Here is a 113,457-nt window from a genome sequence, read left to right as displayed (position 1 = left end):
ACAAACCCCTGCGCATGTACCATTGGACAGACCGTCTTCAGCAGTATGACTTTAGCATACAGTACACAGCAGGCAAGGATAATGTAGTGGCTGATCTGCTGTCCCGTTCTGTGCCATCACCCATTGGCTCCTGTCATGTGGTTGAAAAAAGGACCTTATTCATCTGTCTGTGAGTACATCCTGGGGAGCTGGCCAGCTCAAGTTGCGATGGATATCCAGCCATATGCCTGAGTGAAACATGAGTTGTCATGCTGGAATAATACATGCTTGGCGTGTGGACACTGTGTAGTTATTTCCACTTAACTCAGAGGATGAGTGCTGGCCATGGCTCATGAGGGCCATCTCGGAATTGTTAAATTGAAGCAGCATTGTAGGGACATTGTATGGTGGCCAGAGTTGGATAAAGACATCAAACAGCTCGTTCGGGACTGTACCCCATGTCTTCTCAGTGGTATAACTGGCCCACCACCTCCGCCGCCCCTGGGGTCTTTGCCCTGGTCAACTCAACCTTGGGACCACATTCAGCTGGATATCTGCGGTGAACTCCATTAGGTGCCTCACCATTTGTGTTTCCTTGTAGTTGTCTATGATCTTCACTCAAAGTGGCCAAAAGTTGCACCCGTGGGCTCCGTCACGTCCAGCTCCATCATTGCATTTCTGGAGTCACTCTTTGCCCACAGGAGCCTGCCAAGCACCCTGATGACAGACAATGGCTCTCAACTGGTATCTGCTGAGTTTACCAGTTACATTCAAAGCAAAGGGATCAAACATATTCAAACGGCTTATTATCACCCACAGTCAAATGGGAGTGTGGAGTGAATCAACCAATCACTGAAAAATGGTCTGAGAGCCCATTTGTCAGAAGGTTGCTCTTTCAATGATGCCTTGTCTCAGACTCTGCCACACTACAGAGCAGCTCACCATGCCACCATGGGGGTATCACCAGCAAAATTAATGCTAGAGTGGGAGTTGAAACTGCCCCTACATAGACTTTGTCCCCCTACTTCTCACAGTGGAAACCCTGTGGTACAAGCCAGGGTGCATGGACAACAGCTCAAGACCCAGGGCAGATACAATGCAAAGAAAAAGTCCCAGATTCCCGAAATTTCCTTGTCTGACTGGGTGCGAGTCCAGCGGTCGCACTGGAGTAACAAACTTCACACCCTCTGGTTGAATCCACAAGAAGTACGAAGGCAGTTTGGTCCAGCTATGTTCCAATTATTGGATGGTTCCTGTCGGCAGGCCAGTTAACTTCAGAAAGTGCAGTGCCCTTCTGATGGGGATCAATTCAAAGACGTTAGGACAGTTAATTTCCTTTGTTTTGTTTGAAATAATTTGTACTACTGCAATACTTTCATATCATTTTGAGTATGTAAACCCCAATGCATGAAAGATATTTGGTATGTTGATTATTCACATTCCTTCCAGGTGTTATTCCAATTTTATATACAGTAAAAATAAGAGATGTTACAAAAACATTCATTGTTGTGTTGAAAAAACAAAAGGTCCACTTAAAAGAGGCACGTTAGACATTATTTCATAATCCAATTCTGTGAATAGAAATAACTAATGTATATGTGTGTTTATTGTGTGTACATCATATTATATATGTGCAGAATAGATTAAATAACTAAAGAGATAAAATAATGTAAAAAAAAAAACATTTTAATGAAAAACATTTTTTCATGTTTTTTCAATTATTTAGAAAGTAAGAAAATTTTATGTTTTATGTTATATATTTATGTCAAATATGAAATGTGATGCACATATGCACATCCACTGTGTATTTATATTTATTTACAAATTACATACTGCAAATAGTAACATGCTTTAGTAGCTAATAACCTTTTCTAGTAGTTACATTTGTACAGGGTAATGCAATATAAGCAAATGACTTTTCACTTCAAGTCTGATGTAAAATAAATCTGGTAACTGTTGGTTTCTGTGTGTAATGAATTGTGGTTCTGTTTGTAGATCACTGTTAGGCATAATTTGTAATATTTAAACCCAAATAACAATCTTTTATAAATGTTAACTTCCTTGCTTAGCTACAACGATGAAAATACAGTTTGTTTCTGGTTTTATAAATAATTCACATTTCCATCAGGATATAGTCCATCAGTACTGAAGGGAAAAAAATGGGGAAAAAAGTTCTACATTAAGTCACAGATTTCATCTTTAAAATTTATAAAGTGGTTTTATATTTCACACCTCAGTGATTTGGTAAGTATCCAAGCACTATGACAATGTCCACTCGAAAATAACGCTATCTACCTTGGCTATGCTGATGTAAACTGATATATAAATTTTAATAGCTTAGTCTTATTTGATTGACACCCACATGGATGCCATTGTAAAAATGTTTAATTTCAAACCAGACCTCATTGTCACCATCCATATACCGAATTTATGTGTAAACACCCCATTTCCAACTTTTAGGCACACATCTATTACTGTCAGTCAGCAAGTACAGGCCAATCAACCCCTAGAGTCAGCCTTGGGTTTTGTGCAAGCAACCTTGATGGCTTTTAGTGCCTGGTTGTCCTGCCCCAAAATTTTATATAGTAAGGTATGCAGGCAGCATAGAAATATTTTGTATCTTGTTTTTCATACAGTAATAAACAACAAAAAATAATGTGCCAAAATGTACTTTTTGATAGCCAAATCTAAATATTATAGAATTATGTTTATATCAATATAATATTCAATATACCATTTAATAATCGTGATCTGTGGTCTCTTCCCAAAACATCCACATATAGCTTTCCACAGTGAAGCTCTCAGCTCCAGCCACCCCTCCCCAGAGAAGTGGCAGCATGCTTGTGTCACCCTCACATGTCTCACATTAGGAGAGACATTTACATTTGACAGACGTTCTTATCGAGAGTGACTTACATTTATCTCATTTGTACAACTCAGCAATTAAAGGTTGAGGGACTTGCTCAGGGCTTGCCCTGCAGGGACTTCTTGGTGGTCCTGGGTCACAGCCTGCTGATCAGTAGTACAACACCTTAAACCCTGAGCAGTCACTTCCCCAGTGCTTGTCTTCCTGCATTACAACCTGAACAGGAGAAGTGGCACAATATTAACCTTAACAATTAATGCTATAGTAATGTACCTTCCTGTCCAGACCTCACAAGCTTATTGACTAATCTCAGTAAAAATGGAGCACCAGATCCAGTTGATTGGTCAGGAAAAGAGAGAGTTAGCAACCCTTTCAGAGTGTTAAAGCAGCACTTTGGAGAATCCCAGCTTTACTCTGACCAGCAAGTGGGGATTCTCCCTCTGTGGTAGTATTTACTGGGGTGGCCTTTCACTTATGTCTTGTAGTGCTTCCACCACAAGAAACACACCAATATAAGGATCAATTGATTTATCTGGCATGCAGTATTTTGCTTAGGTTCTTACAGGAACATTCCATCCAAATATGCTGCTCACAAATGGGTGTTTATTCTCAAGCCTAGGCATTATGCACTGAAGGCCGGTCTACAGCCATAAATAGCATTTCTAGGATCATAGTTCAGTGAAGGCAGTAATACAAAATTAAACAATTAATTAAATTACCTAATACAGCTGAATATATCTCTATGGAAATGAATAATTGCATGTATAGTAATGCCAATGCTAGGTGCAACAAATATGGATGATGTTCCTGGTGAAACATATTGATGATTTGCTTTTATTATAAACAGGGTGGATAAAATGAGAGGAAATAATGGATGTACTTAAAAAGAAAAAGAAAAAGCCAGAACTATCAGACAGACATGTTGGATGTTGTAAATGCAAAAAAATAAAAAAAAAACATGACTCGGACGCGAACATTCAGACACAGACATCATATATAAGTCATTTTAGATCTTTTACTGAAGCTCTTAAACATGTGGAAATTATGGTGACCCAAAAGAGATGATGATGATAATGATGATGATGATGATGATTTTGTGGCAGTGTTAAAGTTTATTCTATTATTTATATATAATACACATAACCTACCTAATAGGCATTAAGCTAACATGTATTCTGAGTCCTACTGTTAACCTGGTCAGTAAACATTGCTGATATCCTCTAGTGGTGAATGAGTTGCATATTCTTTGGAGGACACAGATGCATATAAATGTATCATGTCATGCAATTCTATTAACAACTTGATCCTTTACAAGGTAAGGCATTATAAAAGACAAATCTATTGCTTGGCTTTAATTGGATTGATTTAATCATCAAACTTGTGAATATGGTGTATTCTAAGTGTATTCTATCTGAAATATTTTTTTCCACAGATTCTGAATGGAGCTACAACCTTGGAACAACACATTTAGTTTCACCCTTCAAATAGCTAAGTTTGATGTCGCACCAGAAGCTGTTTATTCTGTATTCTTTGCTGGATGTTTGGTATATATATTTGCTGTGTGTTGTAATGTAACACTTTTAGCACTGATTGCTTCCCAGCAAAGTCTTCACAAACCAATGTTTTACATTTTTTTCAGCCTTCCTCTGGCAGATATAATAGGAATCACTTGTTGTCTTCCAAGGGTGCTTGTGGATATTGTAGCTCAAACAAATGTGGTCTATTATCCCACATGTGTCCTTCAGGGCTTTTTGCTTCATTTGTATGGAGGTAGTGTCCTTTTAATTCTGGCAGCCATGTCATTTGATCGCTACATTGCAATATGCAAGCCACTCAGATATAATTCAATAATGAATCGTTACACCGTTTGTGGTGTCATAACTGCTGCTTGGGGCCTTGATTTTCTCTTGATTCTTGTGTTGTTTGCCCTACAGGCAAGATTTCCAAAATGTAAGACATTTATTGTTAATGTCTACTGTGATAATGTATCCTTGCTTCAACTTTCATGTGATGGTGATTTTACTTTGAACAATATCTATGGGTTAGGAACAGCAGGTCTTATCCAGGCCATTAGTATGGCCATTCAGTTATTCTCTTATATACAAATCCTTAAGGCCTGTATTCCTCACACACAAACCGAGGCTAGACTTAAAGCTTTAAACACATGTTTAGCACAGTTAATTTCCTTTGTTTTGTTTGAGATAGTTTGTACTACTGCAATACTTTCATATCGTTTTGAGTATGTAAACCCCAATGCACGAAAGATATTTGGTATGTTGAGTTTCACATTCCTCCCAGTTGTTAACCCAATTTTATATGGGATAAAAATAAGAGATGTTAGAAAAGCATTCATTGTTGTGTTGAAAAAACGAAAGGTTATGTCTACTTAAAAGAGGCACATATTTACACATTACATACTGAAAATAGTAACTTACTGTTTACCCTTTCTGTTAGTTACAGTTGTAAATGCTCATGCATTATAAACAAATGAATTTTCACTTCAAGTCTGTTGTAAGATAAATCTGGTAACTGTTGGTTTTTGTGTGTAATCTATTGTGGTTCTGTGTTTAGAACCCTGCTAGGCATACAATTCACACTTCTCCATAATAGCACTGGTACAAATATCATATGGACAGCACAACTGCATACAATTTCTACAATTCATTTCTAACATTTAAACCCAAATAACAATCTTTTATAAATGTTAACTTCCTTGCTTAGCTACGAAGATGAAAATACAGTTTGTCACAGATTTCATCTTCAAAATGTATTAAGTGATTTTGTATTTCACACCTCAGGGATTTGGTAACATTGTAACAATGTCCACTCAAAAATAGCATTATCTACTTTGGCTATGCTGTACAAACTGATGTATACATTTTAATAACCAAGTCTTATTTGATTGACACCCACATGAATCCAATTGTAGAAATGTTTAATTTCAAACAAGACCTCACTGTCATCATCCATAGACAGAATTAGTTTATGTGTAAACACCCCATCTCCCACTTTTAGGCACACACATATTGCTGTCAGCCAGCAAGTGCAGGCCAATCAACCCCTATCTTGTATTTCATACTGTATTATTTTCATACAAATCTAAGTATTATAGAATTATTTTTATATCAGTATAATATTCAATTTAGCTTTTAATAATGTTGATTTGTGATCTCTTCCCAAAACATCCACATATAGCTTTCCACAGTAAAGGTGACAGCTCCAGCCACCCCTCCCCAGAGAAATGGCAGCACTCTTGTGTCACCCTCACGTGTCTCTAATTAGGAGAGACATTTGTCAGACTTTCTTATCCAGAGTGACTTACATTTATCTCATTTGTACAACTCAGCAATTAAAGGTTGCTTGTCCTCCTGTATTACAACCTGAACAGGAGAGGTGGAACAATATTAACCTTAACAATTCATACTATAGTACTGTACCTTCCTGTCCAGACCTCACTAGCCCATGGGTTAATCTCACTAAAAATGGAGCACCAGATCCAGTTGAGTGGTTGAAAAAGAGAGAGTTAGCAGCCCTTTCAGATTGTTAAAGCAACACTTTGGAGAAGTACACCAGGTTATGTTTGTAACCCGGTTTCCTGAGAAGGGAATGAGACACTGTGTCATGACTGATGCTATGGGGACCTCATCATTGAGGAAGTTGTGTCTGAAGCTCTGTGTGCACACATGCCAATTTATAGGTGCTGACTGCACCAAAGGTGAAAAAGCCTCCACTTCAAAGCATACAGCTTTCTATTGGAGGGAGCCCTAGCATTCAACAGAGTCTCCATTACCTCTAATGAGAGGCCTGCCTGTTGGAACTGGTTCCCCTCAGGGACCAGACCCAGAGTTTTGATATCTCTGGCCAGGGGTATAAGATTGCCCCCTGCACCTTAGAGAGGAGATCTTTTCTGACAGGAATCTCCCAACAAGCGCCGTCTAGGAGGTAAACAAGGTCCGCAAACCAAACTCAAGCAGGCCAGTGAGAAGCCACTAGAAGAAGGTGGACTTGATCATGGCACACTCTGGCTAGGACTTCTGGGAGCAGAGCTACCGACCTACCAGGAAAGGCATACAGGCAAACTGTCAGCAACATTTGTACCTGAGCATCCAGGCCCAGAGGGGCTAGGTGAGAAAAGAAACACCACAGCGGACAGTGGGTCGACCTCTTTGGAGGCGAACAGACCAATTTCCACATGGGCAAAAATCTGCCAGATGCTTCAGATCTCCGGGCCTCAGCAACTGCCTCGCCAGGAAGTCTGCATCCCGATTTATGTGCCCTGGAATGAAAATTGCTCTCAGCAAAAGAAATCTGTTCTCTGTGCAGAGCAGAATCTGCTGCGCCAATCTGAACAGAGGGCGTGAACACAGCACCAACACATGGTAGCCCCTGACATGTGCCTCATCTCCAGGCAATTCATGTGCCATGAGAATTAAGGGCCCTCCCAGAGACCCTGGGTGGGGCAGCCACCCAAGACCACTCCCCAACCGGAAAGCGAGGCATCCATTGAAAGAGTCTTGCGACAATGACACGCCCCTAGTGTGGGACCGGAGATCAGACACCGAGATCTTTTGCACAGAAGGGTACGAAGCCTGCGGCGCATAACCCTTATGGCACTGAGGGGATGCCTGCGGGGATGAAAGCCCACAACCCTTAGCCAGAGCTGGAATGGCCTCATGTGAAGCAGATCCCCAAAGGGATAACATTGGCTGCTGCCGCCATGAGGCCAAGCACTCTCTGCGCCTCTGCGATAGAGAGGCTTTGTTCTAGCCGAATACCTTTAACTGCTGATAGTATGGAAGCCAGTGGTGGTATCCCAAACTACCCCCAATAAGGTGGTTCTCTTTGAAAGTACACACTTCTGTGGGTTCAACTTCTCTCGGTTCAGCAGCTCGATGACTGGCTGCCATGGAATTCAACTTTCACCAGGATGAGCCACTTGTCCCGGTAATTCAGTACAGAGATGTCGTGGAGATGCAGCGGCACCAGGGCAGCATCCATGCACTTTGTAAATGTGTGTGGCGACAGGGCTAGAGCAAAAGGAAGAACACAATACTGGTATGCTTCGCCCCCAAAAGCAAACCTTCCTGTGTTCTGGCAGAATATCTACATAAAATAGCCATCTTTGAGGTCTATTGTCACAAACCAGTTCTCAGACCTGATTTGTGATTGTGCTGTGTCTTTGTTTTCACGGAGACCTGGCTTAGCGACAGAGTTCCGGACGCTGCCATTCAGCTAGCTACACTAACGGTAGTTTCGTGCTGACAGGAATGCAGCTCTGTGCGGTAAGACTTGCGGTGGTGGTGTGTGTGTTTATATCCACATGGAATGGTGCAAGGACTCTGTGCTTGTTTCTAATTACTGTTCATCACTAGTGGAGTTTGCGACCATTTTATTTACCACTTGAATTCACTACCGCTTTCATTTTCAGAGTGTACATTCCCCCTAGCGCTAATGCTAAGGAGGCTCTGTGTGAGCTCTACAGAGCTATTAGCAAGCTGCAGAATGCTCACCCCGGGGGACTGTTTATTATTGTTGGAGATTTCAATCATGCAAATCTCAAAACAGTTCTCAAAAATTTCATCAGCATGTGGACTGCATCTTGTTTACACAAACATTCCGGGCACATATCATGAGGAGCCCTGCCCCCACCTTGGCTACTCAGACCACATATCTGTTATGTTGATTCCAGCATACAGACCACTCGTCAGATGCTCTAAACTGGTTCTGAAACAGGTTAAGTCCTGGCCAGCAGGAGCCACATCTGCTCTTTAGGATTGTTTTAAGTGCACCGACTGGAATATGTTCAGAGAGGCTGCAACCAATGGCGACTCTATCAACTTGGAGGAGTACATGGCATCAGTGACCGGCTACATCAGCAAGTGCATCGATGACGTGACCGTCTCCAAGACCATCACCACACACTCCAGCCAGAAGCCGTGGATGACTGCAAAAGTGCATGCTCTCCTGAAGTTGAGAGACTCTGCCTTCAGAGCAGGGGACAAGGCAACCTTAAAAACAGCAAGCCAATAGAGAGGTGAAGTGCGCAGAGAATCCACGGCCACTTTCAGGACAGCGGAGACTGCCGACGCATGTGGCAGGGCATTCAGGCAATCACAAACTACAGGACATCACCTGCCTGTGAGAGTGGCGCCTTCCTCCCAGACACGCTGAACTGCTTCTACGCTCAGTTTGAGGCACAGAACAACGTAAGAGTGAGAAAGACCATCCCTTCTCCTAACGACTAGGTGTTCTGTCTTTCCACAGCTGACGTGAAGAGAACTCTATGCAGAGTTAACCCACGGAAGTCTGCTGGACCAGACAACATTCCTGGCAGAGTGCTCAGGGAATGTGCAGAGCAGCTAGCGGATGTCTTCAATAACATCTTGAACATCTCCCTGAGCAGCTCCATCATCCCAATATGTCTCAAGACAATGACCATCATCCTTGTGCCTAAGAGGTCTATGGTTTCCAGCCTCAATGACTCGTCCCATCGCACTTACACCAATTGTGATGAAATGCTTTGAGAGGCTCGTCAAGAGGCACATCAAGACACAGCTACCACCCTTACTGGACCCCTTGCAGTTTGTGTATCTTCCTAACCGCTCCATGGACGATGCCATCACTACAACCCTCATCTGGCAATCAGCATTCAACACAATCATCCCTCAGCAGCTGATTGAGAAGCTGAGCCTGCTAGGCCTGAACACCTCTCTCTGCAACTGGATCCTGGACTTCCTGACTGGGAGACCTTAGTCAGTCCAGATTGGGAACAGCATCTCCAGCACCACCACACTGAGCACTGGAGCTCCTCAGGGATGCATGCTCAGTCCACTGCTGTTCACTCTGCTGACTCACAACTGTGCAGCAATGCACAGCTCCAATCATATCATCAAGTTCGCTGATGACACGACCATGGTAGGTCTCATCAGCAAGAACGATGAGTCAGCATACAGAGAGGAGGTGCAACAACTAACAGCCAGGTGTAAAGCCAACAACCTGTCCCTGAACGTTGACAAGACTAAAGAGATGGTTGTTGACTTCAGGAGAGCACAGAGTGACCATTCTCCGCTGTTCATGGACTGGCTGAGAACTTCACCTGGTCACTCAACACCAGCTCCATCACCAAGAAAGCCCAACTGTGCCTCTACTTCCTAAGGAGGCTGAGAAAAGCCCATCTCTCTCCTCCCTTCCTGACTGTGTTCTACAGAGGGACAATTGAGAGCATCCTGAGCAGCTGCATCACTGCCTGGTTTGGGAACTGTACTGTCTCAGATCGCAAGACCCTTCAGCAGATAGTGAGGACAGCTGAAAAGATCATTGGAGTCTCTCTCCCCTCTATCATGGACATTTACACTACACGCTGCATCTGCAAAGCTAACAGCATTGTAGATGACTCCACACCCCCCCCCATACACACTCTTTGCCCTCCTGCCATCTGGAAAGAGGTACCGGAGCATTCAGGCCCTCACAACCAGACTGTGTAACAGTTTCTTCCCTCAAGCCATCAGGCTCCTCAACATACATACATATATATATATATATATATATATATATATATATATATATATATATATATATATATATATATATATATATACACACGTTCTTTTTCGGCACTATGTGTCCTCACTGTAAAATGTAATAAGTTGACTTTACTTAAAAAAGTGAGGAAACAGATTGCCTTAAATTTATAAGTAAAGTATCGTATTCATTTTAAGTTGGCAAAACTTAATAATATTTGTAGACTAAACTTATTCATCAAGTATAATTAAGTACTCATAACTCAAAGTCATTAGTTGGGTGAACTTATTAGCGTTCACTTTACTAATAAATATTAGGAAACCGATTGCCTTACATTTTTAAGTAAGCTAAACTAACAAAAATGAGTAAATCCAAATAAGTAACTAAACGAGGTCAAAACATTTATTTTATGGTAACAGTGTACCAAAACATTTATTACAAATAATTACAAATAATTTCTTAAAGGATGATGGGAACACAGAAAACTGACAAATATTAACATAACATGCTTTTGTGTTCCCACAGTCCCAAATAACTCAAAATGTGCAGTGCAAAGAAAAAAAAAAATACTCTTACTATAGAAGTGCTTTAAATCTAAAAAAAACATTTTCTTTAAATCAATTTTAAAACAAAAAGTTTGATGGGTGAATGATTAAAACATCTAATATGCAAAAACATTAAACAAGTAAAACATTTGTTTGCAATTACAAACATACAAAAAATATTGACTTTTTTAGTTTTTTTAGTTTTGGCTATAGGGATTTGTTTTAATCAGTCACCCATCAACCTGGATACAACACCCAAAACGCAGCAACAGACTTATATCTTGTTTCCCCCTCAGAAACATATAGTACACATTTTGACTTAACAAAAAACAAAACAAAAAAAAACACTAAATAATTTTTTTTTTTTTTTGACTGCAGTTTTGGTTTTTGTATCCAGGTTAACAGGTGACTAATTAAAACTCACAAAACGCAACAACAGACCTACAGTAACACAGTCATTTTTATGCCACCACAAACACACCTTAACCAAAATATCAAAGCTTTGTTCAAGTTGTTGCTGTAAATCATCCAGACTTTCATTTGGATCACCTTCCTCATATTCATCCTGGCTAAACTCTGTCGAAACCACTGAATCATTGCAAGAAGCTGTACTTCGTGTAACATTTTGCTGTAAATCTGCAGCTAAATTTTGCAATTCCACTAAAATGTTGGGCTTAAAGTTTCTCGGACTGCTAAACTGGTGTTGTTTACTTTTATGAGCATTAAATGTGGAATAGATTCTGCTTTCAAAAGTATAGTCTTTGTATGGGCACTGAACCATTTCATTCTTTTTCAGATGTTGATGCAAATGGCAGAAAAACAAGGATTCTGTGCAGGGTTCTTTAAATTCACAGAGTGGACAGTGAAATACCGAAGGTGTTGCTTCTGATCCACTTGTTTGTTTTGCATTTTGGGAGTGATTTCTTGTTAAATGCACTTTTAGCACACTGAATGATTTAAAAGAACACAAACAGTCTATGTGAAGACAAGGAATTTGATTGGTTCTTGAGTAGCTTCCATGTTTAATCCGGTAATGCTTCAATAGCAGAGCTCTCTTTTCACAGAAATAAACACAGAACATACACATCCACTGCATATCAACTGCACCACTAAAAGAAATCAAGTTCTGCAAAAAACCAAAACAAAAATCAATCAACATACAATTAACATAGTATATGGATTAATACTAACAAGCAATTTGTAAAAACAAACATTTTTAGCATCCACTTTTAAAATCTTACATAATTATTGTTTTCTATACAACACATCTCTTATTTAATATTCATTTGCATTTTAAGGCATGAAGTTAATGCTTACACACTTCATTACCTTGTCTTAAGTAACATTTTGGAAAGTATATGCTTTTGAATTTAAAGGTGGGTATTTTTACCTTTTAACGGGTACATCGAGTACATTTCTAAAGAAAAGAAGTTTCCCTTCGTTAGACTGGGCTACGTTACTATCGTTACTCTGTAAATAACACTGTAAATATAAAATATAAATTGGTTCACGAATCACTTTGATTTGTTCAGTTCACTGCACACATTAAATCGTCTGAAGACACGCGACATGTTCAGAATCAGAATGAGCTTTATTCGGGGAATTAAGGGAAAACGCCGACGCTTAGAGACACGTGCTTGCAAAAATACACATTATTGCATTTTTAAGAACAACGGTGAAAAATCCTATATGTTCAGTTGTTCAACCGCGGGCATGAGTGCACGTGTGAAGCGCTTCATTCGTTCGTCAATCATCTGAAAATCATCTGTTGTTTATAAGCAGTTTTTTTTTAAATGTAGTTTATATATATATAAACCACATCCGCACCAATTATTATCTCGCTACGTGAGCAGTTCTTCACTGCATACTTTCTTTTACTCAAATAATTCTCAAGATTATAATTTTTTTTACTAATTATTTATGTAATTACTTGTATTTTTACTTGAGTAAAGTTTTTTTTTTTACTCTATCCACCTCTGCATATTAGTTACTTATTTATGTTGACCGAAAACACATTTATCTTTGAAGCTAAACGATTAGCAATTGTTAGATTGCTAATTGTAATCCAACACCATCCATCGATTTTATTACAATAACCACAAAATATTACTGTTTTTGAGCGCTACCCCGTTTAATGTGATTGTTATATTGCAATAAAACTTTAGCAATTAAACAATAAAAATGATAGCACAAACTCACCTCTTCATGCTCTCATCCCAGTCGGCCACGTGCAAATCAACCTGCCATCCACGTAACTGCGCATGTGCAGTCACACCAATTCAAAATACTTGAACTTGCAAGTAGAGCTAAATGAAGTTGAGTTTAATCACGTTGTGCGGAAAAAAGTTGTAATTACTTAGTTAAACTAAGTAAAGTCAACAAACTTGTTCAAAATAAGTTAAGTTTACTTAATATTTTTAGTAAACGTAGCTATTACATTTTACAGTGCTGTTTTTGTGTTGTTTTTGTACTTATTGTTTCTGCACTGTCCTGTCTTTGCTCTGTTTGCACCTACTTTCCACACTTTGCACTTTATGTGGCTAGTACAAACTTATATCCTAGCTCTGTATTGGTGTTTTTTGTGTTTGAACTTTATGTTGTATGTTTTTGTGGCACCAGGGTCCTGGAGAGACATTGTTTCATTTCACTATTTACTGTATCACACAATATTTACAATTTTCAGAAAACAGTCCAAATGCAGGGCTGGATAACAGCAGTGCTAAAGAAAAGAAACCAAGTAAAACAAAATGATACTTCCATAATGCAGCTTTTTAATACATGCTAATCTACAAACAAAAGTGAAACCAAAAAACTGCCTACACTGCGCTTCCCTCACAAACTTAAATACAGGGGGTGGCACCCGCCCCTTATCTAAGGTGTCTAGATAAAGTGATGTCACGTGTTGCACAGTGTATGAGCACGCTCTTTCTTACCTGTCCGAGCCCCATCAGCACAATACGACACAAACACACAGCTGTACATACACTACAATACACCATGTATTGTATATTCACCTGTCAGTGGCAGGAACTGAGCAAGCGGCCAGTTGCATCATGTTTCTGCAATCGGTTACACTGTAAAAACAAAGCCATCATAACAACCAAAATATGTGCCGTGGCACATAACACACCCCTCCTCAAAACAAAAACCTATTCTACTAGGATATTTTATACTCTAAATAGCATCAGCTATTTTGTTTTCAACACCCTTTTTGTGTCTCATCTCCAAATTGTATTCTTGGATAACCTGAAACAAGATTCAAGATTCAAGAAGCTTTATTGTCATTTCAACCACATATAGCTGACGCAGTACATAGTGAAATGAAACAATGTTTCTCCAGGACATGGTGCTACATAAACATACAACATAAAGTTCAAACACAAAAAAACAACAACACAGAGCTAGTTTGTCCAAGCCACATAAAGTGCAAAGTGTGCAGCTAGGTGCAAACAGAGCAACAACAAGACAGTGCAAAAACAATAAGTATAAAAAAGGCAGCACAAAAACACAGGACACTTACTGTAGTGCCGAAAAAAGAAAAAGAACATGTGCAGTGATATGTAAATGAAATAAAATGAAATAAAAAGAAATGATGAACAACTTTGAGAAAATGTAGAATGTAGAAAAAAAACATATAACTAATAACATATATGATTGTAACATATATGTATATATAGTGGCCTGACAACATATATTGTGCAAAAATACAGTAGCAGCGGTTGAGGTAGTGCAAAATAGAAATTAACATAAATATAAATATAGCAGCAGTTGAAATAAACACAAGGGTTGAGCTAGTGCAATAAGTAATGAACAATATAAATTATGTGTGTGTGTGTCCACACAGGTGAGAGAGAGAGAGAGAGAGAGAGAGAGAGTGTGTGTGTGTGTGTGTATGTGTGTGCGAGAGACAGAGAGTTTTGTACAGTTCAGTCCTGAGTGTGTGTGTGTTGTGAGGGCCCAAATGCTCCGGTACCTCTTTCCAGATGGCAGGAGAGTGAAGAGTGTGTGGGAAGGGTGTGTGGGGTCATCCACAATGCTGCTGGCTTTGCGGATGCAGTGTGCCGTGTAAATGTCTGTGATAGAGGGAAGAGAGAATCTTTTCAGCTGTCCTCACTATCCGCTGAAGGGTCTTGTGATTCGAGAGTGCAGTTCCCAAACCAGGCAGTGATGCAGCTGCTCAGGACACTTTCGATGATCCCTCTGTAGAACACAGTCAGGATGGTGGGAGGGAGATATTCTTTCCTCAGCCTCCTCAGGAAGTAGAGGCACTGCTGGGCTTTCTTGGTGATGGAGCTGGTGTTGAGTGACCAGGTAAAGTTCTCTGCCAGATGAACACCAAGGAATTTGGTGCTCTTGACGATCGCCACAGAGGATCTGTCGAAGAACAGCAGAGAATGGTCACTCTGAGCTCTCCTAAAGTCAACAACCATCTCTTTAATCTTGTCGATGTTCAGCGACAGGTTGTTGGCTCTGCACCAGGCTGTTAGTTGTTGCACCTCCTCTCTGTATGCTGACTCGTCGTTCTTGCTGATGAGACCCACCACGGTTGTGTCATCGGCAAACTTGACGATGTGGTTGGATCTGTGCATTGCTGCACAGTCGTAAGTCAGCAAAGTGAACAGCGGTGGACTGAGCACACAGCCCTGAGGAGCTCCAGTGCTCAGTGTGGTGGTGCTGGAGATGCTGTTCCCAACTGTCTGAGGTCTCCCAGTCAGGAAATCCAGGATCCAGTTGCAGAGAGAGGTGTTCAGGTCTAGCAGGCTCAGCTTCTTAATCAGCTGCTGAGAGATGATTGTGTTGAATGCTGAACTGAAATCTATGAACAGCATTCGAACGTAGGAACCATCTTATTAACCTTTGATTGTGGTTGTACATCCTAGATAAAAACACAAGAGGATTATGATCCGTGTACAGAACTATAGACCATAGGCTTGAGCCTATGTACACCTCAAAGTGCTGCAGAGCTAGAAGTAATGCCAGCGCTTCTTTCTCAATTATAGAATACTTTACCTGATGTTCATTTACCTTATGTGAGTAGTAGAACCGGATGATTTACTTCATTTCATCTTCCTGTAATAACACTGCTGATCCCCACACCACTTGCATCAATTTCCAGCTTAAAAGGTTTAGCAAAGACAGGGGCAACTAGAACAGGAGCAGAACAGAACAAGGCTTTCACATTAAAGCAAGTTGACAGTCATGAGACCACCTGAAGGTAGCAGCAGGGCTCAGCAATGAAGTTAGAGGCTCTGCAACAGAAGAAAAGTTTTTGCAAAACCTACGGTAATAGCCAACCATTCCTAAAAACCTACACAATTCACATCGAGTTGTGGGCACAGGAAAGTCAAGAATGGCCTTAATTTTAGCTTCCAGTGGGCAAACATTTCCATGACCAACTCTCATCCCAAGATAAACCACAGTGGCTTGTGCAAATTTACATTTTGCCAAGTTTAGCATCAAATTAGCCTCTTTTAACTTGGTAAACACCATTCGAAGAGACTCCACATAACCATGCCAATCACAAGAATGTATGACCAAATCATCCAAATAGGCTATGCAATTTGGTACACCAGCAAGAACCATATTAACAAGTCTTTTAAACATAGCAGATGAATTTTTTAACCCAAATGGAATCACTGTGTACTGTAAAAAAGCATCTGGAGTCATGAAAGCAGACAGCTCTGAATCTCTTGGAGTTAGTGGAACCTGCCAATTTCCTTTAAGAAGATCCAACTTGGTGACAAAACTGGGTTTACCTACCATATCAATGCAATCATCAATTCACAGCAGAGGAAATTAATCAGTCACAGTTATGGCATTGAGTTTTCTATAGTCTGTACAAAGTCTAAAAGTACCATCAGGTTTTGGCACCAACACACATGCTGAGCTCCACGGACTACAACTAGGGACAGCTAAACTATGTTCCAACTGCTTCACGATTGGTGGAATTAAGATGATAAGGATGTTGTTTGTCTGTGTGGGTATGTCCCTAAATATGTTAAATTACGAAAATATTTTAAAAATATTTTAAATTACTCCTTAATTAAAGCCACAATATCTCTGCACTGAAGGTCAGGTAAATGAGCAACCAATGAGAGACTATCAAACTCAAGAGTTTTTAAAATCTGGGAATTCATGAGTTGAGCACCTAACGAAGTTGAAGATTGCTTAACCAAGTGCTCATCAGACTCCATAGACTCAGCAATAGACACTACTTCTACAGCAGCTTTCTGTCCACCTTGCACAAGTTCAGCAACTGGAAGACCATCCACAGTCATTTCCCGATCTAGAAATGGCTTCAACATATTTATATGACACACACGACTCTTACGTTTCTAATCTGGCATATCAATGACATAATCAGTTTGACTCAACTTCTCTTTGATTATATATGGTCCTAGAAACTTTGAAGACAGAGCAGACCCAAGAATGGGTAAAAGAACCAGCACTATGTCAACAACTTTAAATTCACAAGACAAAACATCGCTTCATCTTAGCCTGAGACTTATCTAGCATTTTCTTTGCTTGCTCTCAAGCTCTGTGCCACCGCTTATGAAAAGCACTGCTATAATCTAAGACATTCTTATGCTCTACTTTATTAGACATGAATGTCTCTTTTAATACTTCTAATGGGCCTCTTGCAGAATGTCCAAAAACTAGCTCTGCTGGACTGAACCACAAAGATTCCTGAACTGTTTCTCGAGCAGCGAACAAAACCAATGGCACACCCTCATCCCAGTCTTTTCCACTGTCCATGAAAAACTTCTTCAACAATGGACTTAAGGGATTGATGAAATCATTCAAATGCGCCTTGTGACTCTGGATGGTATGGACTTAACATTTTATGTTGCACCCCTAGCATTTGAATGATATGTGAAAACAAAGTGGAAATAAAGTTAGATCCAGAGTGGTAACCTTGCACTCATTCAAATAAACCAAAACCTGTTCAGGCAGACAATTTTTAAAATCCTCTAGAAGCATTAATTCCCTCATTGCCTTCTGACTTTTAACGTTGCAAGCTGCAGTCCTCTTATCAAAAAGGAGAGCTTTCTCCCTAGCAAACTCCACATAAGTTTGTGTCTGTGTCTTTCTGAAGTTCCGAAACCTCTGATGATAAGCTTCAGGTACAAGCTCATATGCACAAAGAATTGCAGCTTTTAATGTGTCATAATCCATACTATTGGGTACAGACAGTGAAGAACAAACCTCCTGAGCTTTTCCAACCAGCTTACATTGGAGTAATAATGTCCACAACTCTTTTGGCCACTTTAGAGAATTAGCACTAAAGTATGTGTCAATTTCAGTCTCAAGGCACAAGTGCACTGTGTTTTGTAATGGCAAAAGAAGGGCTCAAATCCACAACCTCTTCTGGAATGGGTATAACTGTATGGGGAGCCAGAAGCTCAGGCTTAGGAACAGAGAGAGGAGGCAGACTCAGCTGGGTAAAAGACATGGGAGTAAACTCCTTTACCCTCAGATCTAATTCCTTTAACTGAATTTCCTTCTCCATATCCAGCTCCATATGACGGATCGCAAACTTCAATTCACATTCAGCCCTCCTTTGCGCCGCACGCTCCTCCTTTTCCAGTTCCAAGCGCCTTACGCGCACTTTTATACGGGCATCCCCTCAGGACCCAGAGGTCTGTGGAGAAAATGGTTCGAACCTAGGTAAGGTTTCCTTAGTTTTAGGGAGGTGCAATACAGACTCCCGTTCACCAGCCTCAACAGGAGTACTTAAGCCAATAACACTTACAGGGTCAACTGAAGGACCTAAAAGATGCAAGTCCACAAGTTTTTCAATCACCAGCCTTTTAATCTCTTTCTTTACCAGTTGCCTTGACTGGATTTCAAAATGGGCTACAATGTCTAACAAATTGTCTTTCCTACAATTGTCCAAACTGTCAAGAAAGGGAACACTCAAGAAGGCCTGCAGGTCCAATGTAGCCATGTTTAAAGAACTAGAAACTACAAGATCACGTTACCCATTTAGCCTAACCACACACCAAGCATGATAATCACTGAAAATACAGGATAGAAAAATAAAAAAATAAGGAATCCCGGATGAGCCCACACTTGTTACGACCCCGAGGTAGGCCTAGGGGAGACTCAGGGCCAGCAATGGGTGGTTTACCAAGCTGGCAGTGGGTGAAAGAGACCAACCGGGTCTAAACAGTGATAAACAGTGTAAACTGATACAAAAACAGTTTCTCAACACAACGCGTAGTGATTAGTTCATTTTACTGTGCTGTACAACAGAAAACACACGTATTTACAATATTTACAAATTTCAGAAAACAGACCGAATGCGGGGCTGGACAATGGCAGTGTTAAAGAAAAGAAACCAAATAAAACAAAATAATACTTCCCTAATGCCGCTTTTTTAATACATGCTAATCTACAAACAAAAGTGAAACCAAAAAACTACACTGCGCTTCCTTCACAAACTTAAATACAGGAGGTGGCACCTGCCCCTTTCCTAAGGTGTCTGGACAAAGTGACATCCTACGTGTTGCACAGTGTATGAACTCGCTCTTTCTTACCCGTCAGCACAATATGACCCAAATGCACAGCTGTACATACACTACAATACACCATGTACTCGAATACAAAAAAAGCAAGTGATTGAACACAAAAGTAGAAAAAAAACACGGCAAGCGGCCAGTTGCATCAAGTTCCCACAATTGGTTACACTGTAAAAACAAAGCCATCTTAACAACCAAAATACGTGCTGTGGCACGTTACAGTGGTCGAAATGACAATAAAAGCTTCTTGAATCTTGAAGTGACTCTACATGGCTTAGAAGGGAACGCAGGCTTCCTCCATGCATGGCTGCATAGCCATGATTTTCAAGCCCCACAATGGCCGAATAATTATAGGAGGCCAGGGAAAAAAGGCACGCCGATTAAAGATTATCGATACTTCAACATGGAGGTCGGGGAAAAACGGCAGCTGTCTACATGTGGGGGCACACAGACTGAAGCCAGCAAGTAGTCGTCAAGTTTAGAGTGAATGGAGCTAACTTCCTCTTCAGGCCAGTTTAAATTTAATTTAGCGACAGCTCGCATTAAAACTACGAGGAGCTCCTGGAAAGCCACTGACTGCGGTGGCAGATTAAGAGAGGAATGCCCCTCCACGCCTACCATGAGCTCCTCAGAGCCCAACGCAGACAACAAAATATCATCTTCCAGGTCGGGATAAATCAGTGCGAGCTCCCGAAACTGAAGCGGGGATATCGGAGTCAGGGGAGAGTACAAGGGAAAGGGCTTCCGCCAACTCAACCTGCGAACCCCAAGATCTAAGCCGCTGTGGCGCCTTGCTGGACATGGGACCCGAGCCAAGAGGTGCAGAAGCTTGGCCAGAAAATACAGACAAGCCAGATCAGAGCTAACGGAGAGGAAGCCTCTTGCAATGCACACAGCTGGCTTCCTCGAGAGCCGATCGGACATGCTCTTCTCAAAGAGCGTGTGTGTCATCCTCCGTGATAAAATGGGGGCATGGATGCACACACCTCTTAAAATTCTTGGTCGCCATAAAATCTTTATTTTCTCTCCTAGTCTTTAAATATCTTCTTGTTCCCTAATCTAGACAGACGGGACAAAAAATCGACACACAATCGACAGGGCACTTCCTAAAAGCAAAGAAGCTGGAGTGATGTGATGGAGATGCCTTTACATGGACTTACTGGCCTCTTATCGTGTATTCCTTTTTCACATGTCCTGTCTGAGGCTCTAAATTGGCATGTGTGCACACAGAGCTTTAGACACAACTTCCTCAATGATGTGTTACCATAGCACCAGTCATGACGCATCGTTGAGTTCCCTCGAAAGGGAACCCCAGCTTCACCTTGACCAACAAGTGGGGATTCTCCATCTGTGGTAATATTTACTGGGGTGGCCTTTCACTTAGTGGTCTTGCAGTGCTTCCACCACATGAAACATACCAAAATGAGGATCAATTGTTTCATCTGACATGCATTTTGCATAATTGATTGTATGATAATGCCAATGCTAGGTGCTGAAAATATTGATGACAGCTTAGTTATGGTGAAACATGCTAAAAATTTGCTTTTATCATAAACAAAGTGGATATAATCAGAGCAATTAAATTATGTATTTTAAGAAGAAACGGAAAAGAAAAATCTCAAACTTTGTTAGACATCATGTCGGGTGTTGTAAATGCAAAAAAAAAAGTCTCAGACAGAAACATACAGACACAGACATCTTACATAAGTCATTCCAGATCTTTAACTGAAGCTGTTAAACATGTGGGAATTATGGTGACCTAATAAGGGATGATGATGATTTTGTGGCAGCGTTTAACTTTACTGTATTATTTATATAATACAAAAATCCACCTAACAGACTTTAAGCTAACATGGATAATAAGTCCTATTATTATCCTGTTCAGTAAACATTGCTGATATCATCTGGTGACGTTTGAGTTGTGTGTTCTTTGGAGAACAGAGATGCATATAAATGTATCATGTCATGTCATGCCATTCAATTCTATTAACAACTAGAAGATCCTTTACAAGGTAAGGCTAATATAAAAGACATATCTATTCCATGACAGTAATTGGACTGATTTAAATGATGAAAATTGTGGATATGGTGTATTCTAGGGACATGTGCACACAAATTAGTAACTGATATTTTTTTCCACAGATTCTGAATGGAGCTACAACCTTGGAACAACACATTTAGTTTCACCCTTCAAATTGCTAAGTTTGATGTCACACCAGAAGCTATTTATTCTGTATTCTTTGCTGGATGTTTGATATATATTTTTGCTGTATGCTGTAATGTAACAATTTTAGCACTGATTGTTACCCAGCAAAGTCTTCACAAACCAATGTTTTACATATTGTTCAGCCTTCCTCTGGCAGATATAATAGGAATAACTTGTGCTCTTCCAAGAGTGCTTGTGGATATTGTAGCTCAAACAAATGTGGTTTATTACCCCACATGTGTCTTACAGGCCTTTTTGCTTCATATGTATGGAGGTAGTGTCCTTTTTATCCTGGCAGCCATGTCATTTGATCGCTACATTGCAATATGCAAGCCACTCAGATATAATTCAATAATGAATCGTTACACAGTTTGTGGTGTCATAACTGTTGCTTGGGGCCTTGATTTTCTCTTGATTCTTGTGTTGTTTGCCCTACAGGCAAGATTTCCAAAATGTAAGACATTTATTGTTAATGTCTACTGTGATAATGCATCCTTGCTTCAGCTTTCATGTGATGGTGATCTTACTGTGAACAATATCTATGGGTTAGGAATTACAGGTTTTATGCAAGGCATTAGTATGGCCATTCAGTTATTCTCTTATGTACAAATCCTTAAGGCCTGTATTTCTCACACACAAAATGAGGCTAGATTTAAAGCTTTAAACACATGTTTAGCACAGTTAATTTCCTTTATTATGTATGAAATAGTTTGTACTACTGCAATACTTTCATATCGTTTTGAGTATGTAAACCCCAATGCACGAAAGATATTTGGTATGTTGATTTTCACATTCCTTCCAGTTGTTAATCCAATTTTATATGGGATAAAAATAAGAGATGTTAGAAAAGCATTCATTGTTATATTGAGAAAACGAAAGGTTATGTGTACTTAAAAGAGACACATTAGACACTATTTCATGAACCAATGTATTCTTTAATAGAAATCACTCATGTATATGTGTGTGTATTTGTGTGTTTAGTGTGTATACATCATATTATATATGATAAGTAAACAGATAAAAGAATATAATAAATAAACCATTTTGCAGGAATTAACTAGAAAATAAAAGCAAATATTTTATATTATATTTTTATGTCTAATATAAAAGTGAATGCACTTGTAAATGTCTACTTTGTGCTTAAGTTTTTGATTTTTTAACAGAAATTGCAAACAGTAACATACTTTTTTATCCTTTCTAGTTGTTAAATTTATACATTTTCATGCAGTTTAAACAAATTAATTATCACACCTCTTAGTAAATAGCCAAACATACAGTAGTAGCGATACCCATTTGAGAATAGCGATATCTACCTTGGTTATGCTGAACAAACTGAAGTATAAATTTTAATAGCTCAGTCTTATATGATTGACACCCACATGGAGACAATTGTAGAAATGTTTAACTTTCAAACAGAGACATCATTGTAACCATTCATAGCCAGAACTAGTTTCTGTGTAAACATCCCATCTCCCACTCTTAGGCAAATGCCTATTGCTGTCAGTCAACAAGTACAGGCCATTCAACCCATAGAGTAAGCCTTTTTGTTTGTGCCAGAAATCTTGATGGATTTTCATGCCTGGTTGTCCAGCCCCAGCATTTTAAAAAGTAAGGTAAGCAGGCAGTATAGAAATGTTTTGCAACTTGTACTTCATTCAGTAATAAACAACAATAAATGTGTCAAAATGTGCTCTTTGAAGCCAAATCTGAATATTATAGAATCATTGTTATATAATAGACAATTTAACATTTACTAATGGTGATTTGTTTATTTACTGTACTTTGTAGAGAAGTAAAAAATGTTCACCCTTTTTTATTGGTCTGTTCCCGAAACCCAAAAATGCAGCTTTCTACAGCAAAGCTACTGTAACAGCTCCAGCCACCCCTCCTCAGCGGGCTGGTGGCACTCGTGTGTCGCTCACGTGTCTCACATTAGAAGAGACATTTATATTTGGCAGACGCTCTTATCAAGAGTCACTTACATTTATCTCATGTGTACAACTCAGCAAGTTTGCTACTTGCTCAGGACTTGCCCAGCAGTGGCTGCTTGGTTCCTAGGTTTGAAGTCATAACCTTCTGATCAGTAGCCCAACACTTTAACTACTAAACCACCACTTCCCCAGTGCTCTTCCGGCATCAGAGTCTGGACAAGGAGAGGTGGCACAATATTAAACATAACAATTAATACTGTAGTATGGAGCACCAGATTCAGTTGAGTGGTCAGAAAAGAGAGTCAGCAACCTTTCACTTCAGAGAACCCCAGCATCAATCTGAACAACAAGTGGGAATTCTCCCTCTTTGGTAGTATTTACTGTGGTGAATTTTTACTGATGTTTGCAGTGTTTCCACCACGTGAAACAAACCAACTTGAGGATCAATTGTTTTATCTGGTGTACAGTATCTTGATGAGGATCTTACAGGAACATTCCATCTAAATATCCTGCCCACAAATGGGGGTTTATTCTAAAGCTTGGGCATTGTGCACTGCAGGCCTGTCTACAGCCACAAATAGCATTTCTATGATCAGTGGGTCTGTGAAGGCAGTAAAACAGAATTAATTAATTTACCTAAATACAGCTCAGTATATCTGTATGGAAATGGATAATTGCATGTGTGATAATGCCAGTGCTAGATGCTGCAAATATGGAAGACAGTTATGGTAAAACATGCTGATGATTTGCTTTTATAATAAACAGAGTGGATATAATCAGAGGAATTAAAGCATGTATTTAATAAAAAGAAAAGGAAAAGAAAAAGCCATAACTTTCAGACAGACATCATGTTGGATGTTGAAAATGGAAAGCTAAAAAAACATGACTCAGACACAAACATGCAAACACAGACATCTTACATAAGTCATTCCAGATCTTTTACTGAAGCTATTAAACATGTGGAAATTATGATGACCCAAAAAAGATGATGATGATGATGATGATGATGATGATTCTGTAGCTGGCTCACCTACCTCAACCACGTTCTCACGCTCACAATCACCTGACTTTTGAATTGACACCACCTGCACCCAATTTCCTGCGAGTCTATTTAGAGCACTCGCTCGTGGAGGACAGCGGCGAGTATTAGTTCTGTTTTGGTTTTGTGCCGTGTGTGCTACTTTTCGTTCTCCTGCTCTGACAATAAAAAATCATCAGTTTGGATTATCCCTCTGTCTCTGTCTCTGGGTCTGATCGTGACAGAATACTCGCCCTAAAATAAAGACACGTACTACGAGAGCCTACCTGTGAGATGGAAGGTCAGCCTGATCAGTGACAGCCGCAAGCCGGGCCTCCTCCTACACCAGATCCAGTCGCGATGCCTCACCCCATGAAGACTTCTCTGCTCCCGAATCCATGGAGATGGACGAATACCACCTGTCCGGGAAGGAACATCAGCGCCGTATCCAGCAGGGCCTCTGCCTGTACTGAAGCTGATCACTCCATCCCCACCTGCCCAGTCCGTCCTCCACGCCCGGTGGTGAGTACCATCCATCTAAGCACAATATTCCAAAATCAACACTACCATGAAGCTACCTTAATTGTTGACTCCTGTGCTTTCCCCGTCAGCATACTCTTTGACTCAGGCACGTCCGGAAACTTCATCTCCTCCTGTATCCTTTCCAGCTTCCACATTCCATGACTAAAGAGCCTGACATGCTATCATATCACCACCATACAGGGAACACCGCTGGGTCGTGGACTGGTGTGGTGGATAACCCCGGAGCTCAAGCTGCGGCTCGGCTGTATGCATGAGGAGACGCTCTCCCTGTTAGCGTTGGAGGAAGCATGAGTGGACATTGTCCTAGGACGCCCTTGGCTCGCACTCCATCAACCCACCATCCGCTGGAGTAATGGGCAAATCGAGCAATGGAGCGACTACTGCTTCGGCTCTTGCCTCCGCGTGCTCCCGACCCCAACCTACACCTATCCTCCTGGGGTCGGCGAACATCGAGAGTCCGCCTACATGCACCGAGATAAACCTGCCTGCCGAATACAGAGATTATAGGGATGTGTTCAGTAAAGCCGCAGCCTCTAAGCTTCCACCACATCGGTCCTGGGATTGCGCTATCGACCTTCTGCCCAACGCCAAGATGCCCAAGGGGCACATTTACCCTCTGTCGGTCCCGGAACGTAAGGCCGGAGGCGCTCCACCTCTCTGGCGGCGTCCAGTTTCTTCTTTGTAGCAAAAAAGGATGGCAGCCTTCGACCATGTATAGACTATCGGAGTCTAAACGCCCAGATGGTGAAATTCGCCTACCCCTTACCTCTGATCCCAGCCCCCCTAGAAGAGCTACGTGGAGCTCGCGTCTTCTCTAAGTCCTCTCTCATGCACCAGCCATGTTCCAAGACTTTATGAACGAAATCTTCCGCGGCATGCTCCACCGGTTTGTCATCGTGTATATTGATGATATTTTAATTTACTCCCCCAACCGGTCGGAGCATGTGCATCACGTCTGCCAAGTACTCGAGTGCCTCCGCCATCACCACCTCTTTCTCAAACTGGAGAAGTGCGGGTTCCACCAGACTAGTTTCATTTTTGGGTTACGTCATCTCTCTGGCAGGCATCCGGATGGACCAGTCTAAAGTAGTGGCGGTGAAGGACTGGCCGCAGCCGCAAACCATTAAGGAGCTACAGCGTTTCTTGGGGTTCGCGAATTTCTACCGTCGCTTCATAAAAAATTATAGCATGCACACTGCCTTCCTCACTACTCTGTTAAGTGGACAACCTAAGTCCCTCAGATGGACAAGCTCCGTGGTCGAAGCCTTGCTGGGCCTCAGCACACATCCACCTGCGCCACGCAATCCGCAGGCAAAAGGAACAAGCTGACACTAGGCACAGGGAGGCACCGAGCTACAGTCCTGGCGATCGAGTCTGTCTATCAACGCGAGATCTTCGCCTCAAACTCCCCTGCAAGAAGCTCAGTCCTCGCTACGTCGGACCATTCGAAGTCCAGAGGCACATTAATGACATCTCCTACGAGCTCATTCTCCTGGCACACTACCGGATCGCGCCCACCTTCCATGTCTCTCTTTTGAAACATTTCACTAACACTGCTCTCTCTCCTCCCACAGAGCCCGCGATCGACCTGCTCCCAGAGGCCACGGTCAGCCCCGCCGTTGCTCTCGGACGTCTGGAGACGCCCGTGGGGGGTACTGTCACAGGCTTGCCTACCTCAACCACGTTCTCACGCTCACAATCACCTGACTTTTGAATTGACACCACCTGCACCCAATTTCCTGCGAGTCTATTTAGAGCACTCGCTCGTGGAGGACAGCGGCGAGTATTAGTTCTGTTTTGGTTTTGTGCCGTGTGTGCTACTTTTTGTTCTCCTGCTCTGACAATAAAAAATCGTCAGTTTGGATTATCCCTCTGTCTCTGTCTCTGGGTCTGATCATGACAGTAGTAGCGTATAAGTGTATTGTATTATTTATAGAATACTCAAAACCCACCTAATGCACTCAAAAAATAATATGCTAGATTTATTTAAAAATAGGGTGCATCAATTTTGAAGCACCTTTTTGAGTAATTTTCAAATGGAATTTTGAGCAATTTTAACTAAAAACCTTTAGTAGGTGATGCTTAAACATTTGAATATCCCAGCAAACATTTTTGCTGAAATTTATTGATTGGTGGAACAAAATATTTTAAGTAGGTTTTACTAATAAATGTAAACTATTTCCACCATAAAAGTTTTGTTTAATCCACTATAGAATTTAAGCTAATCAATATTATTAATTTTAAGTTCTTGAATACCGAGCTATTAATTAAATAGTTATATATTACAACGAGAGGAAGAAATAACAGTCAATTAAAGAATATTAAAATACTTCTTCATTTATTTTTGTCTTATAACATTGTTCAGTTGAACATATGTTCAGCAATTTACACCTTTAATACAAATATGCATCTTTGAAATATATATTATTTAACAACAGTAAACATTATGTAAGAACAGTATGCTTATGGGTTTGTGTTTATCATTCTATGCATCTTTGAATTGTGCTCAGCAATGTCTTCTTGATCTAACTGAAGCTTTAAATTAAGTAATGTTCAAAGCTAAATGTTTTACATAAAATCTATTTGATTTAATAAGTCATATTTGCTAAGGGCAGACATCAGTTTTTACAGTGTGGTCTTTAAGCTGTGTATCATAAGTCCTACTATTAACCTTGTCAGTAAACAATGCTGATATCCTCTGGTGACATGTGAGTTGCATGTTCTTTGGCGGACACAGATGCATATAAATGCATCATGTCATTCAATTCTATTAACAACTAGAAGATCCTTTACAAGGTAAGGCTAATATAAAAGACATATCTATTCCATGACAATAATTGGACTGATTTAAATGATGAAAATTGTGGATATGGTGTATTCTAGGGACATGTGCACACAAATCAGTAACTGATATTTTTCCCACAGATTCTGAATGGAGCTACAACATTGGAACAACACATTTAGTTTCACCCTTCAAATTGCTAAGTTTGATGTCACACCAGAAGCTGTGTATTCTGTATTCTTTGTTGGATGTTTGATATATATATTTGCTGTATGTTGTAATGTAACAATTTTAGCATTGATTGTTACCCAGCAAAGTCTTCATAAACCAATGTTTTACATTTTGTTCAGCCTTCCTCTGGCAGATCTAATTGGAATCACTTGTGCTCTTCCAAGGGTGCTTGTGGATATTGTAGCTCAAACAAATGTGGTCTATTACCCCACATGTGTCCTACAGGCCTTTTTGCTTCATATATATGGAGGTAGTGTACTTTTTAACCTGGCAGCCATGTCATTTGATCGCTACATTGCAATATGCAAGCCACTCAGATATAATTCAATAATGAATCATTACACAGTTAGTGGTGTCATAACTGCTGCTTGGGGCCTTGATTTTCTCTTGATTTTTGTGTTGTTTGCCTTACAAGCAAGATTTCCAAAATGTAAAGCATTTATTTTTAATGTCTTTTGTGATAATTCATCATTGTTACAGCTTTCATGTGATGGTGATTTTACTGTGAACAACATCTATGGGTTAGGAATTACAGGATTGATACAGATAATTAGTGTGAGTATTCAATTATTCTCTTATGTACAAATCCTTAAGGCCTGTATTCCTCATACACAAACTGATGCTAGAATTAAGGCTGTAAACACATGTTTAGCACAGTTAATTTCCTTTATTATGTTTGAAATAGTTTCTACTACTGCAATACTTTCATATCGTTTTCAGAATGTACACCCTAATACACGAAAGATATTTGGTATGCTGACTTTCACATTCCTTCCGATTGTTAATCCAATTGTATATGGGGCAAAAACAAAAGACATTAGAAAAGCGTTCTTTGTAGTTTTAAAAAAACGTAAGGTTATGTTCACTTAATAAAAACACATAAGATGTTATTACAAAAACCAACGTTTCATAAAACAGTGTATTATTTTAAGAGAAATTGGTATATGTATGTGTATGTGTTTATTGCATGTAATACATTGTACTATATAACATACAGAATAGATTAGATAAAGATAGGTAAAAGAAAATTAATGACTAAAGCATTTGGCTCATTTTTTGCATTAAAAAATAAAGATATACCTTTGATATACTTTCCAGTGGTACAAATCGTATTATCGTACCTTCATTGTCATGCTGTATAAACAAATGAATCATTTGAGTCTGTTGTATAGGTTAGTCAGGTTTTAAAGTTCTGTGTCTTTTTGTGACTGTTGAACAGGGTGATAGGTCTAACCTCCAAACAATACACACATTTCCATAACAATGGTGGGACGATAAAGACAGCATACATCTTCTACATTAAAATCATTATGTTTATACCCAAATAACACACTTTTGTAATGTGAACTTCATTGCTTACTCATTTACCCACAAAGACAAAAGTTTTGCTTGTTTTATAAATCATTCACATTTACACCAGGATATAGATCATCAGCCTTACTGAAGAAAAAGAATAAAACAAAACAAAAAAGACCCTGAAAAGTTCCATGTTATGTAACAGATGTCATCTTCAAAATACATTCATTTTTTTTAGTATGTAATTCATCAGATTTGAAAATAGCTCTATCTACCTTTCAAATTCAAGTTGATTTGAGTATGAGTTGTAGTGAAATGCTTTTTATGACTGTCTTTGCTTCAAGAGAAGAATAGAATAAATTTGATGTGTATAGACATAAAAATTACAGGGATATAAATAAAATAAATATTTAAGGAAAATAACAATATAAAACTAACAGGGTAATAGAAATATAAAAAAATATGATAAATTGCAAAAATCTAATAAGGTAATATATATATATATATATATATATACCTGACCCCTCACCAGCGCCCTCACTCTCCCGAGTATTAATTTAGATCACCTGCACCTCATCAGTTAATCACCTCCACTCACCTATTTAAGAGCACCCTCTTCACGTCAACCCTGTCTGGTCTCGTATAGACACTGACACCATATCGAGCTGACACCTGGCAGCATTAGCCACATAGCTACCGCTAGTGTGGCATTTTTTCCCGACTGCTACTTTCTCCTCCTTATTTCCCTCCACGCTCGCTTCTCTCCCCGACTCTACTTACTTCCGTACACGGCATCTGCATCTCCCTTCAGCTCCGGCTTCCAGCTCTCTCCATAAGCTGAGTATTCTCCACACTCCTTTTTTCCACCCACATTATTATTAATAAACATACCCCTTCCGGGGTTTAAAAGCTCCATTGCCTGTTCCTCTCTGGTGTGTTTCTGACAATAGCTCTGAAAAAAAGAGACCACTGCCCAATCTCTTGAACCCTATTGAAAATGTCTCTGGAATGTCATGAAGAGGAAGATGGATGATCACAAACCATCAAGCAAAGCTGAGCTGTTTGCTTTTTTGCCAAAAGAGTGGTATAAAGTTACTCAACAGCAATGTGAAAAACTGGTGGAGAGCATGGAGCCAAAACGCATGCAAATCGGGCTTATTCCAGCAAATTGGTTACAAAGTATTTGCATTTTGTTTTATTTGAGTTATTAAAGCTCTGCAAATACTGCATGATCTTGGGTTATTTTGATATCTTGTCATTTCCTTTAAATATACAGTCTAAATAAAAATAGTTATATTTTGAATTGAGAAGAAATATTGTCAGCAGCTCACAAAAAAATGACACAAAACTGTTCATCTCACCAATACATGCACCTGTAAGAAAAAATAGTGGGAAGAAGCTCCTCCTCATTTTCTCTGTGTTTGCCTTCAAGGAGCGAAAACATTTCCCTGACCTGAACAGAGAGAAGAGTCCATTGTTGGGATGGCTAAAATCCTTCATTATCTTCCTGGCCTTGATCCAGCACTGCTTTCTATATATAGTCTCCAGATCAGGAACCTCTGTGCAGATGGTACACTCAGCTGATCGCACCACAGTCTGGAGAGCTTGCCTGTCCTGCTTGGTGCTGTTTCCAAACCAGGCTGTGATGCTTCCCATCAGGATGCTTTCAATGGTGCAGGTGTAGAATGTGTTTAGCACCTTTGAGGGCAGTTTATAGTCCTTTAGGCATCTGAGATGGTAAAGACGTTGCCAGGCCTTCTTCACTAGGGTGTTGACGTGACAGGACCATGACAGGTCCTTCTGATGTGAACACCTAGGTACCGGAAACTGTCCACTCTCTCCACTGGGGTCCCATTGATAGTGAGGGGCTGGCAATTTCTCTCCTGCTTTGTATTGAAGTCCAGTATCAGCTCCTTAGTCTTGCTGACTTTCAGGAGGAGATTGTTGTCCTGGCACCATGACAACAGGTTTTTAATCTCCTCCAGGTAGGCTGTCTCATTGTTGTTGGAGATCAGGCTCACCATCACAGTATCCTCCGTAAACATTATGATGTTGGTGGAGCTGGAAGTGGTCACAGGTGTGACAGTGAGTACAGCAGGGGCTCAGAACACAGCCCTGGGGGGCTCCAGTGCTGAGAGTGAGTGAGGGTGAGACATGGTTGCCCACCCATACTGCCTGTGGTCTGTCCATCAGGAAGTCGGAGATCCATCGACACAGGGATGGGCTGAGGCCCAGGATCTCCAACTTAGTGGTGATTATGGAGGGAATTATGGTGTTGAACGCTGAACTGTAGTCAACAAACAGCATTTTAACATAATTCCCCTTTCTGCTGTTCAAGTGGCTCAGGGCTGTGTGAGATGGCATCCTCAGTAGATTGGTTTTGACGGTATGCGAATTGTAGCAGGTCCAGCGTGTCAGGTAGGGAAGAAGTGATGAAGTCCCTTATTAGTCTTCTGAAGCACTTCATCACTACTGAGGTCAGGGCTACTGGGCAGTAGTCTATGAAAATAATGTGGTTACCATGAAAAAAATGTGGTATAAACTTTTAGTCTTATTTGATTGAATATGAATCAATTGTAGAAACCTTTGGCTTGTAAACAAAACCTGGTTCAGGTCTGGAGATTGGGCTGGCCATGATGACAGAGTTTTGATGTGATGGTCCTCCATCCACACCTTGACTGACCTGGCTGTGTGGCATGTAGCATTGTCCTGCTGGAAAAACCAATCCACAGAGTTGGAGAACATTGTCATAGAAGAATGAAGCATGTTTTCTTCCAGGACAGCCTGGAACCCTCTACAGTCCAATTCTCATCTTTTGCAAACCTCATCCTAGCTCTTTTTTTGCCCTAGGAGCCTGTTTCGAACCATCCTCATCATGGACTTCACCCCAGCTACTGTTTACCATTTTTTTTTGTAGGTCACTTGATGTCATCCTATGGTTGTTGAGTGACATTCAAATGAATATGTGGTCATCATGGTCAGAGGAGAGTCATTTGCACCCTCTGCCGGTCTGTAGCTTTGTTGTCTCCAAAGTTTACAGCTTGACCTTGTTTTTATGAACCACTGATTTTTTTATTTATTTTATTTTAAGGATGAAAACAACCTGGCAATCTCTTCTTTTCACTTCTTTTCCTGACTCAGAACTTTTCTTTTCAACTCTTTTGGCATGGTCAATATTTATTGTTTGACTCCAGTTACTTTTGAGGTACTACTAGCACTGTTTTGCCAACAGCAGTGTTTCTTATACTTTTCCTCATTAAATAAGATTTGATTCAGGTGATCACCCAATCAGTACTTCATTGAAAGACACTGAAATGGAAAGGCTGGCATAGAGATGCTGATTTAAGAACAATTCACAGTGGTCTCTTAATTTTTCCCATATATTGTCAGTTGTCGACAACTTACACCTCACAACCTCACAATATGAGATCTTACCTGTTCAGAATGTTGAAGCAGTGGTCCTAAATCTTTCATGTGTTTTTGTATAGAGGTTTCTAGATTACAGGACATTTACACAATTACAAGAAATCTACACCAGGTTACGTATGAAGGTAACTGTGCCATGGCTGACCCTATGGGAACTCTCCTTGGAGAAGTGGTGTCTGAAGCTCTTCATAAAATCATGACAATTTATTGGCTAAGACTTTTCCAAGTCTTCTTACACCGGCAGATGAAGGCTTGGGTGGATGGAACTGATACCTCCTTTTCCTGGGTAGGGAAGAGGGGAGGCTGGTAGCCAAGGCAACACTGAAAAGGAGAAAGTCCTGTGGCAGTGTTGGGCAGGGAGTTATGGACATATTCCACCCAAGGGAGAAACCTGCTCCAAGATGTGGGGTCCAACGAGGCCATGCATCTAAGAGTACTCTCCAAATTCTGATTAGTCCTGTCAGTCTGTCCATTAGTTTGAGGATGATACCCAGAGGACAGGCTTGGTGAAGCATCAACTAGCCTGCAAAAAGCCTTCCAGAATTGGGCAGAGAACTGTGGCCCACTGTCGGACACAATATCAAAGGGGAGCCCATGAAGGCGAAAGGCATGAAGCACAAGGAGTTGTGGTAGGGGAACAAAGTGGACAGCTTTAGAGAAACAATCCCCCACCATCATGATGCAAGAGTTCCCCTCAGAAACCGGAAGGCCAGTGACGAAATCGAGGGCTATGTGGGACCAAGGACAGTGGGGGACAGGAAGAGTTCTGAGGAGGCCTGCAGGGGGTAAGTAGGGAGACTTCAGGTTCCTGATGCAAATATCACATGCAGCCACAAACTGGAGGACCTCCTCCTTCATGTTGTCCCACCGGAAGCGTTGCTGAATCAAGTAGAGGTTATGGGCCCCTCCCGGGAGGTAGGAAAGCTTGGAGTTGTGTCCCCATTCAAGAACTTCTGGGCACATGGAAGCAGGTACAAACAGGTGATTAGGGAGAACATTGCTAGGGCCAAGCTCATGTTCCAGGGCCTCTCTGACCTTTTCTTCTATATCCAGAACAATAGCTGCCACAAGGCACTGAGAAGGTAAGACAGTTTCTATGGATGACCGTTCTTGGAGAGAAGCAAACTGTTGTGAGAGAGCATCCAACTTGATGTTCTTAGAGCCAGGTCGGTAGGAAATAGTGAAATAGAACCTCAAGAACAACATGGACCACTGGGCTTGGTGAGCATTGAGTCTCTTAGCAGTTTTTAGATACTCGAAGTTCCAACGTGGGCTCCAATCAACACCAATATTCCTGATCCAGTCAATATGAGGGTTGTGCCGGATTAGCCAAGGGAGTCTGAGAATGATAGGGGCATGCAATCTTTTCATCACAAGCAACAAAAGCATCTCATTGTGGTTGCTGGAAACCCTTAACTGGAACAGAGTGGTGGGTGATGGGTTCAAAGATGCTGCCATGAAGAGCTTGGATGGGGAGAGGACATTGCAGAGGGACTGAAGGAATCTTGAGTTCGGCCACCATGGAGGTACAGATCAGTTCTTGGTCAGCTCCAGAGTCAACGAATGCCTTAGAAAACTGGGTTCTGTTGTTGTGGGAGAAGCAAATGTCAAGACAAGAAGGGGTTGTTGAGGCCCCGTTTGAGGCTGGGTCTTCTAGTGCCCCCAACCACACTAGGGGGCCTTTCTTTAAAAGGGCAGTTCTGGTGAAAGTTCCCACCTTTACCACAATAAAACCCTTTCCCTGAGTCGATGTTGGACTTCCTCCAGATAGATGCGAGTGCAGTCCACCTGCATGGACTCAGGTGAGGTGGAGGAGTGCTCTCTGTGGGGTGAGTCCTATTCCATATTTGGCATAGTGGTCAGTATGTTGCTGGGCATGATCATTTAATATAGTATGATTATGAAAAATGCCCAGTCATCAATATTTATTTATTTATTTATTTATTTATTTATTTATTTATTTATTTATTTACAGCCTTGTTGATATACAGATGGTTCAAAAACTGGGGCCATGCAAATATATGATAACAACTCTTCAAATCAAAATTGTACTTAATTTGTTAAATATACTGTATATTTAAACTTGATAAAAATATATCAAAAAAGATAAGGCCACACATCATAAAATAGAAAATCAGTAGGTTGACCCTGCATCTGCCTCCCTATCAGCATCTATGGGACATGGTCTGTATGCTCCATTACCCCGACCAGGATAAAGCGCTTACTGATGAATGTCACAATATAGTAGCTCCAATCACAATTGAAATGAATATGTATTTCTTATTATTAATGCAATCTGAACAAAGTTAAGTTTCACCACTTCTTAATTTTTTGATTTGCAGCAAACTTTTCAAAGACCAGCCAAAATTATTGAGATTTTGCATGCAAGTACAAATTGTAATGGTTATGTAGAAAAAAGAGGAAAAGGATATATTTTAAAAATAAATTACTTACAGGGGCACTGCTGAGACATTGCTTACAGGTACTGTGGTTAAGGCCCTGACTTACTGATCAAAAAGTTGTTAAAATCCCAGCAAGAACAAGCTCCCACTATTGGGCCCTTGAGCATGGCATGTTTGGATAATGTACTAGTACAGATGGGTGACAAAGTAAAGGTGAAAAATAAAATACTGAAACGCCAGCACGCCATGGAGACAGACCCATACACAGGATTCCACGAAGCACAGCTTTATGTCACACAGACAGATAGACATGGGGAAGACGAAACTAATCACTAGACTAACATAACACTAACTAAACTAAAACAAACAAAACCTCTAACATAAACTGACAATAGGTCAGTCAGGATTGAAATGTTTCATCATACGATAGCAAAGATCATTAAGAAGAACATTATTAATTTGGAGTAAGTCTTCTCTCTAAGAGGTTAAGTGGGTCCAAACCATGCCAGTACAATGAAAACAAAGAAAGAAATACAACACTATATTATGCTATAATATTTGTAGTATTTGTGGCTACTAATTTTATAATATTTAACATGTAAACATTCATTCATATTTGGGTATTCAAAGTGAAGATGCCAACACTGTGGACTCTCAGTCAAACAACTGTGGACTCAAACAATCTCCTAATTAATAGATACAATAACATTCTACATATGCTGTACCTGCATCACACAACTCCAACTGACTGTATATGACTGTAGAAAGGACATTGTTCATAATCACACTTTCCGGTGTTTATAATAATTTATATTCTTACTCTTTGGTGTCACCCAAATGAGGATGTGGTTCCCTTTCGAGTCTGGTTCCTCTCTAGGTTTCTTCCTCATACCATCTAAGGGAGTTTTTCTTTGCCACAGTCGCCTCAAGCTTGCTCACTAGGGATGATTTTGTCTAACATTAATCTAGGACTTTTGTGCTATGTTTCATATGTTCTGTAAAGCTGCTTTGAGACAATTGTTAGAAGTGCTCTACAAATAAAATTGAATTGAATTGAACTGAAATAATACAATTAGAAACAGACCCAATGCTAAAATAAGGAGCAATAAGAAAAGGAAAATAGTTATAATAAACAGTAAAATGATGCCATAGAAGAATAACCTTGGCTAAACAACCTTTTATTTAATTGTTCTTGATCCAATTATATAAAAGATCATTGTTGTGAAAATGATTATTCACATTCAAAATAGTAGCTAGACAAAGGCTTAACAAACCTTGGACTGACTGATTCTATAGGCAAACAAAAATGTTTTGTTTTATATTTGTTACAATTATTTTCTCTTTAAACATTTTAGTCTAAAACCCTTTTCTGGCACCTTTATTTGTGAAACAATTGTTAATAAATAAATAAATATTTATAAATGTTTAATTACATATTACATTGCAGTATATGGAATGAATAATCATTAAACACTAAATAATGTGTTGGTGTTGTTTGTTATTATGAATTAGAGATCTTTTTACGAATGAAGAGAGAAGCGTTCTTTCGAATTTCTTTTGTTTTCAATCCATATATTAGAGGATTCAAAAAAGGAGGAAATACCATCACAGACACACCAAAGCCTCTTCTTAAGTATTGGGATACATTCTCAAATCTGTGAGAAATTAAGGCAAAAAATGCATTGAACTCTACACATAAGAAAACAACTAAGTGTGTACCACATGTCTGAATTGCTTTCTTTTTAGCATCAGCCTGTTTTTTAGAGATACAGGTGAATAGGATTTGGATGTATGTGAATAAGACTATAAACAGTGATAATCCTTGGAGAAAAATTGTAAGAAATAGTCCATAGTAGTTATTCAATCTTATGTCCCCACAAATAAGTTTCATTAAACTTGGATTATTACAGAAAGTGTCTACTATTCTTGTGTTACAAATCTCTTGACGGTAGCTCAGAGCAAGAAGAAAACCAACCATTGTAAAATCCAGGGTCCATATTGTAAGGATTATCTTTAACAAGTTATTTGGGGACATCAAGGTGTTATATTTCAGTGGGTGACAAATGGCAATATATCTGTCGTAAGCCATAGCAGACAGAATAAGAAGTGTTCCAGACCCATACAAGTGTACCAAGAAGGCTTGCACATAACATGCAGCATACATGATTGATCGATTCTGTGACAGCATATTAGATATCAGCTGAGGAAAAAAAGCAGTGGCACCTACAATGTCATTGACTGGCATGTTAAACAACAGTATGTACATAGGCTTATGAAGATTATGGTTCAAAGCAATTGTTAGCAGTAATGTAATGTTGAAAAATAAAATAGCACAATATGTAAAGGTCCCAAATATGAACTGTGGTAAAATATTAGTTGGTGATATGTCCAGTGATTCCAAAGTAAGAAGAGTTGTATATATGGACATATTAGATTCCATTATTCTTGTCTTTGTTGTGTGTCAAGAAGAAATGACCTAAAAATATAGAAAGAGTTGCAAATGCATACACAAATTTCCTAAAACATGCACAGACTTCTTTAAGAATAAATAACTATTATAAAAATACATGTAGTTTGCTTAACTCAACAGTATTTAGCCATATATTGCACAATGTTATTGTATATTACCTTTCAAATGCTCATCATTTCAGAACAGGGAAAGTCATTATAATTTAGGTCAGCTTGCTGTTTTATAGGTTATCAGTTTATGGCCAGTCCTTTTTTTAAGATCAAGTGATTAGTTCCATGGATACCTGTCATGGGAAAAACCCTTGGGAAACCAAGGGCAAGAAGAAGAAAATAAATTTACTGGGATTAAAGTATATTCAGACCCTGTATTCATTGTAATATGACATCATTTGAGGATTTGTCTTGTTAAAAATGCAAACATTACTAGAACAATGACTGATTAACACTGGGTAACTTGTCAGAATAAGTCTCTGATTATCACAAGGAAAATGTCAAGTGCCCAGAAGACAAAAATATAAGCAGTAACAAAACTCAGAAGAGTAAAAATATTTTAAAGCCTTATTATAATTATCTTTTCTTGTCCTCATTTGATAACATCCAAATAAAATTAATGGTTAAAATGAATATTATGTACACTAATGACACAATCCTATTATTTTTTTTTTCAGTAAAAACATGTCTTAAAAATGGTGCACATTAACTGTAAACTTGTCTAAAAAATGTTAGTTACCTATAGAGTTGTTTATCTATGTAGCAATATTGTTAATATTGTCATATGAAGACATAAGAATAACACATATGACATGATGTTTATCAGAATATGAATGATTCTTCTAGGACAAACATAATCAGTCAAAAGAACTACACCAGATTACGTATATAACCTGGTTCCCTGATAAGGGAAAGAGATGTCAAAACTTTAGTTTTCTTTACATCTTAATACACAATAAAGATCGCATACTCCATGTATAACAGGACAAAATGAGTATAATGAGTATAAAATAATGAGTATACAAAATGAGTAAACAAAAAGAAGCATAATTACGCATATGCAAAATAAGCATTTTATAATTGTCAAAGGCAATTTTTATTGACAATTACATATATTTGCAGTGTTGACCTTTCTCTTTCAAGACCTTTGCAATTCATTATGGCATGCTGTCAGTCAACTTCTATTCCCCATCCTGACTGATGGCAGCCCATTCTTACAAAATCAATTCTTGGAGTTTGTCAGAATTTGTGGGTTTTTGTCCACCCACCTCTTGAGGATTGACCACAAGTTCTCAATAGGATTAAGGTCTGGGGAGTTTCCTGGCCATGGACCCAAAATTTAAATTTTTGTTCCCTGAGTCACTTAATTATCACCTTTGCCTTATAGCAAGGTGCTCCATCATGCTGGAAAATGCATTGTTTGTCATCAAACTGTTCTTGGATGGTTGGAAGAAGTTGCTCTCTGAGTATGTTTTTGTACCATTCTTTATTCATGGTTGTGTTCTTAGGCAAAATTATGAGTGAGCCCACTCCTTTGGCTGAGAAGCAACCCCACACATGAATGGTCTTAGGATGCTTTACTGTTGCCATGACACAGGACTGATGGTAGTGCTCACCTTTTCTTCTCCAGACAAGCTTTTTTCAATCAGTCCTGGGCTGGTTACATGTGGTCTGCAGTTGTGAGGCCGGTTGGATGTACTGCCAAATTCTCTGAAACGCCTTTGGAGACGGCTTATGGTAGAGAAATGAACATTCATGGGCAACAGCTCTGGTGGACATTCTTGCAGTCATCATGCCAATTGCACGCTCCCTCAAAACTTGCGACATCTGTGGCATTGTGCTGTGGGATAAAACTGCACATTTTAGAGTGGCCTTTTATTGTGGCCAGCCTAAGGCACACCTGTGCAATAACCATGCTGTCTAATCAGCATCTTGATATGCCACACCTGTGAGGTGGATGAATTATCTCAGCAAAGGAGAAGTGCTCACTAACACAGATTTAGACAGATTTGTGAACAATATTTGAGAGAAATAGGCTTTTTGTGTACATAGAAAAAGTCTTAGATCTTTGAGTTCAGCTCATGAAAAATGGGGGCAAAAACAAAAGTGTTGCATTTATAATTTTGTTCAGCACACACACATATATATATATATATATATATATATATATATATATATATATATATATATATATATATATATATATATATATATATATTTTTTTTTTTTTTTTTTTTTTTCCAAGTGCATTGTTGACTCAGTGGTTTCAGTGCATTGTAAAGGTTTATTCATGCTGATCAACATGTGGTAAATCCCAGCGGCAAGAATACTCAAATACTCTGGGTAATACATTTATAACAGTGTGTGACAAATTAAAGGAAAAAAATATATAAGATCCATTTATGGCAGCTTTAGTGCATTACCATAATCATTATGCACATTTCTAGAACTGTACTGGAGATATAAAGACCATATAAAGATATAAAGATATTCACTTGCTTATTGTTTTTATAATGGTGCTGAAGAGTGCAAAGTCTCCCATAGGTCTTTAACCAGGTGGAGATGAGTACATCAGTTCCATCTTCAAAAAACAGCCATTAATAAAGACAGAACAATAAATATTATGATTGTATGGAAAAATCTTTACAATGGAAAATTATTATTTTATATATTAAACAATCAATAATGGTTGCCAAGGATTGAAAAGGCACTCCAAAGAGCCTTATTTATCATCTTTACCATTAATAGTATAGTTCTATAAATAGTGCATTGACTTAAAAAGAATAATAGCATTAAGCACCAGACTAACACATAGTTCTACTATAGTTTTCTGTTATAACTGAGATATCCTTTTATGGAAGAAGACAAGTATATTCTGTTGAATTTCTTTTGTTTTCAATCCATATATTAGAGGATTAAGAAAAGGAGGAAATATCATCACTGATGCACCAAGGACCCTTCTTAATTCCTGTGGTACATTATCAAATCTGTGTGAAATTATAGTAAACAGTGCACTGAACTCTAAACATAAGTAAACGACTAGGTGTGTACCACATGTCTGAATTGCTTTGCTTTTTGCATCAGACTCTCTTCTCAAGACACATGTGATTAGAATTTGTATGTATGTGAATAGCATTAGAAACACTGTTAGAAAGTGGAGCAAAACTGTAATAGTCAGTCCATAGTAGTTATTCAGCCTTATGTCCCCACATATTAACTTCATCAAACATGGATTGTTACAGAAAGAGTCCACTATTCTTGTGCTACAAATCTCCTGGCGGTAGCTTAGTGCAAGTAGAGAACCAATCATTGCAAAATTTATGGTCCATACTGTGAGGATTATTTTCACCAAGTTATGTTGGCTCATCAAGGTGTTGTATTTCAATGGGCAGCAAATTGCAGTATACCTGTCATAAGCCATAGCGAGCAGAATTAGAAATGATCCATTGCCATACAAATGTACCAAGAAGGCTTGCACATAGCATGTAGAATAAGTGATTAATCTATTCTGTGACAGCAAATTAGTCATGATCTGAGGAAAAAGAGCAGTGGCACCCATAATGTCATTAAGTGGCATGTTAAATAACAGTATATACATAGGTTTATGAAGTTTATGGTTCAGAGCAATTGTGAGCAGTAATGTAATATTGAACAACAAGATAGAACAATAGGTAAGGGTTCCAAACATAAACACTGGTAATATATAAGGTGGTGGTATTTCTATTGGTTCCAAAGTAAGAAGAGTTGAATATACGGACATATTAGAGCTCATTCTCCTTTTCGTTTTTCTGTGGCAAGAAGGAAAGTCCTAAAACAGAGAAAAAAAAAAATGTATACACAAGTTTCCTGAAATAAGCACAGCTTTTTTTAATTAAACAACTATTTTTACTATTTTTTTTAACTATTTTAAATATACACTTAGATTGCTTACCTCAAATCTCTGATCAAAGTATTTAGCAAAATATTACAATTTAATATAACAGTTTAAAGTTAATGTATGAGTTTCTCAGATGATTCTGATTTCAGAATATCCTTTACCTCTTCCTGCCAATTTATATACGTTAGAAATTCATGACCAGTCCTTTTGTAATGCCCAAGTGATTCATGACTAAACACCTTTGGAAAACCTCTGGGTAAACTAATAGGTTAGAAGGAAAAGACAAATACAATAAGATTGAACACATCAGAACCTGTGTTCATTATAATAAGATTCTGTGAATAATTGTGGATGCTAATTGTGTAACTGTTTTATGTTCATTTCAGTGCTAAACCCGTAATGTGCCAACAGCATCATAGAGTGGAGGTGGATTAGATTCAGATATTTCCAGAATACAAGGTAAATTCAAATAAACATGATAATATAATCTCTTCCCCAAAGTAAGCCTTTAAATACTGTAGCATCGAAGTCAGATTGATGTCGTAGCATGCTGAAATTATCATCATCTCGCTTGCTAATTTTAACTTGCTATCTTTTCATTTATTGCCTAATATACCTTCAATGTATATTAGACAAAACGTTTATTTCGGTAACGTTCTGCTTGCAAATTTGGGTAAGCTTGTTCTAATTAGTACATAATTATTCTGAGGGGAGTTTTTCTTTTGCTTCTTTAATGTTGGCTGTATTTTGGATTGCTTGGATTCAAGTTTGATAGAATAAGTTAAGTGATAGAAAGAATAAGAAAAATAAGAATAATTCCTGTTCAAAATTTTAGTGTTGTTTTGTATGTTTGTTTGTATTGCAATGTTTTTAACTTTTTATTTTGTTGGAGATTTTTTGTTGTTGTTGAGATTTTTTGAGTTAACTTTTTATTGCTCAAAGACTGGTCATTTTGACTTGTCAGCATGTTTGTGTGTCGGTTATATGGGCAGCAATGTAGTACTCCAGTGGCCTATGTGAAGCACGTGAGGATTCACAGCAATACCCCTAACTTGTTTCTTCATTGTTGCATCCAGGACTGTAACAGGAAGTCCGCAAAATTAGCAGCTTTGAAATCACATCTTTACAGACACCACAATGAGTGTGTGGTGGTGCCAAGATCACATTTGTACCCTGCAGTACACCTAGCATGCCATGTTGACTTATAGAAAGGACACTTGAACTACCTGCAACTCCTCGACTGATACTCCTTGGTATGCATAGAACTGTCTATTTTATTACATAAGCCACTAAGGTGTTTTTTTTTCTGTATTTCAGCAAACATGGTAAATGCTTTTTTACAACACTGAAAGGGACAGTTCATACAAAATAAATATTCTGTTCACTTCCAACCCCTTGTCATCCAAGATGTTCATGTCTGTCTTTCTTTTTTCAGTCGTAAAAAAAAAATGTTTTTTGAGGAAAACATTTCAGGATTTCTTTCTATATAGTGAACTTCTATGGTGCCCATGAGTTGTAGGATGATTTTGAAGTTGGAGGAGTTATTTGACATACCCTAACTGTCTTACCGGAACACACAATACATGCAGAGCTAGACAAGACGAACATTTGAGGTTAAAAAGTATATAAATGATCATTTTTAAATTATAACCAATCATTTTGCTAGTTAAGAGCCTGGGCTTGGATGGTTTAGAGCCCTTTGATGCTGCATTTAATCTGCATTCAGGAAGTTCAAACTCGTGGGCACCATAGAAGTCCACTATATGGAGAAAAAACCTGAAATGTTTTCCTCAAAAAACATCATTTCTTTACGACTGCAGAAAGAAAGACATGAACATCTTGGATGACAAGGGGGTGAGGGGGTTATTTGTAGATTTTTGTTCTGCAAGTGAACTTCTCTTTTAAGACTTTCATTCATCTTTGGAAAGCAAATGCATTTATTGTTAAAATTCTTTTATTATTTTTGTTCATCAATTGAAAGTCCAAAAAAACCTTTGATGCTTCAAAAAATTTATGAAGTTATTGTAAATGTATGAATTTCATTTTGTTTGTTCACTTATAAATATTCATCATTGAGCATACATAGAGCAAATAAGCTCAAACATGCTTGCTTGACATGGGAGAACAAATGAGGTTTGTTCTTGTCTGTCAGGCTAGCGCGTTTGAGTTTACCATGGATTTGCAAAAATACTGAGTTAAATAAGTCATAAAAATTGCAATAACAATTTCACAAAACACAGCATATACAAGTGTTGACATCAGTGTCTGTCCAGACTAGTCCACAATGAACATTTTGAAATGCATTTATTATGTTACAGTAACAGGGCTCTGTGACTAAGTAAAATGATTTCAGTTTCCCTTGCATTCATTTACAATCTGGCAGTAGAAAATGAGTATGTTACATGACTACTGACATTGTTTTTCTTTGGAATGTTTTAGGTGAAAAACCAGGAAGCTGTATTGATAAATGGATGATCAGTTTTGAGGGGCAAATAATCTGTGAGGGCATCCAGCCAAGCTTTCAGTCTGGGCTTGCTGCTGTCTTTTCGACTTACTACAATTTCAATATGGAGTACCAAGCTGACGCCGCATGCACGTTCGAATTCATTCAGAGGTTAGATGCTTAGATTCAAATATTCATTTCTCTTCACATTCTCGTTATGTAAACGTTTACCCACACTAATTCTGAATGTACGCATTTGTTTTTCAGGTGCTTCATCGGTATAAATCCCGAAAAAGGCGCCAAGGGTGAACAAGTCCTGTCAAAGCAGACAGGGAAGGTCGCCCACAAAAAGAAATCAGTCAACACTCGGGTTGCCAGTTTACTTAAAAAACTAATGGACTTTGAGAGGGACTTAATATAAGTAAACCCACTCATTCACTGACATACCACACACATACCTTAAACATACTCTTCACACACGCTTGCTTTTATTTAAATTTTGATTTCATTCTTCCTTCATTCAGTAATTCCTATTTACTAATAATTCAGTAATTCCTATTCACTAAGTAGTTCTCAGTCACTCATTTAGTTTTTTCTAATGTTATATAAATGTTTGTTTATTCAGTTAAACAGTTTATTCTAAATCTTAAGTTTATTTAGTCATTACACTTGCTTTGCCACAGCTACAAATTTTTCAGAATATCTTGTGACTAAAGTGGCTTTTATTTGTCAAGTTTTTCAAAGGTGTACTAAAGCACGTTTTTAAGTTAAAAAAAATAAAAGAAATATCTAGAAAAATAAATTATTTTTTAGCAGACCATTTCTCAATATAATAACATTTGTAGTTTACAGTATATAAAAAAGTGCAAATAAACATTAATTAACTGTTAATGCTTGTGACAGTAATTTACTGTTAATGTAGAAAATAACAGCTTTATGCAGTATTTCCAAAAACAGTAACAAACTGTAAATTTCAACAACAGCAAGACACTGTTAATTTAACAGTAACTTGCTGGCAACTGCGCTGCCAGTAACTTACTGTTTTTAACGGGACAATTTTTAACAGTGTACGTACAGTACATCAGACAAATGCTAGAAGAGAAAGGACATTTCAGTTGTAATCTGGTTATTGAAATGAAAGTTGTTTGTTTGTTTCTTTGTTTGTTTCTTTGTTTTGTTTGTTTCTTTTTCTTTCTTTCTTTTGACAAATGCAGTGTTTTAAGAAATTTTAAAATATCACACAAGATATATTTTCATAATTATGGTTTACAATATTAGAGATCCAAAATATTCTGGCAAAAGAATATCAGTTTAAAAGATATCAGTTTAAAAGAACTCAGTATTAAGGCAAATGGTAAATTCAAAATGCCAAAATAAGACAGATGTATAATATTTTTAAAATTTACTGACTATTGTCAATAAAAAATATATCATAAATAATCTATTGTCAGTCATAATTCTCCACTGATGGAAGACATAAGCCGAATATACAAATTCACAACAACTTCACTGCTTAACAACTACTATAAGCACATAAATGATTATCTGTAGAATTCAAATTAACTATCAGAAGGACAGCGATACCAAAATGACTGATAATAGAAAACTTTGCCTTTATTTCTAGAAGGATGTATATATGAAGAGTTTATTTGCAAAAACAGATAACTCTGTTTTTATTAATTTTCAGAAATCATGTTTTTTTATTGTGCATTCCAAGTAAAATAACAATCAAACTGGAGGTTTGATAAAACTCCTCTCATCAAGCGTGCCTTTACGAAGTGACCAGCAGCCTGGTCAGCAGACCTGATTGACTAAAATGGATAAAATGGATAGGATGGATAGGTTTTTGCTCACAAACGACAACCCCCACCGAGAAAAACTACGCTGCAGTCGAGCGAGAAGCCCTGGCAATCAAATGGGCCGTCAAGGAACTGTGCTACCTGGCAGGGTGACACTTCACCCTGGTCACCGACCACACGCCCCTGCAATGGATGGCCAAAGCCAAGGACGCTAATGCGCAGATAACTAGATGGTTCCTCTCATTGCAGGACTTCTCGTTCCAGGTCCAGCACAGAGCCGGGAGCCAAAACGGGAATGCGGATGGTCTCTCATTCAGCACATCCCACAGATGCTCGATTGTATTGAGGTCTTGGGAATTTGGAGACAATCTTGTTTTTGTGCACATCAAACCATTACTGAATTATTTTTTGCTTTATGGTACATTATCCTGCTGAAAAAGGCCACAGCCATCAGGGAATACCATTTCCATGGAAGGGTGTACATGGGTTGCAACAATGCTTTGGTTTGTGGTACATGTCAAAGTAACATCCACATGGATGGCAGGACCCAAGGATTCGCAGCAGAACATTGCCCAAATAAAGCCAGACAGGCTTGCAGTGTTGCACAGGGGTCAGCATTTATATATATATATATATATATATATATATATATATATATATATATATATATATATATATATATATTTATAAACATTGTAACAGTATATCACATTATAACAGTCCACACAGGAGCAAAAGCTGGCCTGTGTGGTCAGATCCAACAGACGAGCTACTGTTACTCAAATTGCTGAAGAAGTTAATGCTGGTTTTGGTAGAAAGCTGTCAGAATACACAGTACATGATGGGTCAGGGCTGTTTTTGCAGAAAAGGGTGGACCAACACAATATTGTTATGCCTGGTTATGCTGCCTGATACATGGATGCTTTGATATCCCACAGTCTAAAAAAGTGTGTTGACTTTTTTTGATAACATAGAAAATTTCAGAATGATAATTTTTTGTCATGTAATGCAATGTTTTATTTTTAATTTTTTATTTTTTTAAATAGTAGGCAGACTAATCCAAATTTGCAGGTTGCTTACAGTGAAAGTGATCATACTTATTATTTTGAGATAATAAGGAACTGCATTGACATCTTATATTTTTGGTAAGTAAAATTTGTTGACAATAAGTAACAGCACAAAACAATTGTCATGACTCCATTTTATTTACATAAAACATATGTACAATCATACAATCATTCTTTTTTTTTTAAGTTTTAGTGTGTAATATTCATTTTGGGAATTTCCAGGATATAGTCTATAGCACACAATCTTATTTTTCCAGTTGAACATAAATTAAAATACACACAATTGTGTGTGTGTGTGTGTTTGCATGCTCAGTGCCAAGATTTGTATTAGTTATTAGTAGATTAGTAGAGCAAACTAAATGTACTAGCTCAAAAACGTTTCAGAGACACAATCATGATGCTTCTGTCCAAAGTTTTCTTCATATGTTTTTAAACACATTTAATAAAGTTCATATGTTCTCTGTGAAACAGGATAAAATGAAGTCACTGTTATATATTTTTCTTACATTTTTTGTGAATCACGCAGGATATAATTGCACGTGGGAGCTAAAGTGAGAGAGGAAATAAAAAAAAATGCTGTATCACGCACCATATGTTTGGTCTGAGAAATCATTTAAGTGATTTGGATTTCTCACTTTGATGTGTCATAAACCTAATTTGCAAAATCTTATCTTAAATGTGACTTGTTAAGCTGTCACTTCCTTGTGTTGCTGAAATCACAGTTCAGTGGTGCCAATGGCCAATGGTCACTTTGTCACTTGCTAATGTGAGCGCTTCTTGGTTGCTTGTCTATCTAATGCCTGACCAAGAGCACTTCAACAGTTGTTATAGTTATTTCCTGTTAACACACTATATAAAGCACATGACTCCTTAATTTTTATGCATTGTGGTAATGTTTATGCAATAACTAAATATGAATAGAGTGCATAATTCAATGCACTTAAATGAAATATTATATTTTATATGTGCATTTGTAGAATTTTGTTTTTTAATGGTCTAATGAAAATTGCTTATGCTAGAGCTGCTTGCATCTACTTTGCTCACTAATAAATGCATAGAATGTAGGACAGTGTATAAAATTGATCATTTATAGCCACAACCCATATGAATTAGTTACATCTAATAACTGTAATAGCAATAATTCGTGAAGCATAGCACAATTAATTATTAAAAGATTGTTCCGAATATCTTTTACATGCAAGATATTTTTTTACAGAACAAAACAAAATGTGTTTAATTTCCTTTGTTTTCAATCCATATATTAGAGGATTAATAAAAGGAGGAAATATCATTACAGATGCACCAAAGAGTCTTCTTAAGTACTGTGATACATTCTCAAACCTGTGGGAAATTATGGCAAACAGTCCACTGAACTCTATACATAAGAAAACAATTAAGTGTGTACTGCATGTCTGAATAGCTTTGCTTTTAGCATCAGAGTGTCTTTTAAAGACACAAGTGATTAAGATTTGGATGTATGTGAATAATATTATAAACAGTGTTATAATTTGGTACAAAGCTGTAAGAGACAGTCCATAATAATTAGTCAGGCTTATGTCCCCACATATAAGCTTCATTAAACTTGGATTATTACAGAAAGTGTCTACTATTTTCGTGCTACAAACCTCTTGACGGTAGCTCAGAGCAAGTAGAAAACTTATCACTGTAAAAGCTATAGACCAAATTGCAATGATTATCTTCAGCACGCTATTAGGAGACATAATGGTGTTATATTTCAATGGGCAGCAGATTGCAATATACCTGTCATAAGCCATAGCAGACAGAATAAGAAGTGTTCCAGACCCATACAAGTGTACCAAGAAGGCTTGCATGTAACATGCAGAATACGTGATTGATCGATTCTGTGACAGTATACTAGATATCAGCTGAGGAAAAAAAGCGGTGGCACCTACAATGTCATTGATTGGCATGTTAAACAACAGTATGTACATAGGCTTATGAAGTTTTTGGTTCAGAGCAATTATTAGCAGTAATGTAACATTGAAAAACAAGATAGCACAATAGGTAAGTGTTCCAAACATGAACACTGGTATTATATAAGAGGGTGATATGTCTAGTGATTCCAGAGTAAGTAGAGTTGTATATATGGACATATTAGAGTTCATTGTCCTTCTCTGTATTAAATGGACCTAAAATAGACAGGAAAAGAATCCAAAGTATTAGACAGGTTTCCTTAAATATGCCCTGGTTTAAAATTAATTAGTGCATTTGAATTGTAATTAATTAATTAATAATTGAATTTTGGCTTACCACAGACAATGTCTCAGATGCCTATTAATGTTTTACTTCAGTATGACATTTTATTCAGTCAGAATTCATGGCTAGTCCTTTTTAATGCTAATGTGCTTGGTTGCATGGATACTTGCTTTGGGACATATGCTGGATTATCCAATGAGTAAGAAGACTAGAATCCCCTTTAGACCTAAACCTAAAAACAGCACATATTAAAAAAAGATCTAATTTAACCTTATCAAACATTTTGGGGTTACTAAACCTTATGAAATTCATAAGTCTTAGAGTGTGTCTCTAAGTGTTTTAGTCTTTTTTCTGAATTTACAGTGTTTGACTATCTTGTAAATATTTCAGTGGTGATTGCTCTCTCTCTCTCTCTCTTACTCACACACACACAGTCAGATAAAAACATACATGCTCTCTCTCAAACACAAATATCTATCTATCTATCTATCTATCTATCTATCTATCTATCTATCTATCTATCTATCTATCTATCTATCTATCTATCTATCATAGAGAGAGAGAGAGAGAGAGAGAGAGAGATTTTTTGAGCAGTAGATAGATAGATAGATAGATAGATAGATAGATAGATAGATAGATAGATAGATAGATAGATAGATAGATAGATAGATAGATAATGCTGAAAAAAAATTAAAGGAACACTTTGAAAACACAATATATCAGTGGGGAATAATATCATGCTGGATATCTATACTGATATCGATTGGGTAATGTGTTAAGAATGAAAGGATGTCACATTGTTTGATGGAAATGAAAATTATCATCCTACAGAGGGCTGAATTCAAAGACCTCCGAAAATCAAAGTTAAAAAATGATGCAGCAGGCTAGTCCATTTTGCTGAAATTTCATTGCAGCAACTCAAAATGGTGCTCAGTAGTTAGTATGGCCCTCACCTGGTTGTATGCATGCCTGATAAGGTCGGGGAATGCTCCTAATAAGATGATAGATAGTGTCCTGGGGTATTTCCTCCCAGATCTGGACCAGGGCATCACTGGACAGTCTGAGGTGCAACCCGGCGGCATCGGATTGACCGAAACATAATGTCCCAGAGGTTTTCTATTGGATTTAGGTCAGGCAGGCATGGGGGCCATTCAATAGTATCAATTCCTTAACCCTCTAGGAACTGCCTGCATAATCTCATCACATGAAGCCGGGCAGTGTCGTGCACCAGGAGGAACCTAGGACCCACTGCACCAGTTTCTTTAATTTTTTAAGCAGTGTATATATATGTATACATGTATATGCATATATTTAGTGTATAACATTCATTTTGGGAATTTCTTCTTCTTCTTTTGGCTTTTTTCCCTCAGGTGTCGCCACAGCAAATCGTCTCTCTCCACCTATCCCTATCTTCTGCATCCTCAACACTTGCACCCACTAGCTTCATATCCTCATTTATTACATCCATATACCTCCTCTTTGGCCTTCCTCTGTGCCTCCTGCCTGGCAGCTCCATGTCCAACATTCTCCTACCAATATACTCACTCTCCCTCCTCTGAACATGTCCAAACCATCTTAATCTGGCCTCCCTAACTTTGTCCCCCAAACGTCCAACATGAGCTGTCCCTCTGATGTATTTGTTCCTAATCTTGTCCAAACTTGTCACTCCCAAAGAGAACCTCAACATCTTCTGCTCTGCTACCTCCAGCTCTGACTCCTGACTCTTCCTCAGTGACACTGTCTCTAAATAATACAGCATGGCCGGGCTCACCACTGTCTTGTACACCTTCCTCTTGATTCTCGCTGATATTTTTCTATCACACAGAACTCCCGACACTCTTCTCCACCCATTCCAACGTGCCTTGTTGACCCCAAGTACTTAAACTCCTGTACCTTCTTCACCTCTTCACCCTGTAAGCTTACTGTTCCACTTCCCTCCCTTTCATTCACACACATGTACTCAGTCTTACTACGACTGGCTTTCATTCTTCTTCTCTCCAGCGCAAACCTCCACCTCTCCAGATTTTCCTAAACCTGCTCCCTGCTCTCATTACAGATCACAATGTCATCTGCAAACATAAATATCCAAGGAGACTCCTGTTTGACCTCCTCTGACAACTGGTCCATCACCATAGCAAACAGGAAGGGGCTCAGAGCCGATCCCTGATACAGTCCCAACTCCACTTTGAACTCCTCTGTCTGACCTACAGCACACCTTACCACTGTCCTGTTCCTCTACAAACACACAGTGCAACTCTCTCTGACCATCCCTATACTTCTCTATCAAAATTTTCAGAGCAAAAATTGCGTCTGTTGTGCTCTTTCTGGGCATGAAGCCATACTGCTGCTCACAAATTTCCACTATCTTCTTTAACCTAGCTTCCACTACTCTTTCCCAAGGCTTCATTGTATTGCTTATCAACTTTATCCCCCTATAGTTGCTGCAACTCTGCACGTCACCCTTATTCTTAAAAATCGGCACTAATACACTACTTCTCCATTCCTCAGGCATCTTTTCACTCTCTAACACCCTGTTAAACAAACTAGTTAAAAATTCCACTGCTGACTCTCCTAGACACTCCCAGACCTCCACCAGAATGTCGTCAGGACCAACTGCCTTTCCACTTTTCATCCTGTTCAAAGCCTTCCTGACTTAATCCTTTCTAATCTTATCTACTTTCTGTTCCACAGAGTTCACCCCTTCTACTCTTTTTTCCCTCTCATTTTCCTCATTCATCAGCTCTTCAAAGTACTCCTTCCATCTCCTCTGTACACTCTCCTCACTTGTGAGCACCTTTCCATCTCTATCCTTAATAACTGTAACTTGCTGCACATCCTTCCCATCTCGATCCCTCTGCCTAGCTAACCTGTACAAGTCCTTCTCTCCTTCTCTATTGTCTAACCTAGTGCACAACTCATCATATGCCTTCTGCTTGGCCTTAGACACCTCCCTCCTCACTCTGTGCTATAACTCCTTGTATTCCTGTCTATTCTCTTCAGTCCTGTCTATGTCCCACTTCTTCTTGGCTAACCTCTTCCTCTGAATACTATCCGGAACTTCCTCATTCCACCACCAAGTCTCCTTATCTTCTTTCCTCCTTCCAGATGACACACCCAGCACCTATCTTCCTGTCTCCCTGATCACTTCTGCTGTAGTTTCCCAGTCATCTGGCCACACTACCTGACCACCCAGAGCCTGCCTCAACTTCTGTCTAAATTCCTCACAACTTTCCTCCTTTTTCAGCTTCCACCACTTGGTTTTCTTCTCCATCTCTATCTTTGACCTCTTCTTCTTACAGACCATCAAAGTCATCCTATACACCACCATCCTATGCTGTCTGGCTACACTCTCTCCCACTACCACTTTACAGTCACTAATCTCTTTCAGATTGCTCCTTCTACATAGGATGTAGTCTACCTGTGTGCTCCTACCTCCACTCTTGTAAGTCACCCTATGCTCCTCCCTCTTCTGAAAATAAATGTTAACCACAGCCATGTCCATCCTCTTAGCAAAGTCCACTACCATCTGCCCTTCAAGGTTCCTTTCCTTAACTCCAAACTTGCCCATCACCTCCCCACCACCTGTGTTCCCCTCACCAACATGTCCATTAAAATCTGTTCCTATCACCACTCTCTCCCTCGTGGGAATACTCTCTATCACCTCATCTAGTTCACTCCCGATTCTCTCTTTCTCCTCTAACTCACATCCTACCTGTGGGGCATAACCACTAACAACATTCAACATCACCCCTTCAATCTCTAACTTCAGACTCATCACCCTGTCTGACACTCTCTTCACCTCCAGAACATTCCTCACAAACTCCTCGTTCAGGGCCACACCTACCCCATTTCTCTTACTATCCACACCATAATAAAACAGCTTGAATCCTGATCCTATACTACAAGCCTTGCTACCCTTCCACATGGTTCTTGTACACATAGTTTATCCAACTGACGATTCGCATGATTTGGCAGTGTTTTTACGCCGGATGCCCTTCCTGACGCAACCTTCTCTATTTATCCAGGCTTGGGACCGGCACAGAAGTCACTGGACTGTGACTCCCATGGCTAGATTCTTAGGAAGGGTAAAAGCCAAATTATATATCCTGCAGCAAACAATTTACTACACTATAAAATTTGTTTGCCTTTAAATAGTTTTTAAATGATTCCTAACATTTTATGAAGTGGAAAAGAGTGAAAGTGCATTGTTTGATGTAGGTTTTGTGCCAGGCTTCATATTAGCTTTGTTTGCAGATTAGCAGCGCAACCTAACTGTACTAGCTACCTAAGATCATCTGAGGTATCATTATATGCCAATATACATATTTCTCTTATTCTTTCAGTAAAATTTAAATTAAACTAAACACACATTTTACTTTTTTTTTTTTTACATGCTTAATGCTAGGATTTGTGTTGGTTATTTGCAGATCAGCAGAGCAAACTAAATGTACTAGCTCAAAAACATTTCAGAGACACAGCCACTGATGCTTCTGTCCAAACTTAGTTTTCTGCATATGTTTTTAGACACATTTAATAAAGTTCATATACTATATGTATAACAGGACAAAATGAAACCAGTGTTATACATTTTTCTTACATTTTTTGTGAATCAAGCAGGGTATAATTGCATGTTATTATAATAAGGGGATGAACTGTACTGGAGGCATGAACACTATTCTTCCACAAGATATTCCCTTAATTGGTGTAATGCTTGGTGGTAAAGAGATCTCCCTTCGGTCTCTCTCATAGGAGAAAGTTACACAGCCCATAGTATATGATTTATGTCATTTCCATGTTACAGTAAATAAATAAATTAATAAATCACAGAAGCCCTGTGCACTCTGGATAGCATGGGGTCAGGCTGACACATTCAGTACAAAATGTATTAAGTTACAGCATTTATTTTTAGTTCAATTTTATGACATTAAGTCAGAATAATGTGATATTGGTCAGTACTATTTGTTGTTACAAGAAGTATAATACATAATTCAATTCAATATCTATTTTACTGAAGAAAGTACAGTAGACATTTTATTATATAGGAAGATCTCTGTAATGGAGAATTGCTATTTGGTTAATTGTGGTAACATCAGAAAAGGTTACAGTGAACTGCAAGGAGCTTTAAGAAATGTATGGCATAATTCCAAATAACCTTTTCATTCATATTTAAATAAACAAATTGCATTAATAATCACATTAACATATAGGTTTATATTATGACTAATATAACTTATAACTTTTTATGAAAGAAAACAAAAATCTTTTGTTGAATTTCTTTTGTTTTCAATCCATATATTAGAGGATTAATAAAAGGAGGAAATATCATTACAGATGCACCAAAGAGTCTTCTTAGGTATTGGGATACATTCTCAAACCTGTGTGAAATTATTGTAAACAGTCCACTGAACTCTACACATAAGAAAACAACTAGGTGTGTACCACATGTCTGAATAGCTTTGCTTTTAGCATCAGAGTGTCTTTTAAAGACACAAGTGATTAAGATTTGGATGTATGTGAATAATATTATAAACAGTGTTATACTTTGGTGCAAAGCTGTAAGAGACAGTCCATAGTAATTAGTCAGGCGTATGTCCCCACATACAAGCTTCATCAAACTTGGATTATTACAGAAAGTGTCTACTATTTTCGTGCTACAAATCTCTTGACGGTAGCTCAGAGCAATCAGTACACCAATTTCTGTAAATGCTATGGACCAAATTGCAATGATTATCTTCAGCAAGCTATTTGGAGACATAATGGTATTATATTTCAATGGGCAGCAGATTGCAATATACCTGTCATAAGCCATAGCAGACAGAATAAGAAGTGTTCCAGACCCATATAAGTGCACCAAGAAGGCTTGCACGTAACATGCAGAATACGTGATTGATCGATTCTGTGACAGTATACTAGATATCAGCTGAGGAAAAAAAGCGGTGGCACCTACAATGTCATTGATTGGCATGTTAAACAACAGTATGTACATAGGCTTATGAAGTCTTTGGTTCAGAGCAATTATTAGCAGTAATGTAACATTGAAAAACAAGATAGCACAATAGGTAAGTGTTCCAAACATGAACACTGGTATAATATAAGAGGGTGATATGTCCAGTGATTCCAGAGTAAGTAGAGTTGTATATATGGAAATATTAGAGCTCATTGTCCTTCTCTTTATTAAATGGACCTAGAATAGACAGGAAAAGAATCCAAAATATTAGACAGGTGTCCTTAAATATGCACTGATTTAAAATTAATGAATGCATTTGAATTTTAATTAATTAATCAATAATTGAAATTCTGCTTACCACAGACCTCTGATCGCAGTATTAGCAAATTGTTGTAAAATTTAAGACATTATTAGGAGGATCTCATATGCCCATAATTTTAGAATATGGAAAGTCCTATTAATGTTTAACTTCAGTTTGACATTTTATACAGTCAGAATTCATGGCCAGTCCTTTTTAATGACGACGGGCTTGGTTGCATGGATACTTGCTTTGGGACATATGCTTGATTATCCAATGAGTAGGAAGAACAGTCAATCTAGTGGGGTTAAAATAACTGGTTACACTTCATCCCCTTTAGACCTAAACCTAAAAACAGCACATTTTAACAAATGAACTAATTTAACCTTGTCAAACATTTTGGTAAACCAGATAAAGTTCATAATTATTAGAGTATATTTTTTGGAGACTAAGCATTTTTTTTTTTTTTCCTGATTAAACATAGCTTGCCTATCTTGCTAATATTTCAGTGGTGATTGCTCTTTCTCTATATATGTGTGTAAAATAGCATATATAGAAAAGTATAGCTAGATTTGTTTATTTCTATATTTAGTTGCTTTTCTGAAATGAACATTCTTAATTCAATAAATGTAAAGATACCTTTAATTATCTTTTGTCCATTTAATAAGCTCAGAATAAGTGGAAAGAAACTTTTAAGCAGGAAAAAAGGTTTATTGTAAAATGATAATTATCATTTTCACAATTTTATCACGAGGGTAACTGTGGAAACAACTAGGAAGTAAAGCAAAACATAGCAGAACCCTGACGGTTAATCCTAGAGAATAAGTATGCAATCACAACTTTTCTTGGGAAAAAATTTTGCAATTATTTGCAAAATCTATTTTTATCCCCCCCATAAATTAATAAACCTAATAAATTTAATTTCAGTTCTAGGTTGCAACACTATAAAATGTAAAAACGCTAAGAAATTCACTGTATTTCTACACATCAGAGATGTCTTCAAACTATCAGCAGCATTAAGCAAAATATATTTGATTTAAATAAAAATAGAAGAATAAAATTGCTATGTTTAAAATGTAAAATTTATTAAAAGTTACAACATTTATTTTTAGTTCAATTTTATGACAGTAAATCAGAATAATGTGATATTGGTCAGTAATATTTGTTGCTACAAGAAGCATAATACATAATTCAATTCAATATCTATTTTACTGAAGACAGAACAGTAGACATTTTTATTATATAGGAAGATCTCTGTAATGAAGAATTATTATTTGGTTAATTGTGGTAACATAAAAAAAAGGTTACAGTGGACTGAAAGGAGCTTTAAGAAATGTATGTCATAATCCCAATTAACCTTTTCATTCATCTTTAAATAAACAAGTCACATTAATAATCACAATAACATATAGGTTTCTGTTATGACTAAGATAACATAACGTTTTATGAAAGAAAACAAAAATCTTCTGTTGAATTTCTTTTGTTTTCAATCCATATATTAGAGGATTAATAAAAGGAGACACAGACACACCAAAGAGTCTTCTAAAGTACTTTGATACATTCTCAAACCTGTGTAAAATTATTATAAACAGTCCACTGAACTCTACACATAAAACAACAATTAGGTGTGTACCGCATGTCTGAATAGCTTCGCTTTTAGCATCAGAGTGTCTTTTAAAGACACAAGTGATTAAGATTTGGATGTATGTGAATAATATTATAAACAGTGTTATACTTTGGTGCAAAGCTGTAAGAGACAGTCCACAGTAATTAGTCAGGCTTATGTCCCCACATACAAGCTTCATAAAACTTGGATTATTACAGAAAGTTTCTACTATTTTCGTGATACAAATCTCTTGATGGTAGCTCAGAGCAATCAGTACTAATTTTTATTGAATTTTTATTTTGGTTGTTGTGTCGTAGTATTCTCCTGCTTAGCACTGAATGTGCTCAATTTTATGGGCATTATCCATTACTGCAAGCAATATACACTATATTGCCAAAAGTATTCGCTCACCCATCCAAATAATCAGAATCAGGTGTTCCAATCACTTCCATGGCCACAGATGTATAAAATCAAGCACCTAGGCATGCAGACTGTTTTTACAAACATTTGTGAAAGAATGGGTCGCTCTCAGGAGCTCAGTGAATTCCAGCGTGGAACAGTGATAGGATGCCACCTGTGCAACAAATCCAGTCGTGAAATTTCCTTGCTCCTAAATATTCCACAGTCAACTGTTAGCTGTATTATAAGAACGTGGAAGTGTTTGGGAACGACAGCAACTCAGCCACGAAGTGGTAGGCCACGTAAACTGACGGAGCGGGGTCAGCGGATGCTGAGGCGCATAGTGCGAAGAGGTCGCCAACTTTCTGCAGAGTCAATTGCTACAGACCTCCAAACTTCATGTGGCCTTCAGATTAACTCAAGAACAGTGCGCAGAGAGCTTGATGGAATGGGTTTCCATGGCCGAGCAGCTGCATCCAAGCCAAACATCACCAAGTGCAATGCAAAGCGTTGGATGCAGTGGTGTAAAGCATGCCACCACTGGACTCTAGAGCAGGGAAGACGTGTTCTCTGGAGTGACGAATCTCGCTTCTCCATCTGGCAATCTGATGGATGAGTCTGGGTTTGGCGGTTGCCAGGAGAACGGTACTTGTCTGACTGCATTATGCCAAGTGTAAGGTTTGGTGGAGGGGGGATTATGGTGTGGGGTTGCTTTTCAGGAGCTGGGCTTGGCCCCTTAGTTCCAGTGAAAGGAACTCTGAATGCTTCAGCATACCAAGACATTTTGGACAATTCCATGCTCCCAACTTTGTGGGAACAGTTTGGAGCTGGCCCCTTCCTCTTCCAACATGACTGTGCACCAGTGCACAAAGCAAGGTCCATAAAGACATGGATGACAGAGTCTGGTGTGGATGAACTTGACTGGCCTGCACAGAGTCCTGACCTCAACCCGATAGAACACCTTTGGGATGAATTAGAGCAGAGACTGAGAGCCAGGCCTTCTCGTCCAACATCAGTGTGTGACCTCACAAATGCGCTTCTGGAAGAATGGTCAAAAATTCCCATAAACACACTCCTAAACCTTGTGGACAGCCTTCCCCGAAGAGTTGAAGCTGTTATAGCTGCAAAGGGTGGACCGACGTCATATTGAACCCTATGGATTAGGAATGGGATGTCACTTAAGTTCATATGCGAGTCAAGGCAGGTGAGCGAATACTTTTGGCAATATAGTGTATATTATGGTTGAGAGAATTTTAAAGTTGGTAATACCCTCTAGTGACCTATGAGTAATTTGTAGGGTCTTTGGAGAGCAGAAGAGGATATAAATGTGTTGTACAACATCCCTCTATTGAAACAAGTGGATCACTTGATAGGTGAGTCTGAGGTCAAAGCCATTAGAAAAAACACACAGGAAAAATAATAACTGCTTTTCTCTGTTTATTTCTCTGACAGGTTTAAAATGGACCAACAACTATTCAACAACACATTCAGTTTCAACCTTCAAATTGCTAGATTTGATGTCCCTCTTCAAGCTATTTATCCTGTGTTTATCATTGGAGCTCTGATCTATTTGTTTGCAGTGTTCTGTAATGTAACAATTTTAGCACTGATTGTTACCCAGCAAAGCCTTCATAAACCCATGTTTTACATTTTGTTCAGCCTTCCTTTGGCAGACCTAATAGCAATTACATTTTCTTTGCCCAGAGTTCTTATGGATATTGTAACCCATACAAATATGGTCTACTACCCAACATGTGTTCTTCAGGGTTTTGTGCTTCACTCATATGGAGGTGGTGTACTTTTTATTCTGGCAGCGATGTCATTTGATCGGTGCATAGCAATATGCAAGCCACTCAGATATAACTCTATAATGGGTCCATATACAGTTGGTGGTGTGATAGCACTGGCTTGGGGCCTTGATTTGTCAATGATTCTTGTATTGTTTGCTCTTCAGGCAAGATTTCCAAAATGTAAGACATATATTTTTAATGTTTATTGTAGCAATAGTACACTGTTACAGCTTTCATGTGGTGGTGACTTTACTGTAAATAATGTTTATGGATTAGCTATAACTGGAGTTATGCAGGGCATTAGTGTGACTGTTCAATTATTCTCCTATGTATTAATTCTTAAGACATGTCTTTCCAACACACAAGCCAATGCTAGAAGTAAGGCTGTAAACACATGTTTAGCCCAGATAATTACATTTGTTCTGTATGAAATAGTTTCGACATTTACCATACTTTCATATCGTTTTCAGAATATACCACCCAGTGCACAACAGATAAGTGGTTTGATGATTTTCACAATTCTTCCAGTTGTTAATCCAATTATATATGGAATGAAAACAAGAGAGATTAGAAATACCTTCATAATAGTGCTGAAAAAACAAAAGGTGGCATTTGCATAAATTTTTTGTTTTATACACAAATGCAATTATGCACTTCAGTTCTATGCCCTCTGTAAAAATATTTGCAATGCTGCTATGATATTTTGTGACACTGGATGAAGGGGTTTACTGGATCTGCCATAGCATAATTTCTGAGAGCATTGCTTTTGGGTGAACCATGCTTTTACCAAACTGTTACATTTCTGGACAAAAAAGAAGGGAACCTGTGCTCCAAATTATTGTTTATTGTTTATTTCTAGCCTAATTATGTCTTTATGGTATGCTGGAAATAAATAATCACAGAAATAAATGCAATATAGAATTGTTGTTCATTTGACTGACAGCAACCAATTATAAGTCATATGTCACACTGATGGAAGGAGAATAAATCCTATATACAAAATATTGCTTGCTAATATTCACAGTTATATACAGTGTAGTATTTAACTTGAAGTACAATGAAATCCCAGTCTACTTCCCGTGCATATGAATAAACTAAATGAAAAAAAATAAAAATTAAAAATATGAAATGAATGACATAAAGAAATAATATAAAGAATTTGAATATTCATTTGCAATTATTTTGCATGTAGTAATTCTACAGAATGTGCAAGCATTACAGAATGGGCAAAAAAATGCATAAAATATGCAGTTGGGTTACATGTAGCCACAGTAAAAAGTGACTTGTGTTGGTGTGTAATGAAGCCACTGAATTGGAAGGTCTAGAATCCAGATTAATTAACTAACACAGCATGCAAATCCAAAACATGATCCAAATTGTAATCAGTAAAACAGGCTGAAACCATCAAAACTGGGAAAAGCAGGAATACTGGCAAACAAACCCGAAATCACAAAAACGAGAATCAACAACACAACAAGCAAGTTCATACACAAAAACAATCAATGGCAAAAGCAATCACTGGCAATGTGGATGTTGCTAAAGGAACAATACTTCGCACTGATATTGGCATGCACGCTGTTTACAAGTTCGTGAAAATGCAGAAGTGACCTTGGCCTGGGAGAGGTGCAGTACTCAGGTGAGGGCTCCATCTGGCGACTTAGATGGGGCATTGCTGGGCAGGTTGTTACAAAGCCCCCCCACCAGGAACTCCTCCTGGTGTACTTCATCGTGGCCATCCATGGGGTGTTGATGCAGGTCTGTCTGTTACTGTTGGAAGTAAAAGTGCATTTGAAACTGGAAAGTAATGCATAAAAAATAAAACAGTTGTTCATCAAAAAAAGAAATAAATATGATTATGATTATGCAGCTTAATATATAAATATTTGGACTCTGAGATAATCTTGTTACTTATGTTAGAAAGGAAATGGTTTGGGGTTTGCTTTTATGTCTTATGTTTTATCTCTGACTGTATATTAGGCAACCCATCAAATCCGGCCTTAATGTTTACATGAACTTCAACTTGGTAGCAACAAGCAGCAGCAATGCAATGTAATAACATTTACCATGTTTTATTGCAAGACGCCTGTTTAAATGCAAAGCCAAAAAAATAGAGAAAAAAATGGCTAAGGAAGTGAGAGACAGACAGAGAGAGAGCGAGAGAGAGAGAGAGAGAGAGAGAGAGAAGGCAGGACAGCAGGGAGGTATTCACATGCTAGAGCAAGCTGCAGGTAGGAAGTGTGTGATGGTGGAAGGTGTACAGGAAAATAGAGCTTACACAATATATTACTCTATATTGTCAAAGACTCATTTCACTTCATTGCCATTTCAATATCATATCTCAGCCAGTGATCATCTTGTTTGCATGTAAACATACTCATGGATGCTGACTCACGGACTTGGCAAACATTCTGAAATAATGCAGGTTTAGATGTATATGAGCTATACAAGATACACTGTTTCCTCTTAACTATGGAGGGAAAAAAGTTATACTAAATAACATGGCTTGGCTCAGCACAAATTAGCTTAGTTCTTGAGGCTAATCATATTCAGCAGGTTAAAAGGTCAGTACTGATGTTAAATAAACAGCTATTTGCATCAGCTTCCACCTATCATTTTTGCATCTCATTTTTTAAATACCTTTTTGCTGGATTGTTTTTGCACATATTATATTGCAAAATATTCTAAAATCTTCTTTTTAGAATCTTCGTTTTGCAGGTTAAAGCAAAATTATATCCATAATGTTCATATCTGCAGATCAGTCATTTTACTCATATGCTAAATGTTTCTATTCTATTTTACGTTTAAATTTCATTTTTGACTTTTTTTTCTTTATTTATTTATTTGATTTTATAACAAAGACAGTCCCCAAATAATTTTCTTTGTTTATGTATATTATGGCCTCATAAATACCTTCCCCTGCTTTTGCCTTGGTGCTTAGGCCCGGTCATATCACTGCTTGCAGCAACATTGTTATATCAGTTACTTACATAAACGTTTAACCTTATTATGCAGTTGTGGTGTGTGTCTTGTGTTATGTGAATAAAAATCCAAGCTTCAAACTTCATTTGAAAAATACATTTTAGTGTACATTTTTTTACAGTATACATTGTAAATATGTGGAAATATGTACAGTATACACTTACAATGATACACTATGATCCAAAAACATCTGATAACCTCCAGGTTTTGCCATTTATGTTTACAGTAATAAGCAGAAGCCCTTTATCCAGAGCAACTTTCAGAAGGTATCTGAATTGTCTAACAATTGAGGCATTGATACTGGTTCACAACATTTACATTACTGGCATTTGGCAGACGCTCTTATCCAGAGCGATGTACAAAATTGCTTTGAAGTCCCTATCAGTGAATACATTAACACTGGTTCAGTAAGTCACAGGCTTATTGAACAGACAGCAGAGCCTCAGACCATGTCCACACGTAGCTGGGTATTTTTAAAAAAGTTTTTTTTTCTACTTCGTTTTTTTTAATTGTCCACACGATCTACGTGTTAAAAATATCTTTGTCTACATGAAAACGCAAAACGCCCTGTTAAGCGCTGTCAGGAGCATGCCTAGCCAATCAGAAGCCTAGACAAAATGTCATTACAGGTTCCGGTATTTTAACAACAATGGCGTGTCACGGGAAAGTGATGCCCTTGACATGCAAAAATTTTATTGTAAAATATAGAGGTCCGACCGGGTCTCGTCTAAAACTGCCATCGCTGTCTGCGTGGTCTGTGTTGTCGGAGTTTTGTATGCAGCAGTGAACTACAGTCGTATTACATTCCGGTACCTATGTTCATTAACGTAATGTGTGAGTAACTGCGCGTGTATGTGCATGCATGTAAAAGTCCAGTAAGCAACGTTAACACAGTCACTAGTTTGCTTAAGTGTGCTATTGCACAAAATATCTTCATAAACAAAGCTCATAAAATCAATAATATAGTAATATAGCAATAAAGCACAAGAGCTGTATAGTGTATTTTATTTTATTTTATTTTATTTTATTTTATTTTATTTTATTTTATTTTATTTTATTTTATTTTATTTTATTTATTTTATTTTATTTAGGGTCTTTTGTGCTTAATAGGAGGTTAGTTGAATATACCAACCCAGAATAACCACATAACAACTACACAGCAGCCCCTGCCAGGTCAGCCCAAGCAGATCGCTTTGACTGGCTACCCCAACAAGCCCACCCAAAAAACAAACTGTAATAAAGACCTTGTTTGTAAAAATCTAGAAAAAAAGACAAATGGTATAATGTTTCAATCAATGTTCTTTTTAACCGAATTATCAAATACAGCTGATGAACAACAACAGAAGAATGAGAAACAAAAGATTATTGCAGTCACTGGCTGTGATATACAGCTCGCTTAAAAACATCTGCAAATGCAAATGATTTTCAAAAAAAAACAAAACATTATTAGTAAAAAATATAACATGGGTGAATTTGACCCAAACACCACCCAAGGCTAAGTGGAATTTGGACTGGATGATTTATATCATGTCTACTGCGTATACATGATGCCAAACAGTGTGGTTTTCTGAGGTATTATTTTTAGCACACTGTTTATGGCAGAAGTATGGACACAGCCCCTGACCATCAGGCATGAGGAAACCATCATATTTACGTTCCTGATCTCTGCATCCACCCTCTGAATAAAAGGCCTCAGCCACTAATCATTGGGAAAAAAGTCCTCAGCAAGCACAAAAGTCCTCTTCTTCATAAATCGTGAAAGCTACATGTTGTGTAATTTCATGTTTCATGTATTCTGAAACGTGGTCTTAAAGTAAGTGCAGACATATCATGTCAATTCACTCCAGCTATCAATTCAGTGCCACTGAACTGTGAGTGTTGCTGTGCTGTTTTTTATAAAGTACAAACATAGGCACACTCCAAACACAATCTGCACCAAGCATCTGCGGCTGTGGATTATTATTGGATTGTTATTGGAATAATGCGGTGGAAACTGTGAAGATAATCATGAAAGGTGAGGTCAGTCATTTTCAGAGTCTCAAAAATATGTATTCACAGGAGAAACTCCAGTACCTTTGGAGCCTCTGAGAAAAAAGACACAACCAAACACTTATTGATATTCACTTAGTTATTCCTAGAATGTGTAACAAAAAAGCCACCCCTTATTTACAATAATAAGGCTGAATATTTGCTGAATAAATTTGCAACTATATACATCAACAATTAGTTTTAAAAAAAAATCATATTTAAAATAAATATTTAAATAACTAAATCCACCAACAAACTTTTTTTTAAAATATTGGTATTAAAATAAATATTTAAAATATTTAAATAACTATATCCATCAATAAACCTTTTTTCATTCTTAAAATAAATATTTAAATAACTATGGATAAATCAACAAACATTTTGTTTCTTAAATATTTATTACATTCATATAGTTGATTCTCTTTTATTTATGTATTACAATTTAGTATTTAAATAAAGCCTTGGTAAATTTATTTATTTATTTATTTATTTATTTATTTATTTATTTATTTATGGTTTTGTTTTAAGCTAGATTGAATAATTCATATTCATATTTTTTACATGAATATTTTCTTTTCATTTTTTTAAATATTTCATTATGGCACTTAATCACCTCATTATTATTATTATTATTATTATTATTATTATTATTATTATTATTATTATTATTATTTTACAGATTTGCAAATCATATATGCAAGTATTTATTGCAAAATATTTATGTGACATTTTTTAGTGAACTTTTTCTGAGAATGCTTTCACATGGCATTTGGTAAACCTTCCTACAATGTTGCTGCTTTTTTGTATGTATTATGTTTTATTACTTTTATAAACAAACTTTTTTTTAACCATTATTACATTTGTTCTTATAACTGCAACAAACCTGCAATCTATATGCTGAGCTTTTGAAAACTACGCTATTAAAATATTAACATTTATTTGTTGTCCTGTGAGTAAAGAGGACTGTAGATAGTGTAAAATAGAAGGAAGCAGATATTAGTCCACATCTTGAACACAGCAACACCTATTGGTGATTTTCTGTAACTGCAACCTTTTCCAATTAAAAAAAAGTGCCCACACAGCATTTTGAGTTTATTCTGGTTTATTTACTGAAAACCCAGACAAAGTTTTTGGTTTATTTACATTTTCCTGTTTCTCTTAGGAAACAGGTCGGGAATAATTAAACTATAAAATAGAAAGAAGTAGTCAATGTATATCATTCTGTCAAAGGTTTACCATAACAAAAAGCAAATAAAGAGTGGAACACTTACATATGCAGACATGTCTAATGATTGTGTATGTGTGTGTATATATATGTGTGCATGTGTGTGTGTGTGTCTGTGTATAAGTATAAGAATATATAGTATAAGTATGACGCACAATGCTTATATTTTATATCATGTTTGAATGCACACGAGTTTTCAGTACACGAATAAATCAGTAATGGTGTGGGTCAGTTTGTATCATATCATACATTATTTGCTAATACCATGTCATCATGATGTTACAGTATCTGCTGTTTTGTTATGACAACCTTCATTTTATAATTCTTGGAACAGTTGCAGATCCCTGAGGACATTGTTTAATTTCTTGTGTAATATGTCACACCTGATATGTTAACTTATACTAATGCATATGAACATAACTCCTAATTACGAGCTATACATTTTACGTTTAAGAGAAATTGTTAATATCCTCTGGTGACATGACTCATTTGCATGGTCTTTGGAGGACAGAAATTGATATAAATGTGCCATCCCATGTCCCTCTATTGATACGAGAGGATCTTCTTTAAGGTGAGTCTGAGGTCAAAGCCATTGTGAATGTAAAACGATATGCATTTAGGAAAATTAGTAAGAGGTTTTTTCATTAATTTCTCCCACAGGTTCAGAATGGAGCAACAACTCTCCAACAATACATTCAGTTTCAACCTTCAAATGGCCAGATTTGATATACCTGTTCAAGCTATTTATCCTGTGTTTATCATTGGAGCTCTGATCTATTTCTTTGCAGTGTTCTGTAATGTAACAATTTTAGCATTGATTGTTACCCAGCAAAGCCTTCATAAACCCATGTATTACATTTTGTTCAGCCTTCCTTTAACAGACTTAATGGGAATTACATGTGCCCTTCCCAAAGTGCTTCTGGATATTGTAACCCAAACAAATGCTATCTCTTACCCAGCATGTGTTCTGCAGGGCTTTTTGCTTCATTTGTATGGAGGTTGTGTACTTTTTATTCTGGCAGCGATGTCATTTGATCGCTACATTGCAATATGCAAGCCACTCAGATATAACTCTATAATGGGTCCATATACAGTTGGTGGTGTGATAGCACTGGCTTGGGGCCTTGACATTGCCTTGATGCTTGTATTGTTTGCACTTCAGGCAAGAGTTCCAAAATGTAAGACATTTATTTTTAATGTTTATTGTAGCAATAGTACACTGTTACAGCTTTCATGTGGTGGTGACCTTACTGTGAATAATCTTTATGGATTAGCTATAACTGGAGTTATACAGGGCATTAGTGTGACTATTCAAATATTCTCCTATGCACAAATTCTTAAAGCTTGTCTTTCACACACACAAACTGATGCTAGGAGTAAAGCTGTAAACACATGTTTAGCACAGTTAATTATATTTGTTATGTATGAAATAGTGACAACTTTCACTATACTGTCATATCGTTTTCAGAATATACCACTCAATGCACAACAAATATGTGGTTTGTTGATTTTCACAATTCTGCCAGTTTTTAATCCAATTATATATGGAATGAAAACAAGAGACATTAGAAATACATTCATCATAGTGTTAAAAAGACAAAGATTGTCATTCAAATAATTTTGAAACAAAAATCTTTTGGATGAGAATTATACTCAATTCAGTTATGTTTGCTTTGTTAAAACATAAACATTTGCAATCTGCTGTGACATATTCTGCAAATATAAACACGAAAGAACAATTTTCTCTTTGTCTACATTGGGTAAATTATGCTATTCTTATGTCTATCTCTAAATGACCATCAATTATTAACATTGTCTACATTTCCAATAGAAATATATGCATTTTGTACTTAAATTAAAGAAAAAAGGTGGTTCTTTGCTCATGTTATGTATTATGCTTTACATGTAATTCGAAGTTTGAATATCTAGATACATAATATTGACATTCACATTGCATGTACTGTAACTTACATTTACATGGTCATGAACATTGTTATAAAAGAAAATGTAGGTTAAAGTAAAGGTTCTGTCTTCTTTCCTCTTTTGTGGGTGTACACTCATATGTAAGCACTCTAATACTTTGATGACAATAAATGTCCAATGTCTGATATTTGTTTGTTTTCACAGATATTTTATGTGAAATAAGTCATAAACTGGTTTTAACATGGAAGTCCTCAAGATGCAACAGATGAAGAGATAACCAATAATTAATTTAAGCTCAACTTTTCACTGCAGTTTTGTTGAAATTAATTCATGTGGCTGATTTCTTGCAACTATTTTTAACCTTGAATATATTTTAGCAGCTCCTACAATATACTGTTTTTATCTAACATTCTCACTAAATTCTATAAACTAACATTTGGGCTGATCATAGCTCAATAAATGCAACTGCATCTCAAAATTGCATATAGCTGAAAAGTATGTAAATTAGAAACTATTACAGCAGAATTAAATAGAGTTCACTTGCTGTAACCCGGATGTATTTACATTTTTAGTGCAGTGGACCATATGAAAGAAACCTCTCAGCAAATATTTTAGATGGGCAGTGGTTGATCAGGTGATTGGTGAGTGATAGTATACAGTATCTATAGTACATTTGTTCAAAAGAAAAAGAAAAAATGTTATAAGCGTTTAAAATCAGAAAGGGTCGCTTCTCACTGTGTATATGACTACATTTTTTTTCTGTCATGTTAGAAATTGCACAGGGAGTTTTGACAATCGATCTTGAGTTCTACTTCATCCTCTGATTTTTTCACTCATTTCTCTCTCGCTTTCTCTTCTCTACTATTCGGCATCACTTGTTTGAGCATTCACTTTTTTTTGGGTGGGGAAGATGTGCAGGGCGGTGTCACTGGATGCCCCGAGTTCATTCCTCCATACTGGTACTTAGCCTTCTTCCCCAAAGGCTTCATGATCTAATGAGGACAAAGGGAACACAATTGTTTACAAATTGTTTGTACAATTGTTTACCAACCTTAATGCTAACTAATGTTTCTACAAATCACCAGAACCTTAAAGAAGCCTAACCAAAGCTCTCTGTTTTGATTAATGCCCTATCTAGACATACATCATGGATATATACGTATTCCATATATATATATATATATTCCGTTTAAAAAAAACTACATTCACATGAGGTACTTTAAGAAATATCTACATCTGAAAATAAAAATGTCTACGTAAGCACAAGACCACTTTAGATAAATATACATCTACAAAACCTGCTACTCATACAATTTACAATTTTTAGGTTTTAAAATAAAAATCATTTTTTGTTTTGTTTATGTTTTTTTTGTTTTTCTTTTCTATGAATATTTTGCCTCTAATAGGGTAGGGAAAAAGAGCAATATTTTTTACAAAAAAAAAACTACACATTCTCAAAGCACAGAATGTCTAGTTTCATATGAGCATCATATTAACCACCACTGTGGAGTGTGACATGAAAAAGACATTCAATGCTGAACATGAACATAACAAAACAGGAGTAAAATTCATTTTTGGTGTAAAGACTCACCGGACGTGGAAGGATTAGAATCCATATGTGGCAGTTTATTATAACCAGCAGGCAGAAAATCGTAAACACAGTGGAAAGCAAAAAGGGTCAAAACCGGAAAATCAAACACGATAGAGAGAAAACCAGAACAAAGACGAAATCCAAAAATGCTAAACCAGGTAAACAGGCACAGATCATACACAGAAAAACAATGCAGGCAAAATAATCAAGGCTTGTCTCGAGACACTAGGAAATGATGCGTCGCGTTGGACTGACTGAAGCACACTGCTTAAAAGTCCTAAAACCGGAAACCGCTTGCACACAGTCAATACTCGGGCGAGGGCTCCCTCTGGCGGTTCGGGGCTGTAGGCACCATGACAGAACCCCTCCCTCTAGGAACACCTCCTGGTGTTCTACGACATGGGCGACCCAGGGGCTGAGGGGCGGGCCTGTGGGGGAAGTCACGGTGGATCTCCTCAGTGAGGGACAGGTCTAGGATGTCAGCAGCGTCCACCCAACACCATTCTTCCGGGCCATACCCCTCCCAATCCACTAGGTATTGCAGGTGCCCTCCCCGGTGGCATGAGTTCAGCAGCGCATGAACTTGGTAAGCGAAAGCACCGTCCATGTCCAAGGGTGGAGGTGGTTCCTGAGGTGAAGGGGTGGAGCTGGTGGGTTCATGACAGGGCTTGAGCAGGGATACGTGGAAGGTAGGAAATATTCGGTAGGCGGGGGGTAACTCCAGGTGGTAGGACACAGGATTGATTTGCTGCATGATTTTGAAGGGGCCTATGTAATGCGGACTGAGCTGCCCAGTTCCTGGTTGAGACGTTCAACTTGGCCGTTGGATTGGGGGTGGTAGCCCTAGCTCAGGCTGACACTGATACCCAGCTGGCGCCAGATGTGAGACGTGAACTGAGTTCCCCAGTTGGACAAGATGTCCTCAGGCAAACCATAAGTACGGAACACATGTTGGAACATGGCCTGAGCTGTCTCCATGGCGGTGGGTAGGCCCTTCATCGGAAGCAGTCTACAACCCTTTGAAAACCGGTCTATGATAACCATGACTGTGGTGAATCCATGAGAGGCTGGGAGATCAGTGAGGAAATCAATCGATAGGTGAGACCAGGGATGCTGAGGGACGGGTAATGGGTTTAGGAGCCCTTCCAGTAGCTGGCGACTGGTTCGTGCTTGTGTACACTGGCTGCAGGCTTGAACGAACTCCTCAGTGTCTGAGACTAGCGATGGCTACCAGAATCATTGCTGAACCAGCTGGGTCGTACGGCGTATTCCTGGGTGGCCCGTGCTCGGGCTCTCATGGACCCACTGCAGTAGTCTGTCCCGCAGGGAGGTCGGAACAAACACCTTGGCCGGGGGGCAGCTGTGTGGAAGTGGCTAGGCGAGTTTGACCTGCTCGATCTCACTCATGATGTCCCATTGGACAGGAGGAACGAGAACAGACTGAGGAAGAATAGGCTCTGGGGTCGTGGGCTGGTCTGAGGTATCATAAAGTGGGGAGTGCACGTCAGCTTTATGGGCGGTACGTGACAGAGAACTTAAAAAGGGAAAAGAACAGGGCCCATCTGGCTTGACGGGGGTTAAGTCTCTTGGCGTCGTGAAGATATGCCAGGTTCTTATGGTCAGTGATGATCAGCAATGGGTGGTTGGTTTCCTCCAGCCAGTGTCGCCACTCCTCCAAAGCCACTTTCATAGACAAAATTCATAGTCATAATTCGCCTCTGCTGGGTTAAGTTTCCTGGAGAAGAATGGACAGGGATGATCCTTACCGGAACCGGGCTGCAGCTGCGACAGGACTGCTCCAATGCCGCTGCTGGAGGCGTCCACCTCTACGATGAAGGGCAGGTCCGGTTGAGGGTGGCAGACGTGAAGCACCGTTTCAGTAACTGAAAGGCCCTCCTGGCTGACTCAGTCCATCGCAGGTGACGTGGCTTCCCTTTTAATAGTGACGTGAGAGGGCTGGCCGTGGTGCTATAGTTCCTTATGAAGCGTCGGTAAAAGTTAGCGAAGCCCAGGAATCGTTGGAGGTCTTTGACTGTCACGGGTTCAGGCCAGGCTGTAATTGCCGACACCTTGTCGGCATGTCCATCTCTACCCCTTTCTGTGATATGATGTACCCCAGAAACATCACGGATGATTGGTGGAACTCACACTTCTCCAATTTAGCATAAAGGTGATGCTCACTTAAATGGCAGAGGACAGCCCGTACGTGCTTGATGTGCAGTTCCAGATCTGGGGAGTAGATGAGGATGTTGTCAATGTAAGCAATCACATAGCGGTTAAGCATGTCTCTAAAGACCTCGTTGATCAGGGACTGGAACACCGCCGGCGCATTTGTGAGTCCGTAAGGCATAACCTGATACTCATAGTGGCCATGTGTGGTATGAAAAGCCGTTTTCCATTCATCTCCCTCTCTAATCTGGACCAGGTTGTAGGCACTGCGCAGGTCCAACTTGGTGAATATCCGGGCTCCCCTGAGCTGTTCGAGGGCCGCGGGCACGAGTGGCAGAGGATAGGGGTAGGGAATGGTGATGGCATTCAGTCCCCGATAATCGATGCATGGACGTAGTCCACCATCCTTTTTTTCAACAAAGAAAAACCCCGCGGCAGCAGGGGACCTAGATGGCCGGATGAATCCTGCAGCAAGAGCCTCTTGGACATAATCACCATAGCCTGCTTCTCCGGTATTGAGAGGGGATAGACCTTGCTTCTTGGTGGCATGGCGTTAGGCAGGAGCTTGATGGCACAGTCCCATGACTTGTGTTGGGGAAGCTTAGCGGCGTGCTCCTTGCTAAACACCTTGCCAAGGTCATGGTATTCCCTGGGTAGCGTGGGGGAGACTGTGGTGTTGGGTCGTTCCACAGACGTGGTGAGACATGGACGTGGCTGGTGCAGTTAAAAGCAGTGTTCCAGGCACTGTGGAGACCACTTTAAGATGTCCCCATCCTTCCATGAGATGAGGGGGTCATGTAGCTGAAGCCATGGAAGACAGAGCACGATGGGGTTCGAAGGAGAGGTGATGATGTAGAAGACGATCTGCTCGCAGTGGAATAATCCAAGCTGCAGCTTGACGGGGTTGGTCTTATGACAGAGCAGTCCCTCTCCAATGGGCTGGTCATTAATGGCAGTGACTTTTAGCGGCGGTGTACATGGCATGGTGGGGATGTGAAACTTCAGGACAAGGTGGCAATCAATGAGGTTGACAGCCGAACCGGAGTCAATCAGCACTGTAGCATGAAAACAGGTATCAGTGTGGGATATACAAACAGGAAACAAAACTTTGCATGACATTGTACAAGTCTCTCCCTTAGCAGTAGTGGGTCTTTCTTGGCATTCGTATACGCGATGGCCAGGTTTTCCACAGTAAAAGCATAGCCGCTGTTGCACCCGGCACTCTCATTCCTCAGCGGAGACTCTAGCCTGTCCGAGCTGCATGGGTTTAGAGCCATCTGTTTTGTGGTCCTCTAGCGAGTGATGCGTTCTGAAAGAGGGGGCAGGTTGATGTTGGCGGCGTAAATTATCGAGGCGGATGGCGGTGGTGATGTACTGATGTATCATCTCTCTGCATGCCATGTCTGCTTTTAGTTCAGTATTAAGCCCTTCGCGAAAAACCGCCATGAGTGAGGGTGCAATTTAATGGGAGGGTGGAATTTAATGGCATAATCCGTTGCTGAGTCAGAGCCCTGGCATAGTAATATCTTTGCCCCCGGCCAGATATTCAAACACTTCCTTAATCTGACTAGCGAAATAGTTGGCTGAAGTTTTTATTTGGGGATCGGAATCCCATACTACTGACGCCCAATCTAGCACTTTACCCATGAGAAGTGATAACATGAAAGCGCACCTGACACTCTCTCTGCCGTACGCCTAGGGTTGTTGGCTGAAAAAGTTGTCGCATTGGCATAGAAATCCTCGGCACTTGTCGGCAGATCCATCGAATTTTTCCGGCAGCGCGAGTCAAGGTGGTTCACAGCGCAAGCTTGAAGCTGACGTGTCTTGGCTAGCCGGTTGTAGTTGTAGTTGTTGGTTGGCGGCCTGTAGCGAATCCACTTCAGCTTGGTAAGCCTGAATAAGTACTTGCTGTTGCCATAACGCCACTTGCATGTCCGCTGGACTCATTTCAGGCAAAGCATCCTGTAAGGACTCTCCGGACGCGGAAGGATTAGAATCCATATGTGGCAGTTTATTATAACCAGCAGGCAGAAAATCGTAAACACAGTGGAAAGCAAAAAGGGTCAAAACCAGAAAAGCAAACACGATAGAGAGAAAACCAGAACAAAGATGAAATACAAAAATGCTAAACCAGGTAAACAGGCACAGATCCTACACAGAAGAAAAATGCAGGCAAAATAATCAAGCCTTGGCTCAAGACACTAGGAAACGATGCTTCGCGTTGGACTGACTGAAGCACACTGCTTAAAAGCCCTAAAACAGGAAACCACTTGCGCACAGTCAATACTCGGGTGAGGGCTCCCTCTGGCGGTTCGGGGCTGTAGGCACCATGACATTTGGCCTCTGGGATAAAGAAGGATAACGAGTTAATCCTACCTCCCACTAGTCTGTCTCCAAGTAGTTCCATCTGTTAATTGCAAAAAAGAACTGCATGTCTTAGCTCTATTCTTTAACTCACTCAAGTAGGCAATTCTTTCAAACTGATTTTAATTTCTTGAATCTTTTGCCTTTTCATAGTTAAGTTTATTTGTTGGTTACACAGGTCACGGAACATTCATCTTAATCATTCTGGATTTTCTCTTGATTTGGCTATAGCCACTATGTTTCTTTGTTCTCCCTCAGTGTAGGTACATAAATGAATTAATGCTCTTGTTTGATGGCTGCTGAGAAGGCTGAATGTAAAGTTGAGCAGAATGTATGCTCTAGATTTAATGTTTCTAAATATTGACAAACAATACGTATATATTATTTCATGTTTGAATGCACACCAGTTTTCAGCAATGTTGTCATAAATCAGTGATGGTGTGGGTCAGTTTGTATCATATCATACATTATTTGCTAATACCATGTCATCATGATAGTATCTGCTGTTTTGTTATGACAACTTTCATTTTATAATTCTTGGAACAGTTGCAGATCCCTGAGGATATTGTTTAATTTCTTGTGTAATATGTCACACCTAATATGTTAACTTATACTAATGTGAATAAACATAACTCCAAATTACGAGCTATACATTTTACATTTAAGAGAAATTGTTAATATCCTCTGGTGACATTAATCATTTGCATGGTCTTTGGAGGACAGAAATTGATATAAATGTGCAATCCCATGTCCATCTATTGATACGAGAGGATCTTCTTTAAGGTGAGTCTGAGGTCAAAGCCGTTGTGAATGTTAAACAATATGCATTTAGGAAAATTTAATTTTCCTATTAATTTCTCCCACAGGTTCAGAATGGAGCAACAACTCTCCAACAATACATTCAGTTTCAACCTTCAAATGGCCAGATTTGATATACCTCTTCAAGCTATTTATCCTGTGTTTATCATTGGAGCTCTGATCTATTTCTTTGCAGTGTTCTGTAATGTAACAATTTTAGCATTGATTGTTACCCAGCAAAGCCTTCATAAACCCATGTATTACATTTTCTTCAGCCTTCCTTTAACAGACTTAATGGGAATTACATGTGCCCTTCCCAAAGTGCTTCTGGATATTGTAACCCAAACAAATGCTATCTATTACCCAGCATGTGTTCTGCAGGGCTTTTTGGTTCATTTGTATGGAGGTAGTATACTTTTTATTCTGGCAGCCATGTCATTTGATCGCTACATTGCAATATGCAAGCCACTCAGATATAACTCTGTAATGGGTCCATATACAGTTGGTGGTGTGATAGCACTGGCTTGGGGCCTTGACATTGCCTTGATGCTTGTATTGTTTGCACTTCAGGCAAGAGTTCCAAAATGTAAGACATTTATTTTCAATGTTTATTGTAGCAATAATACACTGTTACAGCTTTCATGTGGTGGTGACCTTACTGTGAATAATCTTTATGGATTAGCTATAACTGGAATTGTACAGGGCATTAGTGTGGCTATTCAAATATTCTCCTATGCAGAAATTCTTAAAGCTTGTCTTTCACACACACAAACTGATGCTAGGAGTAAAGCTGTAAACACATTTTTAGCACAGTTAATTATATTTTTTCTGTATGAAATAGTAACAGTTTTCACTATACCGTCATATCGTTTTCAGAATATACCACTCAATGCACAACAAATATGTGGTATGTTGATTTTCACAATTCTTCCAGTTTTTAATCCACTTATATATGGAATAAAAACAAGAGACATTAGAAATTCATTCATCATAGTGTTAAAAAGACAAAGAATGACATTTAAATAATTTTGAAACAAAAATCTTTTGGATGAGAATTATAATCAATTCAGTTATGTTTGCTATGTTAAAACATAAACATTTACAATCTGCTGTGACATATTCTGCAAATATAAACAAGAAAGAACAATTTTCTCTTTGTCTACATTGGGTAAATTATGCTATTCTTACATCTATCTCTAAATGACTGTCAATTATTAACATTGTCTACATTTCCAATAGAAATATATGCATTTTGTATTTAAATTAAAGAAAAAAGGTGGTTCTTTGTTCATGTTACAGTATTTATTATGCTTTACATGTAATTCGAAGTTTGAATATCTAGATACATAATATTGACATTCACATTGCATTTACTGTAACTTACATTTACATGGTCATGAACATTGTTATAAAAGAAAATGTAGGTTAAAGTAAAGGTTCTGTCTTCTTTCCTCTTTTGTGGGTGTACACTCATATGTAAGCACTCTAATACTTTGATGACAATAAATGTCCAATGTCTGATATTTGTTTGTTTTCATTGATATTTCATGTAAAATAAGTCATAAACTGGTTTTAACATGGAAGTACTCAAGATGCAACAGATGAAGAGACAACCAATAATTAATTTATGCTCAACTTTTCACAGCAGTTTTGTTGAAATTAATTCATGTGGCTGATTTCTTGCCACTAAACTATATTGCCAAAAGTATTCGCTCACCCATCCAAATAATCAGAATCAGGTGTTCCAATCACTTCCATGGCCACAGGTGTATAAAATCAAGCACCTAGGCATGCAGACTGTTTTTACAAACATTTGTGAAAGAATGGGTCGCTCTCAGGAGCTCAGTGAATTCCAGCGTGGAACTGTGATAGGATGCCACCTGTGCAACAAATCCAGTCGTGAAATTTCCTCGCTCCTAAATATTCCACAGTCAACTGTCAGCTGTATTATAAGAACGTGGAAGTGTTTGGGAATGACAGCAACTCAGCCACGAAGTGGTAGGCCATGTAAACTGACGGAGCGGGGTCAGCGGATGCTGAGGCGCATAGTGTGAAGAGGTCGCCAACTTTCTGCAGAGTCAATCGCTACAGACCTCCAAACCTCATGTGGCCTTCAGATTAGCTCAAGAACAGTGCGCAGAGAGCTTCATGGAATGGGTTTCCATGGCCAAGCAGCTGCATCCAAGCCATACATCACCAAGTGCAATGCAAAGCGTCGGATGCAGTGGTGTAAAGCACGCCGCCACTGGACTCTAGAGCAGTGGAGACGCGTTCTCTGGAGTGACAAATCGCGCTTCTCCATCTGGCAATCTGATGGATGAGTCTGGGTTTGGCGGTTGCCAGGAGAACGGTACTTGTCTGACTGCATTGTGCCAAGTGTAAAGTTTGGTGGAGGGGCGATTATGGTGTGGGGTTGTTTTTCAGGAGCTGGGCTTGGCCCCTTAGTTCCAGTGAAAGGAACTCTGAATGCTTCAGCATACCAAGACATTTTGGACAATTCCATGCTCCCAACTTTGTGGGAACAGTTTGGAGCTGGCCCCTTCCTCTTCCAACATGACTGTGCACCAGTGCACAAAGCAAGGTCCATAAAGACATGGATGACAGAGTCTGGTGTGGATGAACTTGACTGGCCTGCACAGAGTCCTGACCTCAACCCGATAGAACACCTTTGGGATGAATTAGAGTGGAGACTGAGAGCCAGGCCTTCTCGTCCAACATCAGTGTGTGACCTCACAAATGCGCTTCTGGAAGAATGGTCAAAAATTCCCATAAACACACTCCTAAACCTTGTGGACAGCCTTCCCAGAAGAGTTGAAGCTATTATAGCTGCAACGGGTGGACCAATGTCATATTGAACCCTATGGATTAGGAATGGGATGTCACTTAAGTTCATATGCGAGTCAAGGCAGGTGAGCGAATACTTTTGGCAATATAGTGTATTTCATGGTTTCAACTGTCCAACCCCCTGCATATCTTTAACGTGTACAAAAATGTCACTGTGACAGAGAACTTGCAATGTCTATTTGAATGGAATGTTTTGAAACTTGGTCACCTGTACCAAACTGGAACCTGTTGCTGCCTCTCCCTTAGCACTTTCATTATTTACATCTTCACTGAGAACAAGCTTAACTCTTAGTTTGGCCTCTGCATTTTGTTTTATAATTAACTGTAAATGTAATTTCAAATGTCAAATTCAGTGACAATTACTGTGGCTTGTGTATTTATTTATTGCCATTACACACTGATTGCTACCTTTCCTGTGGTGTTGGGCATCTCTTTTCGAGTTTCAAAGCCATTGTCCATTAATGTCTGATTAAGCTATTTTAACACATCTAAAGGGTGCCGGTGTAATAGGTCTGAGTATATGGGCAGCAAAGAGGAAACAGAAAAGAGGAAAAAGTAAAATTACATTATTAATAGTTTACTGGAATAACTCTCCTTTTTTGTTGTTGTTGTTGCTGATTGGTTGTCTTTGGAAATGAAATTCAAGCATTTAAAATCAGAAAGGGTCGCTTCTCACTGTGTATATGACTACATTGTTTTTCTGTCATGTTAGACATTGCACAGGGAGTTTTGACAATCGATCTTGCCTTCTACTTCATCCTCCGATTTGTTCACTCTTTTCTCTCTCACTCTCTCTTCTCTACTATTCAGCATCACTTGTTTGAGCATTCACTTTATTTTGGGTGGGGCAGATGTGCAGGGCGGTGTCACTGGATGCTCCGAGTTCATTCCTCCATACTGGTACTTAGACTTCTTCCCCAAAGGCTTCATGATCTAATGAGGACAAAGGGAACACAATTGCGAGTACAAACTTTACAAGTTTACAAACCTTCATGCTAACTAATGTTCCTACAAATCACCAGAACCTTAAAGAAGCCTAACCAAAGTTCTCTGTTTTGATTAATGCCCTATCTAGACATACATCATGGATATACATATATATATATGTATATAAAAAAACTACATTCACATGAGGTACTTTAAAAAATATCTACATCTGAAAATAAAAATAAAAATGTCTACGTAAGCACAAGACCACTTTAGATAAATATACATCTACAAAACTTGCTACTCATACAATTTACAATATTTAGGTTTGAAAATAAAAATCATTTTTTGTTTTGTTTAGAACTTTTCTATGAATATTTTTCCTCTAGTAAGCTAGGGAAAAAGATAAATATTTTTTACAAAAAAAACTATACGTTCTTAAAGCACAGAATGTCTACTTTCATATGAGCATCATATTAACCACCACTGTGGAGATTGACATGAAAAAGACATTCAATGCTGAACATGAACATAAAATAGGAGTAAATTTCATTTTTGGCCTCTGGGATAAAGAGGGATAACGAGTTAATCCTACCTCCCACTAGTCTGTCTCCAAGTAGTTCCATCTGTTAATTGCAAAAAAAAACTGCATGTCTTAGCTCTATTCTTTAACTCACTCACATAGGCAATTCTTTCAAAATGCTTTTCATTTCTTGAATCTTTTGCCTTTTCATAGTCATGTTTATTTGTTGGTTACACAGGTCACGGAACATTCATCTCAATCATTATGGATTTTCTCTTGATTTGGCTATAGCCACTATGTTTCTTTGTTCTCCCTCAGTGTAGGTACATAAATGAATTAATGCTCTTGCTTGATGGCTGCTGAGAAGGCTGAATGTAAAGTTGAGCAGAATGTATGCTCTAGGTTTAGTGTTTCTAAATATTGACACACAATACATATATTTTATTTCATGTTTGAATGCACACCAGTTTTCTGCAATGTTGTCATAAATCAGTGATGGTGTGGGTCAGTTTGTATCATATCATACATTATTTGCTAATACCATGTCATCATAATGTTATAGTATCTGCTGTTTTGTTATGACAACCTTCATTTTATAATTCTTGGAACAGTTGCAGATCCCTGAGGATATTGTTTAATTTCCTGTGTAATATGTCACACCTGATATGTTAACTTATACTAATGCGAATAAACATAACTCCTAATTACAAGCTATACATTTTATGTTTAAGAGAAATTGTTAATATCCTCTGGTGACATGAATCATTTGCATGGTCTTTGGAGAACAGAAATTGATATAAATGTGCCATCCCATGTCCCTCTATTGATACGAGAGGATCTTCTTTAAGGTGAGTCTGAGGTCAAAGCCATTGTGAATGTAAAACAATATGCATTTAGGAAAATTAGTAACAGTTTTTTTTTTTTGTTTGTTTTTTTTTTTTCCATAAAGGGGCACTGGTGGCTCAGTGGTAGGTTTCTCTCCTATCATGTGGAAGGCCTGGGTTCGATTCCCAGCCAGTGCCCGACCCCAGCCACTAGATGTAGTGCTGGTCCCAAGCCTGGATAAAATGGGAGGGTTGTGTCAGGAAGGGCATCTGGCACAAAACCTGTGCCAAGTTGATGTGTGGACCGGTTGGTCCGCTGTGGCGACCCCTCACACATGTAGGGAGCAGCCGAAAAATCAACAATAACAGTTTTTTTCATTAATTTCTCCCACAGGTTCAGAATGGAGCAACAACTCTCCAACAACACATTCAGTTTCAACCTTCAAATGGCCAGATTTGATATACCTCTTCAAGCTATTTATCCTGTGTTTATCATTGGAGCTCTGATCTATTTCTTTGCAGTGTTCTGTAATGTAACAATTTTAGCATTGATTGTTACCCAGCAAAGCCTTCATAAACCCATGTATTACATTTTGTTCAGCCTTCCTTTAACAGACTTAATGGGAATTACATGTGCCCTTCCCAAAGTGCTTCTGGATATTGTAACCCAAACAAATGCTATCTCTTACCCAGCATGTGTTCTGCAGGGCTTTTTGGTTCATTTGTATGGAGGTAGTATACTTTTTATTCTGGCAGCCATGTCATTTGATCGCTACATTGCAATATGCAAGCCACTCAGATATAACTCTATAATGGGTCCATATACAGTTGGTGGTGTGATAGCACTGGCTTGGGGCCTTGACATTGCCTTGATTCTTGTATTGTTTTCCCTTCAGGCAAGAGTTCCAAAATGTAAGACATTTATTTTTAATGTTTATTGTAGCAATAATACACTGTTACAGCTTTCATGTGGTGGTGACCTTACTGTGAATAATCTTTATGGATTAGCTGTAACTGGAATTGTACAGGGCGCTAGTGTGACTATTCAGTTATTCTCCTATGCACAAATTCTTAAAGCTTGTCTTTCACACACACAAACTGATGCTAGGAGTAAAGCTGTAAACACATGTTTAGCACAGTTAATTATTTTTGTTCTGTATGAAATAGTAACAGTTTTCACTATACTGTCATATCGTTTTCAGAATATACCACTCAATGCACAACAAATATGTGGTATGTTGATTTTCACAATTCTTCCAGTTTTTAATCCAATTATATATGGAATGAAAACAAGAGACATTAGAAATTCATTCATCATAGTGTTAAAAAGACACAGAATGACATTTAAATAATTTTGAAACAAAAATCTTTTGGATGAGAATTATACTCAATTCAGCTATGTTTGCATTGTTAAAACAAACATTTGCAATATTTTGTGACATATTCTGCAAATATAAACACATAAAAGAACAATTTTCTCTTTGTCTACATTGGGTAAATTGTGCTATTCTTACGTCTATCTCTAAATGACTGTCAATTATTAACATTGTCTACATTTCCAATAGAAATATATGTATTTTGTACTTAAAGGTGATTCTTTGTTCATGTTATGTATTATGCTTTACATGTAATTCGAAGTTTGAATATCTAAATACATAATATTGACATTCACATTGCATGTACTGTAACTTACATTTACATGGTCATGAAGATTGTTATAAAAGAAAAAGTAGTTTAAAGTAAAGGTTCTGTCTTCTTTCCTCTTTTGTGGGTGTACACTCATATATAAGCACTCTAATACTTTGATGACAATAAATGTCCAATGTCTGATATTTGTTTGTTTTCACAGATATTTCATGTAAAATAAGTCATAAACCGGTTTATGTCCTCAAGATGCAACAGATGAAGAGACAACCAATAATTAATTTAAGCTCAACTTTTCACAGCAGTTTTGTTGAAATTAATTCATGTGGCTGATTTCTTGCAACTATTTTTAACCTTGAAGATATTTTAGCAGCTCCTTACAGACTAAAATATTCTGTTTATATCTAATATTCTCACTAAATTCTATAAACTAACATTTGGGCTGATCATAGCTCAATAAATGCAACTGCATCTCAAAATTGCATATAGCTGAAAAGTATGTAAATTAGAAACTATTACAGCAGAATTAAATAGAGTTCACTTGCTGTAACCCAGATGTATTTACACTTTTAGTGCAGTCGACCATATGAAAGAAACCTCTCAGCAAATATTTTAGATGGGCAGTGGTTGAGCAGGTGATTGGTAAAAGTGATAGGTGAGTGATAGTATACAATATCTATAGTACATTTGTTCAAAAGAAAAAGAAAAAATGTTATAAGCGTTTAAAATCAGAAAGGGTCGCTTCTCACTGTGTATATGACTACATTGTTTTTCTGTCATGTTAGAAATTGCACAGGGAATTTTGACAATCGATCTTGCCTTCTACTTCATCCTCCGATTTGCTCACACTTTTCTCTCTCGCTTTCTCTTCTCTACTATTCGGCATGACTTGTTGCTCAAACAGTAATAGTATTTATTATTTGAAATAGTATTTCAAATAGTATTTAACTTTTTTTTGGGTGGGGAAGATGTGCAGGGCGGTGTCACTGGATGCCCCGAGTTCATTCCTCCATACTGGTACTTAGCCTTCTTCCCCAAAAGCTTCATGATCTAATAAGGACAAAGGGAACACAATTGTTTACAAACCTTCATGCTAACTAATGTTTCTACAAATCACCAGAACCTTAAAGAAACCTAACCAAAGCTCTCTGTTTTGATTAATGCCCTATCTAGACATACATCATGGATATATACGTATTCCATATATATATATATATTCCGTTTAAAAAAAACTACATTCACATGAGGTACTTTAAGAAATATCTACATCTGAAAATAAAAATGTCTACGTAAGCACAAGACCACTTTAGATAAATATACATCTACAAAACCTGCTACTCATACAATTTACAATTTTTAGGTTTGAAAATAAAAATCATTTTTTGTTTTGTTTATGTTTTTTTGTTTTTCTTTTCTATGAATATTTTGCCTCTAGTAGGGTAGGGAAAAAGAGCAATATTTTTTACAAAAAAAAAACTACACATTCTCAAAGCACAGAATGTCTAGTTTCATATGAGCATCATATTAACCACCACTGTGGAGTGTACATGAACATAACAAAACAGGAGTAAAATTCATTTTTGGTGTAAAGACTCGTCGGACGCAGCAGGATTAGAATCCATATGTGGCAGTTTATTATAACCAGCAGGCAGAAAATCGTAAACACAGTGGAAAGCAAAAAGGGTCAAAACCGGAAAATCAAACATGATAGAGAGAAAACCAGAACAAAGACGAAATCCAAAAATGCTAAACCAGGTAAACAGGCACAGATCATACACAGAAAAACAATGCAGGCAAAATAATCAAGGCTTGTCTCGAGACACTAGGAAACGATGCTTCGCGTTGGCCTGACTGAAGCACACTGCTTAAAAGCCCTAAAACCGGAAACCGCTTGCACATAGTCAATACTCGGGCGAGGGCTCCCTCTGGCGGTTCGGGGTTGTAGGCATCATGACAGAACCCCTCCCTCTAGGAACACCTCCTGGTGTTCTACGACATGGGCGACCCAGGGGCCGAGGAGCGGGCCTGTGGGGGAAGTCACGGTGGAACTCCTCAGTGAGGGACAGGTCTAGGATGTCAGCAGCATCCACCCAACACCATTCTTCCGGGCCATACCCCTCCCAATCCACTAGGTATTGCAGGTGCCCTCCCCGGTGGCGTGAGTTCAGCAGCGCATGAACTTGGTAAGCTAAAGCACCGTCCATGTCCAAGGGTGGAGGTGGTTCCTGAGGTGAAGGGGTGGAGCTGGTGGGTTCATGACAGGGCTTGAGCAGGGATACGTGGAAGGTAGGAAATATTCGGTAGGTGGGGGGTAACTCCAGGTGGTAGGACAAAGGATTGATTTGCCGCATGATTTTGAAGGGGCCTATGTAATGTGGACTGAGCTGCCCAGTTCCTGGTTGAGACGTTCAACTTGGCCGTTGGATTAGGGGTGGTAGCCCTAGCTCAGGCTGACGTTGATACCCAGCTGGCGGCAGAACTTCCGCCAGACGTGGGACGTGAACTGAGTTCCCCGGTTGGACACGATGTCCTCAGGCAAACCATAAGTACGGAACACATGTTGGAACATGGCCTGAGCTGTCTCCATGGCGGTGGGTAGGCCCTCCTTTGGAAGCAGTCTACAACCCTTTGAAAACCGGTCTATGATAACCATGACTGTGGTGAATCCATGAGAGGCTGGGAGATCAGTGAGGAAATCAATCGATAGGTGAGACCAGGGACACTGAGGGACAGGTAATGTGTTTAGGAGCCCTTCTGGTAGCTGGCGACTGGTTCGTGCTTGTGCACACTGGCTGCAGGCTCGGACAAACTCCTCAGTGTCTGAGACTAGCGATGGCTACCAGAATCGTTGCTGAACCAGCTGGGTCGTACGGCGTATTCCTGGGTGGCCCGTGCTCGGGGTCTCATGGACCCACTGCAGTAGTCTGTCCTGCAGGGAGGTCGGAACGAACACCTTGGCCGGGGGGCAGCTGTGTGGAAGTGGCTAAGCGAGTTGGACCTGCTCGATCTCGCTCATGATGTCTCATTGGACAGGAGCAACGAGAACAGACTGAGGAAGAATAGGCTCTGGGGTCGTAGGCTGGTCTGAGGTATCATAAAGCCGGGAGCGCACGTCAGCTTTACCATTCTTTGAGCCTGGGGGGTACGTGACAGAGAACTTAAAAAGGGAAAAGAACAGGGCCCATCTGGCTTGAAGGGGGTTAAGGCTCTTGGCGTCGCGAAGATATGCCAGGTTCTTATGGTCAGTGATGATCAGGAACGGGTGGTTGGTTTTCTCCAGCCAGTGTCTCCACTCCTCCAAAGCCACTTTCATAGACAAAAGTTCACGATTGCCCACGTCATAATTCGCCTCTGCCGGGTTAAGTTTCCTGGAGAAGAATGCTCAGGGCTGAACCTTACCGGAACTGGGCTGCAGCTGTGACAGGACTGCTCCAATGCCGCTGCTGGAGGCGTCCACCTCTACGATGAAGGGCAGGTCCGGTCGAGGGTGGCAGACGTGAAGCACTGTTTCAGTAACTGAAAGGCCCTCCTGGCTGACTCAGTCCATCGCAGGTGACGTGGCTTCCCTTTTAATAGTGACGTGAGAGGGCTGGCCATGGTGCTATAGTTACTTATGAAGCATCGGTAAAAGTTAGCGAAGCCCAGGAATCATTGGAGGTCTTTGACTGTCACGGGTTCAGGCCAGGCTTTAATTGCCGACACCTTGCTCATGTCCATCTCTACCCCTTTCTGTGATATGACGTACCCCAGAAACATCACGGATGATTGGTGGAACTCACACTTCTCCAATTTAGCATAAAGGTGATGCTCACTTAAATGGCAGAGGACAGCCCATACGTGCTTGATGTGCAGTTCCAGATCTGGGGAGTAGATGAGGATGTCGTCAATGTAAGCAATCACATAGCGGTTAAGCATGTCTCTAAAGACCTTGTTGATCAGGGACTGGAACACCGCCGGCGCATTCATGAGTCCATAAGGCATAACCTGATACTCATAGTGGCCATGTGTGGTATGAAAAGCCGTTTTCCATTCATCTCCCTCTCTAATCTGGACCAGGTTGTAGGCACTGCGCAGGTCCAACTTGGTGAATATCCGGGCTCCCCTGAGCTGTTCGAGGGCCACGGGCACGAGTGGCAGAGGATAGGGGTAGGGAACGGTGATGGCATTCAGCCCCCGATAATCGATGCATGGACGTAGTCCACCATCCTTTTTTTCAACAAAGAAAAACCCCGCGGCAGCAGGGAACCTAGATGGCCGGATGTATCCTGCAGCAAGAGCCTCTTGGACATAATCACCATAGCCTGCTTCTCCGGTATTGAGAGGGGGTAGACCTTGCTTCTTGGTGGCATGGCGTTAGGCAGGAGCTTGATGGCACAGTCCCATGACTTGTGTTGGGGAAGCTTAGCGGCATGCTCCTTGCTAAACACCTTGCCGAGGTCATGGTATTCCCTGGGTAGCGTGGGGGAGACCGTGGTGCTGGGTCTTTCCACAGACGTGGTAAGACATGGACGTGGCTGGTGCAGTAAAAAGCAGTGTTCCAGGCACTGTGGAGACCACTTTAAGATGTCCCCATCCTTCCATGAGATAAGGGGGTCATGTAGCTGAAGCCATGGAAGACCGAGCACGATGGGGTTCGAAGGAGAGGTGATGATGTAGAAGACGATCTGCTCGCAGTGGAATAATCCAAGCTGCAGCTCGACGGGGTTGGTCTTATGACAGAGCAGGCCCTCTCCAATGGGCTGGTCATTAATGGCGGTGACTTTTAGCGGCGGTGTACATGGCATGGTGGGGATGTGAAACTTCAGGACCAGGTGGCAATCAATGAGGTTGACGGCCGAACCGGAGTCAATCAGCACTGTAGCATGAAAACAGGTATCAGTGTGGGATATACAAACAGGGAACGAAACTTTGCATGACATTGTACAAGTCTCTCCCTTAGCAGTAGTGGGTCTTTCTTGGCATTCGTATATGCGATGGCCAGGTTTTCCACAGTAAAAGCATAGCCGCTGTTGCACCCGGCACTCTCATTCCTCAGCGGAGACTCTAGCCTGTCCGAGCTGCATGGGTTCAGAGCCATCTGTTTTGTGGTCCTCTAGCGAGTGATGCGTTCTGAAAGAGGGGGCAGGTTGATGTTGGCGGCGTAAATTATCAAGGCGGATGTCGGTGGTGATGTACTGATGTATAATCTCTCTGCATGCCATGTCCGCTTTTAGTTCAGTATTAAGCCCTTTGCGAAAAAACGCCATGAGTGAGGGTGCATTCCACCCAGATTGAGCCGCCAATGTCCGGAATTTAATGGCATAATCCGTTGCTGAGTCAGAGCCCTGGCATAGTAATATCTTTGCCCCCGGCCGGATATTCAAACACTTCATTAATCTGACTAGGGAAATAGTTGGCTGATGTTTTTAATTGGGGATCGGAATCCCATACTACTGACGCCCAATCTGGCGCTTTACCCATGAGAAGTGATAACATGAAAGCGCACCTGACACTCTCTCTGCCGTACGCCTAGGGTTGTTGGCTGAAAAAGTTGTCGCATTGGCATAGAAATCCTCGGCAATTGTCAGCAGATCCATCAAATTTTTCCGGCAGCGCGAGGCGAGGTGGTTCACAGCGCATGCTTGAAGCTGACGTGTCTTGGCTAGCTGGTTGTAGTTGTAGTTGTTGGTTGGCGGCCTGTAGCGAATCCACTTCAGCTTGGTAAGCCTGAATAAGGACTTGCTGTTGCCATAACGCCGCTTGCATGTCCGCTGGACTCATTTCAGGCAAAGCATCCTGTAAGGACTCGCCGGACGCGGAAGGATTAGAATCCATATGTGGCAGTTTATTATAACCAGCAGGCAGAAAATCGTAAACACAGTGGAAAGCAAAAAGGGTCAAAACCGGAAAAGCAAACACGATAGAGAGAAAACCAGAACAAAGATGAAATACAAAAATGCTAAACCAGGTAAACAGGCACAGATCATACACAGAAAAAAAATGCAGGCAAAATAATCAAGCCTTGGCTCGAGACACTAGGAAACGATGCTTCACGTTGGACTGACGGAAGCACACTGCTTAAAAGCCCTAAAACAGGAAACCACTTGCACACAGTCAATACTCGAGCGAGGGCTCCCTCTGGTGGTTCAGGGCTGTAGGCACCATGACATTTGGCCTATGGGATAAAGAAGGATAACGAGTTAATCCTACCTCCCACTAGTCTGTCTCCAAGTAGTTCCATCTGTTAACTGCCAAAAAAAAAATGCATGTCTTAGCTCTATTCTTTAACTCACTCATGTAGGCAATTCTTTCAAACTGATTTTAATTTCTTGAATCTTTTGCCTTTTCATAGTTTAGTTTATTTGTTGGTTACACAGGTCACGGAACATTCATCTTAATCATTCTGGATTTTCTCTTGATTCAAGATTTAAGATTCAAGAAGCTTTTATTGTCATTTCAACCACATACAGCTGGCGCAGTACATAGTGAAATGAAACAATGTTTCTCCAGGACCTGGTGCTACATAAACATACAACAACAAGTTCAATACAAAACAACAAACAACACCACAGAGCTAGGACAGAAGTTTGTCTTAGCCACGTAAAGTACACAGTGTGCAGCTAGGTGCAAACAGAGCATAGACAAGACAGTGCAAAAAAGACAATAAATACAATAAAGACAACACAAAAGAACACAGGACACTTAGCGCTGAAAAGAAATAAAAGAACGTGTACTGGAATGTAAGTGAAATAAAATAGATAAAGTGAAATGATGTAAAAAAAAAAGTATTGTGCAAAAATATTGTGCAAAAATACACAGCAGCGGTTGAGGTAGTGCAAATAGAATAGACATAAATATAACTATAGCAGCGGATGACAGGTAGAGGTAGTGCAGTAAGTAATGAACAGTTTAAATTATGTGTGTGTGTGTGTGTGTGTGTGTGTGTCCACACAGTCAAGAGAGAGTGTGTGTATCTGTGTGTGAGAGAGACAGGGAGTTAGTATACAGTTCAGTCCTGAGTGAGAGTGTGTGTGTGTGTGAGAGAGTGTAGAACAGTTCAGTCCTGAGTGAGAGTGTGTGTGAGAGTGTAGAACAGTTCAGTCCCGGGTGTTGAGGAGCCTAATGGCTTGAGGAAAGAAACTGTTACACAGTCTGGTTGTGAGGGCCCGAATGCTCCGGTACCTCTTTCCAGATGGCAGGAGGGTGAAGAGTGTGTGTGAGGGGTGTGTGGGGTCAGCCACAATGCTGTTAGCTTTGCGGATGCAGCGTGCGGTGTAAATGTCTGTGATAGAGGGGAGAGAGACTCCGATGATCTTCTCAGCTGTCCTCACAATCCGCTGAAGGGTCTTGCGATCTGAGACGGTGCAGTTCCCAAACCAGGCAGTGATGCAGCTGCTCAGGATGCTCTCGATGGTCCCACTGTAGAACACAGTCAGGATGGGGGAAGGGAGATGGGCTTTACTCAGCCTCCTCAGGAAGTAGAGGCGCTGCTGGGCTTTCTTGGTGATGGAGCTGGTGTTGAGTGACCAGGTGAAGTTCTCCGCCAGATGGACACCAAGGAATTTGATGCTCTTGACGATCTCCACAGAGAAGCCATCGATGGACAGCGGAGAATGGTCATACTGTGCTCTCCTGAAGTCAACAACCATCTCTTTGGTCTTGTCGACGTTCAGGGAGAGGTTGTTGGCTCTGCACCAGGCTGTTAGATGTTGCACCTCCTCTCTGTATGCTGACTCGTCGTTCTTGCTGATGAGACCCACCACAGTCGTGTCATCAGCGAACTTGATGATGTGGTTGGAGCTGTGCATTGCTGCACAGTCGTGAGTCAGCAGAGTGAACAGCAATGGACTGAGCACACAGCCCTGAGGTGCTCCAGTGCTCAGTGTGGTGGTGCTGGAGATACTGCTCCCGATCCGGACTGACTGAGGTCTCCCAGTCAGGAAATCCAGGATCCAGTTGCAGAGAGAGGTGTTCAGGTCCAGGAGACTCAGCTTCTTAATCAGCTGCTGAGGGATGATTGTGTTGAATGCTGAACTGAAATCTATGAACAGCATTCGAACATAGGAGTCTTTGCAGTCCAGGTGTGTGAGGGCCAGATGCAGGGTTGTGGTGATGGCGTCTTCCATGGAACGGTTAGGACGATACGCAAACTGCAAGGGGTCCAGCAAGGGTGGTAGCTGTGACTTGATGTGCCTCATGACGAGCCTCTCGATGCATTTCATCACGATTGGTGTGAGTGCAACGGGACGGTAGTCATTGAGGCAGGAAACCGTGGACTTCTTTGGCACAGGGACGATGGTCGTTGTCTTGAGGCACGTAGGGATGATGGAGCTGCTCAGCGAGATGTTGAAGATGTCAGTGAAGACATCTGCTAGCTGCTCCGCACACTCCCTGAGAACTCTGCCAGGAATGTTGTCTGGTCCAGCGGACTTCCGTGGGTTAACTCTGTATAGAGTTCTCTTCACGTCAGCCGTGGTGAGACGAAGCACTGGGTCATTAGGAGGAGGGATGGTCTTCCTCGCTGTTGTGTTGTTCTGTGCCTCAAACCGAGCGTAGAAGTCGTTCAGCGCATCTGGAAGAGAGGCGTCACTGTCACAGGCAGGTGAAGTTGTCCTGTAGTTGGTGATCACCTGAATGCCCTGCCACATGCGCCGGGAGTCTCTGCTGTTCTGGAAGTGGCCGTGGATTCTCTGGGCGTGTGCACGCTTCGCCTCTCTGATGGCTCAGGACAGTTTGGCCCTTGCTGTTTTTAAGGCCGCCCTGTCCCCCGATCTGAAGGCAGAGTCTCTCGATTTCAGGAGAGCACGCACTTTCGCAGTCATCCACGGCTTCTGGTTGGAGCGTGTTGTGATGGTCTTGGAGACGGTCACGTCATCGATGCATTTCCCGATGTAGCTGGTCACTGATGCCGTGTATTCCTCCAAGTCAATAGAGTCGCCGTTGGTTGCAGCCTCCCTAAACATATCCCAGTCAGTGCACTCAAAACAGTCCTGAAGAGCAGAGATGGCTCCTGCTGGCCAGGTTTTAACCTGTTTCGGAACCGGTTTAGAGCGTCTGACGAGTGGTCTGTATGCTGGAATCAACATAACAGAGATGTGGTCTGAGTAGCCGAGGTGGGGGCGGGGCTCCGCACGATACGTGCCGGGAATGTTTGAATAAACAACATCCAGCGTGTTCGTCCCTCTCATAGCAAAGTCCACATGCTGATGGAATTTAGGGAGCACTGTTCTGAGATTTGCATGATTGAAATCTCCGGCGATGATAAACAGTCCGTCGGGGTGAGCATTTTGTAGCTCGCTAATAGCTCCGTACAGCTCACACAGAGCCTCCTTAGCATTAGCGCTGGGTGGAATGTACACTCCGATAATGAGAGTAGTGGTGAATTCCCGGGGTAAATAAAAAGGTCTGCATCTAACAGTTACAAACTCCACTACCGATGAGCAGTGGTTAGACACAAGCACAGAGTCCTTACACCATGCCGTGTTGATGTAAACACACACACCGCCACCGCGAGTCTTACTGCACAGAGCTGCATTCCTGTCGGCACAAAACACGGTTAGTCCGGCTAGCTGAATGGCGGCGTCCGGAACTCTGTCGCTGAGCCACGTCTCCGTGAAAACAAAGACGCAGCAGTCTCTGAACTCACGCCGTGTAGTTTGCTGGAGTCGGATGTAGTACAGTTTATTATCCAGTGAGCAGACGTTGGACAAGATGATGGAAGGGAGTGCCGGCCGGCTAGGGTTGGTTGTTAGCCTAGCAGGGACACCCGCTCTTTTACTGCGCTTCCGCTTCCTCGAACAATGCTTGCGACGTCCTTTCTCCCGGCCACCGGCATCAGGCGACGCCGAGGACTGAAGGCCTGGACTTCGCAGCAAGCCGAGTTCGCGAAGTTTGCAGAGTAGTTCATCATGCAAGTTAGTAACTGCATGATTTCTGTACCGTAATATCGTCTGGCGGTCGTATACATGAACACCACTGTCTTTGGCGTCCATGCACTTTAAATTTAGCGCTAAAACAAAAAGAAAGCACCATTTTGGTTCCGGAGTGGCCGCTGCGTGCTACTGCCGCGCCGCCATCTTGGAAGTCTCATGATTTGGCTATAGCCACTATGTTTCTTTGTTCTCCCTCAGTGTAGGTACATAAATGAATTAATGCTCTTGTTTGATGGCTGCTGAGAAGGCTGAATGTAAAGTTGAGCAGAATGTATGCTCTAGATTTAATGTTTCTAAATATTGACAAACAATACATATATATTATTTCATGTTTGAATGCACACCAGTTTTCTGCAATGTTGTCATAAATCAGTAATGGTGTGGGTCAGTTTGTATCATATCATACATTATTTGCTAATACCATGTCATCATGATAGTATCTGCTGTTTTGTTATGACAACTTTCATTTTATAATTCTTGGAACAGTTGCAGATCCTTGAGGATATTGTTTAATTTCTTGTGTAATATGTCACACCTAATATGTTAACTTATACTAATGTGAATAAACATAACTCCAAATTACGAGCTATACATTTTACGTTTAAGAGAAATTGTTAATATCCTCTGGTGCCATTAATCATTTGCATGGTCTTTGGAGAACAGAAATTGATATAAATGTGCCATCCCATGTCCCTCTATTGATACGAGAGGATCTTCTTTAAGGTGAGTCTGAGGTCAAAGCCATTGTGAATGTAAAACAATATGCATTTAGGAAAATTAGTAAGAGGTTTTTTCATTAATTTCTCCCACAGGTTCAGAATGGAGCAACAACTCTCCAACAACACATTCAGTTTCAACCTTCAAATGGCCAGATTTGATATACCTCTTCAAGCTATTTATCCTGTGTTTATCATTGGAGCTCTGATCTATTTCTTTGCAGTGTTCTGTAATGTAACAATTTTAGCACTGATTGTTACCCAGCAAAGCCTTCATAAACCCATGTATTACATTTTGTTCAGCCTTCCTTTAACAGACTTAATGGGAATTACATGTGCCCTTCCCAAAGTGCTTCTGGATATTGTAACCCAAACAAATGCTATCTCTTACCCAGCATGTATTCTGCAGGGCTTTTTGCTTCATTTGTATGGAGGTAGTGTCCTTTTTATTCTGGCAGCCATGTCATTTGATCGCTACATTGCAATATGCAAGCCACTCAGATATAACTCTATAATGGGTCCATATACAGTTGGTGGTGTGATAGCACTGGCTTGGGGCCTTGACATTGCCTTGATTCTTGTATTGTTTTCCCTTCAGGCAAGAGTTCCAAAATGTAAGACATTTATTTTTAATGTTTATTGTAGCAATAATACACTGTTACAGCTTTCATGTGGTGGTGACCTTACTGTGAATAATCTTTATGGATTAGCTATAACTGGAATTGTACAGGGCATTAGTGTGACTATTCAATTATTCTCCTATGTACAAATTCTTAAAGCTTGTCTTTCACACACACAAACTGATGCTAGGAGTAAAGCTGTAAACACATGTTTAGCACAGTTAATTATATTTTTTCTGTATGAAATAGTAACAACTTTCACTGTACTGTCATATCGTTTTCAGAATATACCACTCAATGCACAACAAATATGTGGTATGTTGATTTTCACAATTCTTCCAGTTTTTAATCCAATTATATATGGAATGAAAACAAGAGACATTAGAAATTCATTCATCATAGTGTTAAAAAGACAAAGAATGACATTTAAATAATTTTGAAACAAAAACCTTTTGGATAAGCATTATACTCAATTAATATTAAATCAGAGAAAATTATAGATTATAATGTCATGTGGCTGATTTCTTGCAGCTGTTTTTAACCTTCAAGACAGTTTAGCAGCTCCTTACAGACTGCATTGTATTGTTTAATCTAACATTCTCACCAAATTCTATATTTGGGTTGATCATATATAGTTCAATAAGTGCAACTTCATCTCAAAATTGCATATAGCTGAAAAGTATGTAAAGTAGAAACTATTACAGCAGAATGAAATTGAGTTTACTTGCTGTGAACAGGATGTATTTACATATTTAGCGCTGTTGACCATATGAAAGAAACCTCTCAGCAAATATTTTATATGGGCAGTGGTTGATCTGGTGATTGGCAAAAGTGATAGGTGAGTGAGGTGACAAAAAGAAAAGAAAAAAAGCTTGTATTACAAACAAGTGAACAGATAAAGTTAGACATATAAGGATAATCTCTACTTTTTGCAATTATTATCCATTATTTATCAAAATACATGTCACAACATAAACATGCAGCATAGAATATCAATTTATTTGATCAATATCTTTCAATTTATTCAGTGAAATTTTTAGGAACTTTTCTGATAACAATTGAAAAAACCTGTGCTGTTTATCAGAAACATATCTTTCAGCATTATAAAAACAAACATTATTTTAAATAAGAGAAATACATATTTCATAGTATTTTATTAGTAATACAGCCATATTTGGGAAATGTACTGACAGTTGATTGGTAGCTGTCATATCTATGCTGGAATCATCATTCCTTCCCACTCCAGGTAACACAGAGTATTACAAAGTATAGCCACCAAATATTACAACACAAAAAAGCCAACATGAACTCTATCACAGTTACCTTTGTTTTGACTGTATACACCTGGACTCAGTTACTCATTCATGTCCTTCCATTTATACACTGTGAAGTATATGCTAAGTGACTTGTACCTGCAACACCAAGCCTTATAGTTCTGCTAGTGTTTTTTTTTTGTGTGTGTGTGTTTTATTCCGGTTCTTCAGTTTATGTCTTTGTCTTCTCTCCAGTTTATTCTGTTTGCATGTTGCCTGACTTCTGTCTGTATGACACGTTTTGGAATTGTTTGACTGATTTGAAAATAAAATAACCTTAACAAGAATTCTTTTGTTTTCTTTTTCTTTTTGTAACCACCAAAATTTGACAATCAGTACTACTGTGTTTATATGCACATTGCTCTTTTTTTCAATCTAATCTAATCTAATAATAATAAAAATATTATATATATATATATATATATATATATATATATATATATATATATATATATATATATATATATATATATATATATAATTATATATTTATATATATATATATATATACGTATATATACGTAGGTTTTCAATAGGGTTCAAATCTGGAGATTTGACAGTGGTCTCTTATTTTTTTCCAGAGCTGAATATATATTAATTTATAAACTGTATTTGTAGCTTAGTGTGCTATGGTGATGTTTGCATTCTAATAAAGCAAGAACTTTCTTTTGTCTCATGGGATTGTTACATAATTACTGAACACTATAAAGCATGTGACAGTTGTAGGGGAGACATTAGGGCTATGTGTTACATCATATGATACAGAAGGATCTCTGTTTAAGCTCAAATAATGAATGACATCCCTCTGAAACAGGAGACAGGTCTTATAGAGTAAGTATTTCTTTCTGAGTATGGTCATTAATTTAAGCTTCACATTATTCTTTGCTAGAGTTATCGTCCAATCTGCTATCTGAAGGAGTGATTTGTGAATAACGATTAGTGTTTTATTCCTGTACTACTAATCCATTGTAATATTACCAATATTTATGTTTTCTTCAATGTAACAAATCGATGTTTGTTACAATGTTACATAGTTATGATATATTACAAATGTATTTATTAGTATTTTAATTTTTATTTACATATTCTGTTCATATTTATTATTTATTTTTATCTGAATATTTACCTTTGTCAGTCATGATAACCAACAGAATTGTTTCTTTACAGGTGGAAAAACAAATTTTACAATGACCAACTTATCTAATATATCTATTCTGACACTTCAAGGCTTCAATTTGCCTCCTGAGAGTACCCTCCCTGCATTTGTCTTTGCAACACTGGGATACCTGACCATTCTCATCTGCAACATCATCTTATTGATCACCATCATTCTCAATAAGAGTCTTCACCAGCCCATGTATCTTCTGCTGTTAAACTTGCCCATAAATGATCTTATGGGCTCCACAGCCCTATTTCCTCATATTATTAAGGAACTCTTATGGGATACCAGAACAATAGAGTTTTCAACTTGTGTCACTCAAGCTTTCTTTATACATATCTATGCAACAGGTGCAGTGTTCATTTTGACTGCTATGGCGTATGACAGATATGTGGCCATTTGTTGCCCTATGAGATACAACACAATCATGAGTAATATGCACACAGTGAGGCTAATCTCTTTGGTCTGGATCTCTAATATACTTATGATAGCTGTGCTTTTTATCCTTCTGTTGCGCTTACCACGATGCAGATCATTATTGACTCATACATACTGTGACAATCCCTCTTTGCTCCAGCTGGTCTGTGTAAACACAACTGTAAATAACATATATGGATTGATGACTGTAGCTGTCACTCAGGTGTTTACAGTAGGTCTAATTGTATTTACATACATTCAAATCCTTATAGCCTGTTTTAGAAACAAACGATCTGATACACGTAGCAAAGCACTACAGACATGTGGCACACATTTAATAGTCTTTCTCTTATTTGAATGTTTAGGTCTTTTCACAATAATTTCCTACAGGTTAACAGATATTTCACCTCATTTAAGAAAATTCAGTGGAGTGGCTGCTATGATTTTGCCTCCAACAATGAATCCTATAATATATGGCCTAAAAACAAAGGAAATCAGAGTCAAAGCTGTAAAATTTATCCACAAAAGGATTTATACCTCATAAACTACAAAGACCTTGGCATGCTGTTACTAGAAACCTGTTTATACACCCACTCAACTGTAAGGTTACAGTGTTGTTCCTATTTATTTATTTATTTATTTATTTATTTATTTATTTATTTATTTATTTATTTATTTATTTATTTATTTATTTATTTTCTAATTAAGTTCTGCATTAGTAAAAAAAAAAAAAAAGTCACCCTGTATATATTTTTTAGAAAGGCCTTGTATTGTATTAAGCAAAATATATGTTGATTAAATATAACTACAAAGGATAACATGTGGGTAGCATTGCTATTTCACAGCTGTCTTCAGTTTGAGCTGAGTTTTTTGTGGAGTTTCTTCATGCCCTTATTGGTTTCCTCTAGCTTCAGTTTGGCTATGCCTTGGCTGTGTGTGTGTGTGTGCATTATGCCCTGTGATGTACTGGTGTCTCATCCTATCAGTGTATTTCTCATGGCCAGAGAAAAATCTATTTGTAGGCGAGTATGAATTGGGAACACTGATAAATCAGATCAGATATGTAGTAGCTAAATAGCTCTATGTATACTAATGCAAATAAATTTTCCTTAATATTTCAAGTGTTACAAATATATATATATATATATATATATATATATTAAACTATTCTAAGCAAATAATTTAAAATCTATATTTGTTGCTTTCAATTATTTTTATTTTCAAATATATTTAAATGTATTTACTTTATAAGTTAATAGGAGAACATACATAATTTTCTAACTGTTTTTATTTATTTAAATATTTATTTGTTTGTTTGTTTTTTTTTTTGTTTAGATTTACTTGTATTTCAATATTATACAGATGACTTAAAAACAGTAAAAAATATAAATAAATATTAACCATTGTATAGTATTTCAATGCCACTATAAACAATAAGCTGTGTTTTCTTAGTTATTAATACAAGAGGGTTTTGGCCTACACAGGCTCTTCAGTGCCCTTTATATTACCCTTTGAAATTATTTTTTACAAACCAGTGAACATTTCTCTGGTCACCAGATGGCACTAGAGTGGTACAATGAGTCTATGTCATTAATCTCCTTGTTTCTGTTTGAAAAAAAAATCTTTTTTGTTCGATCTACAAGAAATAATAATAATAATAAAATTCCCTTTTAATAATCTATATATACTGTAATACTGCTCTGGAAAAAAATAAGAGACCACTGCAAAATAATCAATTTCTTAGGTTTTTTTCTTCCAGGTGCATGTATTGTTGAGATGAACAGTTTTGTTTTTGTTTGTGAACTGCTGACAATATTTCTCCTCAATTTAAAATATAACTATTGTTATTTAGAGTGAATATTTAAAGGAAATGACAACACATCAAAATAACCAAAGATCATGCAGTATTTGAAGAGCTTTAATAACTCAAATAAAACAAAATGCAAATAATTTGTAACCAAATTGTGTTAATGCTTTGGCTAAATAACATTAAGAAATTAGTATTTGGTGGAATAACCCTGATTTCCATGCGTTTTGGCTCCATGATCTACACCAGTTTTTCACATTGCTGTTGGGTAATTTTATACCACTCTGTTTGCAAAAAAGCAAACAGCTCAGCTTTGCTTGATGGTTTGTGATCATCCATCTTCCTCTTGATGACATTCCAGAGGTTTTCAATAGGGTTCAATTCTGGAGATTGGACAGTGGTCTCTTATTTTTTTTCCAGAGCTTTATATATATTAATTTATAAACTGTATTTGTAGCTTAGTGTGCTATGGTGATGTTTGCATTCTAATAAAGCAAGAACTTTCTTTTGTCTCATGGGATTATTACATAATTACTGAACACTATAAAGCATGTGCCATTTGTAGTGGAGAGATTAGGGCTATGTGTTACATCATAGGATACAGAAGGATCTCTGTTTAAGCTCGAATAATGAATGACATCCTTCTGAAACAGGAGACAGGTCTTATAGAGTAAGTATTTCTTTCTGAGTATGGTCAATAATTGAAGCTTCACATTATTCTTTGCTAGAGTTATTGTCCAATCTGCTATCTGAAGGAGTGATTTGTGAATAACGATTAGTGTTTTATTCCTGTACTACTAATCCATTGTAATATTACCAATATTTATGTTTTCTTCAATGTAACAAATTTGTTTGTTACAATGTTACATAGTTATGATATATTACAAATGTATTTATTAGTATTTTAATTTTAATTTTTTCATATATTCTGTTCATATTTATTATTTATTTATATCTGAATATTTACCTTTGTCCGTCATGATAACCAACAGAATTGTTTCTTTAAAGGTGGAAAAACAAATTTTACAATGACCGACGTATCTAATATATCTACTCTGACACTTCAAGGCTTCAATTTGCCTCCTGAGAGTACCCTCCCTGCATTTGTCTTTGCAACACTGGGATACCTGACCATTCTCATCTGCAACATCATCTTACTGATCACCATCATTCTCAATAAGAGTCTTCACCAGCCCATGTATCTTCTGCTGTTAAACTTGCCCATAAATGATCTTATGGGCTCCACAGCCCTACTGCCTTATATTATTAAGGAACTCTTATGGGATACCAGAACAATAGAGTTTTCAACTTGTGTCACTCAAGCTTTCTTTATACATATGTATGCAACAGGTGCAGTGTTCATTTTGACTGCTATGGCATATGACAGATATGTGGCCATTTGTTGCCCTATGAGATACAACACAATCATGAGTAATATGCACACAGTGAGGCTAATCTCCTTGGTCTGGATCTCTAATATACTTATAATAGTTGTGCTTTTTATCCTTCTGTTGCGCTTACCACGATGCAGATCATTAGTGTCTCATACATACTGTGACAATCCCTCTTTGCTCCAGCTGGTCTGTGTAAACACAACTGTAAATAACATATATGGATTGATGACTGTAGCTGTCACTCAGGTGTTTACAGTAGGTCTAATTGTATTTACATACATTCAAATCCTTATAGCCTGTTTTAGAAACAAACGATCTGATACACGTAGCAAAGCACTACAGACATGTGGCACACATTTAATAGTCTTTCTCTTATTTGAATGTTTGGGTCTTTTCACACTGATTTCCTACAGGTTAACAGATATTTCACCTCATTTAAGAAAATTCAGTGGAGTGGCCTCTATGATTTTTGCTCCAACAATGAATCCTATAATATATGGCCTAAAAACAAAGGAAATCAGAGTCAAAGCTGTAACATTTATCCACAAAAGGATTTATACCTCATAAACTACAAAGACCTTGGCATCTATCTATCTATCTATCTATCTATCTATCTATCTATCTATCTATCTATCTATCTATCTATCTATCTATTGTTTATTGTATGTGGGTGACCTTTTTTAGGATTTTAATAAAATTATATTAAACTATTCTAAGCAAATCATTTAAAATCTATACTTGCTTTCAATTATTTTTTTTATTTTCAAATACATTTAAATGTATTTACTTTGTGCTCCATTTTTATTTTATTGTCAAATAAGTGAATAGGAGAACATACATAATTTTCTAACTGTTTTTATTTATTTAAATAATTATTTATTTGTTTGTTTGTTTGTTTTTGTTTAGATTTACTTGTATTTCAATATTATAAAGATGACTTAAAAACAGTAAAAAATATAAATAAATATTAACCATTGTATAGTATTTCAATGCCACTATAAACAATAAGCTGTGTTTTCTTAGTTATTAATACAAGAGGGTTTTGGCCTACACAGGCTCTTCAGTGCCCTTTATATTACCCTTTGAAATTATTTTTTACAAACCAGTGAACATTTCTCTGGTCACCAGATGGCACTAGAGTGGTACAATGAGTCTATGTCATTAATCTCCTTGTTTCTGTTTGAAAAAAAAATCTTTTTTGTTCGATGTACAAGAAATAATAATAATAATAAAATTCCCTTTTAATAATCTATATATACTGTAATACTGCTCTGGAAAAAAATAAGAGACCACTGCAAAATAATCAATTTCTTAGGTTTTTTTCTTCCAGGTGCATGTATTGTTGAGATGAACAGTTTTGTTTTTGTTTGTGAACTGCTGACAATATTTCTCCTCAATTTAAAATATAACTATTGTTATTTAGAGTGAATATTTAAAGGAAATGACAACACATCAAAATAACCAAAGATCATGCAGTATTTGAAGAGCTTTAATAACTCAAATAAAACAAAATGCAAATAATTTGTAACCAAATTGTGTTAATGCTTTGGCTAAATAACATTAAGAAATTAGTATTTGGTGGAATAACCCTGATTTCCATGCGTTTTGGCTCCATGATCTACACCAGTTTTTCACATTGCTGTTGGGTAATTTTATACCACTCTGTTTGCAAAAAAGCAAACAGCTCAGCTTTGCTTGATGGTTTGTGATCATCCATCTTCCTCTTGATGACATTCCAGAGGTTTTCAATAGGGTTCAATTCTGGAGATTGGACAGTGGTCTCTTATTTTTTTTCCAGAGCTTTATATATATTAATTTATAAACTGTATTTGTAGCTTAGTGTGCTATGGTGATGTTTGCATTCTAATAAAGCAAGAACTTTCTTTTGTCTCATGGGATTATTACATAATTACTGAACACTATAAAGCATGTGCCATTTGTAGTGGAGAGATTAGGGCTATGTGTTACATCATAGGATACAGAAGGATCTCTGTTTAAGCTCGAATAATGAATGACATCCTTCTGAAACAGGAGACAGGTCTTATAGAGTAAGTATTTCTTTCTGAGTATGGTCAATAATTGAAGCTTCACATTATTCTTTGCTAGAGTTATTGTCCAATCTGCTATCTGAAGGAGTGATTTGTGAATAACGATTAGTGTTTTATTCCTGTACTACTAATCCATTGTAATATTACCAATATTTATGTTTTCTTCAATGTAACAAATTTGTTTGTTACAATGTTACATAGTTATGATATATTACAAATGTATTTATTAGTATTTTAATTTTAATTTTTTCATATATTCTGTTCATATTTATTATTTATTTATATCTGAATATTTACCTTTGTCCGTCATGATAACCAACAGAATTGTTTCTTTAAAGGTGGAAAAACAAATTTTACAATGACCGACGTATCTAATATATCTACTCTGACACTTCAAGGCTTCAATTTGCCTCCTGAGAGTACCCTCCCTGCATTTGTCTTTGCAACACTGGGATACCTGACCATTCTCATCTGCAACATCATCTTACTGATCACCATCATTCTCAATAAGAGTCTTCACCAGCCCATGTATCTTCTGCTGTTAAACTTGCCCATAAATGATCTTATGGGCTCCACAGCCCTACTGCCTTATATTATTAAGGAACTCTTATGGGATACCAGAACAATAGAGTTTTCAACTTGTGTCACTCAAGCTTTCTTTATACATATGTATGCAACAGGTGCAGTGTTCATTTTGACTGCTATGGCATATGACAGATATGTGGCCATTTGTTGCCCTATGAGATACAACACAATCATGAGTAATATGCACACAGTGAGGCTAATCTCCTTGGTCTGGATCTCTAATATACTTATAATAGTTGTGCTTTTTATCCTTCTGTTGCGCTTACCACGATGCAGATCATTAGTGTCTCATACATACTGTGACAATCCCTCTTTGCTCCAGCTGGTCTGTGTAAACACAACTGTAAATAACATATATGGATTGATGACTGTAGCTGTCACTCAGGTGTTTACAGTAGGTCTAATTGTATTTACATACATTCAAATCCTTATAGCCTGTTTTAGAAACAAACGATCTGATACACGTAGCAAAGCACTACAGACATGTGGCACACATTTAATAGTCTTTCTCTTATTTGAATGTTTGGGTCTTTTCACATTGATTTCCTACAGGTTAACAGATATTTCACCTCATTTAAGAAAATTCAGTGGAGTGGCCTCTATGATTTTTGCTCCAACAATGAATCCTATAATATATGGCCTAAAAACAAAGGAAATCAGAGTCAAAGCTGTAACATTTATCCACAAAAGGATTTATACCTCATAAACTACAAAGACCTTGGCATCTATCTATCTATCTATCTATCTATCTATCTATCTATCTATCTATCTATCTATCTATCTATCTATCTATCTATCTATCTATCTATCTATCTATCTATTGTTTATTGTATGTGGGTGACCTTTTTTAGGATTTTAAGAAAATTATATTAAACTATTCTAAGCAAATCATTTAAAATCTATACTTGCTTTCAATTATTTTTTTTATTTTCAAATACATTTAAATGTATTTACTTTGTGCTCCATTTTTATTTTATTGTCAAATAAGTGAATAGGAGAACATACATAATTTTCTAACTGTTTTTATTTATTTAAATAATTATTTATTTGTTTGTTTGTTTGTTTTTGTTTAGATTTACTTTTATTTCAATATTATAAAGATGACTTAAAAACAGTAAAAAATATAAATAAATATTAACCATTGTATAGTATTTCAATGCCACTATAAACAATAAGCTGTGTTTTCTTAGTTATTAATACAAGAGGGTTTTGGCCTACACAGGCTCTTCAGTGCCCTTTATATTACCCTTTGAAATTATTTTTTACAAACCAGTGAACATTTCTCTGGTCACCAGATGGCACTAGAGTGGTACAATGAGTCTATGTCATTAATCTCCTTGTTTCTGTTTGAAAAAAAAATCTTTTTTGTTCGATGTACAAGAAATAATAATAATAATAAAATTCCCTTTTAATAATCTATATATACTGTAATACTGCTCTGGAAAAAAATAAGAGACCACTGCAAAATAATCAATTTCTTAGGTTTTTTTCTTCCAGGTGCATGTATTGTTGAGATGAACAGTTTTGTTTTTGTTTGTGAACTGCTGACAATATTTCTCCTCAATTTAAAATATAACTATTGTTATTTAGAGTGAATATTTAAAGGAAATGACAACACATCAAAATAACCAAAGATCATGCAGTATTTGAAGAGCTTTAATAACTCAAATAAAACAAAATGCAAATAATTTGTAACCAAATTGTGTTAATGCTTTGGCTAAATAACATTAAGAAATTAGTATTTGGTGGAATAACCCTGATTTCCATGCGTTTTGGCTCCATGATCTACACCAGTTTTTCACATTGCTGTTGGGTAATTTTATACCACTCTGTTTGCAAAAAAGCAAACAGCTCAGCTTTGCTTGATGGTTTGTGATCATCCATCTTCCTCTTGATGACATTCCAGAGGTTTTCAATAGGGTTCAATTCTGGAGATTGGACAGTGGTCTCTTATTTTTTTTCCAGAGCTTTATATATATTAATTTATAAACTGTATTTGTAGCTTAGTGTGCTATGGTGATGTTTGCATTCTAATAAAGCAAGAACTTTCTTTTGTCTCATGGGATTATTACATAATTACTGAACACTATAAAGCATGTGCCATTTGTAGTGGAGAGATTAGGGCTATGTGTTACATCATAGGATACAGAAGGATCTCTGTTTAAGCTCGAATAATGAATGACATCCTTCTGAAACAGGAGACAGGTCTTATAGAGTAAGTATTTCTTTCTGAGTATGGTCAATAATTGAAGCTTCACATTATTCTTTGCTAGAGTTATTGTCCAATCTGCTATCTGAAGGAGTGATTTGTGAATAACGATTAGTGTTTTATTCCTGTACTACTAATCCATTGTAATATTACCAATATTTATGTTTTCTTCAATGTAACAAATTTGTTTGTTACAATGTTACATAGTTATGATATATTACAAATGTATTTATTAGTATTTTAATTTTAATTTTTTCATATATTCTGTTCATATTTATTATTTATTTATATCTGAATATTTACCTTTGTCCGTCATGATAACCAACAGAATTGTTTCTTTAAAGGTGGAAAAACAAATTTTACAATGACCGACGTATCTAATATATCTACTCTGACACTTCAAGGCTTCAATTTGCCTCCTGAGAGTACCCTCCCTGCATTTGTCTTTGCAACACTGGGATACCTGACCATTCTCATCTGCAACATCATCTTACTGATCACCATCATTCTCAATAAGAGTCTTCACCAGCCCATGTATCTTCTGCTGTTAAACTTGCCCATAAATGATCTTATGGGCTCCACAGCCCTACTGCCTTATATTATTAAGGAACTCTTATGGGATACCAGAACAATAGAGTTTTCAACTTGTGTCACTCAAGCTTTCTTTATACATATGTATGCAACAGGTGCAGTGTTCATTTTGACTGCTATGGCATATGACAGATATGTGGCCATTTGTTGCCCTATGAGATACAACACAATCATGAGTAATATGCACACAGTGAGGCTAATCTCCTTGGTCTGGATCTCTAATATACTTATAATAGTTGTGCTTTTTATCCTTCTGTTGCGCTTACCACGATGCAGATCATTAGTGTCTCATACATACTGTGACAATCCCTCTTTGCTCCAGCTGGTCTGTGTAAACACAACTGTAAATAACATATATGGATTGATGACTGTAGCTGTCACTCAGGTGTTTACAGTAGGTCTAATTGTATTTACATACATTCAAATCCTTATAGCCTGTTTTAGAAACAAACGATCTGATACACGTAGCAAAGCACTACAGACATGTGGCACACATTTAATAGTCTTTCTCTTATTTGAATGTTTGGGTCTTTTCACATTGATTTCCTACAGGTTAACAGATATTTCACCTCATTTAAGAAAATTCAGTGGAGTGGCCTCTATGATTTTTGCTCCAACAATGAATCCTATAATATATGGCCTAAAAACAAAGGAAATCAGAGTCAAAGCTGTAACATTTATCCACAAAAGGATTTATACCTCATAAACTACAAAGACCTTGGCATCTATCTATCTATCTATCTATCTATCTATCTATCTATCTATCTATCTATCTATCTATCTATCTATCTATCTATCTATTGTTTATTGTATGTGGGTGACCTTTTTTAGGATTTTAATAAAATTATATTAAACTATTCTAAGCAAATCATTTAAAATCTATACTTGCTTTCAATTATTTTTTTTATTTTCAAATACATTTAAATGTATTTACTTTGTGCTCCATTTTTATTTTATTGTCAAATAAGTGAATAGGAGAACATACATAATTTTCTAACTGTTTCTATTTATTTAAATAATTATTTATTTGTTTGTTTGTTTGTTTTTGTTTAGATTTACTTGTATTTCAATATTATAAAGATGACTTAAAAACAGTAAAAAATATAAATAAATATTAACCATTGTATAGTATTTCAATGCCACTATAAACAATAAGCTGTGTTTTCTTAGTTATTAATACAAGAGGGTTTTGGCCTACACAGGCTCTTCAGTGCCCTTTATATTACCCTTTGAAATTATTTTTTACAAACCAGTGAACATTTCTCTGGTCACCAGATGGCACTAGAGTGGTACAATGAGCCTATGTCATTAATCTCCTTGTTTCTGCTTGAGGAAAAAAAAACAAAAAAAACTGAGATCACTGCAATGACTTTGAATGAATATGACACAGACTTTGTATGACATGAGAGAGGGGGCGGGGAGAGAGAGAGAGAGAGAGAGAGAGAGAGAGAGAGACAGTATGGGAGAAAATAACTTAGTAATCATGCAGTATAAGGCTATATGCCTTAATTCACCAATGCAAATTGCACCGATATTAATATAACATCAGACCCATTTGCTCACATTCTCTTTCAAAATCTCTGTGGGGGTAAAACATTATAAAACCATTTATTTTTCAGTTTAAAAAAATAATAATAAAAAAAATCCTCATGGGACCATTAAAGAAATCAAATACAAAAAATCTGTGTTCTTCTCTTGCTTGAAACCAGTATGAATTTCAAAAGTGACAACATTTTAATGTACAGATGAGGTAATGGTAAATGGTAATCTATAATCAGTTTCTTCTCATAACCAAAATACACCACAAACTGTCACTGGCTAAAGTTATAATTCCACATAAACACACACACACACACACACACAAACTGTATACAGTCTCCTCTGAAAGTACTGAAATGACAAGGTCAGTTATTTTTTTTTTATTTTTTTGGCTATACACTGTACACAAGACATGGGGTGATAGACCAGAATTTTAGGATTTATTTCCTGGTATTGTCATTTAGATGTATTGAACAAGTGGAAGAAAGGTCATGGATCCACATCTGATAATCCCTGGAAGATACACAAGGCAAGATTTCACAGGAGGGAGCATGATGGGCCTGCTTCTCTGCAAACGGTACTGGGTATTATGAGTAACTAAGGAAAAATTAATTGGCTGATGCACTGGGACATATTTTAGTTAAAACCAAAGTTCTTGTTACCATAGACATCTCTGAGTGCCATCAGCTTTGTAACAAGGACCGATGTATTGGTGTACCGTAATGTGTATGAAAAATATTTTTGTTAAATAAATAAAATATATGTCAACATATACATTGTGTTTCAAAAGTATTATTATTGCTTCATTACTAAAATTTTAACCTGCATTATTACTAGTATTTTTAACCTGTAGGAAATTATTGTGAAAAATCTAGCCATGGGGGTCACAGTCCAGTGACTTCTGTGCCAGTCCCAAGCTTGGAAAAATAAAGAGGCTTGCATCAGGAAGGGCATCCTGCGTAAAACATTGCCAAATCTAATCATGCGAATCGTCAGTACTCTGAATTTCATACCTGATCAGTCGAGGCTGGGGTTAACAACGACCGCCATCGGCGCCATTGACCAAAGAAGTAGAGGAGGGAGGAGAGTGTGTAGACAGAGAGAGAAGAGGAAAGGTAAGAATGTAGGACTGAGAATAGGAACTCTGAATGTTGGTACTATGACAGGGAAAGGTAGAGAGCTGGCTGATATGATGGAGAGAAGGAAGGTGGATATACTGTGTGTACAGGAGACCAGGTGGAAGGGTAGCAAGGCTTGTAGTATAGGAGCAGGATTCAAGCTGTTTTATTATGGTGTGGATAGTAAGAGAAATGGGGTAGGTGTGGTCCTGAAGGAGGAATTTGTGAGGAAAGTTCTGGAGGTGAAGAGAGTGTCAGACAGGGTGATGAGTCTGAAGTAAGAGATTGAAGGGGTGATGTTGAATGTTGTTAGTGGTTATGCCCCACAGGTAGACTGTGAGTTAGAGGAGAAAGAGAGATTCTGGAGTGAATTAGATGAGGTGATAGAGAGTATTCCAACAGATAAGAGAGTGGTGATAGGAGCAGATTTTAATGGACAGGTTGGTGAGGTTAACACAGGTGATGAGGAGGTGATGGGCAAGTTTGGAGTTAAGGAAAGGAACCTTGAGCACAGAGTGACTTACAAGAGTGGAGGTAGGAGCACACAGGTAGACTACATCCTATGTAGAAGAGGCAATCTGAAAGAGATTAGTGACTGTAAAGTGGTAGTGGGAGAGAGTGTAGCCAGACAGCATAGGATGGTGGTGTGTAGGATGACTTTAATGGTCTGTAAGAAGAAGAGGTCAAAGATAGAGATAGAGAAGAAAACCAAATGGTAGAAGCTGAAAAAGGAGGAATACTTTGAGGAATTTAGACAGAAGTTGAGGCAGGCTCTGGGTGGTCAGGTAGTGCAGCCAGATGACTGGGAAACTACAGCAGAAGTGATCAGGGAGACCGGAAGAAAGGTGCTGGGTGTGTCATCTGAAAGGAGGAAAGAAGATAAGGAGACTTGGTGGTGGAATGAGGAAGTTCAGGATAGTATTCAGAGGAAGAGATTAGCCAAGAAGAAGTGGGACAATGACAGGACTGAAGAGAATAGACAGGAATACAAGGAGTTACAGCACAGAGTGAAGAGGGAGGTGTCTAAGGCCAAGCAGAAGGCATATGATGAGTTGTACACTAGGTTAGACAATAGAGAAGGAGAGAAGGACTTGTACAGGTTAGCTAGGCAGAGGGATCGAGATGGGAAGGATGTGCAGCAAGTTACAGTTATTAAGGATAGAGATGGAAAGGTGCTCACAAGTGAGGAGAGTGTACAGAGGAGATGGAAGGAGCACTTTGAAGTGCTGATGGATGAGATGGGACAAAAATGAGAGGGGACAAAAGAATAGAAGGGGTGAACTCTCTGGAACAGAAAGTAGATAAGATTAGAAAGGATGAAGTCAGGAAGGCTTTGAAGAGGATGAAAAGTGGAAAGGCAGTTGATCCTGATGACATCCTGGTGGAGTTCTGGAAATGTCTAGGAGAGGTAGCAGTGGAATTTTTAACTAGTTTGTTTAACAGGGTTTTAGAGAGTGAGACGATCCCTGAGAAATGGAGAAGTGTATTAGTGCTGTTCTTTAAGAATAAGAGTGACTTGTAGATTTGCAGAAACTAGGGGGATAAAGTTGATGAGCCATACAATGAAGCTATGGGAAAGAGTAGTGGAAGCTAGGTTAAAGAAGGTAGTGGAAATTTGTGATCAGCAGTATGGCTTCATGTCCAGAAAGAGCACAAGAGATGCAATTTTTGCTCTGAGAATTTTGATGGAGAAGTATAGGGATGGTCAGAGAGAGTTGCACTGTGTGTTGACTTGGAGAAAGCATATGACAGGGTGCTAAGAGAAAAGCTGTGGTACTGTATAAGGAAGTCAGAAGTAGCAGAGAAGTATGTCATAGTGGTGCAGGACATGTATGAGAGGAGCCAGACAATGGTAAGGTGTGCTGTAGGTCAGAGAGAGGAGTTCAAAATGGAGGTTGGATTGCATCAGGGATCAGCTCTGAGCCCCTTCCTGTTTGCTATGGTGATAGACCAGTTGTCAGAGGAGGTCAAGCAGGAGTCTCCTTGGATAATGATGTTTGCAGATGACATTGTGATCTGTAGTGAGAGCAGGGAGCAGGTGGAAGAAAACCTGGAGAGGTGGAGGTTTGCGCTGGAGAGAAGAGGAATGAAAGTCAGTTGTAGTTAGACTGAGTACATGTGTATGAATGAATGGGAGGGAAGTGGAACAGTAAGATTACAGGGTGAAGAGGTGAAGAAGGTGCAGGAGTTTAAGTACTTGGGGTCAACAGTCCAGAGTAATGGAAAGTGTGGGAAAGAGGTAAAGAAGCAAGTGCAGGCAGGTTGGAATGGATATAGAGGGGTGTCTGGAGTTCTGTGTTATCTCCCGATATCAGCGAGAATCAAGGGGAAGGTGTACAAGACAGTGGTGAGACCGGCTATGCTGTATGGTTTAGAGTGTCACTGAGGAAGCTGAGCAGAGCTGAAGATGTTGAGGTTCTCTTTGGGAGTGACAAGGTTGGACAGGATTAGGAACGAGTACATCAGAGGGCCAGCTCATGTTAGACATTTGGGGACAAAGTTAGGGAGGCCAGATTAAGATGGCTTGGACATGTTCAGAGGAAGGAGAGTGAGTATATTGGCAGGAGAATATTGGACATGGAGCTGCCAGGCAGGAGGCAAAGAGGAAGGCCAAAGAGGAGGTATATGGATGTAATAAATGAGAATATGAAGCTAGTGGGTGCAAGTGTTGAGGATGCAGAAGATAGGAATAGGTGGAGAGAGATGATTCGCTGTGGCAACCCCTGAAGGGAAAAGCCGAAAGAAGAAGAAGAAGGAAATTATTGTGAAAAGTCCCAAACATTCAAATAGAAGAAAGACTGTGTGGCACTAAAGAAATGATATGAATTTGAAATGGGTATATGCACTGGAGTTCATGACTACATAGCCACTGTTGGCCCTTTAATCATTTCTGTTCTTGCTGCACCCTGTCACTACTCTCACTACAAATGAATTTAATTGTGCTGTACTTGTATATGTGACAGTTACAGGTTTTCTTCTAAAGGTCTAATAAATGTGCTCTGTTGTTGTAACGGGCATGCTGGCTCCAGCAGCACTTCCTCGCTCTCATTCCCCTGATTACTGATCGCACCACCTGCACCAAATTTCCTGGCGCCTATTTAAAGCCCTCCCTTGCCAGCATCAGCGGCAAGTATTAAGACTGTGTGCCTAGATGGTCACTTGCTATAGTAATGTTAGTTACGTTTTACCTGCCTGCCTAAGTTAAGTCCTTTTTTTCATGATCTTCTTTTTTGCCTTCTGCCTACCTGGAATTATTAAAGTGGCATTCGCTTCTCTCTGTGCCTCCTGAGTCATCTTGTTACAGAATACTCGCCCTTACAGAAAAGTAAGAGGGAATCCTACTTCATGATGCAACCCGGCACACCTGCACCGGACCAGATGGCTAGACTGGCGGCCTCCCTTCATTCTGCGGCTATTCCTGCATGCTCCATGGCTGTACCGATGGCGTACGCGGGTGAGGTATAGGAATACCCGGGCTTTGTTATGCAATGTCAGTTATACTTTGACATCTAGCGGCTGGAACGAGGTGGTGCTACTCGCGGCTTAGCGACAAGGCTTATGGCCGGCGATCCAAAAGCAGATGGCGGTATATACGATGACACCGTCAGCCTGGAAACCTTTATGCTGAAGGCGCAGAGTGTTTCCCAACACCTGGCCGTGATCGTCATGGAGCAGAGTGCCAATCCAGATACCTCACCCTGCGAGGACTCCAATCTTTCAGAAGCCAATCTTGTTGGAGTAATATCACCTGTCTAGTGGCGAACATGAACGCCGCCTATGTCAAGGTTTGTGTATATACTGCGGAGAGCCAGGCCACTCACTCCAGACCTGTCCAGTCTACCCCCCGTGCCCAGTGGTGAGTACACTCCAACTCAGTTCTGTTATCTGCAATCCCCATTATCATGATGTTCTCCTAACTCACAATTCTCACCACTACCCAGTGTCAGTGCTGTTCGACTCGGGCGCGTCGGGGAACTTCATCTCATCCCGTCTCCTAGCCACCTGCCATATACCGTGCCTGAGAAGCCCGACACGCTACCAGATCACCACGATCCAAGGAAAGCCGCTGGGCCGTGGACTGGTGCAGTGGTTAACCCCCGAGCTGACTCTCCACATTGGCTGCCTACATGAAGAGACGCTCTCCCTCCTAGTGCTGGAGGAGTCCAGAGTGGATGTTGTCCTGGGATGCCCCTGGCTGGCGCAGCACCAGCCCAACATCTGTTGGAGCACCGGAAGCATCATCCATTGGAGTGATCACTGCCTTCATGCCTGCATAAAAGCACTTCCTATCCCGGCTCCCAAAACAACCCTCCTGGGATCTACGAGCATCGAGAGCCCGCAGCAGCATACCGAGGTGAAACTACCAGAAGAGTATAGGGGCTACCAGGACATGTTTAGCAAGGCCACAGCAAAGAAACTGCCCCCACACTGGTCATGGGACTGTGCGGTGGATCTCCTGCCTGACGCAAAACTGCCAAAGGGTCGCATTTACCCTCTGTCTGTCCTGGAGCAAAAGGCAATGGAGGAATACATTCAGGAGGCGCTCCGCCAGGGATTCATATATCCATCCACTTCCCCGATGGCTTCCAGCTTCTTCTTTGTAGCCAAAAAGGACGGTGGGCTTCGACCGTGCATCGACTATCGGAGCCTAAACGCGCAAACGGGGAAGTCCGCCTACCCCCTACCACTGGTCACAGCTGCCCTCGAAGAGCTATGTGGTAGCTACACCAAGCTTGACTTATGGAGCGCCTACAATCTGATCCGTATTCGGCGAGGTGATAAGTGGAAGACGGCGTTCATCACACCATCTGGACACTACGAGTACCGCATCATGCCGTATGGACTCTCCACGCCAGTGGTGTTTCAAAATTTCATGAATGAAATTTTCCGGGACATGCTCCACCGGTTCGTCATCGTATATATCGATGACATCTTAATCTACTCCTTGAACAGATTGGAGCATGTTCGCCACATCCGGCAGGTACTTGAGCGTCTCTGCCATCACCACCTCTACCTAAAACTCGAAAACTGTAAAAGTGAAAAAGAGTTCCACCAGTCCGTCATTCAATTCCTCGGCTACGTCATCTCCTTGGAGGGCATCAAACTGGACCAGTCTAAAGTGGAAGCAGTGAAGAACTGGCTGCAACCCCAAACTATCAAGGATCTTCAATGCTTCCTGGGGTTCGCGAACTTTCACCGCCGCTTCATTGCAGGCTACAGCAAACACACTGCGCCCCTCACCTCACTGTTGCGCAATCAACCTAAAGTACTACGCTGGCCAACTTCCGCGGTCGAAGCCTTCCAGAATCTGAAAGCCGCCTTCTGCTCCGCACCTACCCTGCTGCATCCCGATCCCAGCCGACCTTTCGTGGTGGAGGTAGATGCTTCAGCTGTAGGAGTAGGAGCGGTGCTGTCCCAATGGGGAGGTAAGCTCCTAGCACTCCATCCATGTGCATTCTTTTCCAAAAAGGTAACCCCGGCGGAGCAAAATTATGACATTGGCAACTGAGAGTTACTAGCCATCAAGCTGGCTTTGGAGGAGTGGCAGCACTGGTTGGAGGGAGCTGTCCATCCCTTCGAGGTAATCACTAACCACAAGAACCTCCAGTACCTCAGGGAAGCTAAGCAGCTGAATTCCAGACAAGCTCGCTGGGCGCTATTTTTCACTCGCTTCCGGTTCACGGTCACCTACCATCCTGGGCATAAGAACACAAAGGCGGACGCACTTTCCCGAATGCACGCACCAGATCCCCTACCGAAAGAATGCGAGCCCATCCTGCCTCCAAATCTCTTTGTCTGTCCTGTCCTCTGGGATATTGACGAGGACATCCGTGCTGCCACTACAGAAGAGCCTCCTCCGCCGGGAGGTCCAGAAGGGAAAATCTATGTTACAACTTCGCTGCGCCTCACCCTTCTGGACTCAGTACACTCATCTCTGGGCTCCAGACATCTGGGCAGTCAACGAACCCTCTCACTCATCAGAAGGAAGTATTGGTGGCCAAACATGACAAAGGAAGTGCTCCAATTCATGAAAGGATGCCCCGTCTGCGCCGTTATTTCCACACCATGTCGCCTGCCGGAGGGCAAGCTCATGCCGCTTCCAAATCCTCACCAGCCCTGGTCCCACCTGGGGATCAACTTCGTGACTGATCTGCCCACGTCGGACGGATTCACCACCATTTTTGTCATGGTCGATCGGTTCTCGAAAGCGTGCAAACTGATACCCCTCAAGGGCCTGCCCACAGCCATGGAGATGGCTGAGGCTCTCTTTAACCACATCTTCAGACAATTTGGCATCCCTGAAAACATTGTGTCTGACAGAGGGCCCCAGTTCATGTCCCAAGTGTGGCGTGGGTTCTTTAAATAGCTGGGCGCATCAGTGAGCCTTTCTTCCAGATATCATCCACAGTCTAACGGCCAGACAGAGAGCAAGGTGCAAGAAGTGGGGCACTATCTTCGAGCATACTGCCGTGACCGCCAGCACGAATGGAGCAAATATCTTCCCTGGGCCAAGTATGCACAGAACTCACTACGTCAAGAAGCCACAGGACTCCGTTCCAGTGCATACTCGGTTACCAGCCGCCTCTGTTTCCATGGTCGAGTGAGCTGCCCGAAGTACCATCTGTCGAACATTGGTTCAGAGAGAGTGAGAGGGTTTGGGAGTCGGCGCACGTCCATCTGCGCCGTGCGATTCGCCGGCAGAAGAGCCACGCTGATGCGCGCCGACGAGAAACACCGCACTATCAGCCGGGAGATCGAGTTTGGCTCTCCTCACGAGACCTCCACCTAAAGCTGCCCTGCAAAAAGCTTAGCCCTCGATACATAGGTCCCTTCACCATCCGGCGGCCCATCAATGAAGTGACCTATGAGCTCGATCTCCCGGAGTGCTACCGCATTTCTCCCTCCTTTCATGTCTCACTATTGACATCCTCGACCCTGCGCTGCCCACAGAGTTCCACCAGCGCCGCCCAGATTGACCTGCTCCCAGAGGCCGCGGCCGCCCCCGTCGTCGCTCCTGAA

The 113,457-nt window shown here is 39.0% G+C and overlaps 16 protein-coding genes across 16 annotated transcripts; 12 read left to right on the top strand and 4 right to left on the bottom strand.

Moving 5' to 3' along the window:
- The first annotated feature begins 4,284 nt into the window (after positions 1-4,284).
- On the top strand, positions 4,285-7,206 carry LOC131368294 (olfactory receptor 52K2-like). The gene is made up of 2 exons (XM_058414309.1): positions 4,285-5,220; positions 6,760-7,206. The coding sequence occupies exons 1-2, from the start codon at positions 4,285-4,287 to the stop codon at positions 7,204-7,206; spliced, it is 1,383 nt and encodes a 460-aa protein (XP_058270292.1).
- Positions 7,207-21,582: 14,376 nt separating this feature from the next.
- On the top strand, positions 21,583-22,533 carry LOC131368293 (putative gustatory receptor clone PTE03). The gene has a single exon (XM_058414307.1). The coding sequence runs from the start codon at positions 21,583-21,585 to the stop codon at positions 22,531-22,533; it is 951 nt and encodes a 316-aa protein (XP_058270290.1).
- A 5,530-nt stretch (positions 22,534-28,063) lies between these two features.
- On the top strand, positions 28,064-29,014 carry LOC131368292 (olfactory receptor 52N2-like). Its single transcript, XM_058414306.1, has one exon. The coding sequence runs from the start codon at positions 28,064-28,066 to the stop codon at positions 29,012-29,014; it is 951 nt and encodes a 316-aa protein (XP_058270289.1).
- A 7,755-nt stretch (positions 29,015-36,769) lies between these two features.
- LOC131368291 (putative gustatory receptor clone PTE03) lies at positions 36,770-37,708 on the bottom strand. The gene has a single exon (XM_058414305.1). The coding sequence runs from the start codon at positions 37,706-37,708 to the stop codon at positions 36,770-36,772; it is 939 nt and encodes a 312-aa protein (XP_058270288.1).
- A 2,853-nt stretch (positions 37,709-40,561) lies between these two features.
- Positions 40,562-41,500, bottom strand: LOC131367513 (olfactory receptor 52B2-like). The gene has a single exon (XM_058412841.1). It carries the CDS (start codon positions 41,498-41,500, stop codon positions 40,562-40,564), a length of 939 nt encoding a protein of 312 aa, XP_058268824.1.
- Positions 41,501-45,984: 4,484 nt separating this feature from the next.
- LOC131368290 (olfactory receptor 52B2-like) lies at positions 45,985-49,040 on the bottom strand. The gene is made up of 2 exons (XM_058414304.1): positions 48,110-49,040; positions 45,985-46,196 (listed from the first exon to the last, which is right to left on the bottom strand). The coding sequence occupies exons 1-2, from the start codon at positions 49,038-49,040 to the stop codon at positions 45,985-45,987; spliced, it is 1,143 nt and encodes a 380-aa protein (XP_058270287.1).
- A 5,321-nt stretch (positions 49,041-54,361) lies between these two features.
- Positions 54,362-55,291, bottom strand: LOC131368421 (olfactory receptor 52B2-like). Its single transcript, XM_058414546.1, has one exon. It carries the CDS (start codon positions 55,289-55,291, stop codon positions 54,362-54,364), a length of 930 nt encoding a protein of 309 aa, XP_058270529.1.
- Positions 55,292-58,840: 3,549 nt separating this feature from the next.
- On the top strand, positions 58,841-59,791 carry LOC131368289 (olfactory receptor 52N4-like). The gene has a single exon (XM_058414303.1). It carries the CDS (start codon positions 58,841-58,843, stop codon positions 59,789-59,791), a length of 951 nt encoding a protein of 316 aa, XP_058270286.1.
- Positions 59,792-66,070: 6,279 nt separating this feature from the next.
- On the top strand, positions 66,071-68,935 carry LOC131368288 (olfactory receptor 52B2-like). The gene is made up of 3 exons (XM_058414302.1): positions 66,071-67,008; positions 68,733-68,799; positions 68,912-68,935. Exons 1-3 carry the CDS (start codon positions 66,071-66,073, stop codon positions 68,933-68,935), a joined length of 1,029 nt encoding a protein of 342 aa, XP_058270285.1.
- Positions 68,936-74,323: 5,388 nt separating this feature from the next.
- On the top strand, positions 74,324-75,274 carry LOC131368286 (putative gustatory receptor clone PTE03). Its single transcript, XM_058414299.1, has one exon. It carries the CDS (start codon positions 74,324-74,326, stop codon positions 75,272-75,274), a length of 951 nt encoding a protein of 316 aa, XP_058270282.1.
- Positions 75,275-79,767: 4,493 nt separating this feature from the next.
- Positions 79,768-80,718, top strand: LOC131368285 (olfactory receptor 52B2-like). Its single transcript, XM_058414298.1, has one exon. The coding sequence runs from the start codon at positions 79,768-79,770 to the stop codon at positions 80,716-80,718; it is 951 nt and encodes a 316-aa protein (XP_058270281.1).
- An 11,022-nt stretch (positions 80,719-91,740) lies between these two features.
- LOC131368283 (putative gustatory receptor clone PTE03) lies at positions 91,741-92,691 on the top strand. Its single transcript, XM_058414295.1, has one exon. The coding sequence runs from the start codon at positions 91,741-91,743 to the stop codon at positions 92,689-92,691; it is 951 nt and encodes a 316-aa protein (XP_058270278.1).
- Positions 92,692-94,757: 2,066 nt separating this feature from the next.
- Positions 94,758-95,690, top strand: LOC131368448 (olfactory receptor 52B2-like). The gene has a single exon (XM_058414594.1). The coding sequence runs from the start codon at positions 94,758-94,760 to the stop codon at positions 95,688-95,690; it is 933 nt and encodes a 310-aa protein (XP_058270577.1).
- A 2,291-nt stretch (positions 95,691-97,981) lies between these two features.
- Positions 97,982-98,914, top strand: LOC131367582 (olfactory receptor 52B2-like). The gene has a single exon (XM_058412956.1). The coding sequence runs from the start codon at positions 97,982-97,984 to the stop codon at positions 98,912-98,914; it is 933 nt and encodes a 310-aa protein (XP_058268939.1).
- A 1,839-nt stretch (positions 98,915-100,753) lies between these two features.
- On the top strand, positions 100,754-101,686 carry LOC131367532 (olfactory receptor 52B2-like). Its single transcript, XM_058412870.1, has one exon. It carries the CDS (start codon positions 100,754-100,756, stop codon positions 101,684-101,686), a length of 933 nt encoding a protein of 310 aa, XP_058268853.1.
- A 1,867-nt stretch (positions 101,687-103,553) lies between these two features.
- LOC131368334 (olfactory receptor 52B2-like) lies at positions 103,554-104,486 on the top strand. The gene has a single exon (XM_058414389.1). The coding sequence runs from the start codon at positions 103,554-103,556 to the stop codon at positions 104,484-104,486; it is 933 nt and encodes a 310-aa protein (XP_058270372.1).
- Positions 104,487-113,457: the final 8,971 nt, after the last annotated feature.

This window comes from Hemibagrus wyckioides, linkage group LG17 (genome assembly GCF_019097595.1).
Source record: "Hemibagrus wyckioides isolate EC202008001 linkage group LG17, SWU_Hwy_1.0, whole genome shotgun sequence".
NCBI lineage: Eukaryota > Metazoa > Chordata > Actinopteri > Siluriformes > Bagridae > Hemibagrus > Hemibagrus wyckioides.
Note: the sequence above shows the minus strand (reverse complement) of the source record. Positions and strands in the feature narration are given on the sequence as shown.

Excerpts from the sequence above, each read along its gene's own strand:
- LOC131368294 (XM_058414309.1), top strand. The coding sequence starts at position 4,285 with ATGGAGCTACAACCTTGGAACAACACATTTAGTTTCACCCTTCAAATA. Across the intron at positions 5,221-6,759 it reads TTGTGTTGAAAAAACGAAAG|GAATCTCCCAACAAGCGCCG; the intron begins GTTATGTCTACT and ends CTTTTCTGACAG.
- LOC131368293 (XM_058414307.1), top strand. The coding sequence starts at position 21,583 with ATGGAGCTACAACCTTGGAACAACACATTTAGTTTCACCCTTCAAATT.
- LOC131368292 (XM_058414306.1), top strand. The coding sequence starts at position 28,064 with ATGGAGCTACAACATTGGAACAACACATTTAGTTTCACCCTTCAAATT.
- LOC131368291 (XM_058414305.1), bottom strand. The coding sequence starts at position 37,708 with ATGGAATCTAATATGTCCATATATACAACTCTTCTTACTTTGGAATCA.
- LOC131367513 (XM_058412841.1), bottom strand. The coding sequence starts at position 41,500 with ATGAGCTCTAATATGTCCGTATATTCAACTCTTCTTACTTTGGAACCA.
- LOC131368290 (XM_058414304.1), bottom strand. The coding sequence starts at position 49,040 with ATGAACTCTAATATGTCCATATATACAACTCTACTTACTCTGGAATCA. Across the intron at positions 46,197-48,109 it reads TGTAAAAAAATATCTTGCAT|ACCTCAATACAATCGAGCAT; the intron begins GTAAAAGATATT and ends CAAATTCCCAAG.
- LOC131368421 (XM_058414546.1), bottom strand. The coding sequence starts at position 55,291 with ATGAGCTCTAATATTTCCATATATACAACTCTACTTACTCTGGAATCA.
- LOC131368289 (XM_058414303.1), top strand. The coding sequence starts at position 58,841 with ATGGACCAACAACTATTCAACAACACATTCAGTTTCAACCTTCAAATT.
- LOC131368288 (XM_058414302.1), top strand. The coding sequence starts at position 66,071 with ATGGAGCAACAACTCTCCAACAATACATTCAGTTTCAACCTTCAAATG. Across the intron at positions 67,009-68,732 it reads GTGTTAAAAAGACAAAGATT|GGTAGGGAAAAAGAGCAATA; the intron begins GTCATTCAAATA and ends TGCCTCTAATAG. Across the intron at positions 68,800-68,911 it reads CTCAAAGCACAGAATGTCTA|ACTCACCGGACGTGGAAGGA; the intron begins GTTTCATATGAG and ends TTTGGTGTAAAG.
- LOC131368286 (XM_058414299.1), top strand. The coding sequence starts at position 74,324 with ATGGAGCAACAACTCTCCAACAATACATTCAGTTTCAACCTTCAAATG.
- LOC131368285 (XM_058414298.1), top strand. The coding sequence starts at position 79,768 with ATGGAGCAACAACTCTCCAACAACACATTCAGTTTCAACCTTCAAATG.
- LOC131368283 (XM_058414295.1), top strand. The coding sequence starts at position 91,741 with ATGGAGCAACAACTCTCCAACAACACATTCAGTTTCAACCTTCAAATG.
- LOC131368448 (XM_058414594.1), top strand. The coding sequence starts at position 94,758 with ATGACCAACTTATCTAATATATCTATTCTGACACTTCAAGGCTTCAAT.
- LOC131367582 (XM_058412956.1), top strand. The coding sequence starts at position 97,982 with ATGACCGACGTATCTAATATATCTACTCTGACACTTCAAGGCTTCAAT.
- LOC131367532 (XM_058412870.1), top strand. The coding sequence starts at position 100,754 with ATGACCGACGTATCTAATATATCTACTCTGACACTTCAAGGCTTCAAT.
- LOC131368334 (XM_058414389.1), top strand. The coding sequence starts at position 103,554 with ATGACCGACGTATCTAATATATCTACTCTGACACTTCAAGGCTTCAAT.